The sequence below is a fragment of the Mustela nigripes genome, chromosome 2 (genome assembly GCF_022355385.1).
Source record: "Mustela nigripes isolate SB6536 chromosome 2, MUSNIG.SB6536, whole genome shotgun sequence".
NCBI lineage: Eukaryota > Metazoa > Chordata > Mammalia > Carnivora > Mustelidae > Mustela > Mustela nigripes.
Window position 1 is genome coordinate 51359923 of NC_081558.1, and position 126665 is coordinate 51486587.

Sequence of the window (126665 nt, forward strand, 5' to 3'; positions counted from 1 at the left end):
ACGGGATCGAGCCCCGCATCGGGCTCTCTGCTCAGCAGGGAGCCTGCTTCCCTCTCTCTCTTTCTCTGCCTGCCTCTCCATCTACTTGTGATTTCTCTCTGTAAAATAAAAAAAAATTTAAAAAAACATCTTTAAGGGCGCCTGGGTGGCTCAGTGGGTTAAGCCGCTGCCTTCGGCTCAGGTCATGATCTCAGGGTCCTGGGATCGAGTCCCGCATCAGGCTCTCTGCTCAGCAGGGAGCCTGCTTCCTTCTCTCTCTCTCTGCCTGCCTCTCAGTGTACTTGTGATTTCTCTCTGTCAAATAAATAAATAAAATCTTTAAAAAAAAAAAAAAAAAAAAAAAAACATCTTTAAAAAAAAAAGGTGGGGGGAACAGGTGAATACGTTTTTAGCCCCAAGATAGAGCCATTCCTGACTACCAGGTTAACAAACTGAAACTCAGATAACTTGTAAATGCTCTGCCTGAGCATTTACACAGAAGCTTTAGTCAGCCAATCCCCAAACACCACCCCTGAAAGAGGACTTCAACTCTCTCCATTGTGACCTCAAACTTTCAAATTGATTAAGTTCTTCTTTCTTTTTTTTTTTTTTTTTAAAGATTTTATTTATTTCTTTGACAGACAGAGATCATAAGTAGGCAGAGACGCAGGCAGAGAGAGAGGAGAAACCAGGACCCTGGGTTCATGACCCGAGCCCAAGGCAGAGGCTTTTAACCCACTGAGCCACCTAGGTGCCCCTAAATTCTTTCTAGCTTATTTCTTAACTTTCAAGCAAAAGATCTTGAGGACAAAGTATCAGATGGTGGGAACTGAAACTATCTCCTCAAGCCATGATGACTGCCCTAGCCAGCCAGACCCCACCCATGACAATGATTGACCACACCTTTACAGTCTTAGGTACCCACTGACCTTTGTCCTACATTTCCTTTATATAAACCTGGAAGTATATTTTTTTGGCATTTTGGAGAGTCTTTGAGATGTTAGTCGGCGGTCTTCCCTGTGTTGGCCTCGCTGAAACGAATTCCTCTCCAGTTTCGCTACCACTGTTGCTCTGCCTTTGGATTTTGTCAGCAGGGAGTGGCTGATCCTAGTCTGGGACCAGCAGAGTCTGGTGCTCTTGCATCCCTATGCCCTGGCTACAAGCCAACTCCAGGCTCTATACTTATTTCCCTGTTCCTTATTCATTTTCGATTTTTCTCTCTTCCTATAAAAGCGTCCTGTCTCCCGCCCCATTTTGCAGTTCTTTCAAACTTTGGACCAGAGACTGCCTGCTTCAGGAGGTATTAAGTAGAGTTTGTTTTTTTAATCACCTGTTAAAAAGAAACAACAGGCCCCAAATGGGGTCACTTTCGCTAGGCACCTTCAAGACTTAAAACCTAACCTAGCTGCAGTTTCAGCCTCTCCCAGGAGTGTAATTTTAAACAAATTATTTAGGAATTTCCTGATTAGCACTAGTGAGGTAATCTGCACTTCAATAAAAATCCCTGTTTCCCCTACGGAAAGGTAAACTAATGAATGATCCAGTCTTCTAAACTTGTCTCACCTTCCCACCATAAAATCCTTCCATTTTGTACAGTTTTCCAGAGCTCCTTTCTATTTGCTACCTGGGATGCTGCTGGGTTCATGAACAGTTGATTAAAGTCAAATCTACTTGAATTTTCCTGAACACACCCATACTGACTTAAAAAAAAAAATCTTAACCCTACTAATCTTTTAGAGATAAAAACTGAAATATTCACAGATGAAATAATGAGATTTGCTTTAAAATTATTCTATTGGCTGAGGTAAAGACTGATGAAGATAGATTGGCATATGTTGAAATTTACTAACGTATGCATGAGGGGGTCATTATACTATTCTCTCCACTTTTGTGAATTTTTGAAATGTTCCAATAACAAAAAAGAAAAATATGGTGCTTTTCAATCACAGAATTTCTACAGAAATTCTCCCGTTTCCTTCTTTGATAACACAGGTTTACTATAAGAGTACTATAATCATAGGGATGTTGTAAGGAGCAGTGTAAAAAAAAAAGTGCCTTATGAAATGCTATTTTATTTTTACTTACTATTATTACTACGATTGCCGACACTAATTAGTTGCCTCCAAGCGTTCCCTTCTTCTCTCCCCGTAATGGTTTATTCCACTCTTCCTCCGGTTATTTCCCATAGTTTCTTACTCCTAGTTCCTGCACTAACACCCCTCCCGCAGTCCAATGGTTTAGCCCGGCTTCCCCAGGGGAAACCCCGAGGGGCGGAGCAAGAGTTATCTGCTAGTGGCCCCAGCTCCCTCTCCCCGGACCATTTGGATCGCTCCACATTTGGGGGTGGGCCGGTAATCACGGGGCAGGGCGCGAGTCCCGTGCTCCGATTGGTCAGGGCCGAAGTAAACATCCGGTAGGGTGGGGCGGGGCCGGAAGTGGAAAGGGAAGGCGGTGGCTGAGGCTGTTCCGGAGGTTCCGGACTCAGAGTCGGTACTCCAGGTGCCATGGGCAGGGCTGGAGCGCGCTGAGGGAGACTTCGGGTGCTGAAGGGGACGTGGGGTTGGGCCATGGCGGGTGCTAGGGCCGCCGCCGCCTCGTCGGCGGGGCCGTCGGCTTCTTCGGGCAACCCGCCGCCGCAGGAGCCGGGGCTCGGGGAGCTGCTAGAGGAGTTCTCCCGGACTCAGTACCGGGCCAAGGACTGCAGCGGGACGGGCGGCTCTAAGGTGAGTTTGGAGTTGAAATGAGCACAAAGATAACTCCTTGGCTTGAAAAGTTACGGAAGAAAGGCGGAGATCAGGGGTTAGAGAAAGGAGAGAGGGAAGTTTCCAGGGTCTGGACCCAAAGAGTAAGGGTCGGGTTCAAGAACCGAAAAAGTAAGAACTAAGGTCCGAATGAGCCAAGAAAGGACGTCTTTTGGTTTGAGACAAGGCGTTTGGAGGTCAAGGATCAGAGCTGAGAGTCCATGTTCAGACAGTAGAGAGGGGAAGCTGTGAAGGGTTATTCCCGTGCATCAGGTTGTGGGTACAAAACCCCCCAGGTTGAGATGATTAAAAAAAAAAAAAGTCTAGAGGATTGCTCTAGGTCAGAAGTCAGAATGGAACCAAGACATGGACTGAATGTGTTGCTTCCTTCCACAGTGTGAGTGTGGCTTTAGACTAGGCCCATCTCTTTTCTTCCCCTACAGATCAGGAAAAGAGCCCACATCTCCCTCTATTCCTTTATCAAAAGCAGGTCTTAGTTCCCGTCAGTCTCCTTATTGCTACACCTGGAAGGCATCCAGCCTGGTAAGACCATTCCCTAGGCACTGTTTGGCAGTCAAATGGGAATCTTGCGGATCCTCCTATTTCTTATTCCCCATGTGCTTTTGGCAGGTTTAGCATCAGGCTTTCCAGTGGGATTCTTTTCCGTTCTGGGCCATGAAACTCTGGTTTGGCTCCAGGGGATACTTGCTGGAACATAACTGCAGTTGGCATCCTGCTACTCTCTGGAGTAACCTAGGGAAGACTTCAGTAATGATGGGATTTCCCCACTCTCCAAACAGCCAAGTGATTTTCAGATCTTAGCCTGAGGACCACTGTTTCAGCATTGTCTGGGATGCTTGTTAAAAATAAAGGTTCCTTCATCCCATCCAGTTCTACTGAGTCAGAATTTCTGAGGTTGGGAACCTGAAATTTGTATTTTTTAATAGGCTTCTTAATGACATTCATGCATCTTAAAATTTGAGAATTCCTAGTTTAAGCCACTATGAGTTTTTTCCTCTCCATTGGTCTTTTGAGTGGCTGTGAAGGGTTTGCTGATATCCTCTTCCATCTTACACCCCTGAAGATTAGGGTTGTCTTAAGTTATAGCTGACTTTCACTGTAGCCAGCTTTAAAGCCTCTCCAGGCTTCCTGATCTCTTGTAGATTTCTCAAGATATTACACGTCTTATGCCTTTTTTCTAGTGGACCTTTCCCTGAATTGTGAACCAAATACGAGCAATGTTAAGGGGAGTTCATCCTTTTATTTGATAAATAAATGGAGTGTGGGGAGACAGCCTTGTCTGCATCTTTTACTCATTACACTAACTAGAGTGTCTGGGTATTTGTGACTAGAGAATGGGGAGTAATCTGGAGCAAGAATTCATAATATTTTATGGATTGTGGACTGCCTTGAAAATATAATGAAACTTGTAGCCCTTTCCTTCAAGTGCTTAACAGTTCACTGCAACACTGAGGGGTTCAGAGACCTCCCAAAACATACTGCATATAGATTAATAAAGTACACATCTAGGGCCTGTGTCCCAGCAACGTGTCTCTTCCTAGCATTGCATAATAATCACAGAGGCCCATGTCATTGCCAGTGACCTCTGCAGGTCACAAACTGCCTAATTCTCATACTCAGAATCCCAGAATCTTCTTTATGCTCAGGTCTCCTCCTCTGTGCAGGTTGAGCGCATTGAGAAGAGATGTCTGGAGCTGTTTGGCCGAGACTACTGTTACAGTGTGATCCAAAATGTGAATGGGGATATCTGTGGCCACTACCCCCAGCACATCGTGTTCCTGGAGTATGAAAGTTCTGAGAAGGAGAAAGACACGTGAGCATCTTGTAACTAGAGTGTGCCTGTCTGGGGAGGCTCTGACAGCTCATCCCCAGAGTCAGGAAGTCTGCAACTGGGTGGGAAACTGGGTGGGGTAGACTCATTTTCCCCAGGTGTGAAACCTTATCAGACTTTTTGTTTCATTCAGGGTTTGATAAGTTAGATTGACAAAGTAGCCTGGCCCGTAGAATGAGCGGTTGGAAATCACTATCCTGGACTTCTGTTTCTCCCCTACCCTAGGGCTCACTTACCTAAGACAGCTTACTTTACATCTCACCATTTTGAACCTTAGTGCCCTTTTTTAAGAGAGTGGGGTGGGAGCTATGCTATGTTGTTGACATCTTACAATCACCTAACCATTTATAGGGCTTAAGAGCCTGATGTCTGGAGTCAGACTGCTTTGAGTAACTTGGGCAAATTATGTAATCTCTTTGTCTTTTGGTTATCTCATTGGTCAGTCTCTTTCTCTGTTTAGAAAAGTGGCTAGTGTAATTCCAGATGATAAGTGGGGCTATTACAAGCCTGGCGTGGGTACTGTAAGATAGAAGTAAGAGCTACCATTTATGGAGGCCCTCCTAAGGCCCAAGTATTTTCTCTGGGTAACAACAGGTCATATACGAGAATATATATGGATACAACTCAAAGGTAGTCAGTAAATGGTGGCAGTTGTTTGACACTAATAAATCATCACAGCATGGAGGCTCCAGGCGATGCTTTATGTTGATTTCAAAGTTTGTTCCCTTAGTCTCCATGCTTGCTGGTGATTTTAAGAGAACCCAGGAGCTGTTGTCCACAGTGTCTGTGAAAGCACGGCCCTGGGATGTGATATTAAGATGAGTGCAGTAGGCCCTCACAGTTGAAGTATGCCCATCCGGAACCAGCTAGAGATTCTGAATCTCTGGCTCCAGAACCACTGAATCAAAATCACAGCCTAACACAATGCCCTAGTGATTCATATGTACATTAAGGTTTAAGAAGCGCTGCTACAGACAAACCAGGGAGAATGGTTAATTCTGCTTGGAGTGTGTGCGTTTAGAAGAGCCTGTGGTAGAGGTCCTCTTCAGCTGGAACTGGAAGGATGAGTAGCAGTCCTGACATGTCCTAAAAGACCAGTTTGTATATGGTCTTGATCATTAGGCCAAGGAGTGTGGACTTGTGGGTGTCAGTGGTTTTATTGTGCTAGTATCCCCTGAGCATTCATTAAAATCACAGATCTTAGGACTGCTGAAGCAGAATTTCCAGAATCTACATTCTTAGAGAGCTCTCTAGATGAGTCTTAACCTATAGTATAGCCTGAGGACCACTGCTATAGGCCAGAGGGAGCCAGAGAAGGCTTTGAAGCAGAGGAATAACCAGATGAGAGGAGTGTAAGAACTAAGCCTTCGATACCTTATCTGTAAAATGTAATCTCTGGAAGTGTGCCATCTCATGAGGTTGTGGTGGGGTTCACTGAGAAAAAGAAAGGGATTAGAAAAACAAATTGTATGTGGATCATAGAAATTATATCATATCCTCAATCATATAACTTAAGAACTCCTGAGATCTCTAACCCTAAAGATTTGGGGTTTGTTATACCTCCGTTATATATGGTTTCTAGCTCTTCCTGACTTCTTCCCAAATTAGGTAGACTCAGCATCTGCAAGCCCTTAAATAAAGTTTCTGAAAAAGATCTCTTCTTCCTTGCCCTTGCCCTCCTCTCCACCCTGTTCAGTGCTGGCTGATGGTTTTATGTTGGTGCCCTGAAGGCATTCTGATACTAAGCTCAGCTGTAGTTAAGATGGTGCTGCTTCAGCTAGACTATGAGTGAATCACCTGTGTTTTAGTGACAAAACAAAATCTGACTCAGTAGGTCTGGAGTGGGGCCCGAGCTTCTGCATTTTCTCACAAGCTCCCTGGTGCTGCCACCCCAACCTATAGTAGAAGTACATTAATGGACTCGGTCTTGGTTGCCCCACAGAAGCTTTTCCTGGAAGGAAACCAGCTCAGTGCTGATGCAGTCGAGCCCTTAAAGAAGGGGAAAGGAATGTTTGCCAAGGGCATACCGTTTGGCGGGTGTTAGGGTTTCACACACTAGCTCCCTTAAGTCCTGCAACTAGCTAGTGACGTAGGTGGTATCACTCCCATTGTAACAAAGAGAAAGCGAAAACCCAGGGAAATAACTTGCCTTTCATGAAGATCACAGAAGTAGTAAGCAGGGTGGGTTTAAAATCCGAATCTTTCTCACTCTGCTCTGTGCACCTGTTTGTCTTTTCTATCTGTCACCGTCACAGTTCTTCCACGAGCAGGATCACAGCTTCTAGGCCAGGGCCACAGTGGCATATTCGTCACCCTAGAGGAGTTATTGAATTTTTTTTTTTTTTTACTTTTTACTTTTTACTTCTTGTTAGGCCTTGAAGTAATTCTGAGTGGGCAGTGCCTTTCAGTTGAAGTGAAAGTAGTATATGCATGTGGGAAGAAACAGAACTTTTTGCTTCTTTACATGCCTGGCTTTGGTGTTAATAGGACACTAATTAGACCACATTACACAGGATAGAAGTGGATTCAGGAAGTGGTTTAGTTCTGTTAATCCACCCCCCAACCCCAGTTTAGCCCATCATCTGGGAATAGAAGTCTGGATGGGGTCTCTGAACAGCCAAGACATGTGTTTATTTACAAGCGTCCATTGAGCTGCTGCCATGTGGCAGTCCCGGTGGATCCAGGTGGAAGCCCTACCAGAGAGATGAAGTCCCTGCCCTTAGGTCTTTTGGATAACACAGACCAGTAAATAAGCAGTGACCGTGTAACAAGAACCAGAATTAGGGGAAGTACAGATGAGGCACTGGGGGATAATGGTTAAGTTCTGCACCCAATTCCAGCACAGGAGGGGTTGAGGGGTTCCCTCACATCACCAATTCTCAGCCACCAGCGGGTATCCTACAATTCAGCTCTATTTTGACACTGTCTACCCAGAGATAGCATCAGATTCCACAGGTTAACAGCTCAGTCCAATAATACAAACATAAATACACAAGCCTACGTTTATTCATTCAAATCTGAGTATCGTGTCAGGCATAGCTCAGTGCTTAGCACTGTAAGAAAAAGAGCCCAAGGCCAAGAGATAATAAAAATAAAAACAGGAACTACAAAGAATGGAAGCTGAATTGGTTCTCTGAGTACGGGAACTAGCAAAATAAACCACCAACTAGCCTAACCAGAAGTATGCCTGCTGCCACATTAAAAGACTGCCCAAAGCTCCTAAGACAGAAATACTGGCATGTTTTCCATCTTGGTTTTATGGAGTTTGCTGAATGGAAGCTCTCAGCCTGGGAGAATCAAACACAGTTTCAAGGCATTTAGAACTAGAGGGAGCTGCTGGTGTGACTAAGTGAGATCCTGTTGCAATAGATGATGCTGACCAGATCTGTGAGAATGGCCTGGGGCCACCAAAAGAGCAGAGGAAGAGTACTGTGGACAGTATTGTGTGCACTCTCTGTTTTTATTCTCCTGGCATCTGAGTTGAATTAGGAGATTATTTTGTACTGAAGTGTCTTTATTTCATGGAGAAACTGAGTGAGGGGGAATGGCAGAACTTGGTGTTCAGTGAGCCATGGACTTCCTAGGGCATGGCTAGGTGAACAGTGCCACTCTATAGGCACCTTGAAGAGGCACTCCAGCCTCTTTTTGCCATTCTTCCTGTCTTAAAAAAAAGAAAAAAAATTGACTTCAAAAGTAACATCTTAAATCAGACCTTTCAGAAAAATATACCATGGAAAGTGTAAGATCTGTTTTTTATCCCCTTGTTCTCTTTCCAGATTTAGCAAACTGTTGGCCCAGGTTTTTATTTGAAAATCTCTTTTTAACTTCAATTTCAGCTCCCCACTTGATAGTAATTATATTTTTAGTAACTGTGGCTTATGAATGTATCTATGAAGACTACTAAGAAATCAGTATTTTTCAAAGACAGCATCCAGGTAGACTTTTATTTATTTATTTGACAGAGGTCACAAGTAGGCAGAGAGGCAGGCAGAGAGAGAGGGGGAAGCAGGCTTCCCGCTGAGTAGAGAGCCGGATGCGGGGCTCGATCCAGGGCCTTGAGATCATGACCTGAGCTAAAGGCAGAGACTTAACCCACTGAGCCACCCAGGCGCCCCAGCATCCAGGTAGACTTAAAAAGTTACCACAGATGTGTAGGAGTTGCCGAACGCACTCATTTAGAAACAATTATTTATATGCATTTCCTGTGCAAGAACACATGGATGCCTAGAAGGATTAAGATGTAGAAGAAATTAAATGCCCTGTAAGACTTGACCTGGAAGCTCAACCTTATAAGGAGGGAACATGAACATCTTCCCTCTCTTCTGCTCATTTAGTTTCCCACCCTTTTAACTTTCCTGCCTCTCCTTTCTCATGCAACCAGAACCTCTGCCTGGCTGATTTGGGGCATTTTGCTCAGGACTGGTAGGTGAGTCTATAAGAAAAGCCATTGTATTTAGGGTATACTGATTTGATTATGGCTTTGACTTGCTGGAGCTCATCTCTAAACCTGACTCTTTCATGTTCTGGAAGCTCCCTTACCAAACCCAGTGCAGTAACTACTATATTTCTCCATGCCATGAATAGCTGCTTTTTTTTTTACCTCATTTGCTCCAGCATTCCCCGCTCTATTTGCTGTTTGGACTGTTAAAGATAGTTGAAATGTTGATGAAATATCAGAAGCTTATTACTTTCTTCTTAGCCTGCTCCCTGCAAGATCACAAAGATGGCCCTGTGATTTCCATAGGGTCCCCAGGGCACCTATCGTCTTACTCCAGGAGTAAAAAAAATGTACACTCCAGACTTGCTCAGCATCCAGTTTGCTATGTATATTTCTGTATTTTACATACCATGTCTTCAAAGTAGCTCACTTGCTTTTTCATTTTAAGGATTCTAAAATCAGGATGACTTAATTTTATTACCTATAATAGAGGTTTTTTTTTTTTCTTTTCCTGAAAAGCTTAACATATCCATGATCTAGAATTTAGGGATTAAAGCATTTCCTAAATTTCAAATGAGTATTCACACACACATCTGTAGACCTCTTATGCGGTCTTTGTGAACACACACACACACATATATACAGAATGCCCACTTAGAAGCCAGCCTGACCTGCCTCTTGTCTGTGCCATAGGTTTCAGAGCACTGTGCAGGTGAGCAAGCTGCAAGACCTCGTCAACCGTAGCAAGACGGCCAGGTGCAGAGGACGGTTTGTCTGTCCAGTGATCCTGTTCAAGGGCAAGGTAAGAATATACCATAGCCTCACACTCCCTGAGACCCTCTTCTGGGGTAACTGACTTAATGCAAAGTGTGTGGTCATCTTCTTCTCGGCGTTTGCCAGCCAAGTGTTGGGTGATTACTGGGTGCCTGGTGCTGTGTAAAGCAGGCCAGAGAAACAGACCAATTCTTATACTAACTTCCAGGAAGTCTCTCCCCTTCCAGGGTATAGTCACACCGGAGTACCCCACCCTGTGTGTGTGTGTGTGTGTGTGTGTGTGTGTTTTAAGATTATTTATTTATTTGTCAGAGACAGAGAGCAAGCAAGCACAAGCAGGGGGACTGGCAGGCAGAGGGAGAGGCAAGCTCCCCGCTGAGCAAGGATCCTGATGCAGGGCTCCATTCCAGGACCCTGGCATCATGACCTGAGCGGAAGGCAGATGCTTAAACTGAGCCACTCAGGGGTCCCACCCAGCCCTGTGTTCTGGAGCCAGTCTGCCTACGTTCAGATCCTGGCCCTGTTACTTCCTGCCTATACAAGGCCGCAGTGTCCTTCTCTATAAAATGGGAATAATAATCATGCCTACATCAAAGGTTTATGAACTAGATTAGATCAAGTAATTTAATACATTATTGTTTGTTCGTTCTTTCAGTCTTATAATTTACTAAGTGTTTACTGAATGTGTATTATGTTTCAGGCCTTAAGTAGGCCTAATACATCAGTGTGTAGACAAAAATCCTTACCTTCATGGAGTTGATACTCTAGTGACATTCGTTAATTTGGCTCCCCAGTGTGGTCTCATTTACCTATCTTTTTTATAATCCTTTGATGTAACTGATGTTCCCATTTTGCAGATGAAACAAAGTAAGTAACTTTCCAAATTTACCAACAGAGCTGGGATTTGAACTGAACCTAGAATTCCCTCAGGCTACTACACTGAAAGATAGGGTCCTCCGGTGTGGTGTAAGAGGAGCTTGGACAACAGTGTGGAGTGACTCACCAGTGGCCTAATTAAGTGAGCAGGCCATGGCTTGAGAGCACTGGAGGAAAAACAGAATGCTCACTGGCAGACAGGGGAGTGTGTTCCTAGCAGGTGGTGCAGCATGGGAAAAGGCATGGAGACAGGAACCAAAGGGGCCAGGACACCTCCCTGGCTGGTGTGGAAGGTGTGTGCCAGGCCAGAGAATGGAAGGGATTGAAGACAGGAAGCCAAATGCTGACCAAGGTGCTTGCATTTGCCAGTAGAGCAGTGTGATTTTTGAGCAGGGAAATACAGGAGGAAAGTAGCTTTTTCAGGAGGATTAGTCTGTGAGGAGCAGATGAAAGTAGGGAGAGCCTGGAGAATGGGAGGGGAGCAGATGCGGTCTCTCTCTCTTTGGTTGGCAGGTACACGAGCATGTGTGCTGTAGCCCCAGTAACATGCAGAATCCAGCTGTGGTTATCCAGTGTGGGTTGTCGAGTATCTGGGCAGTAAGGAGGAGAGATATGAGGCTTGCCCCCTTTTGCCTTTCTTTCTATAAAATGGGAGAAGGGCAAATGTGAAAGGGGAGTTAGGAAACGGGACTTGAGTGAAGGCTTTCTTGGAGAGGTTGATTGTGGGGAAGAGCTTATATGGAAGTTCCTGTAGCTGATCATCTTATAGCTTTTCTTTTTCTTTTTCTTTTTTTTAAAAAGATTTTATTTATTTATCTGACAGAGATCACAAGTAGGCAGAGAGGCAGGCAGAGAGAGGACGAAGCCGGCTCCATGCTGAGCAGAGAGCCCGATGCGGGGCTCGATCCCAGGACCTTGTGATCATGACCTGAGCCGAAGGCAGAGGCTTCAACCCACTGAGCCACCCAGGCGCCCCATTTACAGCTTTTCTTTTCCCCTCCCACTTTGGAAACTTTTCGTGTTCCTGCAAGTTATTGGAACTCCAGTTTAAAGACCACTGCTCTGTGGAGCATAGTGCTTGTCACTAGAAATCATATAGGTAATACTCAAATCAGTATTTGCCCAAGTGTGTTCCATAGAACAGTAGTTTTAAGGATACACTTGTGTAAAGCATTCCCTGTCCGTGAATGAGAAATTCTGCGTAGCTGAGTTGGCCTGACCACAGGCCCCACTTTCATAAAGTCCATTGGTCCATGTACACTGATCTAACAAAGGCTCTGGAATGTCTTAAAGCAGAGACACCTGTGTAGCTTTGTCAGGTCCGCTGTTTCTCCTTTGTCTGTACACTACAAGTAGGGGACTTTCCTGAATGTGTTTGAGAAGGGCCACACTGAAGAGCTGAACAAGTGGGGTTGCTAAATGGCAGATTGTTCACTTACAGACTAGGCAGGCCTGTGAGAAAATATTCCTAAGCCACTTGATGTCCGAGGAAGACCAGTGAGTTAGAATTATTCTGAGGAGTCCTTGGCATTCATAAGTGTTTATGAGGACTTTCCCATTAATCCTGCTTTCTTCTCCTTTTACACCTTCTTGTCTAGGCAGCATGATACCATTTCATACCTTTTGGCTTCCTCTGACACAATCGGTGTTCACTCACTTTTTACTTCTCTCCATGTGCTTCATTCTAATTGTGTGTTTGATATCTGCCATTTCCTCTCTCCCCTAATCCTAATCCCTTTGAGGACAGGGGCCTTGTCTGACTGTTGTCCTGCCAGCACCTAGCAAAGTACCCACCTGGCTTAGAAGTGGAAACTCAGTTCCTGCTTTTGGATAAAGCAGTAGTGGGCCCTGTGCGAGTGTCTGGGGTGACAGAGATGAATAAGGCGGTCCTTGTCCTCATTGAGCTCAGTGAGTGGCAGACAAGTGAACATGCAACAGAGAGGGAGATTAGAAAAGGTGGGAGAATGTGTTGTGTTTTGAAATGGGGATCTCGGGACGCCTGGGTGGCTCAGTTGGTTAAGCAGCTGCCTTCAGCTCAGATCATGATCCCAGCGTCCTGGGATCGAGTCCCACATCGGGCTCCTTGCTTGGCAGGGAGCCTGCTTCTCCCTCTGCCTCTGCCTGCCACTCTGTCTACCTGTGCTCACTCTCGCTCCTCTCTCTCTGACAAATAAATAAATAAAATCTTAAAAAAAAAAAAAAAAAAAAAAACAGAAATATTTTATCACTGCCGATCTATAAAAAAAAAAAAAAAGAAATGGGGATCTCATCCTTAGATGTGTGGCACATGGCAGGCACTTGGTAACTAGTGCGGTGATAGCAGTGTGAATTACCAATACTTCAGAGGCAATACCTCTGCTAGGTTGGGGAAGGCAGGTGTGTTAGGAAATGCTTGCTTCCTTCAAAACTCAGTTCAGTATGGCTAGTGCGACTGAGGAACTAAATGTTTGATGTTATTGCAGTTAATTATAGCTGTAACAATGTGGAATTTTTTTTGTTAAACAGAGGGCTACTTTTTTTCCCCTTTAAATGCTAAAAGTAAAAGGGCACCTGGCTGGCTCAGTCAGTATAACATGTGGTTCTTGACTTCAGGGTCATGAGTTCGAGCCCCACATGGGCACAGAGATTACTTAATCTTAAAAATCTTTTTTAATTAGTGTAAAAAAAAAAGGCTAAAAGTAAACCATTCTAGTTGAGATGATGTGCTGAAAGTGTAAAATACAGATAGAATTTTAAAGATTTAGTACAAAAAAAGTTAAATATTAATGATTTTTAAAGTGATTATATGTTGGCATAATATTTGGGATATAATTGGGTTAAATAAAATATAGTATCAAAATTCTTTAAAAACTCAGTTCAAGCATTTAAGGGTAAGGTGTTCTCCTCTGCCATTTTCTACCCCTTGTATTTAGCTTTCAGATGATTAAAATTGGGACAGGTCATCTTTCTTTTTTTACTCCCTTAAGAGATGGAGAGTAAAGGTCTGCCACTTTTATTGGTGTGTCCAACTTGGTTACTAGACAGGCAAATCCTACAGAGCAGTAGTCCTCATGCAGAAGTAGAGGCCACTCACAATTAGATAAATGGAGAGCATTCACAGTGCATCCTGCTTTCTCAGTCAAGAGCTAAGCTTAAAGAAAGAAATGATGGGGCTCTGGTTTAGAGCCATGAGGCTAAGGAGCAGGTCTCAAGTCTGTAGTACAGTAGAGCTTCTGCCAGGTACTGCCTGAGGACCTTGCTTCAGAGGAGGCTAGTGCCTTACTTGGGGAATTAGCCAGCTTGCCTTTTCAGTCTCATGAGTCCTCTGGGCCCATGTCTTGCTGCCTGACTTAGCAAAAAGGCAGGACGGATCTAAGGAATATGGGAGGTCTGGGACAGAAAGAAGTATCTGAACCTAGGAAGGAGTTCAAGAAACAGTCACAAAATCAGGAGCCAAAGATAGTGTGTGTCTCTGCTCTGAAAAGATTTAACAAAATAAATAAATAAGTAAATAAATGCAAAGAGTGAGATTTGGTGTTAGCAACTTAGATGATGGGGATGGGTGGGCATGATAACACACGCCAGTCAAACTCAAACAAGCTTTCCCACATGGATGCTGAAGATGGCGGAGGGGCAGGTCCCTTGTTCAGTGGCAGAGGCTACCTTCTGGGCTGCTGGGTGGCCATCGTGGCCAACTAAGTATGGCTAGACTTGAAGTCATGTGCTGTGAGGGCATCAACGTATCTGGCAGTTTCTACAGAAAACAAGTTGAAGTAGCCGGACTTTTCTCTTCAAGTGGGTGCACGTCAACCTACCACTTTGAGTGCCCTGTCGCATCTTTTGGTGGACAGTGCGAGGCCTCCTGCTCCTTCAAGACCCAGTAAGGCCAGGCTGTTCTGGACCGCCTCAAGGGATCCTGCCACCTTATGACAAGAAAAAGCAGGTGGTGGTTTTTCCCTGTTCCCAAGGTTGTATTGGAAGCCTACAGTAAAGTTTGCTTGGTTGGAAGTACCGGAGAGTAGCAGCCACCCTAGAGGACAAGAGGAAGGAAAAGGCCAAGATCCATTACTCGAAGAAAAAGCCACTCCTGAGGCTATGGAAACCGGCTGAAAAGAACCTGAAGAAGAAAATTGACGAATGCATAGAAGTCTTCAAGACCCACGGACCACTGGTCTGGTCCCAATAAAATTGATTATTTATTTCAGGGGTTGGGGGACCTCAAAACAAGCTGTTGCACCTCTGTTGTCTTGCTGTCAGAAATCAGACTTCCCTCTTAACGTGAGAGTTTCTCAGGTCTAACCCTGGGGATTGACACTTCCCTGCTATAGTTTTCTACTTCCCTGCTCTCCATTCCTGGGATGGTTCCCTTAGAGCAGCTCTTAACAGGGGCTTGAGGTGGGTCCATGGACGGACTTGGGAGAGTCCAGGAACCTCTAAAATGTAAGTTAACTGTGGTACATACATTTTTTTTCTGGAGATAGTTGATCGTTTTCATCAGATTTTCAAAATGCTTTTGGACCCAGAAAAAATTAAGCAGCTCCCACCAGAGTGCATCCTTCTCAGGCCAGCAGGAATCCCAGCCCACATCCTACATCACAGGCTGCTGGGACAACCTTCCCACGAATCTCTTCTTGCCCCCAGCCCTGAAAAAATATCACACCCTGCCTTGGGTTGTATGGAGGTTCCTTTTCTGTTATCCACCCCTCCCCCAAGCAGTCATTACTTCAAGAGAGCTAGAAGGTGACCTGGTGATGCCCACTCACATCCCTTTCCTGTAGCAACAAAACCTTGTTTCTCTTATTATCTAACAGATAGAGAAGAAAAAGAAGGCCTTAGGCAGTATTTTGCACTCTTTCGGGGACCTGCTTTACATTGCCGGTCTGTGTGACCCATTGAGAAATGTACTTCCCCCCTCTCTGTCATGCAGCTGCCCTCCTCTTTAATATAAATTCACAGCCACCTCACTGCCATCCTTAGCCTTTAGACTCTGGGTTAGTTGGCCTACCCATTACCACCTATCTCCTCCCATACCCCCAACCCTACTGGATCTCATCACAGTTTAAAAATACATTCTTTCTTTCTTTCTTCCTTTCTTTTTTTTTTTTTTAAAGATTATTTATTTATTTACTTGACAGAGAGAGAGAGAGCACAAATAGAGAAGCAGGTGGGGGGTGGGGGGGAAGCAGGCTCTCCTCTGAGCAGAGAGCCCAATGCGGGGCTCAGTCCCAAGACCCCGAGATCGTGACCTGAGCCAAAGGTAGCGGCTCAACCAACTGAGCCACCCAGGTACCCCTAAAGACACAGTCTTAAAATTAGATTTTGAAGTTCAGTCCAGTTGCCTGGTTTCTAGGAGTCTAGCTCTCAAAGTGATCTTTAAGTAATGAGGCAACGAGTGAAAAAAAAAAAAAAAGCTCAGTTAAAACTACAGCATTTCCTTGTTGAGGAGAGAAATGTAATGTAATCAAAACAAAACTAAACCAAACCCGAAGGTTTCTCCCTTAATTGATTCCTGTTTCCGAGGTTGCTCATCCCAGTGCTGAACAGTTCCAAATGATGATTAACACAGGCTTTGGAGGTAGATGGGTCTAGATCAAATCCCAGCTTACCCCTCCTTGTATGGCCTTATATATCATGTCACCTCCCTGTGCCTTCTGTGAAGTGGCAGCAGTGCATGCCACCTGCCACATCTACCTCATGGGCTCGCTGAGAATTCACTGAGAAGGTAGTGTAAATGTCTCAGTGCCATGCCCAGAACACACACATAGTAACACCGAATCCTACACACATACACATGGGACAGCCCCTCAGTCTGACTGGTACTCTTAGTAGCATTCTGGTGCCTCTTGTTTGGGAGAGACGCTCCCTTGACAGGGTGTAGATTAATCTGCAGAGTCCTGGGCGTTTCTTCAACTGTGCACACTTAAGAAAATCATCTTGGCCATTGGCCTGAGGGTACAAACTTGAGGATCTCCTGTACAGCCGAGTGATTATAGTATTAATATTGTATTCTGTGCTTGAAAGTTGCAAAGAGAGATGATCTTAAATGTTTTTACCACATGAAAGAAATGATAATTGTGTGACATGATAGAGCTGTTAGCTAACGCAATGGTGGTAATGATTTTACAATTTATAAGTGTATCAAATCAGCATTTTGTAAACCTTAAACTTAGACATTTGTATGTCAGTTATATCTCAATAAAGCTGGGAAAAACAAGAACACAAAAAAACCCAGAAAAGCATCTGAAAATGCTGTTTCTCTCCCAGCACATTTGTAGGTCGGCTACCCTGGCTGGATGGGGGGAGCTGTATGGACGCACTGGCTACAACTATATTTTCTCAGGTGAATATTGAGCTACCTCCTCTGACTAAGAACAAGAGTCCAGATACCGAGAATAGCCACCCACGCTACAGTGGCATAGGTAGAGAGTATGAGCAATCTGGGGGGAGACCGGGACCTTCTCTTCATCACTCAAGGAGATGCTGGGGTAAAGAAGACTGCCAGGCACACAGGACATCTGGTGCCAAAGAGAGGAGGGCTGTCCTTGGGGGTGGTGTCAGAGTGGGGTGGGAGGACCCTGGTCAGGAAGCCCTGGGGGTGGAGCCCTGTGCAACAGCCTTGGTGCTGACAGGTTTCTCTGGCAGGGGGTGCAGATGATGCCTGGGCAGATTCAGAGGACATCACCGAGGAGGACTGCGCTCTTCGGTCAGTGCCAGATTGTTATGGATCTGGGCTTGTATGGGGGTGGGATATCTGACCAGTGATGGGCATTTTCATACTGTGTTCGTCAGTGGTGCAGGTGAGTGCTTTGGCTCCTTTCCTTCCACTGCTAACTCCATGTCCTGGAAATAGGGTCATTAAGGTCCATCCCATAACTTCTCACCAGAGCTGATTTTAATGGCTGGCTAAGCAATCTCTCTCCCTCCTGGGCAGTCTCTCAGCCCCAGGGTCAGCAGGTCTGAGACAAGGCTCAGATGTCTGTTGTCTGTTTGTGTGTTCAAGCCCTGTTGGTTACAGGGTGTGACCAGGATGCTGACAGCCAGCCTGCTGGGTATCATACAGCACACCTGGTACCACGGTACAAGGCAAGGGCTGTAGTCCCCATGGAATAGCCTAAAGACTATAGATGTTACACAATTCATCAAGTTGTCTTTGATTCCATAATAGAACTTGATACAGAGAAGTATTTTAGGCCCCCTTAAAGGGAGGAAATGGGTTGGTTCACACTCTTCTACCTCCTTTCCAAACGTTTTTAGAAAATGACCCCCTAGGATATTTTGGAAAAGCTCCTTTGGATGGTCTGTATGGTGGAAAGTCTTTAACTAGTGTCAGGCATCTCTGGAATGCTCACAAGCACCTTAGTAAGATCAGTTGCCCCAAATCATGGTTTGGTGCATGAAAAGGCATCTCACTATGCCCAGTTCTGTCTGTCTGTTCCAAGAGCTGCAGCCCTGGCTTGTGCTCAAGAATGTTTGGCTCTTCCCCTGAGATCAGACAACCTCTGCCTCAGCCAGGCCACGTTCCATAGCATGCACTGTTCTTGGTGAGGAGACTGCTGTGGACAGCAAAGCAGTGGGCATTGAAAAATTAATGGTGACTGTGTATTCGTTCCGCTTTTGCCTTTATCTGTATGACTGATCAAAAGACAGCCTGGGGGGATTTGGAAAAATTTTATCTCCTTGCTTCTTAGACCTGCTAAGTAGAGGGAATTCACTTGCTAGTATTTCATGATCAGTTGCTAAAACAGCTCTAAAAAATCCATCTCCAAACAAGCATTTCACTCTGTTACATTATGAGCAAATCATGTGGCTAAAAGTGGTCAGAAATGGGAAAAAGGGGGGTGGGGTGGAGGAAGATAAACTCTAATGGAAGCTCAGAGACTCTATCAGCCACCAGCTTGCTGCTTTTTAGAACTCAGATTATCTAGTCTTCGGGCTTAATGTCAAGCAGTGCCAAAAAGCTCTTTCCCAGTTCCCGGCTGCAAATTGCTCCTCTTTGAAATATGTCCCAGAGAGCAGGGTAATCTCTAGAAAGTCACCTTCCCTGAAGCCAGCTGTCCTGTCTTGGCCCTCCCTCCACCTTACAGAGAAGGGAAACAGAAGTTCTTGCCAATGACATCTGTACTTCCTTGAACACGTTCCCTACCCCTCAAACTTCTCTGAATGAATGTGCAGTATAGCTTCTCCCTTCGGCTCTTTGTTTCAGAAGTTCCGACACACATCTTTTTGATAAGGTTAGAGGCTATGACATCAAGCTGCTTCGGTACCTGTCCGTCAAATACATCTGTGACCTGATGGTGGAGAACAAGAAGGTGAAGTTTGGCATGAAGTAAGTACAGGCCACCTCCTGAAATAGGCAGAGGTGATACGTTCATCACTCTTCAGGTCAGTGATGGTATATAAAGTTACCAAGGGCTTGCCACATGCCAGGCCTCGTGCCGAGGGCTTTCTGTACATCTTCTAGCTGTATCTTCAAACATTCTTGCAAGGCAGGTTCTACTGTGCCCCTCTTGCAAATGAGAAACTAAAGCACGGAGAAATTAAGTAACTTGCTCAAAGTTATGGGGATAAGTAACTGAGGGGCCGTGAGTCTCTAACCTGTGCTCTGCTGCCTCCTCCTCTTAGATGTTCTTGAAGATTCATCCCTTGGCTCCAGGTTCTGTACCACATCTGATAGATTAGAGTCTGCTTCAAGTAGAACAACAAAAACAGAAATCAGTATATATATATACCCAATTTTTACTTTACATATGGACCAGATCTTGATATTTGATAAGGCAAAAATGGAAAATAATGGAAGCTGGGTTGAGGGGATGAGATTGTAGAAGTCCCCCCCCCCAATTTTTTTATTTTTTCATAATATTGGCGTTATTTATGCTGAGGTTGTCTTAGAAAATAAGGCATACTGTGGCCTTACAGCTCAGCTTTGTGTAGATACCTGAATATTCCCTTCATCTATCAGAATGTCCTAAGTCTTTCCCTTTCAGATGCCATTTGTCCACCCTGTTTAGGAGTGTCCTCAGTGAATATTGGAGAAGACAGTAGAGGCGACAGTCCCCCTGAAGCCCCCTTTGGACAGTGTCTCAGTTACTTGCTGTCGTGTCATTCCACCCTCTGGGTTGGGGTGGTTGTGCTGCCTTCAATTGTGGGACTCAGCGGGAAGGTTGTTGTGGGTGCCACAGAATTGGAGGGTAACCTCTCTTGCTTGATGAGTTAGAGTAGGGGGCAGAGAAGTTACATTTCTTTTCTTTACTTTTTTTTTTTTTTTTTAAGATTTTTATTTACGCACTTGACAGAGAGAGATCACAAGTAGGCAGAAAGGCAGGCAGCGAGAGAGGAGAAAGCAGGCTCCCTGTAGAGCAGAGAGCCCGATGTGGGGCTTGATCCCAGGACCCTGAGATCATGACCTGAGCTGAAGGCAGAGGCTTAACCTACTGAGCCACCCAGGCGCCCCCAAGAAGTTACATTTCTTAATTGTTCAAAGTTAGCACTGCTACAGGGAATCATTCCTAGTTCTGAAGACTAGTTTCTTTAGCAAGAGGTTCATTTTACGTTATTGTAATACTCATTGGGGAATGGTGCATATGTGTTGTGATGCCATAACACATTGTGTCCTGTCTTGTAGTGTAACCTCCTCCGAGAAGGTGGACAAAGCCCAGCGCTATGCCGACTTCACTCTCCTCTCCATCCCGTATCCAGGTAGGGAGCTCTTTTCAGGGTCTAGTCTAGTGACAGGTTTCCTAGGACTGGGGGCTCTCAAGAGGCCATCTCTACTTAGGTACATAGGTATCCTAGAGCTTTCCTGGAGGATCTTATGTTTTGTGTTGTCTTGTTTTAAAGTTTTATTTCTTTGAGAGAGAGAGAGAGGGAGAGAGAGGGAAACTAAGCAGACTCCTTGCTGAGCACTGAGCCCAACATGGGTCTCAAACTCATGACCCTGAAATCCAGACCCGAGCTGAAACCGGGAGTCAGACACTTAACCAACTGAGACCCCGGCACCATGCTGCGCCACCATCTGCCCTCTCCCCCAGTGCCCCACCCCCCCAGAGGATCTTATACTGATCAGCATAGGACACCATGGCTCTCAGTTTTAAGCTTTCACACTTAGGGTAGGACACTGTCCTGGAAGGCACTTTCTATTTGGGGTCCAGGGATTAACTCCTGGCTCAGGTACTACTACTGCTATAACCCTGAGCAAGTTACTTCACCTCTCCAAGCCTCAGCTTTTCTCAGGTGTCATTTGGTACTTGGAAGGGCTTAAACTCAAGGTTTTGTTGTGAAGCTTAGATGGGGTCATGTTTGTGAAAGTACTCTGTGCAGATAAAATACTATTTCAGCATTAAACATTACTGGCTACTCTGTGTCAGCAACTAATGATGTTGCGCTGGCCTTTGTGGTTGTGAACCTTTGAATGTCTGTCTTGGGGTGATCAAGTTATTTATGGAAATTGCTCTAAGTGAGGCCCTAGGTGATGAAGAATATGATTGCCGTGTCCCCAGTTGTACACCATTGGTGACCTCACCATGTTGTAAACACTTTGGTGTACACAGAGCTAGCTGCATTTGTCTCTGGTGCCCTGATATGTGTGAGACCTGTGGCCAGGGCAGTACTGAATGTACTGGATAGTACATTAGTCCAGTTGGTAACATTGAAGCTTTCTGACAATACCTGCTTGTTCAGCAAGGGAGGCCAGAAGAGCCCTAATGTCAGCACAAGACTTTGTCAACAGCAGGAAGTGTTCTTTCTCTCCTTGACATCTCTTTTCTGCTTCTCAGCATCAGCATCTGACTTCCATCCTATGCTGGACCTCTAGCACCATAGAGCTAATAGCAAAAGCTGGCCAGTGACAACAGGTTGTTGTACAGCTGGGTCTTCTCATTAGAACTACAGGGTTATCAGTGCCTGGCAGGAGAGGGTATCCTCCCCATTGTGAGCTGGTGGTATTCAAACCATGACCGTTGATAGCCCAGCACTCTTACTGTAGTGGCCTCTCCTGGAATCTCTCTTCACTCTTCTCTGCCAGCTTAGTGGTTAGTGCCATATAGAGCAGGGCAAGAGTCTCAGCCTTATAGTTCTGTGTGTCTTTGAACAAGCACCTCAGCCCCATCTCGCAGTGGCTTCATCCTCCATAAAAATGAAGATAATGGTGCTTATTTCAAGGTAAAGTCCCAAATTTATCCCTAACACATGCTCAGTAAACACTAGGCTAAATGATGGGTACACAGGGAGGAAAGGCTCAGGGAAGTTCCTCTTTCCTGAAAGCTGCTGGGGCAGAGGCAAACCATGCTGCTGCTGCTGTGGGCTTGACAGTCTCAGAGCCACACTGTGACAAAGTGCCCCCCCCCCGGCCCCTGGCCCCCGCCCCCCTCCCCACAGAGTGTCTGTGCTGGAGCAGTTAGATTTTCAGACCCAGCTCCCAACTCCCAGGAGATGTTTTGGGGGTCTGCAGGCCAAAGTACTCTGCTGAACAAGAAGAGTCAGTGCTGTGTGAGGAGCCACGCATTGCTTTCTTTGTTTATATTTACGTTTTAAGTAGAGCTTGGTTTAGAAAAAATAGTTTTGCTAGAAGTTTGCATACCACTGCCCCAGAACTGTAGCACCATATCCTTTCTGCTGTAGTGTGGCAACTTGCCAGAAGACTCCCCAAATCTTAACACCCGTTGACCCCGTGATGCAGCGGGCCTTAAGGCAGCCAATATGAGGCTGAACATGTTCATCATGATGTCTGTTCATACTAGCAGAACATGAGAAGAAGCATTCTCATTAGTCAGAATGGTGATTACATAGTCATAGAAAAATGCTTAGACTTTTTGATATAGAAAGATGCTTAAGATGTGAAGCAGGACACAGAATTTTATAGTACAATGTCAGTGTCAACAATGTAAGGGAAAAAATGCTTTCACAAAAGGGCCAGCAGGAAATAGCCAAAATGGTAAGATGCTACAACCTGTGAATTTTTTTCCCTGTTCTTCCCAAGGTTTCTATGTACTACATCTGATAGTTGTGTGTGTGTGTATTAGTGGGAGGGAAATCAATAGGGTCCAAATCAATAGAAACCATAAAGCCAGAGGTGGGGGAGATGCCATCACACATCCGGGTAAGGGGATGGGGGAAGCACTTTTTACCTGCTATGCTTATGTTCTTGAATTTCTTTACAAGTCTGGATTATTTCTTCTCAAGGAAAAGAAACAGTTCGCATTACCGAAACCCCAGTCATGAGCCGCGCTTTGTAGCTGTTCATGGCATCTCAGCTGAGTCCTCTGAAGACCGTGAGGCCAGCCAGGTGCTCTGATGCTCTCAGTTCTAACTCTGTCAGATGAACTTGGATTTGGACTGGCCCTTGACACGGGGAAGTGTTCTGGGAGCACTTCCTTCAACATACCAAAATAGCCGAAGACTCAGCTGCACAAGTCTGATTGGTTTTTTCCTTGAGCCAGTGGCTCTTTCCACCCCCGCTTTTGGTCTTATCCCTCTTGTCTCTCAGTGGGTTCAGGAGCCTGTTCAGGTAATGAATGTCAGGCATTTCCCTGGGTACTGAATCTATTTTAAGTCTATCCATTTCTCCCAAGAAATTGCCTCTGCATCACAGGCTGGCCGGAACTCAGCCCTGAGCCTGCAGTGTTGATTTGAGTAGGTCGAGTTTGGGGAAAAAAACAGTCCTTCAAAGGAGCTCTGATCAATAATTGGTGGCTTTTCTAAAGCTGGGCTCATAAGCCCAGGGCCTCTGTCTGATATTTGTATTTCTTCTTTCTGCCAGGAGGGCACCCTAGAATAGACTGGAGTGTTAGAGCTGAGGATGGTTTCCTGACTTCTCAGTCAGCAGTGAGGCCTTGAGGGATTAGAGTGCAGAAATGTGTGTGGAATGGAAGCCCAGGATATAGGACATGGGCTGCATTTCCAGACCTCCTTCTCCAAAGGAACCTTTCCTATCTTCCCTGGGGTGGCCTCACACAGGAGGGGAGGTTGGCCCAAGAGTAGCTGGGGAAGTTTCATGTGAATTTCTTTGGCCTGTGGCCCCCTCCCCAGAATTCCAGTAGCTCTTTATTGCCATTGGGTGGGGACCTCACTACACTTGGACCTGTGGCCAAAGGCATGTGGCCTCCAAAGTTTGTATTGGTTCTGGTTGAGGAAGTGAGAATAACTTCAAGAAGCTACGTTGAAGTGCCTTCTCCCACTCTTAAGGTCATAGCAGCCCCAGGATGCTCCCCGTGCTATGGTGGATGAGTGAGCCTCATTGTCTGTGAGGCAAGCAGTTGACCATAAGCAGCAGGGCTGGCCATGTGGGCCCTTCCTGCAGCAGCAGCAGCAGCATGGTATAATCAACCACCATTATTTATAACACTAATGGCTATCATTTGAAAGACATCTGTACCTGTGCTTGCTAGTGTTTTATATGTTATTGTTTCATTTTTAACCATTTCATAAATGAGAAAATCAAGGCCTAGGGAAGTTACACCACCTGCTTGCAGTCACAGAGCTAAGTGAAAGGCTGAGATTTGAAGCCGAGAATGTTGCTGAAACCCTTTCTCTCCACAGTTCCTCTCTGTATTCCTGAGGGCCTACTCTGGCAGAGTTTCTTACAGTTTTCCTAGAGAATGAGACAGGAAAGCACCTCTCAGCGAGGTCTTTTGGCGATGGATATGTCTCTTGAGCACCTGTCACATTTCAGGCACTGTCTGTGGTCTTTTCCACTATGTCACCAGAGGCCTGTGAGGTTGGTGGTAGGAGGGAGAATGATCCTCAGTTACTAGGGAGGTGGCTGAGAAAAGTACTGTTGACACTCAGATCGTAAACCACGCTTTGTTTGCTGGCCGTTGGCACTTCAGGGACAAGTAGGACAAAGGACCTGAAATCAGGGAGAAGTGACCAGTATCCACTGAGCCCAGATGGAGAAAGATACAAAGAGGTCTGCAGGCTGACAGTACCTTATCAGGAAGGCTTGTAACTGGAAACCTAAGGAGCACTAGCTCTTCCCTGTCCATGCCGGTCCATAGCCGTGTCAGCTGTGGTCACATATGGGGCCCACCAGTATGGAAAAGCTTATGACTTGGTAGCTGCTTTGGTCCTTTAGCATCTCAGGAAACTGGGCTAGCAAAGGTGATGTCTTAACTCTGCCCTTCTTTTCCAGGCTGTGAATTTTTCAAGGAATATAAGGATCGGGATTACATGGCTGAAGGGCTCATTTTTAACTGGAAGCAGGTATGAGCAGTAACAATCATCAACAATCATCTTAACATTTCTTTGCAAAGGGAGGGCATGGAGAACAGGTTGCAGTCTTTTTGGGGAAAACAACTACCTTTTCCTTTCTCTTCTCTGCCATGGATGAGTATCATTATTTTCCCTCCCTCTTGTCTTTGTGTGTACATGTTGAAGTTCTCATATATGCTTTCCTCTCCCCTTTTAATTTATCCCTTTCTTCAAAGGTTTTTTTTTTTTCAGGGACAGGATAGGAAATATCCTTCCTCTCTGCTCTACCATCTGCGTAAAAAGTGGGACCAGCATTCTGTTCCTTTCCCAGTCGGCAGAAGCCGGCCACGGGAGCCTGCTGGATGCTGACTGTAGATTCATCATGTCTGTTTTGGCAGCAAACACTAGAATGGCCCACTGGAAAACTCCACTTGGAAGCAGTGTCTAGTCCCTTTGATTTTAAAACTGTCCCTTCGAGGGCAGCATATGTTTCTGGCCCAGAGAAGGCAAGCACTGTGGAGGGATGTTGTGCCTGCCTTTGGTGGCCACAGCTTCAGGGTTATGACCTGCCTGTCACCATGGCTTCTCCTGCTCGCCTCTTGCATCTCACAAGTGTCTTTATACCCCCAGGACTATGTCGATGCCCCACTGAGCATCCCTGATTTCCTGACTTCCTCTCTGAACATTGACTGGAGCCAATATCAGGTGAGGGGCCTGACTGGAGCAGGGCAGGATAAGGGAGGGGGATGGAGGGGATGCCTGATGCCTGCCCCAGAAGTCCTTCATGCAGATACCAGAAGGTCCAGCTGGTGCCCTCTGACCTCTCACACACAGCCTAGGAAAGAAGGAGCTGCTTATCCATTTAGCTCTCTCCCGATTTGCTCTTGGCCCAGAAAATCAAAGCTTTCTGATCATGACTCACTCAAAGGTTTATGTCTAACAGCAGCTTCTGTTTCCAGAGGACCTCATGGAGTCTGTTTTTCCAGCTCTGGGCTTTAGTGACTTTTTTCATTTTTCCTTTTAAATGCATGTTCTGCCAGAGGAAGTGCAGAGCTGTCTGACCTCGTTTGATTATAGAAACTTTAAAATTATTTCTATTGTGCTCCTCTCCCCTCTCCCCATGGAAGGAGCCCCAGTCTTAAGCATGTTTAGCCCAGTGTAGAAACCTAAAGGCCATCAGCAGTTTCCTTGTCACTTGCCTCAGTCAGAACTAGTAGCCTTGCTCTCCCCACTGCCTTCTCCATGTCTATTCCTTCTGCCTGACTGCCACGTCTCACCTCATCTTATCTGGCTGCCACACTGCCTTTAGGATTCAGCTCCAATGTACACTCCAGGTAGACTTCTCCAGTGTACCTCCCTTCCCCTCTCTCCAGAGGGTTGGATGCCTATATCTGCATTTCCATTGACCCTGGGCATATCTGTCATGGAATTTTCCACTGATTTGTAATCACTGATGTAGAGATCTGCTTTTCCATCTCTGGTAGACTGAGCTCCCAGAGGATGGGGAACCATGGGTTGGGCATCCTCAGCATAGAAACTGGCGCGGAGCCTAAAGCCAGACAGGCCAAGCCAGCGCCTACTTAGGAACAAATCTGTTTCCCTCCCTTTTTTTGCCCCTGGGTCTGGGCAGTTCCCATCTAGCCTTGAGGTCTCCCTCTGGCAGAGAGGCCAGGAACACCAATTAGGCAGCTGGTCTGGTCTGTAAGTGGTCTGTAAAGGCAGAGGCTGTGCTTATCTTTTACACCAGCCCTTGATTACAAAGTTGATAACTGCATAACTATTCGAATGAGTTAGAGTGGTATCAGATGTTCTCTATGCAGGTACTTCTGCAAGAGGGAACTTAGGAAGAAGAGCAAGCCAGTTTTTTGTTGTGCCCCGGAAGCCTAGAGAAGAAATGGTTTAGGGGACCCTATCCCCTGGTCTCAAGTCCTAGGTAGTAGACAGATTGAGTGGCCAAAGGAACTGGCAGATTTCCTTCTTAATTTGTTGTATGCAGAGGTGTCAAGTGGGCCCGACCCCTGGCCACCCTTACTCTTCTTTCTGGCACCATTCTGGTTTTTTTGTTTTGTTTTGTTTTTAAGATTTTATTTATTTATTTGACATTGACACAGTGAGAGAGGGAATACAAACAGGGGGAGTGGGAGAGGGAGAAGTAGACAACACCCCACCCACCCACCCCCGCCGAGCAGGGAGCCCAATGTGGGGCTCCATTCCAGGACCCTGGGATCATGACCTGAGCCGAAGGGAGATGGTTAACGACTAAGCCACCCAGGTGCCCCGTGTTTTTTAAGATTGATTTATTTTAGAGAGTGCGCAAGCATGTGCATGTGCACACTGGGGACAGGGGGACGGAGGAAGAGGGAGAGGAGAGACAATCTCAGGCACTCCCCACTGAGCACAGACCATGACACAGCATTCAAGCTCATGACCCTGAGATCATGACCTGAGCTGAAACAAAGAGTTGGATGCTCATTCCGGCCAAGCCACCCAGGAGCCCCTCTGGCAGTATTCTTCTGATGCATAAACTGGGCTTGATGAACTACTTCACTAAAGGTGCGAATAGGGGTTTAATGTATTGACACTGCTTAGGATGTCTGTCTCTTTAGGAAGGAGTCCTTTGCATATGAGGAGTAGTTCTGCTTAGTATCTCAAGGCCCTGGATCTAGGCCTGAGCTTGCTTGGCCCTTCTCTCCAGGCTTTGTGGTTTTGAGCAAGTCATCTCACTTTCCTCTAAAAGTAGAGTTGACAACACCCATTTCAGAGTTGTGCCAAGGTTCAAGTATGGTCCTTCTATGAAAGTGAATCTTAACTGAAATGCCAGATCAATTTTAATGATGATAATTCAGAAGTGGGCTGCTAGCCTGTTAACTCAAGGGCATGAACACTAATAAAATTCTAGGCACAAAAGTAGGAAGGCAGGGCATTGCTCAGCCACATGGTCTCACTGGGCCTCCTACCATCCTCTTCCTCAGCCAGGTATGTGTTGCTCTGCCTTGTCAGCCCCTTCAGCGTGAGTGTCCAGGACTCCCTGTTACTCCTCCTTATCTCCCCCAGGTGACCTCATCTACTGTCCACTCCGTCAGCCCATTGCTATCACCTGACCCAGGATTCTGGGCCAAGCCTTTCTTGGGGATCCACATCTACATCACCTCTTACCAGTGTCCCTTCATTCATCCACTTTAAACTCAAGCTGTCTGAAATGGAATTGGCCACATCTGACAGCATCACAGGCCCTCAACCTTTTACCTGGATGCTCAAAGTCAAAACTTGAGTTTTTCTCCTCCCATATCCATTGCTAGGTCCCATCAGTTCTCTAAATCTCTGCCCTTGGTGAAACTCTTCACATCTTCTTGCCTTCATTTCCTGTACCACCAGCCTAGTCAGGGCTCCTGTCATCTGGGTGCATCTCATGTCTGAACGGGCGCCACATTGAGGGGGAGCTGGAAACTGTGGACGTAAAGCATTTGAACAGGCCCTGGCAGATAGGAATACTCAAGTGATGGAACAAGATCATCACTGTCACCCCTTCCTGAGACTGCACTGACTGACTTTCCTGTTTTCCTCAGAGTATAGCCAAGTGACCCTTAGTGAGCCACTCAGCTCCACACAGTCCAGCCTTGTGCTTGTGACTAGCCGTCTTTTCCCTCTTCTCCGGCCACACTGACCTCCTTTCAGCCCCTTAGGGAAGAATGCCCTCCAGGTTTGCATGTGCTGCTTGATCTCTCTGCCAGTAAAAGCTTTTCTCCTTTCCCTCCCCTCTTATATGGATGCCACTACCTTCAGGAAGCTCCCCTACTGGTCCCTGTGGTTCATAATAGGCTCAGCTTGCTGGTTACATGATCCTACAGGATCCCACAGGTCTCCTTTTAGTCAGCACACCTGCAGAAGTTCACTTCTTCCCTCTCCTACGGCCATTTTAGGCTGGGGCTATCGTGGACACCGCTGTTTTTCAGGAGCAGGCCCTCAGTGATGTTCACGAGTGCAGGAACACTTCTGGCAGTACTTGTATGTGTTGCTGCCCTCCATGTAACTGGCGTGAATTTCTTAGAGATCTGCTCATTCTTTTGGTGCCATAAGACCCGATTCCAGTGTCTGCTTCTCCTCAAGCTGGCCCCTGGCCGTGAACAGTCAAGAGAAGTAACATCCTACACATGCCTTCTAGTCCCGAAGCTCTAGGCCTTGTAGACGCAGAGATTCTGAAACAGCCTCCGCCCTCACTGGGCTCAGTTTAGGAAAAAAGGCAACAGCATAACCATCACCTGGGTAGTAGAGGTATTGACCAGTGGCTTCTGAATTCTCAGTGGAAGATAATAGGGCTGGGCGTTTGAAGGATGAATAGGAGTTTGCCAACCACAGGGAAGAGTACTCTAAGCATAGACACGTAAGCAGTGGTGTGGTGCTGAGTTCTGTCCCCAGAGACTTGTTCATGGAGCACTTAGGAGGAGAGAATTAGTGCTGAGTCTAGATTTTAGTGCATTTCTCAGATCTTCCTTACTTTCTGCAGTCCCCTCAAACTTTAGTTTCATACTCTGCTATCAGAGAAGTCCCTTACAGTATAGCATGTGACTATAAATGTGAATCTCACAGTCTGGCAGGGCTGGATTCTGCCCCAGGTCAGATTAGCTATATGACTTTGGGAGCCTGTGGTTCCTACCCCAACACTGGGCACAGTGTATCTGCTGCCTCTCCTTGGTCCTTGATGTCCCCTTCCAGTAGCCACCATGGTTATTGGAGCTCTGCAGGCCACAGCTATTGGTCACTTCCTGCCCTCTCCTGGCTGCTGCAGCCTTTCCCTGGCTTACCTGACCTCCCTGGGCTTTGTGCTGCTGCACAGTTCTTGCCTCCCCCCAGTGTCTGCTCCTGCTTTTCCACACCTGCAAGATTCACAGCTCAGAGGAAATTTGTTGGCAATGGTGTGTACGACAGGTTGAGCCAGATGAGGGACAAGACCCCTGTGCTACTATGGGTAATGACTTTATTAGTGCAGTGCTGCAGCGGCCGTCTCTAGAGCTGCTGAAAGTAGGTCATAACTCTCCAGGGACTGTGGGAGGGTCAGGTAAATGAGCCTGTTTTAAATTCCTGGGAAAACCATTCCAATTACAGGTGCCGTGTTCACCTTCCCCCAGGAAATGCTCTCTCACTGGCACGAGCTAGCGTCTCCACATAGCCCCAGGACACTTATAAGCAGTTATGTTGGGAGGCTGTCCCCAGATGGGGGTAAAGGAGCCTCAGAACTGGGTCAGGCCCTTCCATGGAATTCCAAATTCCAGTAGACTTTTTCAGAGCATCTGGTTTAGACTTTTTGTTTGGGCTAGTACAAACTACTATACTATACGTTTTTTGCAGTTTTTCTTATTTTTCATTCTCCGCCCCCACAACTCATGGGCCTCCTGTTTTAAAAGATTTTGTCTGCCAATCAGATTGCAATTACTGTTCATTAAAAGACAAGTACAACGGGGCGCCTGGGTGGTGCAGTTGGTTGAGGGTCCTATTCTTGGTTTCAGCTCAGTTTGTAATCTTGGTCATGAGATCAAGGCCTGCATGGGGCTCCATGCTTGGGATTCTCTCTTCCTCTCCCCCTCCCACTCATGCTCTTCTCTCTATCTCTGTCTAAAATAAATAAATCTGTAAAAAAAAAGAAAAGAAAAGAAAAGAAAGAAAGGAGTATGTAGTAAATAGCAGTAAAAAGTGAATGAAACATGGTTGATGAGGAGGTTGAAGGTTGATATTTTCTGTGATGTGATAGCAGGTAAAAGAATGGCTCTTTCCATTTGGCACCAGTGGTCACGGGCTCAGGACTCTCTGTTTGCCTCTATCAACTCCCTAGACAGCCTGCTGGGAGCCCAGGGCTTAGATGAGGCTAATGTGTGTCTACTGCTGCTGGGTGTGGGGCTCTGAGTTGCCCAGGCCCCTGCATGGCTTCCTACTCCACCATCACATCATGTTAGAATGCAGGGTAAGGGTGGTCCACAGGGTGAGGGTGCAGAGAGAGGAGGGAGGAGCTCTTGGAGTGGGAGTAAAATCTCAGATTATCTGGGATTTGGGGTCTATGACTTGTGACCAAGATGCTGGGGTACTTGTTGCCCAAGAATAACCCTTGGATTTTATTTTTTAAATACCTTAAGTTCTCAGTCTGAGTTACATATTGATTCCAAGACCTCTTTTATTGTTCTTTAACAGAGTTGGGACCTGGTGCAACAAACACAAAACTACCTGAAACTGCTGCTTTCCATAATTAACAGCGATGGTGAGTCTGCCTGTGCCTGAGGCCTCAAGTATTGGATCTTCTGGGTATTCCCATGTCGTGATACCGTGAATATGTTTTTTGGGGGTCACACACCTACCTTTTGCTTTATGGGAGAAGGATTTAAGGATTCCCTTGTCCATTGGCAGCTTTATTCCACGTCCTCAAAACCTAATAAAACAAAATTGTGAGCTCATTACCATCTGAACTATGCATGGTGTTTCTACACTAGGTCAGCTGACCTTTGATCATCAGTGTTGTGTGTGGGGCCAGAATTACCTCTTCTAATTCAGGAAGATGAGAGAAAAATCAGTTCTGGTTTCTTAATGGGCATATACAAGAGTCCCTAGAGGGCCTGATCTCTGGCCCAGCTGTTTTGGGTGTTTTGATTGGATGGGTCCATCATGCTCAGGGTCTCTAGGGTGGACTGACTAACTCATCGATACCAGTCAAGACTTCTGTGGGGTTGCTCTTGCTTAAAGAAGTGGAAATGTATTAAGCTTACATAACCAAGAAAGCCCCAAAGCAGAGCCAGGTGCTGAAGAAATTTCACAAAGAATCTTCTTGTTTCTCATACCCACTGTCTCATTAGCTTTGTAACCATTCTTGATTTGTTTCCTGCCATCTGACCTCCCCCAGAAGAGAGATAGAGCCTCTCCCAGAGCTCATGCTCATTGACCCAGATAAGGTCAAGTGCCCATCCTTGAAGCTGTCGCTGTGACCAAGTACAAAAAGGGGCACATGCCTACCTCTGGGGTTAGGCAGTGGTTCTCTACCTGGGGTGGTACTGCTTCTGGGGAACAGGGTGTTGTAGGAACTAGAGGAAGGGAGCTTCTGGAAAAATGGGTGTTGTAGGAACTGGAGGAAGTCTGCTAACATTTGGTTCATGTTAGCCAAGAGTCCCAAATGTCCTGCAGTTCCTGGGACAGCCCTGCACACTGAAGAATTGTCTTCCTCCAAAATATCTGTAGGGACCCCTGAGAAATGCTGGGTAGGGATGTACATGTCAGCCCCACCTAAATGACTTGGGCAGTACTATCCAAACAGTACTGCTTTTCTAGAAAGTAGCCAGAAAGAAGAAATGGTGTGCACAGAGACAAGTGCCTTCTACCTACCCCTTTCTGGGAGTAGGTGGTAGAAGACTCGTGGGGAGGCCCACCAGGAGGAGGGAGACTGAGGGTGGTATGGCTCTCTGATACCAGACCAGGGTGGTGGCATGCCCTCTTTTCATGCATCCATATTTGCTTTTCCTCTGGGTTTCCTGTTGTGTGGCTCCTGAATAGATGACAGCGGGCTGCTGGTACACTGTATCTCAGGCTGGGATCGGACCCCCCTCTTCATCTCTCTCCTACGCCTTTCCTTGTGGGCTGTGAGTATGGATGGGCTGGGCCGTGGGGTCAAGGATCTACCAAGATCTACTCTGGGAGCAGTAGGACTATCTCCAGAAGTTAAGAGATTTGGAGTGAGGAACCCCAGGTGTTCAGAGCACGTGTTAGGTTTAACACTATTTTGGGGACTGTTGGGCAGCTCGGTTGTCACTGGGTCTGTAGTTGCAGTTCAGCTCATGGGACTAGAAGAGGGCTTTGTCATGGGGAGTCATTTTTCTAATCTTAGCATGTCTCTCTGGTCTCTTCCAGGATGGACTTATCCACACATCCCTGAAGCCTGCTGAGATCCTCTACCTAACCGTGGCCTATGACTGGTTCCTCTTTGGGTAAGCCTTCGGGGAATGTTAGGTTGTTGGGTGGGCACAATGCCTTGGGAACAGTGTTTCTGTGTGTATGTGGGTGTGGTGGCTCCTGTGACAGGGTTAGAGGTAAAGACAATTCTACCTCCTTGGGAAAGACAGAAGGTGCCTATCAGGCCCCATCTGAGATTGTGGTGCCAAAGCCATGGTCTGTCCCCGTAACTCCCTTTTGTCCCCTTTTGCCCTCCTGTCTGGTGCGCTGTTCGCTTTGACCTCCTTGCATTCTTGTTGCAGGCACATGTTGGTAGATCGGCTCAGCAAAGGAGAGGAGGTGGGTACCATGAGCAAATGCTGAGGCTCTGAGAGCAACAGCATGACATCCTGCTTGGCGTCCACACATAGTGGGCAGTTCCTTGCCTAGTGCGTGCAGGGATCAGGCAGCATGGCCACAAAAGCATCAGCACAATAGCCCCCTTTCTGAGCCTCTGTTCCTCTCCTGTGCAGTGGAGAATAATGCTTTCCCACATGGCTGCCTTGACCTCCAGCTGTCAGTCCTCTTCTCCTTGGTTTTGCTGCCATCTTTCTCATATGGATGATCTTGTTTTCTGCACTCAGTTATGGAATGAAATTACAAGCCTTTCCTGGGCTCCTCAGCCCTACAGTTACAGCCCAGAGGCTCTTCCCAGTCTCTCTTTCCTATTCACACCATTCAGCAACTTTTAAGCCCCAGGGCTAGCCAAGCAAGCAGGGTCCTGCCCAGCTGCTCCCCGTCGGCCCAGGGAGCAGATCCACACCAGTCACAGACCCAGACCAGGCACAGCCAGCCAGCCTCCAGGATCTCCTTACTCTTTGGGCACTGTCCCCTCTTCCTCTCTCTGCCTTCTCTATACCCCATCCTTTTCTACTTTTTGCAGTCTTTGCCTCTTTGGTATGCTTATTTTTCAGCCAGTTTTCCTTGCATGCAGATCTGGACTCAGACCTGAGTTTGAACCCTGCTTGTCCCACCTATTACTTGGTGACCTTGAGTAATGTGATTCACCTTGAGTCTCCTGGTGTTGATCATGCTTCCTCACAAAGAAGAATGAGTCTAGGTGCCCAGAGTGGGAGCTGTCACATAGCATTAGCGCTTTCTCTTCTGCCCCCTGTCCATCCCCACCCCCCGCCCTGTTTTCCTGAAGCATCTTTCTCACACTACTAAGGCTGCCTTCTTTCCAAGCATCTTATCTTGTGCCTCCTCCTTTTGTTCCTCCCTCTCAGCAGCTCCTCTCCCCTTCTAAATCTCTTCTTCTGAGTGCTTATCACATCTGCCAGGGCTGCAGAGCTCATAAGCCTGTTCCTCAGAGGCCTCCATGAACTCTGTCAGAGGCAGTGACTTTGGCATTGAAAACAGCACATAAAGCCCCTTTGCAGCCTCTCATTTGGAGACTGACTGGCACTCCAGAACATTCTGTCCTCCATACCATCTCCCCGACTCTCAGAGCCAGCCAGATTCTGCCTTCAGAAACTGGACAGAGGATGAGGCCAAGTCCATTGGGCTCTGGATTCAGACCCTGGCCACCTCTCAGCATCAACAGGAGGGTCTCCTCAGCTGGAAGGGTTGGTTTTCAGGGTGTGGGCTTTTCTCTTACCTCTACCAGACACTAGATGCTGATGCTTTAAAATAAACAAACAAACAAAACAGTTAAACGGCACTCTGTCCTCTTCCCCAGCCCTTGAGGTTCACAGCACGCTAGCATATTAAAGATTAAAGAGTCTGTGGTGAAGACACCTATTTAATTTTATGTAACCCAACATTTTTATACTGACCTAACCTGGGGTACCCTCCCTCCCTTTTGATGGTGGGGGTGGGGGGTCGGTGTTTGTTTGAGGAAATCATATGGGGCTCTGCGATACCATGTTTGTGTTTATCCAAGTGAGGGTTTGATGGACCACACCTTTCAGAATCACTGGGAAGTTTGTTTAAAAACTGTAGAGACTGCTTTGTGTGCACTTCGTGGGGGCCCATTTGATAGGGCACTGGCTGGAAGGGAGGAGAGAGGTGGTGGGACTGCAGCTAGAGGTCAGGAGCCGCCTCTTGCGCCTGCCCATCTCAGACTCTGAGCCAGACCTTGGCTGCCCCTCACCCCTGGTTCTTCTGAACTACTATTTCTGGGTGTTCCTCTTACAAAAATCTGATCCCTTTCCTTTCCATCATGTTCAGTGCCCATTAATCTCCTCACCCCCAAATAATCTCTCTCCCAGCTGTTCTTCCCAGTTAACCTTTCTCCTTGGGATTCTTAGGAAAGGCTGAGCGGGGAAAGCTGCCTTCTCTTTATCCTTTTCAGTGGCTTGAGAACATGCATGTTGAATTTGAAGATGTTTGAAAACTCACTGGCTTACCCTTGTATATTTTTCCTTCCCTCCTTGCCCTAACCCAGGCACATTACCCTGCCTGCCAAACACTCTCCCACCCATTTATACCATTTATAGAGCAGAACATCCATCAGGGTCCCTGAGGCAGGCTGTTGTCCATCAGGGGCTGACCAGGTGGCTGGCTCCCCTCTCCTGGGAGCTGAGTCACCTAGATTTCTCTCCTTGGAGAAAGCTGTCTTCTCATGTGTGCTGCTTTTTGGTTTCTTCAGATTTTCTTCTTCTGCTTCAATTTTTTGAAGCATATCATCTCTGAGGAGTTCTCTGCTTTGAAGACACAGAGGTGAGGAGACACCTGTTCTCTCCCACTGGGCAGGGTACTCTGGGAAGGGCCACTATGGGAAGAGTAGGCAGGGTCTCACTCACCGTCTGATTCCCTGCCTGGCTTCCCCGCATGCTTGGCAAGTTAGCGTCTCATCCCTGCCTTCCCTCTGAGGGTAGGGATTCCTGGTGACAGCCAGTGGGGAAAGAGGCTCTTCTGCCTGTGAGGCAGGGCTGGGGTCAGCCTGCACTCATGTGAACAGAAAGGCTTTGGGACAAAGGAGTGGTCTCTGGTGACTAGGAGAGCAGGGCACATTGCTGCAGTGAAAAGCCAGCCTAGGGATAGGAGGACTCCCAGCACCCCAGCTCTGGCTGAGACAGCAGATTCGTCTGGCTGTCCTCCTGCTGGTCCTGCAGAGGTGTGTCTGCATCTCTTTGCAGCCCACCACCATGGAACAGAGTTTGCCTCCAGCCTGGGAAACACAGGAGTCTTATCTGGAAGTTCCCTTACAAACTTTCTGAGAGTTGGTGTCTTTGAATTGACTTGCCTTCCAAATCCAAGCTCCTAGGTGTGTTGGGTCAGATTGAATGCCGAGGGGCCAAGGTGAAAGGAAGGAGTCAGGCTTTGCTGGCCTTTCAGTAGTGGCCTGACATTTTGCAGGACTTTAGGTAGGACTTGATTTGCCAGTGAGTTGGAGCTTCTTTCCCAGGCACGCAGCATGCTGGGCATGGAGACGACAAAGAAGACCCCAGCCCAGAATGTAATTCAGTATTCTGGTTTCTGTTTACAGGAGGAAGAGTTTGCCAGCCCGTGATGCAGGCTTCACTCTGGAAGATATCTGTATGCTGAGTGAGTTTTAGGCCCCAACAGATTTCCTTGCGTATGTGCATCTTTCTGAGTATAGACCATGCAGGAAGTTTGTTCTAGAAACTTCTCTTTCCAGCTGTATGGTGTGGAAGAGCTAGGGGACCAGTAGTTTGAGAAGATAATGAGAAGATAATGTGATGACTGATGACACTTGCTTCTTTCAGGACGAAAGGACCGTGGCAGCACTACCAGCCTTGGCAGTGACTTCTCTCTGGTCATGGAGAGCTCCCCAGGAGCTGCCGGGAGTTTCACCTATGAGGCTGTGGAGCTGCTCCCTGCAGGAGCACAGACTCAGGCATCTTGGTGAGGGGCCAGGCTGGAACTAAGCTTGCTCACAGCTGTGGCCCAGGGCCACGAGCTCCAGGGAGCCCCAAGTACAAAGGGAGCCCCTGACAGTAGGACTGAGAGCACAGCTCCATGCCCTGCTGTCTCTCCTAGACCTCAGAGGCCAGCCATCTGGTTGGTGAGGGGCACTGTCTGTGGTGGCCTGGGAACATAAAGGGCTGGGGCTCCCTGTGGGATTAAGAAAGAAGCCTCAAGGCTGGGCAGACAGGGTGGGGTGAGGGGAAGCTGGTGTTAAAAGAGATTCCCTGGGGGAGCTCCCTTGTATCATTTGCTTGGGGGTGTGGGGCCAGTTAGAAAAAAGAAGAAAACAGTGAGTTCAATATGATGATTATGAATTGGGAACTTGTTTGAGGGTGAAGTCTTCTGAGAATCTGATGACTCTGTCTCTAGACAGATGATTCAGACTTTTGTATTACAAGGAGAGGCAGTTACTGAGCTGTTAGGAATCTAGTGTGTTCTCCGAGGCCAGTAGTATAGTGTTTTATTTGGATGTAACATTCCCTCTTATGAAGACCCAATCCTTGCTGCTCATAGCTGAGCCTGAGGGAATGCTAATGTGTACCCATCTCCATATGGCATTTTCCCAGTGGAGGTAAGAACTGGGCCCTGACATTTGGTAAAAGTGGGCAGAGGGCTTGCCTGGGGTTGCGCCTTGGCTAACAGCCCTACTCTTTCTACTGCAGGAGGAAGAGCCACTCATCCTCTCCACAGAGTGTGCTCTGGAATCGGCCACAGCTCTCGGAGGACCGCCTGCCTTCCCACCAGGGGCTGGGGGAAGCCAAGTCTTCCAGCTCCTCATCCTCAAACCATTCTGACTTTTTCAGGATGGGTAGCAGTCCCCTGGAGGTCCCCAAACCCAGGTGAGGAGCTCCAAAGCCTCTAATGGTGGAAGTGGTTAGCCTTACCTTCTTAATAAGCCTGGAGAGTGGGGTTCCGGCCCATGAGCTGGTGTCTAAGATGGTGTCTTGGGACAGAGTTCCTTGGCATGCAGCCTGGTGGGGAGTGTACCCAGGAGGCAGAGGGGTTTAACAAGCTTGCAGGCCTACCCCTGTCCAGAGGATGCATTAATCTTTGAGTAAGAGCTGGTTTGTAGAATGATTTGAGACTCCTTCCCAGAGCCCTAGCAGATGAGGAATCTAGAAGGTGTACTGATGGCAGTGTGATGGGCAGAGGGTGAGGGCTGCCTCCCCCTATTGCCTTTGATGGGTCTCAGCCTTCATGGCCCTCACATTCTGCTTAACAAGATGGATCCAAATCCTCAAAGTCCTTGGTTCTTGAATTCCATGTCTGGATTGGCGAAGCGGTGAGGAGAAAAGACAGGGAGTTAGGCTAGATATGTGTGGTTCAGGCAAACCTTGGGAGACTCTGTACACCTGAGAAGTGCTCAGTCAGATGGACAGGTGTGGCTGGAGTGTGCTGCAGGAATAGTGTTCCCTAAAAGAGAATAAAGCTGAATACTGGGCAGGGCCTTAGGGTTGAGGGATGGTCTGGCACTTGGGAAAAGCATTTCCTGGCTGACCCTGTACCACTTTTTCTATGTGATACCCACAAGGAAAGAATCCTGTGAATTGCTTTGTTTTCTCAAGTCTTGAGAATGTCTGCCCCTTCTGGAGAGAACAAAGCAGTCTGTGACTTATGAGTCCCTTGATAAATTCCAAGGAGAAAGAAGCATTTAGCATAAAGAGTATGAGCTGTGAAGTCTACCTCAGTTTGAACGGGCTCTGAAATGGACTGTTCCAAAAGTTTCAGGTCTTTTCCTCGTAGCAGGTCTATTAACGGTGAGGAAACTAAGCCCCAAAGTCATAGGCCTATTACAAGAAAAGACCTGAAATTTCTGGAACCCTCTCCCTATCCCTACCTTCTGGCTTTTCTCCATGGGTAAAAGCAGGCAGTGGAGGAAGCGCACCCTCCCCATGCTAGCAAAGCAGATCAACTCTAGGCCGGTAGGAGTCCCACTCAGTGCACTGACCAGGGGAGTCCTGTGTGCTCACCTCTGAAGGTGAGCCCTTCAACCTGGAGTGCTGCTGTGTCTGCCAGTGGTGTAGATTAGTCTACTAGATACTAAACAAAGACCATGACCCCTCTGGCCCCACAGGGGGTTTGATGAAGACAGCTGGGTACATATGGTGCCAGGCTAACAAGGCCACATGCCTGTGCTCGGTCCTGTCCTCTGTGTGTGCCGACTGCCATGCCACCCTTGTCTGCATGCCTGGCTTTCCTCAGGGCTACCCTGGGGCTGGGGCACCATGACCTAACCCTCGCAGTTCTGGGCTGGAACTCTTGTTCAATGTCCCCATCTCCTTTCCTGCCTGAGCAACATTGCTGAACAGTGGGGAAGGAGTCTGGAGAGTCCTCCTATCCTCTTGGGTCCTGCTGTAGCCTTAACTGTCCAACTGCTAGGGCTTCCCGCTAAGGCTGTACTCACCTCTTTGCACACCCCAGCTTTTTATTATCGCCAAGAGATCCTACTTCCTGCCAAGAGATCCTACTTCCCAATCTTGTGATCATTTCCTTCAGTCTCACCAGTGGTTCTCTGCCTGCACTGGGTGGCTCAGACTCCTAGGGTTGGCCCAGGAGAGCTACAAAGGCCCCTGCCTAAGAAGACAGAGGAGAGTTGGGGGTGTCCTCTGGCCTTTCAGCCCTGTGTGCTTAGCCTAGTCAAGGCTGGGATAGCTGGACCAAAGTGGGGCACAAGGCCTTGAAGAGGCGTGGGCTGGGCTGCTTTGAAGTGTTTGGCTCTGCCTGTCTATTCTGGGAATGCCCGCTTGGAGCCCGGCTGGTCTGGCCAGGCAACAAGGTTCTGGACTGGCTGCCTGTTTGCCAGAGCTTCTGAAAGACAAGATTATTCAGATTTGGAGCATTCTAATTATGTATTTCCATTAACATTAAAATTAATTTAGTCTCTTTTATCTTAAAGTGCCTGAGGGATCCTGTCATTAGCTTCCCTGCCTCTCTTAGGTAACAACAGCCAATCAGCTTTTTAATGCAGTAGGGGGAACTGTTATGGAAAGAAACCTTTTAGTAAAGCTATCTGTGACAGCTGAAATTCCCCTCATTATGTGAATTCTTGGGGTTTTGAATGCTCCAAATTCTATAAGCGGATCTCTCTTAAAGCAGGACTTCCCTAGGAAAGGAGCCAGTAAAGCTTTATTTGAAGTTAAGAAGTAGGTGTTGGGCTGGGAAAAAAGTTCTGTGGGGTGCTAATTCTTATCGAGTCCCAAGCTCATCCTCCTCTATGAGAAGGCTGGTGGCTTTTTGCTTTATTAGCTGCTACTGCGACAGCTTCTCATTGAGCTGCATTTCTGGACCATTTTAAATCTCTAATCAGCTGCAGGACAGGGGGCTGAGAAGAGGCAGGGCCAATGCTCTGAGCTCACATGCCTCCCAAGGTCCTAGTTAGTAAGTGGCTCAGCCCCGTGTGGCCTTGGTCTCTACTCCAGAGTAGACATCTTTAGGGGTGGGAGGTTGCTAGCACAGCACTATTCTTGCCTGAGGAGGGATGGTGCCACCACTGAGCCCAGCTTGAAGCTAAGCTGCCTAAAGAGCAGATCAACTTGGCTAAGGGACACCTAGCAGTCTGGTTGAATAGCTAAGTAGAAACACAGGAACCAGCTTCTGTTGCCCAGCTAACTTCTCTTTCCCCATCTTCCACCACACATCAACTGCTAATTATAAGCAGTGAGCTCTGTCCTAGGCTAGGTTGTGTTTAATGAGGCAGAGAAACCAGATTGCTTTCTGCAACACATAGGGTTCCTGTCCCATGTTTGACATTGTCTTGCATAGCATCATGGCTTCAAACCAAGGATGAGTGGTAAGAAGCCTAAAGGCATTGCTAGCTTAAGACCCAGAAAAGGACACTTAGAATCCTAAAATATTTCTTGAGCTGCTGTGGGAATGCAGATGTTCCCTACCTCTTTCTCTCTCTCCCTCCCTTCTTTCTCTCTCTCGCACACACATACCAGTGTTTAAAGGTTTAAAGTCTGGGCTGGGGAAAACTGACATTTTTTCCTTTTTTTTTCTTCCCAAATGTGATAAGAAATCCTGTCCTAACCATCTCTGAAATCAGTTGCTCTGTGAGTTCAGGAACTTGTTGAATTGAAGGAATCTTCCCTAAAGCCCCATTCCTGGAAGCATTCACTTAGGCTTGGGGGTTGGCAGGTATAAGTGTAGATTAGAGGTGACATCCAGGCCCCCTCAAAGTTTGGGATTTTAGGTCTTGGATCAAACATTCATTCCTTACATGACTTCAGACATGTCACTTGATGGCTTTGAATTTTTGTTTTCTCATCTATGTAATCAGAGGTTTAGACAGGCAACTTCCACGTTCTTCCTAGTTGTGTACCTTCAAGCCTTCTGTGTCAGTTCAGGTACTTCCAGATGCAATTAACAAAAACCCCATCTCAAGAGGTTTAAGTAGTAAGGGAACACTGTTGGTTCTTATGGAAAAGTCCAGTGGAAAATACGACCTTCAGGTGTAGTCTGGTCAAGGTTCCAACTCCATTTTCCTGTGGTTCATTTCCCTTGCCTCCTTCCACATGCTAGCTCTGTCATCTGCCCAGCTTCCCTAATGGTGAACAGCCACTCCCGAGCACCCTGCTTCCTTTCTCACATTCAGGGATCACATGAGGACCTCCCTTCTAACCACGAACCACAAGTTCTGTGCTTTATGCCAGTTGAAAATTATGTGCCCATTCCTGAACCAGTCCCTGAAGCCCCTACCACCCCTTATCAGGAAGGAAGATCAGTATACTTTGGGGCTAGTTTGGGCCAAGTTTCAGTCCTAGCTTTGCCACTCCTAGCTATGTGTGACTTGGAAAAATCACTTCCCTCCTGAGCTCAGTTTTTTCATTCCACCTTCAATGATCAAGTGATTGATGATCCTGGCTTCCATAAATTTGGGTGTAAATGAGTTAATAGAACTAAGTATCTGGCACATCGTAAATACTCATCCTTTCCACAAATGCTCAGTAAACTGTAGTTGTGGTGAAGGACCTGTCCTTATTCACCTGTCTGAGAGCCATTTCAGGGCACTAGGCATCTGGGTAAAAGGCCAGGCCAGGCACTGCAAGACAGACCTGTTTATTCATGCCTCAGCTCTGTGGGTTGGGACAGCTCTGCTTGTGTGGGTATTCTTGTATCTTTTTCCATAAAGGACTAACTAAAAGATAACCTGCCTGAATCCTGTCCACACTGGGTATCTGGCAGGACATGGTTTTGGTGGGGGGGAGGGGAGTGGGAGTTGCAGCTCTTTTGGTGCTATAAAGAGGGGCCTAAGCAGTATCCAGATAAGGGAATGAAGTGTTGCCAAAAATCCAGTCTCCTAGGCAGAAGTGTGAGCCCTCCAAGCCCTGGGGATGTGGACAAATGACCTTGGAAGCACCATCAGCTCCACAGTTCTCCAGTTTGAGGGAAGCTTGGCCCTATGTTCTCTCTGGCTCTATAGATATATTTAGGAGCTAGAACTCAGACCTCTCTCTCTCCCTTTTCTTTTTCCTGCCTTTTTTGTACTTGAGTAAAGACACAGGGCAGTAGAATGTGGGGTCTTAAAAAGCTGATGAAGTTACCTATGTACTGAGACTATCTTGAAAGTATTCCTTCTTTCATTTGGCAGGTGCAGGTACTACTTCTGGTGACTGTTGCTTTCTTTCATCTTTAGGTGTCCCCTCCAGACAGCTAATCCAGACTGGCACTTAGGAGCACCTCTCTGCTTAGCATAGTCCCTTGCTGTCAAACCCAGGAGCTGAACAATTGCTTTGCAGCCCTTTCTTTGACAAAAGCCTCAAACAGGAAGATTTGTCTGCAGCCAGTTGCTTGCTGAGATGGCTTTATGTCCCCTGGGATCACACACCCTGTTGCTATCTGTGCTGCCTACTTCATTCCACAGTATCCCCTGGCTCCCCCAGATGTATTTCTTGCCTGGTGGTGCTAACTTCTGGATGCTTGGGAAGTGACTAGCCTAAGGGAACCAGGAATCCTCATATCCCATCTTTCTGTCCTTCTTCCATTGGTAGTTTGAGTCTCTAATAGCCTGGGCAGGGGTTGGTGGAGAACATAAGAAACCTCTATGTTCCCAGCCCCAGGAGTGCCCCATCCTACTCAGCATCCCTTCCATTCCCTCAATACTCTGGTGTTTAGCCATTGTTTTCCTACAGACTGCTAAAACTGGAAGAGGAAATCTGCCCTTAAAGTTTGAACAGTAGATGAGATTTGGGGAGCTAGGGTGACCTGGGTCGAGTTATGGGGACTGAAGGCCCAGCAAAACCTGGAGGAAGCACAGGGAAACTACCAGGCTGTGGATGTGATTTGCCCTCTCCTGGGTAGCTGTCTCTTTGATTTACAGACTGCTTAAGTCCTGCCAAGTTTAGAAACAAGGAAATCCTGCTTTGTGGGACCTGAGGGGGCTTCCACCAGGTAGCAGACCATGTCCTATTTTCCTCCCTAATGCTGCTGTTGCACACCTTCCAGAGTTTAGCAGGAATGATGAATGTGGAAGTCTCTGTGTTGCAGGGGGTTCCTATTCATGGCAGCTTTAACATAGAAAACCATCTGTTTTCCCGGTCTCAAGGTGGTTCTGTTGTAGGACAAATCTGTAATCAAACTTGGCTTTAAAAATCTCTTCTTGCACTCACTAGCTATGGGACCTTGAGTAAGTGTCTTCACCTGTCTGGACTGTCATTTTTCTCTGTCTCTAAGATAAGGGTGGTTAAAGATTACCAGAGATGTAGTGCTTGGTCAGAGCATCACTCGGGTGGCAGCTGCTTGAGGATGAGGCTGGGATGGCTACTCATGAGGGCTGTTGCCTCAAACTTGGAGACATTGATGCCAGCTAACTGGGTGGGCCAAGGTCAATGAATGTCTTTCTCTATTTCCGACCCCCTGTACCACTCATGCTTCTGTGTTACTGGGTTCCTATAGAAGTACTTTCTGCTATTCTTGAATTAAAGAATAAAGGGTCAAACATCAAAGATGCTTTACCCCTGGGGATGGAGACCTGGAGTAGCCGACCAAAGGGCCTTGTTTGATGTTTTACTATCTCCTCCCTTCCTCCTCCACCCCCAGTGACTGGGCTACTGCCCTGAGACAGTAGAGAGAGGTTAGCTATCAGCCAGAAGGTGATGGCAGCAGTAGATTGCCAGTACAACTTTCCTCTCCCTGCACTGCCCAAACTTCCATCTGAAAAACGCCTAATAAAGCTGTCAGGTTGCCTGCCTGATTCATCCCTTCCCTTTAGGGTATAACCATTAAGGTCACTGGGTTGATGCATGTGAATACAAACTATGGCTCCTGGAAGGTGCTGCAGAGAAAGCATATGTGTGTGGGGTGGGAGGTGCCTCAGGGCTCCCATCACCTCACTTTTCAGTCTAGGTCACCACCCTCCACTGTCCCCAAGAAGCTTATTCTCCCATTGCTCTGATAAGAGTTCAGTGGCCCCAGAGTTGTGCCTTGCCCACCCAGCCAATCTGCATGCCAGGGGGTATGCGGTGATCCTGTCTCCCTATTTCCTGGGGCATCCAGCCTTGTTCCTCCTTTTGGTGCTGCTGAGATTGTACTTGCTCTGTCAGCCACCAGGGCAGGCTTGCCCTGACCTGAGGCTTTGGTTGATGGCTCACCTCTTCTCATTCTGCTTTGCTCTTGTTCTTTTGCTTCTGTAAGTCTTTGCATAAAGCATTGTCCTCACAGCTGAGCCTGCCTTATGGTCTATACTCTTTTTTCTCAGTCACAGCCTATCCAGCTGTTTTGGTACTTTTGAAGAAAGTGGTTGACTTTACAGAAGCTCCACCAACAGAAGCTTGCGGCTATGGCCCAGGACCACCATAGCCCCACCCCCACCCCTCCAGAGGGCCTCCCCTGTCAGGCATATGACTGACTGTGCATCATCTCCCCTCTCTCTCCTCTCTGCCCCAGATCAGTGGACCATCCCCTGCCCGGATCCTCTCTCTCCACAGACTTTGGCAGCTGGCAGATGGTAACAGGCTGTGGCAGTATTCAGGAACGGGCTGTCCTGCACACAGACTCCTCTCTCCCTTTCAGCTTCCCGGATGAGCTCCCTAACAGTTGTCTGTAAGTGTCTTGCTTGAGAAGGCAGGATACTCCCCTGCCCATATCAGAAGCTGGTGAGCAATCAAGAGTGTTGGTTAAGGAGTGAAGCAGCAGCTGGCTCGGAATTCCTGCCCCTCCCCAGTCTCAGCTAAGTATACCTCACTGTTTCTGGACTCCTGAGGTATGGAAGAGGCTTCATGGGCTGTTCAGGATGTGTGTTGCAGTGTGTGTTCACTCTCTTGAGCCTCCAAAACTCATCCACAGGTGCCTTGGGGCACACCCTGAGGGAAAGCTGTCGGACTGTAACTATAGAAGGTTCTATTTCTGTCCAGGGCTTTGCCTGACATGAGAATCCTTTGAAATCAGAACAGTGGGGTAGTGAAGGTAGGTGTATGGTTGAGACCACAGCCAGAATGGAGCTGGGTCAGCTCAAGGGATGTGCTCCTCTGAGCAGAACCAAGGGTTCCTTGCCATCCCCTTCTTCCTTTTGTCTTCTGCTTTTGCCTCTAGTCAGGAAAGAAAATTGGATGGGGATACCAAATCTCAGGCCTGTAAAATCCTCTTGCTTTAAGGCTCCAGTACTGGGCTTCCAACTCTTAAATGTATCTGCTTGAGTGGCTGCCTCTGTGGCAGCCCCCTGCCCCCTGCCTGCTTTACTGCTTCATGGATGTCAGGCAGGGTAGAGCCTCTAGTGGCCTGGGGAGCAGGGCACGCTCCTCCCCAGGATGGGCTGAATGAACTTCAGGTGCTGGGGGTTCATTGTCACCACCAGAATCTGGCTTATAGCTACCAGAGCTGACTGGTCAGAGGTGAGTTGCCCTGGGGAGTTAGGAAGGATCTGGGGCACCTGGGTGGCTCAGTTGGTTAAGCAAATGCCTTTGGCTCGAGTCATGATCCCAGGCTCCTTCGAGGGAGCCATGTCAAGCTCCTTACTCAGCAGGGCGCCTGCTTCTCCCTCTCCCTTTGCCTGCTACTCCGCCTGCTTGTGCTCTCTCTCTATCAAATAAATAAAATTTTCAAAAGAAGAAGAAGGATCCCTACTGAGGGCAGACAGAAGCCAGACCTTGGGATTACAAGATGGAATAGGCCTAAGAGTCATCTTTGGAGGACACAAACATCTCTGCCCCTGCTTGATAGCACCCCTCACTTAACTGGCATTAGCCACTGAAACAGGCAGCTCTCTGAGCTCCTAGCCAACCCTCAGGATCTGGCAGGTTGCCAGAGGAAAGCTAGGTTCTCTGCGATCTCAAGACCTCCAAAATTGCAGTGTAGGGATGGAGTCAGGGTTGATTCCTGCTGAGGTCATACAGTATGTGGATTTAGTGCTTGGACTTTGTTATCAGAGAAATTTAGTCAAACTCTTGGCTGCTCTGCCTTACCAGCTATGTCTTGTGGTGTCAGCCCTGACTTCTCCGAGCCTGCTAATTCATCTCTTTGAGAGGGAATGGCACTAGAGTATCTCTGACTTCCTACTCCTTACCTGCTGTGTATCCTCAGGTGGATCACTTATCCTCTCTGGGCTCCAGTTTTCTTATCTCTAAATAGGCTGATTCCTCCTTCTGCCTCCCAGAAATAAGGGGCAGTGAGAACACACACGTATGGACCTTTGGATATTCCCTGTGAATACAAACTACTAATCTGAATTTCTCATTACATGTTCTAAGGAAAAGCAGAAAAACACATGGCCTCCAGCCTATATGAAATCCAGTTAGAGAGTAAAGAAGATCTAGGGCCATGTGTCTCCCCCAAATGGCAAGAGAGACTTTGGAGTTCTTCATGGTATTGCAGGACTCCAGTATCAGCTCCATTTTCCTACTGCTGCTGCAAGAGCTGCTCACCCTAGTACCTGCTGCTTCTCTCTCTTCCACACTTAGTCACCCACTCATACCCACCACTCCCACCAGTCTACTTCCCTTCAGTCTGTTCTCCCCATACCTACCCCAGGACTGTCATTTATCCTCATATCTCCATCTGTTTCCCCCAGGCCCTGCAGTACAAGTCATTTGCACTGGGGAATTAGAGACATTGCTGCTACTTTCACAAATTCCCAGGAGGGATTACACAGGGATTGGTCTGTTGGGGGAAGTTTCGGTATAAGTTAGTGGTCAGAGTTAGTCTTAATTTTTAGGTAGATGGGAACCTGAGGGCCTGAGTCATATAGGTTTGTGATCCCTGGAGAAAGCCCTCCAGGGGACAGTTAGGATGAATACCATGTGAGTTCCTGACCTGTCCTCTGATTCCATGTCCCTCTCACCCCCAGACTGTGTACCTTTTAGCCATAGGTTGGGTGTGGCTGGTATCTCAGGTCTCTTCTCCTCTTCTGTTAAAGACCTTTCTAAGTGTCAAATAGCCTCATGGAATTCATTCTTTGATAAGCCTGAGTTTTCATGCACTTGTCACTTTGGGGTTTTTTTGTTTGTTTGTTTGTTTGTTTTACTTGTTCCCCTTCGCAACTTGTATTTCCAGGCGAAGGAGAGAAGAGGGACTTCTCGTCTTCTGTGATCAGTTTCTGTAGAGGCCAGGGAAGGAAAAGCAAATAGAATCAGATCAGGAATCCTGCTAGAGAAGTCAGCACCCTGATAGCTGTTTCCCTGGGGATGACAGTTGACTAAAGATGTAGCTGGACCCTCAAGGGTTTCTGGTTGAGGACCCTGGCCTCTTTAGGACATTGCCAAGAACTTTCTCCCTGAGTGCTCCAGGTCCTGGCCTCAAGAAGGTGGAGGTCTTTGGTCAGCCAAGATGATGTCTCATCTTGTGGTCTCTCCTTAAGTCTCAGATTTGCGCCTCACATTATTCTCACGGAGGAATGGAAGCCAACAGTTGGCAAACTCCTTCCTGCTCACCTTCTCCCCCCACCCCAGTGTGCCATTAAAACGTGCTGGTTCTAGGTAGGAACAGTAGCTTGAGATCTGAGAGGAATGGTTTTTTGAGGGGAACAAAGCCAAATGTTTAGGACCTGAACTGCAGGGGTAGTATGGCCACAGGACATGTGCTGGCCTATGCTAGCAAAGGCAGAAGGATAGGTAGTATGGTGAGGATGAGGATGTTGGATTCTGCCCCAGGGTAATGCATTCATTCCATTCTCCCTCCTTCCCTTCCTCCCCATAGGCTTGCAGCCCTGAGTGAGCGGGAGACTCGGTTGCAGGAAGTACGCTCAGCTTTCTTGGCCGCATACAGCAGCACAGTGGGGCTTCGAGCAGCAGCCCCCAGTCCCTCTGGTGCCATTGGAGGCCTGCTGGAGCAGTTTGTCCGTGGTGTTGGACTCCGAAGCACCAGCAGCAACAGCACCTTATGAAGTAGCCAGCCCACAACAATTTCCTGTTCCTCTCACCTGAGCCCTGAGCAGAATTAAAGCCATGCCCAGACAAGGGTGCTTCAAGATAGAAGAGAAATCGCCTCACTTCTCCTTTTCCATCATGCACATGGCCAGCCCCAAAGCAGAGCAGGTCTAAGGACAGGGTTCTCCAACCCCCAGCTTCCTGACTGGTAACCACCACCCCTCTTGCCACTGCCTTTCACCGACCCTAGTCTTTGTTGGGATTCCCATCAACTTTCAGAACTGTTGGGGTTTCCCTAGGGCCTTGTGGAGGCTGAGACCTCACGAAAGACTCCCCTCTTTCCATTCTTGTTTCCTGGAGAGGAGGGATCACCTGCACTGAGAATGAGGCAATTTGACACAGATCACAAAATAAAATCTTTTTGAACAACTGCTGTCTTGCATCCTCATTTGGTTGCTGTCTTTGTGGAATTGTTTGGAAGCTTCTTACTGTTCTTCCTTGTGCCAGAAGGGGTTGGGATGGGGGTCAGATAAAGCAGAAAGACAACTGAAGACTGGGTTGTGCCTCTTACCTCTTGAGCCATGACAGTGAGATGGTGACAACTAGTCAGAGGTTGTTAAGGTGGGAGCAGTTGTCCTCCTGTGTCAATGGGCCTTAGTCACCTAGGAACCTACTTATTCACACGGATTCCCAGGGCTGCCTGAAATTTAGACCTCAGGTTGCTGAGATCTTCATTTAGCTAAGAAATGGCAGAGGTGGTGGGGGATACTTCATTTTTTTTTTTGAAGATTTTATTTATTTATTTGACAGAGAGAAATCACAAGTAGATGGAGAGGCAGGCAGAGAGAGACAGAGGGAAGCAGGCTCCCCACTGAGCAGAGAGCCGGATGCAGGACTCGATCCTAGCACCCTGAGATCAGGACCTGAGCCGAAGGCAGCGGCTTAACCCATTGAGCCACCCAGACGCCCCGGGATACTTCATTTTTAACAAGTTCTGCAGGTAGCACAGTTCTGGTACAGGTGACTTGCAGCCCTTAGCTATGGAGCCCTGACTTTGGTGGAGGGACTGGCTTCTGGGGCTTTGGAGGCAGTAATTGGTGTGGGGAGAATGGATCTGGCTGACTACCACCCTCATCTGCAGTGTGACCTAGATAGGACAGATTGCATCCTCACAGTATGTCTGCATCTCTATCACCATAAGTCAGAGTTCAAAGACATGGGCAAAGGGCTTTTCAGAGTGCTATCACAGCTGCCGTTTTGTGAGTTCTGGCTCAACACAAAAGAGGTCATCGATGTGATTGCCCAGAGGAAGGAAATAATACTGGTGAACATTTCTTTAGTACTTACTGTGTACAATCTCCCTGAGCTAAGCCCTTTATGTGGATTATATCAAAATTTTACAACACATCAAGTAGATGGGACTGAGCCACAGAGATGTTGAGTAACTCACCCAAGGTCACACAGCTAATAAAAATAAACGAAAAACTCTTTCTATTTGGAGACCTAGGTAGGGCGGAAGTGGGAAGAGGAAAAAGCAGATTGTTAAGGGAGCAGCTCAGGAAGAGGAAGTGTCCCCAACTCCCACCAGACGCCCCAAACCCTTCAGCACCGCGGACAGTTCTGGGGGGGGTGTTTGTTTTCGCCAGGGTGAAACGGGCTGGGAGGAGTCTCCCAAGGTATGGGCTTGATTTAGGGTTGGGGTAAGGTTCCCCGCCGGCTGAGGCTGCTCCAATGGGGCGGGGGCCGCCTGCAGGGCCGGGCGGGGCTAGGTTACCATCTGGAGTCGCTGCCGCCCGGCGGCCACAGTCAAGGCGCAATCCGCGGGAGTGCAAGCAGGGCTGGAGGAGTGCAGACGCCGCCGCTGCCGCCGCCACCGCCGCCGCTACTGCGGCGGCACCTGAACCAACCCCACCACTGCAGCCGCCTCTAGCCCTGGCAGCCCCTCTCTCACAGCCTCCAGCAGCTCCGGCCACTCGACCAGCCATGTCTCTCAGTGGAGCCTCTGAGCGCAGCGTCCCGGCCACCAAGATTGAAATTACCGTGTCCTGCCGGTGAGCCACCACGCTGGGGAGGGCGTAGGCACTGCCCCTGCCCCAATTGGCTCTGGGGCTTAGAGCGGGCAAGGGCCAGATCCCAGGGGGAAAGAAGCATCCAGGGCCGGAAAATCTCAGATTCAGACTTAGGGGAGACTATGGAGGGTTCAGGGAGGGGGTTTCTTTGAACAGCTCCACCCGCAAATAAAAGCTCAGCCTGCGGGTTCAAGGAACGGGTCGCGGGGATCCAATAGGATCTAGGTTCCAGGAGGACAAAGTTCTGGGGCTAACCCTCTTTCCTGGACCCTTGAAGACAGTGTGGAAGCATAGATAATAAGTCTTGAGCCGATATTTTTTTGGTGCTGTCCAGGGTGCTGACAACGCGGACCACCTCCCCATCCCACCCCTAACAACTCTCCACTGGGTATAGTAATGGGTGAAGGAGATGCGATTTGAGCCCCATGTCTCCTTCGGATGCCCGGCTCAGGTCAGAGTCCAAGCACTGGGCTCCAGAATGACCCATCCTCTGTCCGTCTGTCTGTTGCCTTTTCTAGGAACCTGCTGGACCTCGACACCTTCTCCAAGTCTGACCCCAGTAGGAGGCGCCAGGGAAGGGAGGGGGAACTAGGGTCCGGGCGCGACTGAGGGGTGGGGAGAGGTTCAGGCCAACCTGACTTCCTACCTTCCCCGCCTCCACTCTCGCCTGCAGTGGTGATGCTTTACACGCAGAGCCGGGCCAGTCAGGAGTGGCGAGAGGTGAGTCCAAGAGCCCTCTCTTAGCCAAGAGCTGCCCCCCACCCACCCCATCACTTGCCCGCTGGTTGGCCCCATGCTTACTCTCCGCCCCCTATCCAGTTTGGCCGGACAGAGGTGATCGACAACACGCTGAACCCAGACTTTGTGCGCAAATTCGTCCTCGACTACTTCTTTGAGGAAAAGCAAAACCTGCGCTTTGATGTGTGAGCCCCGCCCAGAATCCTGGGTTGGATTTCCCCCTCCCCCGAACCTGGATCTACACAAGATTCTGGCAGGCTCCTCCCCAACCCTGCCTCCCAGCCTGGCTCCTCCACCAGGCCTTTAGTCCCACTCTGAAGGCCTTCACTCTAGTCTTAGCTCTGTCCCCAACTCTAGCTTGGCCCTGTCCTTAGGTCAGATCCAATCCAGTTCACTTCCCAAACCTGGCTGGGCCCAAAGCTTTGCACCCTAATTTAGCTCAGGCTCCATCAAGAGGCCCTGGTATAACTCCATCCCCAGCAGGCCCCAGACTTAGCCTTGTCCCTGACTCTCTGTGAACCTGACTCCTGCCCTAAAGGAGAACCTGACTGAATTTGGATCCAAGGCTGCCCCTCACAATTTTAAACAGGATTCAAAACTCGACCACTTTTCTAGACTGTCTCTCACCAGCCCCGGCTTACGCTGGTTCTACTCTCTTCCCAGATACAACGTTGACTCCAAAACCAACATCTCCAAACCGGTGAGCGAACATCCCCTCGCAGACTGGCCACGCACACAGGAGGCGCTCAGTGTGTTAAACGACCTTCCTTAGAACCCTCCTACACCTCAACCCCAACTCTAACTTCTTGGGCCCCAAATCCAGCTACCTGCCCTTCCTCCCCTGCTCTTGCCTCTTGGTTTCCCACCCATGCCTTTTACTCATTGTTCCTCTTCCCTCTTGGCCACCTTTGGAACACACAGAAGGTGAGGCTGAACGGGGCTGGCTTTGGGAGGGTGGGGTGTGGAATGGAAGGTGAGGTGTGGGATGGCATTGTGGAGAGCAACTTAAACTGACAGCAGAAACAAGAAGCAGAATTGGCCTGGGGACCTCCTTCCCTCTTCTTTAAAGCATGGGCAGGGTGATGTTTCTAGGGTTCTGCCATCCTGGAACACACTGGTTGGTGCAGCAGTATCACCAGGGCTAGGCTGGGACTCTGCATCCCCAGCCCCTCCTGGCCTTCTTGACTCCATGTCCTGGTGCAGGATTTCCTGGGACAAGCATTCCTGGCCCTGGGAGAGGTGATCGGAGGCCAGGGCAGCCGTGTAGAGCGAACCCTCACGTAAGCTGAACAAAAAGGGGTGCTGGGGAAAGGGTGGGTGCCTCCAAATTTTCCTCCCAAAGATGCTGCTGACCCAATAGCAGTGAAGGCTGAGACTCCCCCTGGTCAGGAGCCTTCAGTGGCTCTCATCACCCTCCTGGGAAAGACCAATGTCCAGGGCTCCATTCAAGTCAGTCTCAGGACTGATACGTTTTGTTTTGTCCTCTCTCTGTTCCCGTCTTTATCTGTCTGTCTCTGTCTCTCTCATCTCAGTCTTTTTCTAAGTCTGAATCTACCCTTAAGGTCCACTTCTAAGCTTTTTTCCTCTGGGAAGCTTACTCTCACTTAATCAATACCCCTGGAATTTCCATTACATTTACTCACTAAATATTTATCAACATGTTTTGTATGCCATACCCTGTGCTAGGCACCAGAGACTCATCCATTCCATAAATACTACTGGGCATATATTCTATGTCAGCGACTGTTCAAGGGACTTGGGTTGTAAAGATGAACATAACAAAGGTTCCTGCCCTCAGGGAACTTATACTATAGAAGGTGGGGGAGAAACTGTACAAAATTGACACAACAAGTAAGTAAATTATATAATATATTGGAAGACATCAAGTGCAATGGGAAAAAGGCAAAGTAGAGCAGAATTAGGAAGATCGTAAAGGCTGAGTGGTGGGACTTGCAATATTCTGCAGAGTGGTTGAGTAGGTTTTATGGAGAGGTAACTTTAGAGCAAATACCTGGACGAAGTAAGGAAATGAGCTATGCAGATACCTGGATATGGGATGTTCCAAGCAGAGGAAGCTGCCAGGGCAAAAGCCTGATATGTTCAGAGAGCAGCACAGAGGCCAGTGTGGCTATACCCAAGTGAGCAGGAGGAAGGAAGAGATGAGATTGGAGAGTTAACAGTTTAGGGCCTTGTGGCCACTGTAAGGATTTTAGCTTTTACTCTGAGTTGGGAGTCACTGGAAGGCTCTGAAGAAAGGAGTGACATGATCTGACTATGTTTTCAAAAAATGAAAATGCTGGATTGAGAATAAACCTTGGGCAGGTGAAGAGAGTAGCATGTATCCCACTGGAAAGCCATTACAGTAATCCAGGGTGGCAGCAGTAAAGGAGAGAAATGGTCAGATCTGGATATAACTTGAAAGTGTAGCCAACTGATTCCTGGCAGGTTGAATATGGATGTGAGAGGAGAAGAGGAGTCATGGATGACACCAAACCCTTTGGCCTGAACACCTGGAAGGATGGAGTTGCCATAAATGAGATGGTTAAAAAGAAAAAAAGAAAAGAAAAGAAAAAAGGAGGGCGCCTGGGTGGCTCAGTGGGTTAAGCCGCTGCCTTCGGCTCAGGTCATGATCTCAGAGTCCTGGGATCGAGTCCCGCATCGGGCTCTCTGCTTGGCAAAGAGCCTGCTTCCCTCTCTCTCTCTCTCTGGCTGCCTCTCCATCTACTTGTGATTTCTCTCTGTCAAGTTAATAAATAAAATCTTTAAAAAAAAAAAAAAAAAAAAAAAAAAAGAAAAGAAAAAAGGAGGGAGATGTATATTGTGGGGGGATTTAATCAGGAGTTCAGTCTGACTCCTGTTGAATTTGATAATTTTTTTAGACATCCTGTCAGATATGTCAAATAGGCAGTAAAATACATGAGTTGTAGATGCTCTTTCAGACCCGGAGACTAGATGAAATCACCAAGGTAGTGAGCAGAGAAAGAAAGGACCAAACACCAAGACTCCATGAAATGGAACTAGAAAAGAAGACTGAGAAGGAGCATTTATGAATTAGGAGGAGGACCAAAAGAAGGGGTGTTATCTTGGAGGCAAAGTGAAGGTCGTGTATTGAGGAGAGAGTGACCAACCATGTCAAATGCTGCTGCAGGTCTGAAGTTCTGAAGGAAGAGGTGGGGGTGGTCGCCTGGTTGGAGAGGTTTAGAATAGAGTGGAAGAGAGGAATTGAAAGTCAAGAAATCTTTCAAGGGGTTTTGCTGCAACGAAAAGAGAAAAAGAGGTGTGGTTAGGGAAGGAAGTGAGGTCAGAATAGGTTTGCATTTTTTTTTTTTTACGATTTTATTTATTTATTTGACAGATCACAAGCAGGCAGAGAGGCAGGCAGAGAGGGAGGGGAGACGCAGGCTCCCTGCTGAGCAGAGAGCCCCATGCAGGGCTTGATCCCAGGACCCTGAGATCATGACCTGAGCCGAAGGCAGAGGTTTTAACCCACTGAGTCACCCAGGCGCCCCTAGGTTTGCATTTTTTAACATGAGAAAAATTATACCACATTTGTATGTTAAGGGGAATGACCCAGTATAAACTGAAAAAATTGACATAATTAAAAAAAAAAAAGGAGAGAATTGCTGGAATGATGTCCATGTACAGGCAAGAGGGTGTAGAATGTAGCACACAGTAGAGGGATAAATAGGCACACGGATAGTCATTTATAGTAACAGTTGCGTGGGTGAAGATACTGAAGGCAAGGTAGGTGTGGTGGTAGGTCTGTGGACATTCTCTTCTGGTTGCTTCAGTTTTGTCAGTGAAGTAGGAAACAAGGTCACTGGCTAAGTAAGGATGGGGGAGGAGGCTTTCCAGGTTTGTGGAGAGAGGAGGAGTGAAACTGCCCTCTAGCAGAACCGGAGAGTAAAGTATGATTAAGGACCCTCTTGAGGTTTTCGGTCATGCATTTAAAATGAGACCAGTTGGGGGCGCCTGGCTGGCTCAGTCAGTAGAGCATGTGATTCTTGATCTCAGGGTCATGAGTTTGAGCCCCATGCTGGGTGTAGAGATAACTCAAATAAATAAGAAGTAAAAAAAAAAAAAGAAAGAAAGAAAGAAAGAAAAAAGTGAGACCTGTTAACAAGATTGTGTGTTTTCCTCTGGCCTTATTCAGCTGCACATGTGCAGTACAGGTTAGGCAGAGAACTGGATTTAACTAGGGCTGTGGTTCTGCCAATAAGTATACTGAAGTGACAGAAAGGCAGTAGATAAAGGGTAGGTTGCAAAGAAGCAATTATAATCATTGACTGGAACTCACACTGGGTAAGGAGGTGAGGGAAAACATTAGGGAGACAATAGAGAGAAAGCAGTAAGACTTGGTCCTGGGTGTGCAGGTGAAGAGTCCCTATACTCCTCACACTCTTTTTAAAGCACAACGAGTCAAAAATTAAAGTAGTGAAAGAAATAGTTCCACAATTCATGTCAAAGATGAGAAAAATCACTTAGTAAGTTGGAACCAGGTCTTGAACCCAGAACACTCCTGACCTAGCTTCCTCTCTGCCACACTTGGGACCCTTTGGAGTCAGGATTCACAGGCTCATATCAGCAAGGTCCCTGACCACTTGGAGATCCAAGGCAAGGCAAGTTGGGGATGAGTGTCCTAATATGTACTTTTCAAATACATGGAAGTGTCCCTTCTTGGGTCAGGAGAGGATAAGGCTTCCCTTGTCTTTTTTATTTCACTCTTCACATTTTATTTCACTCTTCAGAAAGCACATCATCTTTGATCTAACAAAACAGCCTTTTGCTCTGGGTCTGATTAGAAATTCTTCCTCATTCAGCACTGCTACATCATACTCTACTTGCCTATTGCCTTGGACATCCCACCTCCCTCTGGAAGCTCCCTGAGGGAACAGTCTAGCAGAAATAGAGTGCCAACTGGCTAGTTCATACCTAACACAGTGCCTGACATATAGTAGATACCAAGGTCTGCTTTGAGAAATTTAATCACCTTCATATCAATAACACTTCCCAATTGCTTGTCCTTCCATGCACTCATTCAGATCTTTTCACAACCCCAAGAAGTTGGCGTGATTCCCATTTCATATAGAGGGAACTAGGACCCCCAAAGAGGAAATAAATTACTCAGGACTTTAAATCCTATGTCTTTCCCACACTACCATTATAACATATCCACCTAGGCCAGATTAGCCCCTGTCTTTCAGACTACAGACCCCTTCCCTATCAAAGTCAGGCCCTTCCCCACAAGGAACCACACAGGGCAGAAAGAGATACATTTAGGAGAATGTTAGAAAACAGCATAGTGAATCCCCTGTCCCACCTAATCCCAGATTGGCTACCCCATTCTTCATTGCCTACTCTCCCTCCCCTCACAAAGAGGCTTTTTCTGCTTCCAGGGGTGTACCAGGCAAGAAGTGTGGGACCATATTGCTGACTGCAGAGGAGCTTAGCAATTGTCGGGTTAGTAAGGGCCATATGCTAGACCCACAAGGCTTCCTTCTCTCCTAAACTATCTTTAGTGGACTGTTTGAGGCTATGAGCAATTTGGGTGTCAACAGCCAAATTTCATCCCTAGGACATTGCCACCATGCAACTGTGTGCAAACAAGCTGGACAAGAAGGATTTCTTTGGGAAGTCAGACCCTTTCCTTGTGTTCTATAGGAGCAATGAAGATGGCACGTGAGTCGATGTCTTCTCCAGTGGCACCTACCCCTGCCCTACTGTGCCCATGGGCCCATTACGGCTCTCAGGCTGGAGGTGGGGCGTCTTAGACTCTACTAGGACCTGAATTCAGAATTTACTCAAGGCAGCACACAATATGTGCTCAACAAGTGGGGAAATCCCAGGAATCTCCAAGAGTATGAGGTCCTATCTCTGGGCTCAGTCCTGCCCCCAAGGCAGGTTCCAGTCCTCTTGTTCCTCTCCAGGTTCACCATTTGCCACAAGACAGAGGTTGTGAAAAACACACTGAATCCTGTGTGGCAACCCTTCAGCATCCCTGTGCGGGCACTGTGCAATGGAGACTATGACAGGTCTGCTTCACTGTAAATTAGGGAGTAAGGGAACAAGGGCATGAGAATGGGATTCCTGAGGCCCAATATGCTGGCGGAAGTGTCACAATAGTTTTGGAGGATCCTTCTTGGTGAGACAGAGTTTTAGGCATAGAGATAGGTAGATGGGGAAGCAAATGGATGGCCCCATAGATGGATAGGATGGATGGGTTGATAGGTAGATGAAAGGGCAAATGAACAAAGGAATACACAAGATACATGGATGGAGAGTCAGATGGTTGGATAAGCTGGTGAATGGATGGATAGGTATATGGAGGGCTGTGTACAAGGACTGGTGGATGGGTAGAAGGGGAGATGGATGAATGGATAACAGATAAGTGGATAAGTGAACTCATGGGAAGATCATTACATGGACAAATGATGGATGGATTAATGGATGAACAAACAGATGGATGGGTATATGAGAGATTATTAGATGGTTGGAGAGGCAGAGGGATGACTGAAAAAGCAGGAGGATAAATAGGTAGAGCAAAAGGTAGATTTGTAAATGGATGGTAGATGGATGGAAGGATCAGTAGATTAATTAGTTGATTAATGAAAGTGAAGTAGATGGATAGGCTGACCATATGAATTAATAAATGGACAGTATGAAGACAGGTGAGTAGGTGGAAGGATGGATGGGCACACAGATGGATGGATATTGTAAATGAATGGATGATCATATGGACAAATGTGATAGATGGGTATTTGGTTAGAGAGCTGAATGGACACAGAGATGGATGCTTGGGTACATCAGTAAGTCAGTGAATGCCTGGACGTATAGTTAGATGGGTAGATAAAGAAAGGGATTAAAAGGTTTTTAGATTGGCAAATGTATGGGTAAATGGGTGGCTTCATGGATAGAGAGTTGTTAACTGCAACACAGATATATGGACATACAGGAGGACTTAGGCATAGTACTTTAGAACAAAGTCTTTGGAACCAGAATATCTGAGTTTAAATCTCAGCTCAATCATTTACTAGTTATGGTCCTTAGTCAAGTTACTGGTTTTTGGTATCCCAGTTTCCTTATCCAAAAATAAGAATAAAAGTACTTACTTTATAGTAAGTACTTACTTTATAGGATGGTTCCTAAATCAAATGAGTCAATCTACACAAGCACTAGTAGCAATGCCTAGAATATAGTAAGACTCAACAAGTAGTAAAGAATAGTAATAGTGGTACAAAGAGCAATAGAAGAAACAATGGCAGCAGCAATATAGTTGGGTATGTGCAGGGACTGATGAATGAATAAACAGGATGGATGGACTGGTGGGAGAAAGGTTAAAGGAAAAACAGGTGGGTGTATGGAAGGATGATTTGTGTGTGTTTAAGTAGGTGAGGGTGTCTCTAGGATTTATCATACACGCTAGCCTATGTTTATCTCCTGCATTGCAGAACAGTGAAGATTGATGTGTACGACTGGGACCGGGATGGAAGGTAGAACTGCCCCACATAGTACTGTCTTCTCTTGCAGTTAATTCAAACTGTTTTCTCTAATACATAGTACATTCACTAGGAACCCAAAGTGGCCTTAGGAGTCAAGAAGGGTGATAATAGATGCCAGGACCTTGAGTACAACTGACCCTCTCAGTTACATCTTCCTTCTTTCGCCCTTAACTTGGCCTCTCTTCTGGCCCCAACCCCAGTGCCCTGCAGCCCAAGTAGAGGCAGGGGATAGTGGGAACAAAAGACTAGTTTCAGGGCTGGCTCCAAGTCAACAGTAGCTACTGCTCACCCACCCCTGGCCTCACTGCAGCCATGACTTCATCGGTGAGTTCACCACCAGCTACCGGGAGCTGAGCAAGGCCCAGAACCAGTTCACAGTGTATGAGGTGAGAACTCCAGCCCTGTCCAGGTTGCCCAGGCCTTCCATCCTGGTATGCTTAGTCTGTAGTTCCCTTCCTCTGTTTCCCACCTTCACTGTTCTCTTCTTTACCTAGGTACTTAATCCTCGGAAGAAATGTAAGAAGAAGAAATATGTCAATTCAGGAACTGTGAGTACTCCCTGGAGCTCTGGCCCTCCCTAGATCCTTCTGTTTCTATTCCCATTGACATTACATATGACAAATGTTGGGGGAAGGCTGTGAGCACGGATTACTTGGGTATAGTAATGTTGGGTCCAAGGACTTCATTTAAGTTTCTTTTTTCTTTTGATTTCTCACCTGAGGAAAACTGTTTGCTTATTACTGTTTTGCAGAATTAAAAAAAAAAACTTAAGCTGTATTTCCCAATTTAATACACTTTTGGAAATCAAAATCTGCTTCTGACAGCTTCCTCTTTTTTGCCCTTTCAGAAATTAGATAGGGTTGGGGAGTGTGGGGTAGGGGGTGGAATCATGTGCCTCTCTGCCTTCTGCCACCCAACTGCCCTTTCCAAAATAGCAGGGCTGTCTCTTTGTTCCAGGTGACACTGCTCTCCTTCTCTGTGGACTCTGAATTCACTTTTGTTGACTACATCAAGGGAGGGTGAGTCACAGGCCAAGTTCTGGGCTGAAAGATCAGCATTGAGTTACTTCCAGTTCCAAGCCTCAGTTTTCTTATTTATGAATGGTTAGGGTCCGTGGAGATAAACTTTTAAACGTTTGGCAAACTATAAAGTGCTCTGTAAAATGAATAATGTTCACCCTCTTAGTTTTCTTCATGAGGCTGACTTTTATACCTAGCTTCCAGTCCTCTTCCCTCCCATGGGAAGATGCGGGACAATGGCCCCAAGAACCTGATTGTGGTCCAGATAAAAATCATGGCCAGGCAACAGGAAGAGTGCAAGAGAGAGGGAAAACCCAAGCAGACCAAAGGGGACATTCCATTTGGCTCAGTAGTGGTAGGCAGGCCTGGCAAAAGTACTTTGCTTCTCTGAAGCTCACTTTTCTCTGATGCAAAATGGAGATGTTAAATACTACTTCAGGGCTATAGTAAGGATTAAGTTAAATAACGTAAATTACAGACACTTGTCACACAGTAGGTTCTGCTACTGATAGTGTGTGCTTTATGGACCACAGGATCTGCATCATCTGGGAGTTTGTTAGAAATGTAGAATTTCAGGCTCCACACAGACCATCCAGATCAGAATCTGCATTTTAACACTATCTCCAGGTGATTCATATGCACACTAGTGTTTGAGAAATCCTGATATAATATGTATTTGCCCCTCACTTCTCAATCCATCTATTTCCCCAACAGGACACAGCTGAACTTCACTGTAGCCATTGACTTCACAGCATCTAATGGTGAGGCATGGATGGGGGCGATGGCGTATGGAGGAATTCTAAGGAATTCATTAGAGATTGGCCTGGATTCTGACCTGGGGATAAGAATTCACCTACCCAGTGGCACCTGGGTGACTCAGTTGGTCAAGAGTTCACCTACCCAGTAAGCCCAGGCTTAAGGCAAAGCCTAGCCAGGCTGGTACTGGGACAGGAGTTTCAGGGAGAGATTATTGGGTATAATAGGGGATGGAAGGTAAAAGAAAATAGGGCTTCAATTTTAAAAAGTTGAAAGGAGAAATACCTCAGGAAGTGGATGAGTAAATGAATGGATGGGAGATAATAGAGGTATAAGGAGAAATGAAGCAGTAAATGAGTGAGTAATAACTGGGTAGGTAAATAGATGAATAAAACAAGTAGGTAGATGGGTTAGTGAGTGAGTACAGCAGGTTGAACAAGTGGATGAATGACTAGGTATGCAGGTGGACAAATGGACTGATGATTAAGTTGGAGAAATAACAGGTAAATAGAATAATGAATGAGTGGATAGGTGGATGAATCCATTTGAAGACAGAATGACAGACAGAATGAATTAAAATGAATAGTAATGATGGGTGGGTGGTAGTTGGATAGATACTGGATATGAGAATGGAGAGGAAGATGGACAGAACTAGGTCAGTAGATTGAAAGATGAATTTATGCTCAGTGGATGGGATAATGGATATGTGTGTAAGTGGATAAATTGATGGATAGATATAGGGATTGGTAGATGGATAGAGGGGAAAATGAACATACGGATGACTGGGAAAAATAATGAGGGAGTACATTGGGTAAAGAGTGAGTGAATGGATAGGTGGATAGACATATACATGGACAGGTGAATAGATAAATGATCAAGGTGACCAAAAGGCTGGGGGTCCTCTGTCCCTACAGGGAATCCTCTGCAGCCCACCTCCCTGCACTACATGAGTCCCTACCAACTCAGCGCCTACGCCATGGCCCTCAAGGCAGTAGGAGAAATCATCCAGGACTATGACAGTGACAAGCTCTTTCCAGCTTATGGCTTTGGGGCCAAAGTGCCTCCAGAGGGACGGATCTCCCACCAGTTTCCCCTGGTATAGTATAGGCCAGAGCCTACACTCCATGCCTTGGCATCTGGTCCACTCAAATTGGTGAATTTCTTCTCAGGGTCAAGTACCTGCAGAGGACCAGGAAACTATGAGAGGGGAGCAGAGCAGGGAGGGGAGCAGGACTGGAGTTTGGAGGGGAGCATGAGAGAGAAAGATGGGGAAAAAAAGGAGTGAGCTGGGATCAGAGTACTCCTGGGTATACCCTGCATGGCTCAGCCCAACAAAGCATCTTCCCCGACAGAACAACAATGATGAGGATCCCAACTGTGCAGGGATTGAAGGTGTGTTGGAGAGCTACTTTCAGAGCCTGCGCACAGTGCAGCTCTATGGGCCCACCTACTTTGCTCCTGTCATCAACCAGGTGGCCAGGTAAGGAAACTGGGTGGGGGCTGGAAGGAATGAGGGGACCCAGGCAGGGGACTGATTTTCCAAGGACAGTTAAGACCACTCTTGGGTGAACCTGGGCTTTGGGGAAAGAGTAAAATTTTCAGTGTTGTCCAGGCTCTGATAATAAAGAGATAAATGCCTTATTCTGGGGTAGTAAGGTGTCAACAAACTACACCAACTCCACTCTCTGGCATCAACAATTGAGGCCTCAAGTTTGGGGCAAAGAAAGATGGTCCTATAGCACAATGGTTAAGGCACAAGCTTTGGCATCACACCTGGCTCCACCCCTCACTAACTATGTGACCTTAAGCAACTCAGCCTAAGTCCCCATTTTATCCCTATAAATGGGTATAATAATAGAAAACAATAGCACTTCTTCATAGGATTATTGGGAGGTTAAAATTAGATAACAAAGTAAGAATTATTAGCACAGTGTCTGGCCCATAGTAAGTGCTCAATAAATGGTAGATTTAAAAAAATAGAAAAGTGGGACGCCTGGGTGGCTCAGTTGGTTAAGCAGCTGCCTTCGGCTCAGGTCATGATCCCAGCGTCCTGGGATCGAGTCCCACATCGGGCTCCTTGCTCAGCAGGGAGCCTGCTTCTCCCTCTGCCTCTGCATGCCATTCTGTCTGCCTGTGCTCGCTTTCTCCCCCACTCTCTCTCTGATAAATAAATAAAAATCTTTAAAATAAAATAAAATAAAATAAAACTTTAAAAAAAAATAGAAAAGTAACTTCTAAAAATAGAAGACTAACTCCAGGGTTCCTGGATGGCTCAGTCAGAAGTATGTGACTCTTGATCTCAGGGTTGTGAGTTTGAGCTCCACATTGGGTGTAGAGATTATTTAAATGAATAAATAAATAAAAGCTTTTAAAAAACTCCAAATTTTTAGAATAAAAAAAACAAGATCACATATCAAGTCACTTTTTAAAATGCAAATAAAATAAAATGACAGAACTAAAACTAAACATATGTCATTAAAATTAAATTGGGTAAGTTCACCTATTAAAAGAAATAGATTCTCTGATTGAATAAAACAATGAAATAATAAATAACCCCTACAAAATGCTGAATGGAAGAGACCCAGCTACAACAAAGTACTTCAGAAAGCTTGAAAGTAAAAAGATTAAACAAAAAAAGAGAATACAAATGGAAGGATTTCAAGGAGATTTATATGCCTATAGACTTCCCTTTTCCCTAATAAAGATTGTTTATGTAATTCATAACAAGGATAATAGTTTCTTTCAATTATGAAAGTAACATAACATTGCTGTAAAAAAATTTTCAAGGATGGAGAAATGAAATAAGAAATCACCCAGAATATGGCTCATGGGAATATGGATGTATATACAGTTCTTGACAGTATTTTTCCTTATGAATCCATAATTGCAGTCAAGTTACATGCAAGGGCGCATGGCTGGCTCAGTCAGAAGAACATGTGACTCTTGGCCTCTGGGTTCTGAATTCAAGACCCACACTGGGTGTAGAGATTACTAAAAATGTTAATTAATTTAAAAATACATTTAATATTTCACTACTGATCTTTTCACTTAATATTGGAGATCAAGCATATTTTTGTTATTATCAAACAGATTTATTAATTTTATCTTAGTTCATTCATTCGTTCATTGAATAAACATTCAATAAAGAGGCAATGTAGCATGAATGTGGGCTGTGGAGCCAGATTAGCTAAGTCAATATACCCACTCTACCACTCCCTAGCTGTGTGGATTTGAGCAAGACCCTGAACCTCTCTATGCCTGTTTCCTCAATTGTAAAATGGCAATAATAATAGCAATATCATAGGGCTCTTGTGAGGGTTAACTAAGTTAATATATGTTAAGCACTTAGTGCCTGACACATCATAACTGCTATAACTGTTAGCTGTTACTGTTACTATTATTATCATTATTACTATTCAAAGGGCATCTGCTGTATGCTCAGTTCTCTGCTGGGGCACTGGAGACTTACAGATGAATCACATCTAGTCTCTGCCCTTGGGAGCTCCTGCCTTGGAGCAGGAGACAGAAATATAAATAAATCATTACTTTCCATAGGCTAGAGCTTCCCAGACTTTTCCACCAAGTTGCCTGTTGGCAAAGGCAAGTGATTGCTTCCCTCAGGGGACTCTTAGGGGCACAGCTGAAAGCAACAAGGCTGAAAATGTCTTTGAAGCCACCATATTTATCTTAAAAATCAGGCAAATTTTACATTTTCCTCATTCTGTGTCCATGTGTGCTTTAATTTAGAGGGGGAAAAAAGGTGTTTTAAGTATATGTCGAGTCATCTAGCTTTATCCACCAGATCATACAGCAGAATGGATGCTCCAGGTATCCTGTGAACTTGGGTCTCCCTGGGCACACGTGCTGGTACCCTCATGGATGTGAAAACCCATGTGGAAGGGCTGACAGCCTATCTTGGTGGGTGGTATCCTAGAAGGCAGAGGGAGAAGAGGGGTGGGTATAACCTAGTCTGAAAGACCCAAGGAGCCTAACTTTCAGAGGGGAATGGGTCTAGAGGGCAAGTTGGACTTTATCAGAGAAAGAGATGCAGAGTAGGCCTGGCAGAAGGAACAACATGTGAAAAACACAGAGTTACAGAAGGGCAAGCTCAGGAAACAGTAAACAGTATATTACAACCAGAATGTACAATGTCTATGGAGTGTATCCAAAGAAAAGGCCAGGAACTGAGAGTGAAGGAATCAAGAGCTCAGGCTTTAGGCTTAGTTGTGTTCTTTTACTGAGCACTTGAAATGGAGCTTGGGTCAGCAAGAAACCAAATATTTACTTCTATTTTTTTTAAAGATTTTATTTATTTATTTGACAGAGATCACAAGTAGGCAGAGAGGAAGGCAGAGAGAGGGGTAAGGAGGCTCTCTGCTGAGCAGAGAGCCCAATGTGGGGCTCGATCCCAGGACCTGACTTCATGACCTGAGCTAAAGGCAGAGGCTTAACCCACTGAGCCACCCAGGTGCCCCTATTTACTTCTATTTAATGTAATTTAAATTTCAGTGGTCCCATATGGCCAGGGTCTGCCTTACTGGATAGTGCAACTCTGTCCTTTCCAACCTAAGGGCCTAAGACTAAAAGTTAAGAGACCAGGAGGTACCATGACCTTTGTGCTCTCTGAAGGTCTCATTTTTCTTATATTTAAAATAAGGGACTGAACTTAATTACTTCTGAATCCTTCTCAGATAGACAAATCTTGGATTCAAAGATTAATGGTGAGAGAAGGAAAAAGGAGCTTAGGAGCAGCTGTTAGTCTGGCTAAGGACCCAGCAGCATAGGCAATGGGAGGTGGCCAGCAGAGAGGAGAAGGAAGAAAGAGGAAATGGGTGAAAAAGGGAAGAAAGAAGGCCTTTAGCCTTTGGTCTTGCCCTTGTATAAAAACCAAATCTTTCTAGGGTCTGTCAAAGCCCTGTGTGATCTGGCCCCTACCCCATCTCAGCCACATGGTCCACTTTGCTTTCTGGGCTCCAGACACAGTGGGCTTCCTTCAGTCCCATCACAAGGCCCTTTTCTGTGCTGTTCCCTTTGTTTTTCCCCTTTGCTTAGCCTCTCCTTCATCCTTAGACATTATTTCCTTAAAGACACCTTCATTGACCTGCTGGACAATGTCAGGACCCCCTACTAGACACTGTTATAGCAGTGTTCCTGTCCATTACAGTACTCGTCACAAGAGTAATTACAGCTATTTCTGTGATTCTGGGATTCATGTCCTCCCTCAAGATGGCTGGGATGAATTTGTTTTTTCTCATTGTGTACCTCTGGTGCCTACTATAACACAGTAACTACCATAGTAAGTTCTCGATAAATGTTACTGGAGGGATATCAGATAGAGGCAGGCGTCCATGTCTGGGGAAGGAGCATGAGCTTCAGAAACCCCAATCCTTGCCTACTGCTTATACACTGGTGGTGGAAGGTTTAGGAGTAGGGTGTTCCCTTGGCCTGTCTGGGCTTTCAGCTGGATTCTGATCATGGACTCTCAACCAGGGCTGCAGCCAAGATCTCTGATGGTTCCCAGTACTACGTTCTACTCATCATCACTGATGGGGTCATCTCTGACATGACACAGACCAAGGAGGCCATTGTCAGTGTGAGTCTAAGGAGGAGGGATTGGCAAAAAGGGGCACTGTTAATAACTGTGAACAGTTTGAGATTTTACTCTACTTGCAAGCTAACAAATTAGCCCTTTAGTTTAATGGATGCTAGCAGAAGACATAAGACTCCTGGATCAGAGACAAAGAACTGTGTTATTCTCAGACATAGTAGTAGCTCAATTATCAGTATTTACTTTGATTGTAAGTCCCAGTTCCCACAAAATGATGTGAAGAGGGTTGAATGACACCTGGACCCACAGTGGGATGCATTATAGGTCAGAAATCCTAGCTTAGGGTATCTGAATCTTTTATAATGGGCAGTAAGCATGCCTGCCTTTGTTCTAGTGTGAGAAACAAAACTGCCCTTTGTTCCAAAGGAAGACACTATATCTTTCAAGGCTGTTTGATATGCAGACATCCTTGAAAAGATAGTTTGGAAAAAAGGGAATCAGTGCTTCCGCTTGCAAGATGTGCAGAAACATGATACATGCACAGAGAATTGTCCCCAGCAGGTACCTCCATTGTTATGACTGTTCACCCCAACCATTCAACCTCTTTCCCTCACAGGCCTCCTCACTGCCCATGTCTATCATTATTGTTGGTGTGGGACCAGCCATGTTTGAAGGTGAGTAGGATCAATGGTGTCCATGAATGAGACCAAGAACGGGGGAAAATATGGGAGGATCTGGGCACCCAGGTCCAAATCACATAAAGGAGAAAATGGGTGCCTGTGTTGGACCTTGGCCAAGTCAAAGACCTTCTCTGAACCTATTTCCTTATTATAACCAAGGCTGTTGATATGAATACTTCCTTCTTGGGGTTCCTTGGTGGGTAGAATGCATAGTAAGGCATAATAACAACTCCATAACAATGCCTAAAATTTGTTAGCACTCAAAAAAACCCACGAACTATTCCATGATGACCCCAAAGTAGAGCTAACAAGGAACGGGGTAGCATGGGCAGGAATGGGAGAGGGCGATCAGTTAAAGGGTGTCTTCTCTGCAGCAATGGAAGAGCTGGATGGCGATGATGTGCGCGTGTCCTCCAGGGGACGCTATGCAGAACGGGACATCGTTCAGGTAGATCTAACCAGGGAGAGGAAGTCATGGAGCCAAAAGGCACAGTGGGAAAGACAGGCTAAGTTGGAAGCCACTCTCCCATACTGTCTCCTTAGTCATCCACCTTTCTCCCCATTACTCTTTCAGCCGTTCTGCATTCATTGAACAAATTGTTTTTGAGGAACAGGCAGGTTGCTGCAGCCTTTCTGGATCCATAGTATAGGAGATCCTCAAAGCCCCCGCCCTCTAGTGGAGACAACTAATAATCACACAGCTAAATAGCTTACTAGATTGTGTTAAGTGCTCCAGAGGAGCAGCAAATGCCAATATGAGAGCCTATAACAGGGACCTGACTTAGCAGGGTAGTCAGGGAAAGCTTCTATAAGGAAATGACATTTGAGCTAAAACCTAAAGGAGAGTTGCTCTACCTAACATTGTAGGTAGAGAAGGAGCACATGCAAAGGCCCTGGGGCTCAGAAGAATTAGCCCAAACATGGAAAAGGCAATAGGCCAGGGTGGCAGGATTCCAGGAAATGTGAAGAAGAGGGGGCCAAGGCCTTGCTGGTTATGATGAAGATTTGTAGTTTTGTACTAAAGAATTAGAAACCTCTTGAAGGATTTTACCTAGGGGACTGAGATGGTCAGACTTGCATTTTAAGAGCTCTGCTGCATGGAGGATCAATAGCAGCAGGTTGAGAAAGAAAGCAAGTAGACAGACCTGTCAGTGAGGAAACCTCTGAAATAGTAGAGGAGAGATGACAGGGATCTGGACAGGAATGGAAGCAGTGAGGATGGAGAGAAGAAGCAGTTTCAACAGATTGTTTAAGAAAATTTTAAAAGAGTTGATGCTTCGATCAAATTGTTATGGGGAGGGAGGAAGACTGCAAGGATGACTCTGTTTTCTAGCTTGAGCAACTGACTGAGTGATAGTCCCACTTAATGGGAAAGGAAAGCCTTCCCTTGGGGAGGGGGAGGAACAGATTTGGAAAAAAGGGCCAGTTGCGAACTTTGAGATATCTAAGACAAGTGAATGGAAATGTGATATGGGCAACTAAATATGTGGCTCTAGACCTTTAAAAAAAGGCCAGGGATGGGAGTATAAATTTGGAAGTCATCAGAGTACAGTTTTTAAAGTCATGGAAGTATATGAAATCACCCAGGAGAGAAATGAGAGAAGTGACCAGGTTTAGGATCAGGTAGACCCAGAGGAATGGGGGTGAGGGGGAGGAGCATCCAGAAAGGAATGAAAAAATCCAGAAGAGTGTGGTATGTCAAGAGTGGGATGTGTCTAGGAAGATTATAGTCAAATGTAATGAAAAGCTAAAGAGGAGTCAAGCAAGACGAAGACTGACAATTATTGCCCACTGGACTGATTTGGTAACATAAGGCCAATTACATTGGCGAGAGCAGTGTCAGTACTGTGTGAAGCCAAACAGGAATGGGTTGAAGGTATATAGAAGGTGAATAGAAAAGGGATGGGGAGAAAGCAAATGTAGAAAGCTGTCCGAGATAGGGGTGGGAAGAGATAGTGTTATATTTGGAAAGAGATGTTAGGAGTCAAAGAGGAAACCTCCTTAGTGCTCCCCTTCCCATTCCTCTCTTCCCTGGCCATTACCCACACCTGATTGTCTGTGCCTGTCCCAGTTCGTCCCATTCCGAGATTATGTTGACCGGTCAGGAAACCAGGTGCTGAGTATGGCCCGACTAGCCAAGGACGTGCTGGCTGAGATCCCAGAGCAGCTGCTGTCCTACATGCGCACCAGGGATATCCAACCTCGCCCCCCACCTCCTGCCAACTCCAGCCCAACCCCAGCTCCAGAACAGTCCTGAGGAGCCTACCTATTCAGTAACTAGCAGTCTGCCTACCTGCCCACCCACTGCTTCTGCTGAAAGCCAGAGGCACCTGGAGCCCTGGACCTTACTGAGTCCAGCTTGAAGGATCAGTGCTAGCTAGTTGAGCCTTCTGTCCCCTCACCCACAGAAAGGCCTGGCACTGTCACCACTTCCCTGCCTTTGTGCCAATAATAAAGTTGATCTTTACTCCACTTCTGTCTCATGGTTCTCAGGGAAGGAGCCTGGGGGAACTGGGGAACTGGGGCCATACCAAGAGAAGTGTGCAAAAACTGCTTCAGTTAAGGTCCATCCCCATCCTATCACCCATCCATCCAATCACTTCTTTTTATTTTTCCCATCCAATCACTTCTTCAGACATTCTTCAAGCACCTTAAGAAATGATAAATGAAACTTTGTGCACTTGTTTTTTTCTGAAGAGAGGCCCATAGCTTTCGTCAGGTTCTCAAAGGGGTTCCTGACCTCAAAAGGGGTCAGCTTTACAATGACTCTAACTCTGTTCTGATCCATGTATTCTGAATATTTTGTTTTGTTTTTAGATTTTTATTTATTTATTTGACAGAGAGAGAGAGAGAGAGAGAGGGAGGGAGCACAGGAGCAAAGAAGCACACAAGCAAGAGGAGAGCAGACAGGGAGAGGGAGAAGCAGGCTCCCCACTGAGCAGGACTCAATCCCAGGACTCCCAGATCATGACCTGAGCAGAAGGCAGTCGCTTAACAAACTGAACCACACAGGCACCCCATTCTGAATATTTTAATGAGGATAATAAAAACAGCTAAATACTTGAGTATTCGGTACATATGGAGGTGATTTACAAGCATACTCTTATTTAATCCTCACAAAAATCCTGTAAGGTAAGCACTATATTTTATCTCCACTTTATAAATCAGGAAACTGAGGCTCAGAGAGGTTAAATCACTTTTTGAAAAGAACTCATCAGTTTCACTCCAGATCCCAAGATCTTAACCAGCAAACAGCTTCCTGGAGTGTTGCTTCTATTAGGATGTTTTTCAAAAAACATTACTTATGAAAATTCATACATTATAGTAGGTCGAATGCAAGGTTTGCATTAAGATATAGTAGAAGCTTCTACTTACTTTGAGCATTGCCCCAGAACCCTGGAAGACCCTTTCACGCTCTTCTTTGGATGGCAAAACTGAAGAGGCTCAACAAGCATTGCTTAACAAGTGGACTCTTCCCAGGACACAAGTTCACCAAAACCCCCAAGAACTGACAGTAGTTTTTGAGCTCTCTTTTATAAACATGGAATTTTACGTAGGAAGAATCTTACAACTTGCTACTTGTTCACATAGCTATCAAATGGCCCAGTCATATTAAAACCAATAATCTGTATTGAGTCTTCCAACTTTCCACCCACAGCCATGAGCATTTCCCCGCCAACCCTACAGGGTTCCCAGCATCTGAATCCCATTTTACCGTGCACAAGTTTTTTCACCAGCCTTTTACACCTCCCCAAATTCGGTCCCTTCCTTCAGATCCATACCTTTCCTTCAGTCTGCTCCTTTGCCTTGCCCAAGCTCCTTCCCTTTCTTTCAGCCACTCCCGTTATACTTAACCTGGTCCCGCCCTTTCCTTTCAGCCCCGCCCCTTTACCTTCTCCACGCCCCGCCCTTTCACTTCAGTCTCGCGTCGTTTTTCCCTGCTCTGTCCTTTCTCCCCAGCCCAACGCCTTCCAGGCCCAACTAAAGCCCCTCCTTTTCTTTCCTGAGGCCCACTCTTCTGTTTAGCCCCACCCTTTCACCCCTGTTCATCCTCTCTTCTTCTTACCCGGGCCCGCTTTACAAATGTCCCCGCCCATTCCCCCGCAAACTCCGCCCCATGGACTGGTTTATTCTTTGCTAGACCCGCCCCACCCCTACCCATAACTCCAAGCCCTTCCTCAGGCTCCAGCCTGCGTCCCTCTTGCTCCCGGCCCTGCCCCCGGCCCCGCCCCGTGGCTCCAGCCCCGCCTCGCCGCCTTTCTCGGAGACCAAGGCCAGGTCCCTACTGCAGCCGCGGCGCCAGCAGGAGGGAGGGAGGAGGCAGAGGGGGAAGGGAGAAGGGCGGGCTCCTCAAGCCCAGCCCCGTGCTCACCGTCCGTGTCCGCAGATTCGCCACAAACGGCCCGACCACTCCGGATCCCGAATATCGCGTCTTCCGTCTATCGAAACTCAACTCTAAGATGGAGGTGCTAGAGAAGCCATGTGGGGTGTCCAGGAGCTCTTCTGAGTCTCAGAGAATGGCCTCTCGAGACTCAGCAGACGGGCGGGGATCTGTGGCGAAAGTGCAGCTTGACAGCGCCGAGGCGCCGAGTTTACCCTGCGCAGACGCCGTCGCCGCCGCTGCCGCCGCCGCCGCTGCCACTGCCTTTGCCGCCACGGTCTTCGCCGCCGCCGTCCCCGCGCTGCCTCCGGGAGGCTCCATTGTTTCGGCGGTGTCGGGTCCCGAGGCCGGACAACCTAGTGGCTTTCGAAACGCGCGGCGGCCGACAGACTTGAGACACCAGGGCGCCGGCGGGACCGGGAGCGGCAGGGGTCAGCGCGGGAATCCCGGGGAGCCGGGGCCAGAGCGTGGGGCGGCAGGGGGCCGGGGTGGCGAGATCTAAGGTCTCCGGAGTTGGGGCTCTCTCTCCCCGGCCCGTCTTTCCCCGCCGGCCTCCCCAAGTGGGGTCGGAGCCCCGGCGGGCGCCCCCGGCGATGAGCCCGGACTCGAGGTGGCCGGTAAGTGCGGGCCTGGGACCAGGGCGGGAGTGGCCAACGCGAGAGGACTAGACTACTTTCGTGGGGCGTGCACTGAGCTGCCTGGCCCGGCTGCCCCTTGGGCTACTCCAGCCGGGAGAACTGACAGTGCATTAGCTCCCAGCCCGCGTCCCAGGGCAACAGAGTATCTTCCACGGTTGCCTGGGCCAATAGCAGGAGGAGAGCCTTGTTTAACATGTTACACTTCGACAAAAGGGAAACGTCGCCGCATCCGGGAGAGGGCTGCGGGCACCGCCTGGGCCGGGCCTGATCGCTCCGGCCCCCGCCCTCTACTTCCTCCAGCCCCCTGAGCTCTGCCGCCATACCCCTGTGGGCCCTGGGGCTTCCTCACGGGCTTCCAGTCTAAGTTCTTGTCTCCACCCGTGTGCCTCTGGCGCTTATTCCCAGCGGGACATCTGCCCGGGGTTCTGTGCTACTTTGAGAGCCAGGGCCACAGAGCAGCAGCATACACCAGGGACCCATCACTGAAAAGGAAGAGCTTGCTTGTTCCTCTGATTGGTTTGTGTTTAAAGACACAGCTGCAGGTAAAGGAAGTAAAAGTTGGAGTAGTTTTACCAGTGCAGAAGTCAGGGGCTTTGACAGAGACTGGAGCAGCCCACTTGGCTTGGCTAAGTAGCTGGAGAGAGGCCAAGAGGGGTCACTGTCTGGGAGCTCAGGGTTGCTTTGCCTGGAATGATGCCAATACCCTAGCTGAATTGTTGAACTCAACTAGGCCTGGAGAAACTGGGGCAATCTCTGACCAAGCTGGGCTTCCTGGGGGCTGATGCCATCGGCTGTCACTACTCACCCAGGAACACTGGAGAGGAGGAAGGGGAAGGCCCTGAGGACCATCATGGAGCTGAGTGTGCCTAGATTGTCATGTTCCTATTTGTACCCTTAGTACCTAGTATCATTCCCAGGGTCAGGGTCTGATACCTCTCCCAGAGCCAGGGCCAGGGCATAGCCTTCCCCTAAACACCTCAGAAATGAACTGCTTGTTTCTGTAATGGAATGATTTCTGCTGGTGCCCAGGATTAAATTGCAGGCTGCCCATTCAAGCAAGCTTCCATATGGGTTAACACTAGCCTTCATCCATCTGTCAGCTCCAAATCTGATGATCCTCTCATTTAGCTATTTATTCAATAAGTTCTTCATTCATATGCCAAAAACTGAGTGTCCACTACATGCCAGGTACTGAGGATATATAGAGGTGGGCAGGCTCTGATGTCTGCACCGCATAGCACCTAGTCTAGTGGGAGGAAACAAAGAACTTCCAGTGTGGTAAGTGCCATGCAACTATGATGGGATGATGAGAATGGAATGCTGTAGAAACATAGCTCCCCATGGGAAAGACAGATCATAACAAGAAGTGGTATTTGAGTTGGGTTTTGAAGAATGAGTAGGAGCTCGCCAGTCAGGATGGAAGCCATTTCAAATAGAGATCATCTTGCAGGAATGAGACGTTATAACATTCAGGGAATGGCAAGTTGTCCTGGGTATACAGAAGCACAGCTGTAACTAGTGAGAAGAGTCTGGAAAGGAGGACTAGGGCCAGAAAATGAAAGGAGTACCTTGAATGTCATCATAGGGAATTTGGATATTATCCTGAAATAAGTGGGGAGCATCAGGAAGTTTTAAAGCAAAAGACTGATGTGATTGTTCCTACTCTGGCCACATTATGTGAGATTAGGCTAGAAGAGTCGAGATATAGGGCAGGATGATCAGGCAGGAGGTGATGAGGTCCAGACTGTGGCCATAGTGTAGAGCTGATGGTATTTGAAGTCACTGTAGAGGTGAGCTGGCCAGGCCCCTTGAGGAGAAGGAGGGCTGGAGAGAATAGAGTGGATGGCCAGGAGCTTGTCCTCAGGCCTATGCTAACTGATCTGTACATTCTAGATGTGACAGCATGGGGGTGGACTTTGATGTGAAGACTTTCTGCCACAACTTGCGGGCAACTAAGCCACCGTATGAATGCCCTGTGGAGACCTGCCGCAAGGTCTACAAGAGTTACAGTGGTATCGAGTACCATCTATATCACTATGACCACGACAACCCACCGCCCCCCCAGCAGACTCCACTCCGTAAGCACAAGAAGAAGGGGCGCCAATCACGCCCAGCCAACAAGCAGTCACCCAGCCCCTCAGAGGTATCCCAGTCACCGGGCCGTGAGGTGATGAGCTACGCACAGGCCCAACGCATGGTGGAGGTGGACCTGCATGGCCGTGTCCACCGCATTAGCATTTTTGACAACCTGGATGTGGTGTCAGAGGATGAGGAGGCCCCTGAGGAGGCTCCTGAGAATGGCAGCAATAAGGAGAACACTGAGACACCGGCTGCTACTCCCAAGTCAGGCAAGCATAAGAATAAGGAGAAGCGCAAGGACTCCAACCATCACCATCACCATAATGCTTCTGTGAGCACCACTCCCAAGCTGCCAGAGGTGGTATACCGGGAGTTGGAGCAGGACACCCCGGATGCCCCGCCCCGGCCAACTTCCTATTACCGGTAAGGCTACCTCTACCTGCCCATTCTGGAAAACTGTTCAAGCAGGGCTTAGGAGCTGGAGAGGTAATGGGCACCAGAGAGGAGAGTGGCAGAGATAAAGGGTAGCAGAAGCACACTGGTCCTGTCCAGGCAATAAGAAGAATAGTGCCCCAGCTAATGATGGTGGCACTTACTATGTACTGCCACATGCCAGGCCCTGCACTGGGTACTTTACAGCCATCCCTTCCATTTTATTCTCACAATTCTCTCAGGCAGGTATTTTTCTCATTTCGCAGATGAGGAGCCCACAGTCCAGAAAGGGGACCCAAAGTCACATGTTAGTGGATTTGAACTGGGATTCAAATCCAGGTTACTCTGACTCCAACGCTATACTGTTTCCACTGTATCAAAACATCATGTGTCTGGTTGCTGACCCTCCACTCCATCACTGTGTAGCCTTGAGAAAAGCTTCAGGCTTTCTAATGACCTGATCTGCAGAGCATGTATAATATTCCTTTGTCAGCCTAGAGGAAGAAGACTAGGCACACTGATTTTATAAGGTCCTGAAAGCAATTGGTAAATCTGCAGAGGTAATTTCCCCATTATTCTGTTACTGTCACCCATCCTTTAGCATGTATAAGCAACATTTTCATCACCTATGTTTTGTACTCTTCTGTTGGCCCTTTTATTTATTTTATTTAATTGTTTTTTTGGCATCCCATGTCCTTCCAAAATTAGTCACGGTGGCTCCTAACAAAGTCACGGGCATAAAGCTAAATTCCTTTAACACAAGGTAAAAAATGAAGGGATGGGACAGTGTGGTGGTGAAGCTACACAGAAACCTTAGCTGAAGGATTGTACAAAAACAAAATGTAAAGCTTCTGAGTCTTGGCATTCAAGGTAAAGAAAGCATTTGGAAAAATTAAGGAACAGTGTTCAGTGTCCGCTAATCAGAAGGCTTGATCTCTTATAAATGTTTTTATATAAATGTTTTTATATAAAAGGTGGTTTTTACAAAAAATGCAATCGTGATGGTATACTGAGTCTCGGTTCTTTAAAATCAAGTCTGTGGGGGGGTGGAATATATATATATCTAAAAAAAATAAAATTAAGCCTGAGGGAACTCAAGCAATTTGGCCTAGTAAGACACTTTGGTCTCACCCCTGTTCACATGTTAGTCAGTCTCCTCTTCCTCTCTTCTTTTAACTGTCCAGCCCAGCTCCACCCCCTTCTGGCTTTCTACTGCTTCTCTTTTATGTTAACACTCACTGCTGTGCCCGCCCCCCAAAACACAGACCCCTATCTGGGCTCTTCAGCACTCTCTGCTCTGATAGGCAGTTTAGACCAGTTCATCCCACCCCATTTCTTCCTCCCTCTGCTTTTTCACTCTTTCTTCCTGGCGTTCAAATTTGTTCTCCAGGGAAGCAGTTCTTAGCTAGGTGCACTGCATCATCTGGGGAGTATTTTCCATGTCATTTATTACTACTGTTAGCAGAACTGTCCAAGTTTTGTAAATTATATATATATATATAGTTTTTAAAGATTTTATTTATTTGACAGAGAGAGATCACAGGTAAGCAGAGAGGCAGGCAGAGAGAGAGGCAGAAGCAGGCTCCCTGCTGAGCAGAGAGCCTGATGCAGTGCTTGATCCCAGGACCCTGAGATCATGACCTGAGCTGAAGGCAGAGGCTTAACCCACTGAGCCACACAGGTGCCCCTGTAAATGATATTTTTTATATATAAATTTGAGAAGATTTGAGGTCATCTCTCTAAGAACACCATTTTCTCTTTCTTGCATCTGATATGCTTTCTTGAGGGGGAAAGCGGGTGGAGTGTAGGCTGGTGTGCCAGGAATTGTACATGACATGCAGCCTACATTATCTATCTGTGCCACAGCCTATAATCTGGGTACACTGTGGGAGTGTGTTATGCACCATCGCGTAATGTCACATGTGTTGTGGCAGAGAAAAGGTTGAGAATAGGTGCAAAGGCCTGGAAGTGGCTGGATGGTTCATACAAGCTCTGAGCCACACCCTTTTTCAACGATGAGGACATTATGGTCACTTTGGGGAAGGAGTAAAGGGCTAAGAAGGAAACTGCTTCCTGTAGACACAGTATTTTAGTTTCTCTCCTCCATTCCACCCCCAAAATGCCTTTGAAATGAACAACACTGTGCCTATTTCTGCATAGTGAATCAGACATGGTCCTTGCCTCTAGCCTAGAGTGGAGGAGTTAGACACATAAATAGTTAGAATACAAGGCAAGATAGGTCAGGGCTGTACAAAAGCTAATACTAAAGCTAATGTTTATTGAGTACTTGCATCATGCCAGGTACTGTTCTAAGTTCTTTACCTGTATTAACTCATTTAATGCTCACAACAGCTGTGTGAAATGGGTTCAAGTTAGCATCACCACTTTTCAGATGAGGAAACAGAGACCAGGGAGGTCACCTTATTTACCTACTGGCATACAGAGCATGACTCCAGAGCCTGTGCTCACCTGGCCTGCTCTTAGCATCCAGAACCCCACTTCCCTTTGGGAGAGGGGAGGAGAGGGATAGAAACTAACATTGATGTAGGGCCTGCTATGTTGTGCAACTTCATTTAGCCCATTCATTTTTTAAATTCCATTTAATACTGATAAGTGTCTTTGGGAGAAAATGGTAGCATCCTCATCTTATCATCAATAATACTGAAGTTCAGGAAAGAGCAGTAATGACTTGAAGATCACAAAGTGGTAGAGCCAGGCTTTAGATCCATGTTTGTCAGAAGTTAAAGCCCCATTCTTTCCATTGTAGCTCCCTGTAGCTTTGTAATACCAGAGTCCAGGCAACCTAGAGCATAGCAGGGGGCATGGGGAGCCTGCTCTGTGTGCCAGGAACCTGGAGCAGCCCTCGGCTCTAGTCCTGCCGGTCCAATGAGTGCTGTAGGGTAGAGTATGAATTGTAGCTTTTCCACTTCTGGTTGTATGATCTATTTGCGTTGGGCAGTTAATTAACTTCTCAAAGCTTTGTCTTCCTCATCGACAAAATAAGGCCAATAAAAACATTAATACTATGGCTATGGTGAGAATATATGTGTAACAGTAAATGCTCAGTAAATCTTAGTTCTGTTATCTTCCAAGGCTATCCAGAGAACAAACACAGTACCTAGAGTCTGAGGGAGTCCTGAGCTGCACCAGCTGACAGAAGGCCCATGGCAGCTTGATTCAGGACACTGCCAGCTGGTGCTAAAAATGATATATAATTTGCAAGTGACACATGAGGACCTTCCTTCAGACGCTTTGCACCATCATCCAGACCAATCCAGTAGGTCCTAGCTGCCTCACCCTCCTCCCTTCAGGAGTTTGATTGAGCTTGTGCACCTCAGAGGAGGTGGTGTAGTAGCTAGTACACAAGCTTCCTAACTCACTAAACCTTAGGTTTCCTTTTATGCAAAACCAGAATAATTATAAAGCCTGGGGTTAAGATTACAGTGGAATGAGACAGTAATAAATAAAGGCACAGGCCTGGCATTGAGTAAGTATCCAGCAATTGTAGCCCATTGTCTTCAAAGGAAGAAAGGCTCAAGCATATGCTGAGCTGCCTATGTGCACTGCAGGTACATTGAGAAGTCGGCAGAGGAGCTGGATGAGGAAGTAGAGTATGACATGGATGAGGAGGACTACATCTGGTTGGATATCATGAACGAGCGGCGGAAGACCGAGGGTGTGAGTCCCATCCCACAGGAAATCTTTGAGTACTTAATGGATCGGCTGGAGAAGGAGTCCTACTTTGAAAGCCACAATAAAGGTGACCCCAATGCACTAGTGGATGAGGATGCCGTGTGCTGTATCTGCAATGATGGTGAGTGCCAGAACAGCAATGTCATTCTGTTCTGTGACATGTGCAACCTGGCTGTGCACCAAGAGTGCTATGGTGTCCCCTACATCCCTGAGGGCCAGTGGCTATGCCGCCGCTGCCTCCAGTCACCCTCCCGCGCTGTGGACTGTGCCCTGTGCCCCAACAAGGGTGGTGCCTTCAAGCAGACAGATGACGGGCGCTGGGCCCATGTGGTGTGTGCCCTGTGGATCCCTGAAGTCTGCTTTGCCAACACAGTCTTCCTGGAGCCTATCGACAGCATTGAGCACATCCCGCCAGCTCGCTGGAAGTTGACCTGTTATATTTGTAAACAGCGGGGCTCAGGAGCCTGCATCCAGTGCCATAAGGCCAACTGCTACACAGCCTTCCACGTGACATGTGCCCAGCAGGCTGGCCTTTACATGAAGATGGAGCCTGTGCGGGAGACGGGTGCCAATGGCACCTCTTTCAGCGTCCGCAAGACAGCCTACTGTGACATCCACACACCCCCGGGCTCAGCACGCCGCCTGCCTGCCCTGTCCCACAGTGAGGGTGAGGAGGATGAGGAGGAGGAGGAGGATGAGGGAAAGAGTTGGAGCTCAGAGAAGGTCAAGAAGGCCAAGGCCAAGTCCCGGATCAAGATGAAGAAGGCAAGGAAGATCCTGGCAGAGAAGCGGGCAGCAGCACCTGTGGTGTCAGTGCCTTGCATCCCACCACACAGGTATGTGGGGAGTGGATGGATAGGCTGGTAAGGAAAGAAGAAGCCTGCATAGAGATGGATAGTCCTGAGTGGAGTGACAGGGCTCGGTTATCTTAACAGGAGCTATAAAGATGTTAAAAAAAAAAACAAAAAACAAAAATCACACCACATTCCAAAAGAAGTTAGCTCTAGCAGGTCACCTCACTTTTACATTAGGAGCCAGAAATGTCAACTTTTATCTGGTAGATCCAGTAAGTGTTTCCAGCTGCCGTTCATTTTGATGGTTTGGTTTAAGTTAGGAAGAAAGAAGATGGAGTAGCAACCAGCCATAGTAGCAGAAATGGTCTGACCCGGAAGGGAGAAAGGGAACGAAAAATGGGGAAGGAAATGCTTAAGAAGTTGCAAAGTGGTCACTGCCCCTAATAACTCCAGATGAGGGCTCCATCATTAGTTATTTTTAACTCTCTTGTGCTATCTAGTTGATTTTCTATAGTTTACTGCTTTACAATTGTACTTTGTCCTAAAACCTGCCAAGGCTCAATCTGAGCAGGTTCTCCAGGGTCAAATAATACTCCAGGCTGCAGTGACAAGAGCATTCTTAGGGGCCAAGCTTCCTGATATCCCTCCCCCACCCAAATTCGTGAACAAGGTTGGGATCTGGCTTCATGCTGGGAGCTTGGCTTCTTGTCTGGTACCATTTGCTCTTCTTTGCATTAAGCCAAGTGTCGGGCCTTTTTGACGATAGACTTATTCCCGATTCAGCCCCATTCAGGAATTTTCCCTAGCCAGAGACCCCTGTTCTGCTTAAGAAAAGCATGGCTCAGTGGGTTTTTCTCTTTATTCCCCACTTTCCAGACTCAGTAAAATCACCAACCGCCTGACCATCCAAAGGAAGAGCCAGTTTATGCAGAGGTTACACAGCTACTGGACGCTGAAACGGCAGTCCCGAAATGGAGTCCCACTGCTACGTCGTCTACAGACACACCTGCAGTCTCAGAGGAATTGTGACCAAGTTGGGGTACTGTATCAGATTCCCTGTGGGCTCTGGGAGGGCCAGGAACACAAGGACTGAGATTTGTGACTACTGCTTTCAGCGTCCGAGGACTTAGGCTATTTCCTCCTTTAAGCTAGACCTCAAACCAGGCTCAGGATGAAATCCTTATAGATTATCTGCTCACAAGAAGGGCACTGTTCCTGTGTGTTCATTCATCCATTCACTCAACAAGCATATACCAAGCATTGATTCTGTACCAGGCCTGGGGTCACATATGTTGAGGAACTCCCACTTTAGCTAGCAAGCCTGCCAATAAATGACTGTGCTCCCTCTTTAAGCTTTAACTGCCCTTGACCCAGGCTTCCTGGGCTCTCCTCTTTTTGGCCTTTCTTCTGGCTCCCTCATCATCTCCTGATCTCCTTTTTGCCTCTACAGAGAGATTCTGAGGATAAGAACTGGGCCCTCAAAGAACAGCTCAAGTCTTGGCAGCGACTCCGGCATGACCTGGAGCGAGCTCGGCTGTTGGTGGAGCTTATCCGCAAGCGGGAGAAACTCAAAAGGGAGACGGTGAGTGCTCCTCGGCCAACTCTATCTTACATAAGAAAAAGCAGTCCTGGGACGAGGAAGAGCATGTATCCCCTGGCCAGAAAGTAACAGGGCTGATGCTGGAGTCAGGTTTCCTGGCTCCCAGTGTGTTCTTTAGCTCACTACAAACAATGTCACAGAAGAGTATGAAAGAGACCCTAGATTATGTGATATAGGTAGCTGGCACTGGAAGTTCAAGGAAAGGAAAGGCCAGCCAGAATAGATGGGCCTTTTTATAAGTTCACTCGAGTGAGTACACCCAGCTGTCGGCTGGAGAAGGAAGGCAATGTCCCAAACCAGCTGCTGCCATCCCCTCAGACCTCTGCCAAGGGACTGGCACTGGCCTGGCTGATTGGGCCTTTATGTGTGTCAGATCAAGGTCCAGCAGATCGCCATGGAGATGCAGCTGACCCCTTTCCTCATCCTTCTTCGCAAAACTTTGGAGCAGCTCCAAGAAAAGGACACAGGCAATATCTTCAGCGAGCCGGTCCCTCTGTCTGAGGTAACCGAATTGGACGAAGTAAGAATCCCTTCCCCTCACTCCACCTTCTTTCTGTTCCTCTCCCAGTTGGACCCCTGCTGCAGGTCTGGGCCAGGGACTAGGAGGGGACCATGAAGAGAGGGGCTGGTGGCTCTGGGGCTCCAGGATGAACTGGAGCCATATGCATCACCTGGACTCTGTCTTGTCCCTGTCATATCCCAAGGGCCCAGAATGGGAGGCAATCTGCACTCCTTCCCCAGAGGCAGGGACTGAGTCTGCCAAATGAATAATCCCAGGGCAGGAAGACACTTTCGGGGTGCTGAACCCTAGAACGGAGACTTTAGAAGGCTCAGCACCTAAAGAACCAGCTCTGAAGCCCTAGGTCCTGACTGGCAGACTCTTCTCTCTAAAAGGTATAAAATGAGAGGCCTGAGGCAGTAGCCTTCTTAAAAGTCTTAATGATAGGTAAAAAGAACTATAGGAATGCAAGATGGTGTTCTTTCCAGAGGATTGCCGTAGCCATTTTCTTACTGAAGCCTCAGATGGCTGTAGGAAGTAAATTTGACTGTAATTTCATCACCGTTTTCTAGGCGAGAAAGAGAAGGCCCACAGAGGTTAAGAGACTTGCCATGGTCACACAGCTTGTGACTGGTAAAGTCAAGACTAGAATCCAGCTTTCTTTTCCCCTGTGTTATATGCCTGCCTCTAACTGTGGTGGGAGGAGATTGCTGGATGCATTTCAGAGGGTGGGGGTGTTAGGAGCAAGGGTTCAGGGGCAATGAGGAGCATATTTCCACTTAGCCACACCTGTCCTACTCTCCAGGTACCTGACTACCTAGATCACATCAAAAAGCCCATGGACTTTTTCACCATGAAGCAGAACTTGGAGGCTTACCGCTACCTGAACTTTGATGATTTTGAGGAGGACTTCAACCTTATCGTCAGCAACTGCCTCAAGTATAACGCCAAGGATACCATCTTCTACCGGGCAGCAGTGCGGCTCCGCGAACAGGGTGGCGCTGTGCTCCGCCAGGCCCGGCGCCAGGCAGAAAAAATGGGCATTGACTTTGAGACGGGCATGCATATCCCCCACAACCTGGCTGGAGATGAAGCCCCACAACACGTTGAAGATGGTGGGTGATAAGTCATGCTACACACATAGAGGCCAATGCCAGGGATGAACAGCTTTCCAAAAGTCCCCTACCGGGAACAGGCAGTGTAGGCAGGAAGTAGGTAGGCTGAGCAGTGGCAAGCTATCCCCAGGAATGCTCCCCAAGAAGCCAGACTGGGTGAATGGATAGCAGTGCCCGCCATCCCACATCTTGGTGCTGCTATTATACAGCTGTTCCTGGTGAGAAGCCCAGGGGAAAAGAGTGGTTTCTTGCTGCCTCCCAGGTTCAGGAGGCCCAGAGGGCTGCACTGAGTCTGACCTTTCCCCAACCCCCATGTCCATCCCTAGCAGCAGAGGAAGAGCGGCTGGTCCTGCTGGAGAACCAGAAGCACCTGCCAGTAGAAGAGCAGCTAAAGCTGTTGCTGGAGCGGCTGGATGAGGTGAATGCCAGCAAGCAGAGTGTGGGCCGTTCACGGCGTGCAAAGATGATCAAGAAAGAGATGACAGCACTGCGGCGAAAGCTTGCCCACCAGCGGGAAACTGGAAGGGATGGGCCTGAGCGGCACGGACCCACGAGCCGGGGCAGCCTGACACCTCACCCAGCAGCCTGTGACAAGGATGGGCAGACAGACAGTGCCGCTGAGGAGAGCAGCAGCCAGGAGACAAGCAAAGGTCTGAACCCCCTAGCAAGGTGGACTCCAAAAGCAAGCCAGACTTGACTCTGCAGCACACATTCAGCCCCTGCCATTCCCCAGGCAGAGGTTTCTCCTACACAGCTAGCTGTACTTTCTCCCTCATTCCCCATACAGGGACCTCTCAGCTGCCTCTCTGGCTATTTGTATAAGAGATGATGTTCCCAATTCCATACCCCCTAGATCATCTCCCAACTCTAGCTGAAGTAATGGTCCTACAGATCCAGGGCATACCCTGGGCATCTACCCTTCCCACATCAGGCCCCTTACCAACTCTCCTTCTCTCTTTCTCTGCTCCAGGCCTGGGTCCCAACATGTCCTCAACCCCCGCACATGAGGTGGGCAGGAGAACCTCAGTTCTGTTCTCCAAAAAGAACCCGAAGACAGCTGGACCGCCCAAGAGGCCGGGCCGGCCCCCCAAAAACCGGGAGAGCCAGATGACCCCCAGCCACGGAGGCAGTCCTGTGGGGCCCCCCCAGCTCCCCATCATGGGCTCCTTACGTCAGCGCAAGCGGGGTAGGAGCCCCCGGCCCAGTTCGAGCTCAGACAGCGACAGTGATAAATCCACAGAAGACCCCCCAATGGGTGAGCCTCACCATCACCCAGCACCCCTGCCCCAAGAGAGTGAGCTAAGCTGCCATCATCCCCAACATAACTCTCACCTATCCCTTCATTTGCCCAAAATATATCAGAGCTGGAAGCGCCCTTAGGGATCCTTTAATTCAGTCCCCTCATTTTACAGATGGGGAAACTGAAGTCCAGAAACACTGACCCAGCTAGATTCCTGTCCAGGATCCCCTCCATTATATCACTTCACTTTTTCTCTTCTCCCCCTCCTTGGGGATTTCCTGCCCTTTAAGCCATTTGTGTCTTAAGGCCAGTAACTGCCAAGGGAAGTACAAGGGGTGGGGCAGGACTATGGCCAACTGTGGCAGACACTGCCCAGAGTTGGCTCTGTTGACCATAGTTGGAGGAATATTCCAGCATAGAAGGGAAAGCTAACTAAGCTCCTAGTCCCCCTTACCCCCATGCCATCTCTGATCTACATCTTCCTGACGGATTCCTTCCCTCCTCCCCCTCCCGCCAACCAAGACTTACCAGCCAATGGCTTCAGCGGTGGAAATCAGCCAGTGAAGAAGAGTTTCTTGGTATATCGTAATGACTGCAGCCTTCCCCGGAGCAGCTCTGACTCTGAGTCCAGCAGCAGTAGCAGCAGTAGCGCTGCCTCCGACCGAACCAGGTACCAGCCCTCCAGATCAAGGCCTGTCTGCAGGATCCCCTTCCAGGTTTCCCAATGGGAAGTGGGGTGGCAGCCACCTCAGCCTAGATTAAGATGGCTCAGACCCAAGGTTCTCTGCAAAATAAATGGCATATATAAGAATGTCACCGTAATGGAATATGGGAACCATCCTGGGTTAAGCTGACATAGAGCAGAGTATAAACTGATGCCTTGGGGCCTGGATTTGGCCTGCATACATACTTTGTTCGACCAGCATGGTGTTTTTAAAAAAATGAATCTAGTACTACCACGTAAAATTCCTAGTGTCTGTATTCTCTTTAAAAATCAGATCTGGTAAATCTAGCTAGTGCTTCCTTTAGACGGGGTGTATTCATCACTACCACAGCTAAATCCAGCCCATGTCCATTATGTCACTGCCAACCCTTTGAAGGCATTTGGGTTTGAAATTTTTCAAGTGACCTCAGCTTTCAATGATTCTTGGACCCCGGGGACCAGTTTAAAGAGAGGACGTCTACCATGCCATTACCTACTCTTCCCCTCCTTTAAGCTGAGTTCTTATTGTCTTATCCATAGCACAACACCCTCAAAACAAGGCCGGGGCAAGCCCTCCTTCTCTCGGGGCACATTCCCGGAAGATAGCAGTGAAGATACCTCAGGCACTGAGAATGAGGCCTACTCCGTGGGCACTGGCCGCGGCGTGGGCCACAGCAGTAAGTACCCTCACCCAAGGCCAGGGATGCCGGGGGCCCAGTGTCAGGGCCTTGCCAGCCCCCTGGCTGCTGATCCGCCTCCTCTCTCCCATTCCTGTGAAGTGGTAAGGAAGAGTCTGGGACGGGGAGCTGGCTGGCTGTCAGAGGATGAGGACTCGCCCCTGGATGCTCTGGACCTGGTGTGGGCCAAATGCCGAGGGTATCCATCATACCCAGCTCTGGTAGGCTTCCCCTTTTCTTATCATACCCCTTGTCTCCCAACACCAGCTGGCAGACACAGTTTGTACTGCAGAGAACAAGGGTCTTTGGCAGATAGACACTTAAGAGGTTCCTGGTTAGTTGTTCCATGTCTCCTTTTTCCTTCCCATTGCACCCTGGGGTCTCAAATAGTTCATCATTAGAAGCAGCCAAGGGTCAGCATTGCAGCCTTGTGGCATAATAACCTTTCTCTGTCCCCACTTTAGAGATAGCTCCCAATTCTTAGGTAGTATAAGCTGTGCAGAAGAAGGGGACTGAACCAAACAAAGGTCTTATTACACCCTCAGATAATTGATCCAAAGATGCCCCGGGAAGGTATGTTCCACCATGGGGTTCCCATCCCTGTGCCCCCACTGGAGGTGCTGAAACTTGGGGAGCAGATGACCCAGGAAGCCCGAGAGCATCTCTACCTCGTCCTCTTCTTTGACAACAAGCGAACCTGGTAAGGGAGGAGGGAAGCATCTGGTGTGACTCACAGCCACAGATGCAACCCTGGGTATAGGGGCAGGCTGCCAGGAAATTCCAGCAACAGACAGACTGGGCTATCACAAATCAGAGGGGGAGGGATTTAGATCTTTGAGCAGAAGGGTTGTGTTGACCATGAGTCTGAGTGGGCAGAGGCTGACAACCAGCTGTAGCTAGATGTCAAAGGGCCATTAGTGACTGTGACAAGTGTGCTCCCCACCCAGATTTAGATGGCTTCTAGACTTCATTTTCCTACCTCTGCCTTCATGGTGACTAGATGGAGATAAAACAGGCATGAATGTTCACGCCTGAGTCTCTGTTCTGTCACATGTGGGTAATATGTTTTTGTGCATTGTCTGCAGAGGATATTTAATGTCAAGTCTGCCAGGAGCCTATGGGACAGGGTACCTGTTTCAGGTTAGGTTATGGCTCTGCCTATTTTGCACTCAGAAATACCCTGTTGTTACCCCATAGTAGGTCTTTTGGCTGGACTCTTTTCATCACTAGATTATGAGCCATTCCTTGAGGGCAGGGATTATTTCTCTTAGTCTCAGTAACCCCACTGCCCACGAGAGCCTGGCTCAGAGTGGGCACTCAAGAGGTGTTTTTGAATGAGTGTGTGATGAAGGCTGCTGCTTGTCGCTTTCCCAGAGATGACTTATGTGACCCTCACCTTGTCCTACAGGCAGTGGCTGCCAAGAACTAAGCTGGTTCCTTTGGGCGTGAACCAGGACCTCGACAAGGAAAAGATGCTGGAGGGCCGCAAATCCAACATCCGGAAGTCAGTGCAGATTGCCTACCACAGGGCTCTGCAGCACCGCAGCAAGGTGCAGGGCGAGCAGAGCAGTGAGACCAGTGATAGTGACTGATAATGCCCAGCACAGCCCAACCTACAGTGCCCTGCCACCTCTCTCCTCCCCCTTTGCTCACTGTCCTGGAGTGGCACCGGCCTCTGCACTGACTCATTCCTGGTCTTGGGGCCAGTCTCAGGGGAAGCTGGGTGGGGGAGGTCCCTCCCGCCCTGAGTGCAGCTGGACTGTACAGAACACTCCAAGGGCCCATAGTGGCTCTGTGCAAGGAGAGGGGAGGTCCCACTGGCCAGAAAGCTCCAGAGACCTCACAGCATTGTAGTGCAGGATGGTGGGCCAAGGTTAGGACACTGCATAAAACTGGCCATCCCACCACCTCTGCCTGCTCTGCTTGTTCCGGGAGAATCTGTAACTGCCTAGTGGCCTGAGGCCCCCCGCAGGTGGTGAGGTGAGCGGGCATCTGCCCAGCCTAGCAGTGGGATTAATGTCTGTCCAGCCTGGAAGAGGGGCACTAGGTGACCCCCTCCCCTGCTGTTGTAAATACTGTAATTAGCGGAGAATTTAAATTATTCTCATTTGTAACTGCGTTTCCGGGTCGCGCCAGAGTCATTTGGTACTAAAAAAGACTGGGGCCTGTCCCCACTTCCCTTTTTCCCATAGATTCCCCCACCTTTCAAACTGGTTTGTATTTATTTCAAAGGAAGAAAATATATTGATTCTTAGAAAATAAATGTCTGTTTGGAATTCTTGGGTTCTTACCTCCTGCCAGGGAGAGGGATAAAAAGGGAAGCTTCGTCCCCCAGGAATGGTAAATAATTGGGCTCGAGAGGTTGCTGGTTGCTGTGCCTGCTGCATTTGTAAGACAACAACAGAGAGAATATAACAGCTCCCATTTCCGAGGCACTTAACTGAGTGGCAGGCCTTGTTCTAAGCATTTTTAGATACATAATTTCATGTAATCTTTGCAGTAACTCTGGGGCAAGTTAATAATAGGATGTTTATCTCCACAAGGACACTAAGGTTAAGAAAAACTAAGTAACTTGCCTAAATTTCCACAACTAGGAAGTCGCAGAGCTAGAAATGAACTCAGGTTATTTGTCTGCCAAGCTGGCTCTTTAACCAGTATGAACTGTTGGAGGAAGAGTCTATACTGCCCATCCCTTCATCAACTTCAGATGCTTCAAAGTCTTTTGCCAGTACAATAGTCCCAAGTGTTTCAGAGTCACTTCAGCTGTGACCTTCACCCAGAGCAGGCCTGTAGAGGATTGTTCTTCACTCATTCTCAACCTTGGCACCCCCTTTACAGATTCAAACAGTTATTGAACGAATGCCTTCCAAGTGCTAGGCACCTGTGGGCTGGACTGTCTAGAGAGAAGACAGGCACAGGCGGTAGTTGCCCAAAGGGCGCTGCAGCTGTTGAGGAGTGGAGCAGACAAAAATACCATTTGATGATAACCATGCTTCTGGTGCTCCCTACCAGGTACTGTGGGTGGGACACAAAGAAGTCAGCTGCAGATCTTGCCCTTGAGGAATCTGCAGTCTATTCACTCAGACAAAGTAACTCCCAATCAATCACTGCACTACAAGGTAAAAAGTGGCCCAGATAAAAGTTCCTCCTAGCTCCTTGCTCAGGTCTTCCTCTGCAAGGAAGAAATGACTTAAAACATTTTTCCTCGGCCCAGGCAGCCAGCCCTGGAAACTGGGCGAGGCAGACAGGCCACCTGAGGGTCACAGACCCCACTGGGCACGAGTGTGACATGACGGCGTGCTGCTGAAGGACTGAAGGGAGCAGCTGGGAGGCGCCGCCGGCGGGCTGCGGCCAGGGCGCGGCAGTCCGAGGAACCCGGCCTCTGACGGAGTGAAGTCTGTGGGGAGGCCTGCGGAGTCGAGGCTCCGTGAGGCCTTTTGGAGGGGAGCGGCCCAGACGGCGAGTGCGAAGACAGAATCCGCAGGCGACAGACGCTGTGGAGACGCCTCACGGGGCCTCGCAGGGCCCGAGCTGTGTTCGGGTCGATTCTCGGTCAAGAGAGCGAATATCTGACTGGAGAAGCTCGGTGGAGAAAGGCTTTCTGAGGACGGTGAGGGACAGGATTTGGCTCTGCGGGCGGGCAAGAAACCACGGGGCTCTGAGGAGATCTGGCCGTGAGGATGGGGCCCGAGGGCGCATTCTGCGACCGGTCCGCGGGGCGCGGAGATTGGACACCCTGGCTTGCCGAGCGCAGACATCCACAGAGCAAAGGCCGAAAGCCGGCCGCGAGCCCAGCGCGCGCCAACCGCTGCCGAGCCTCGCAGAGGCCCGCCCACCCGCCACCACACCCTGTTCTCATTGGCACCTCTTCTCCGCGGATTGGCTACCTCCGGATCCAATAAACCAGGCCTGAGTCTTACTTCCGGGGAGAGTGAGGTCGGCCTCCTGAGAAGCCGGAAGAGTGCGTTTGCGCGCGCTTCCCAATGTGTCGCGGCTTCCTGGAGGACCTTGGTGCGCGCCAGGAGGCGGGGGCCGGGGAGGATACGTAAGGAGGAAGGGCGGAGGGTTGGGGGTTCCCTGGAGGACCGTAAGGGGCGGGGCCTACGGGGAGCGGAGGAATTAAAAGAAACTGGGCGGGCCTTAAGTAAACTTGGGGGCTTGGGCTTGGTGGGCGAGGTCTTAAGGAGCAAGTAGCAGGTGTGGGAGCGGTCTTTTGGCCGCGCGAGAGCTGGTACCGAGTGGGCGGGGCCATTGTGAGGGGAGACCGGCGTGGAATTGTTAGCTCGCTCACTTATGCTATGCAGCATGGAGCATCGAACTCTAGCTTCTTTCCCGGCACTGTGGGCCTCCATCCCCTGTCCACGTTCGGAGCTGCGCCTGGACCTGGTTCTGGCTTCCGGACAGTCTTTCCGGTGAGTGACCCTGACTCCTGAACCCTCGACACTGCAGGTCTGGAGTGTAAAGGAATGTTGGGGGTGATGGAAGAAACCTCAGGGTGCAAAAGAGGAAACTGAGGCACGGGTGGTGAGCCTGTTTACCTCCTTTCTAAAGTGGAGGTAAAAAACCAGTGCAGGGGCACCTGGGTGGCCGCGTCGGTTAAGTATACGGCTCTTGATTTCTGCTCAGTTCTTGATCTCAGGAACGTGAGTTCAAACCCTGCGCTGGGCTCCACGCTGGATATGGAGCCTAATTTAAAAAAAAAAAAAAAAAAGCCAGTGCAGTGTTGTGACGATCAAATGACTCTGCATTTCCTAAGTCAGTTTTGTGTATGAAGCTGTTGTAGAATGGGAGGGCCCCAAAGGGTGCAAGAAGGAAAATTGAGTACCGGGGCTGCTGTGTGCCTGGGGACTCAGGTGGAGGGAACAAAACCCGGCGCATTGGACTGGCGTGCTGGCGAACCAGGTATGGACACTGACTCAGACTGAGGAGCAGCTCTACTGTACTGTGTACCGAGGCGACAAGGGATGGGTTGGCCGACCCACACCAGAAGAGCTAAAGACTGTGTACCAGTACTTCCAGCTGGATGTCAGCCTGGCTCAACTTTATCACCATTGGAGTTCCGTGGACCCCCACTTTCAAGAGGTGGCTCAGAAATTCCAAGGTGAGTTCACTGTTGGAGTTCTTGTAATTTGGTTAAATTACACAGTTTCACCATCTATAAAATGGGGATTATATCCACCTTATAGAATTTTACAAGGATTAAAGGAGCTAATATGTGTAAAGCTTTGCTTACAATAGTGCCTGACACAGTAATTATTATTACTATTATTGTTCTGCTGCTTACCACGGTGTAGTGACAAGGATATTGAGCCAAATCCTGGCTATGTGACCTGGGGCAGGTGACATCATTCATTCTGTAAATATTTACATAGCATCTGCTATGTGACTGGGGATATAGCAGTGAACAAAACACGCAAATCCCCATCCTCATAGTGTTTACATTGTGGTTTCTATATCAGTGGAATGTAATGTTAATCCAGACCTCACAGATGCTGTGAGGAATGAGAGCTCTGGTGTTGCCCTCTCTAACAATGCTGTCCCTCATTCCCCTGGGATCCTTCTAGATCTTTGGTGCCTAGGATCTAAGAGGCCACTCCTGACAGCAGGTCTGTATCCTATTCCCTACCTTTCCTCAGGTGTGCGACTCCTACAACAGGACCCCATCGAGTGCCTTTTCTCCTTCATCTGTTCCTCCAACAACAACATTGCTCGCATAACTGGCATGGTAGAACGACTCTGTGAGGCCTTTGGACCTCGGCTCATCCAGCTTGATGATGTCACCTACCATGGCTTCCCTAGCCTGCAGGCCCTGGCTGGTGAGTAGATGGGTCCCAGCCCTCAGACCCTCCAATAGCTCAGGGTCTCTTCAGTTCTCCCCTGGTCACCATCTTCCATCTCAAAGCTTTCTGCCTTCTTTTTTGTGTGTGTGTGTGTGGTTTTAAATTTTTTATTTTTTATAAACATATATATATATATATTTTTTTTTTTTTTAAAGATTTTATTTATTTGACAGACAGAGATCACAAGTAGGCAGAGAGGCAGGCAGAGAGAGAGGAGGAAGCAGGCTCCCCAGAGCAGAGAGCCCGATGCGGGGCTCGATCCCAGGACGCTGGGATCACGACCTGAGCTGAAGGCAGAGGCTTTAACCCACTGAGCCACCCAGGCGCCCCTATAAACATATATTTTTATCCCCAGGGGTACAGGTCCGTGAATGGCCAGGTCCACACACCCCACCTTTTTTTAAATAGTGGATTTATTTAGATTTTTATTTATTTATTTGACAGATCACAAGTAGGCAAAGAGGCAGGCAGAGAGAGAGAGGAGGAAGCAGGCTCCCCACCAAGCAGAGAGTCCGATGCAGGGCTCAATCCCAGGACCCTGGGATCACGACCCGAGCGGAAGGCAGAGGCTTTAACCCACTGAGCCACCCAGGTGCCCCGCTTTCTGCCTTCTCAAACACTGTTCTCTTCCAGAACCACCTTGCCTAGTCTGATCCACTCCACCAATTCCTTCCCGTCTGTCCCTGAAATGTCAACACCTCACTAGTCTTCACTTTGTACCCCAGGGGTTCAGTGCTTCATCAAAAAAAACCAAAAAACAAAACCCCACAACTATATGTAGTATGCAGTACTTTGGCATTAAGAGCACTCATTGTGGAGACAGACTGCCTAGGTCTGAATTCTGCCTTTGGCACTTGATGTCTAGCTATATGACCGTGAGTGTGTTATTCAGTCTATGTCAGCGTTTTCATCTGTGGAACAGGATAATAATGGCACCTACCTATCAGAGTTGCCACAAGAGTGAAGTAGAGAAATACACATGCTGCAACTAGGTCAGTATTTGACATGCAAGAATTATGCAGAAAATCTAAGTTCCCATCTCTACAGCAAACCCAGCAATTTTATCTCAGGTCTGTTTCCAGTTTAGTCATCATAAGACCAAAAGCATTCATTTACCTATCCAAGCTTCTCTTGTTTGTAGGATGGGAATAAGAGTTTCTATCCAGAAGGGTTTGAGTGATGAATAAAACAGTCATGAGGCAGGGTGATCTAATGGTCTAAGAGCACAGGATTTGGTTTCCCAGCCCTGGGTGCAAGATCCCATTTCCAGCATGTCCTTTCTTGAGCCAGTTATTATCTAAATAAGAGTACTGTCATCAGGGTCCTTGAGAAAAGCATGATAGGGCACCTGAGTGGCTCAGTGGGTTAAGTTGCTGCCTTCAGCTCAGGTCATGATCTCAGGGTCCTGGGATCGAATCCCACATCGGGCTCTCTGCTCAGCAGGGAGCCTGCTTCCTCCTCCTCTCTCTCTCTGTCTGCCTCTCTGCCTACTTGTGATCTCTCTCTGTCAAATAAATAAAATCTTTAAAAAAAAAAAAAAAAGAAAAGCATGATAAAGTACCTAAAGCACTTTGCCTGCACCTGATGCCTAGCACTTAATAATAGAAGCTATTGTTATTATGGTTATTATTTGAGATCATAGGTGTGAGTGCACTTTGGAAAGGTTAAAGAACTCACCTGGGGAGTTCCTCCACAGCAGCAAGTCCTTCTCAGTCCCTGCTTCAGTGCCCAACACTGGGTAGTAGGTGGTCAGAAAACATTTGTAGAGGGGTAGAATCCAGGCTTTAGCCCTTACCTTTGTATAAGCAAATGCCCTGGGGTCTCCCAAAGGGCAATGAGGTGGGAGAAAGATGCTCAGGGAAAGCATTCCTCTGAGGCAGAGAGCTCACACAGTAGGTTGAAGACAGGAAGTATTTGAAGATGACTGACCCCTACTCTCCCTAACCCCCAAAAGGGCCAGAGGTAGAGGTGCAGCTCAGGACGCTGGGCCTGGGGTACCGTGCCCGCTATGTGAGTGCCAGTGCCCGAGCCATCCTAGAAGAACAGGGCGGGTTGCCCTGGCTGCAGCAGCTGCGCAAGGCCCCCTACGAAGAGACCCACAAGGCCCTCTGCACATTGCCCGGGGTGGGCACCAAGGTGAGGTCCCAAGGGAATAGGAGCTACCCTCACCACCCATGCACAGAGTAGCAGGGAAGGAGACAAGGCAGGCCTCAGAGCTGGGTGCATGCAGAGCAAGAGGAGAAAGGATACACACAGATGTTTTATTAGGGAAAATGCGAAGTGCAGAAGGAATATAAAGGATATGGTCCCTTGAGTGCTTTTTTTTTTAAAGGCTATTCATTCAGATGCCCATAAACACTGCTCTATGTATGCAAAAATTTCCAGAAGGAACCACGGGAAACTTAATAGTGGTTATCTTTGGGAAGACAAATGGAAAGATGCTTCTCCTTTTCATGTTCTTATCTTGAAATTGTATGTACTTATAAAAGTTTTTGTTTAATATCAATAAGGTTTGCTAGCAGTAAGATGATTGGGGATTGAGCATTTATTGTTTTCTTCTTTATACTTCTCTGTAGTTTAAAAAAAAAATGGATTTTTGTTTAAAAAACTTTTTTTTTTTTTTAATTTTATTTATTTGACACACAGAGAGAGATCACAGGTAAGCAGAGTGGCAGAGAGAGAGATAGAGAAGGGAAGCAGACTTTCCGCCGAGCAGAGGGCCTGATGCGGGGCTCGATCCCAGGACCCTGAGATCATGACCCGAGCTGAAGGCAGAGGCTTAAACCACTGAGCCACCCAGGCGCCCCTAAAAAACTTTTTTTAATGGGCTCTGAACTTCAGCCTAACAGTAAATCTTGGCTCTGCCTCTACTTAGCCGTGTAATCTTGGCCAAGTCATTTCACCTTTCTGAACCTCAGTTCTCTTGTTTACAGAATGGATAGAGTACTCCCTTCTTCCCAGGTTATGATGAGAAGCTGGCCCACATAGATGTTTGTGCAGTAGAAATCTCATCATAGCTATTTTTAAAGTTATTACAAGAAGGTATATATTGATGGAGAATAGAAAATAATAGTAACCTCAGAGTGGAGAAGAAAACAGCCAGCTTTGGGACCAGAAGCAGACTGCTGGCTTCCTCTTCTGTGGCTCGTTCTTTTTCTTTCAAAGGTGGCTGACTGCATCTGCTTGATGGCCCTAGACAAGCCCCAGGCCGTGCCTGTAGATGTCCACATGTGGCAGATCGCCCAGCGTGACTATAGCTGGCACCCCACCACATCTCAGGCCAAGGGTCCAAGCCCCCAGGCTAACAAGGAACTGGGTAAGGAGAGAGGGGGGATGCTGGAGCCGGTAGTGGGCTGAGATGGTAGAAACTTTTCCCACCTCTCCATAAAATCCCTTTCCTGTGGATAGGGAATAGGAGGGCCAATTAATTTCACCTTATCACTTCTGGCATAGGAAACTTTTTCCGGAGCCTGTGGGGACCTTATGCTGGCTGGGCACAAGCAGTAAGTGCACTGTAGCTTCCCCTCCTCCTTCTCCTCTGGCCCCGACCCCTTAGGACTCTCCCCAACCCTCACCCAAGCCCTGACCCAGTCGTTTCCTCCACCACCACCGCCATTCCAGGTGGTCCTTCAGGACTCTTCACCCACCCCAGCCCTGACTCCAGTGGGTGCCCCTTGCCCTGACCCTGCTCCCTGTGAACTCTTATACCTCTCCACACTGCCACCAGCGTCACCAGCCCTGACTCCGTGTACCCTGACCCCCCAGAGTAACCTCCCCGTTGCCTCTAGGTACTGTTCAGTGCTGACCTGCGCCAACCTCACCGAGCTTGGGAGCCACCAGCAAAGCGCAGGAGATCTACAGACCCAGAAGTCTAGGTGGGGGGTACTGCACAATGGGGTTCCCAGGTAGTTTTCCCCACTGCTGTCCCCCATCCAGTCTTGCATTGGGAAGGGGGCTTCCTGCAACTACCTCAGGGGTCAGGTACTCTAAGATTCAGTAATTTGCACAGCAATGTGGGGTGGGGATTATCTGGAGAGAACAGAGCTACCTACGTTTTTATCTCTTCCCTTTATTACAAGAAAGAACAATAAAATAGAAACATTTGTATGGAAAATGCAGTGGAGGAGTGATAGGGAAAGGGGTGGGGAGGTGGCAGGGCAGAGTAACTCTCAAATTCAGGGAGGGAAGGGGAGCAGGCTGCCCCAGTGCCTCCCACACAAGGGGTTTGGACCCTGGATCTGGGGCCCTAGAGCTGTGGGGGCAATGTAGGGGACAGTTCCGGGCCTGGCTCCACGCAGCCGTCTCGACAGCAGCAGCCAGCTGCAGGCCCTACATGGGGAGAGAGAACCGAGTTGGCCATAGCAGACCATCACTCCAGCCTGGCTGCCTCTTCATGCCCTTCCACAGAGGACAGGTCCTCACCCCCAGCTGCCGGTGTCAGCAGCTCCCCGTGGCTCGCTGTTGGTCCTTGCCCCTCCTGGCTGGTGCCCAGCTGGAGCTTCCTCATGTGCCGCACCACGGCCGTGGCATTGAACGCTTGCTGTGGGGAGGAGGAGGAGAAGGGACTTCTGAGAGTGGGATATCATGTGACAGGATCTAGTGGTGGGATTCTTGCAGTGGTTTTGTTATTTTCATTCAGGTGTTACTGGTTGATCGCCTAAAGCCCCTGAAACCTCTACAGGACTTTATTAAATGACACCCAGCCATATTATATATTTATGCAGACATACATGCATATATATAAAATGTGTATATGTGAACAAGTATATATAACCCTATATGTATAATTAATTTCTGTTCATATCATTGCAAACACCTAATATAGCATTATGTATCAGGCACTGTTCTAAGCACTTTATTTAGCAATTTATTTGATCTTCACAAAGGTCTTTGAGGTGAGCACTGCTAGTGTCACCATTACTACAGGAGAAAACTGAGGCAGAGGGAGGTTGAATAACTTGCCCACATGTGTGTGTATCATTCTCCATTTAACATACCCACCAAGGTGTTCCGCACATCCCTCATATCACCATGTCCAAAACCAAAATCATCCCCTGCCAAGACAAGTGTATATGCCTGGGATCCCCATCTCAGTGATAGTACCACCATTCACCATTTCCCCAACCAAAATATTGGGCCAGCCCTTAACATCTCTCTCTGCCAACATCTCTCCTACCATCACTTCTTGTCAGTTCTACCTCCTAAAGGACTCCTGAGCCATCCCCTGTTCTCTGGTCCAAGCCCTCACCATCTCCTGCCCACATCTCTGCTGCGGCCTCCCAGCCATGAGTCCATGCCTCTCTCTGCACCCTAAGAGCCCCTTCTGGAAGGCAGGTTACTGCTGAAAATCCTTCTGGGGCTTCCCCAGTATCTTCAGGGCTGAGTCTGTTCTATGTGGCACTTGAGGCCTCTACCTGCATTTCCAACCTGGGCTCCTGCTCCCACAGCCCCTCGAGTCCATCCGGGCTTACTGAACACTTGCACTTCCCTGAATGGCCACATTCTCTCTCTCTTGCCCCTGGCCTGTGGTATGCCAGTTCCCTCTGCCTCAGACCTGATTCTCTGTACCTGGCTAATTCCTACTCAGCTGTCGAGTCTGATAGGTCTGTCAGGCCATCAGCACCTCTACGCCTCTTCTAGGACCCATAGATTGGAGCAGGTGTCCCTAAGAGTTATACTGTTCTCCCTCTAGACCTGGAGGTCAGGGCCTCTCACTGGGATAGAGTAGGTGTCAGGGAGCCTTGAATGAATGAGTGAATGAATGAACGAGGTTTTTTAGTAAGCATCCCTGAGCAGTTACTGTGTGCTTGACTTGATGTTAGGTGCTATGGGATCTGAGGTCTGGAGTAGGGTGGGGAGGAGGTCTGGGGAGGCTGGGATCCAGGATCAGGAACATGTGCTCACCTTCCATTTGCTCTTGGCAAAGTTCTTCTTGATCTGCTCGCTCACCGACTGGTGAATATTCTTATCTAGAGCCGTATCTCCTGCAATCCTAGGATGGGGTGTGTGGAGGGCTGTCTGTGAAGGCAGAGGCAGGCTTGAGACCCCCAGACCCCACCCCAGCTTGCACCTTGTGGGAGCTCTCACCATGGGTGCTGCAAGGCTTGTTCACAGGTGAACCTCTTTTCTGGATCTTTCTCCATCAAGTGTCGGATGAAGTCTTTGGCTGAGCCCCCAAGACAAGAGCAAAGACAAAAACAGCATGGTGGTGCCTGTGGACACCCCCAAGACAAAGCCCACCCCCTCAGGTCTGGCTTGGCATTTCAGCAAGACAAGAGGCCAGATCTGTCCATGCACCACCCGACCCTACTTGTACTCTTTCTCTAAGCCCCCCGCCCACCACAGCCTTCCAGCTCTTTCCTTTTTCTCTTATGAAAAACTTGTTCTTAAAGAAGATTCTACTCAGTGTATTCACACTGATGTAGAAGTGACTGATCATGGCTTCACAAGTTTGCCTCCTAATAGGAGGCACAAAAGGACAGATGAAAACCTTTATGATGTTGTTTTAGGTGATAGGAAGTCAATGGATGAGGTATTTTCAAAAATGCTATTTTTGAAGGCTGAATGAACGCATGCCTTCAAGCTTCTCAGACCAGGGGCCAGGCAGAGGGAAGCACCTGGGGTGGGATGTCTGATCTTAAAGACAGCTCTTAGTTTGGGGCTGGAGAATCTGACCACAGGCAGGCAGTAAAGAGACCCCAAAGCAGATGTGAAAGGCACCAGAGGTAGGGCCCAGGGGAAGAAGGCAAAGCCTCAAATACCAGAGTCAGAGATGTCGTCCCAGTAAGGAGAGTCAAACTCGTACTCGGCCTTCAAAATCTGTTCAAAGAGTTTGGCATCATTCTCGTCATAGAAGGGGGGGTAACCGCAGAGCCTGGGCAGGGAGAAACTCATCCTCATATCCACTTTCAGTGCACTCATTGGCTCCAGGATGGAGCTTTGGGGCAGTCTCGGATCAGGCAGTACCCACAGGAAGGAGTTCCCCCTTTTACAAAGAGGGGAAATCTGCCCCTCTCTGATGTTTTTCATTCCTGTCCAGCCTTTCTGTTTCTTAATTTGCTACCATCTTTCCTTCCTCAACGCCTTTACACTTGCTGTTTCTTCTGCCTAAACCATTCTTCCCCCACACCTCAAATGTCTGGCTCCCTCACTTCATTTAGAAGGCTATTCAGATGTCACCTAAGAAAGGACTTTCCTGACCTCCTTATCTAAAATGGCATCCATCCCCTTCTCCCTACCCTGCATGATTTTTCTTCATAGTTGTTTATTACCTCACATTATTTTATGGATTTATTTACTTGTTTATTATCTATTTCCCCTACTAGAGTTTTTGCTCCCTCAGGGCAGGCATTTTGTTTTGTTCTCTGCTAAATCCCCAGTGCTTAGCATAGTGCCAGAAACATGGCATGTATTGAATGAAGTAATCTTACTCATTAGTGGGTAGATATAAAAATGGATGGCAGGAAGGAAGAAATAGCAGAGAGGAGGAAGAGAGCAAAGTAGGGGAGAGGAGAACGCTGGAGCCACATGCCCCAGGGGCCAAGTCCCCACTCACAGAATGTAGGCGATGACCCCAATGGACCAGCAATCCACGGCCTTGCTGTAGGGCTTCTGGGCCAGGACCTCAGGGGCTATGGAGGGAAAGGGACATGGTGGTGACAAATCTCTGCCCCACAGCTCCCAATTCCTCCCCTACCCATGCCCCCAGCCTAGGATGCTCCATACCCACGTATCCTGGGGTTCCACAGGCTGTGGAGAGCACACTGCCAGGGTCCTCCATCTTGGAGAGACCGAAATCGGAGATCATGATCTTGGAGTCTTCATCCAGGCTGTAGTACAACAGATTCTCTGGCTTGGAAGGGGGAGGGAAAGGAAGAGGCAGAGATAGCCAGAGGCTGGCAGAACCTTCTGCCTCCCCAAGCACCACCTCTTAGAAACTGGAGCCTCACAAGAGCCCCTGGGCCTCATGACTACCATCTTGGTTGAAGGCACATGAAACTCAAGGAAGTTCTTAAGGAGGTTAAAAGTACCAGAAAGGACAAGGGCCTTGGGAATGAGAGAGGGAAATTTCTATAAACTTCACGTTTATATTGTGAAGCCCTAAAGGATTTTTGAGGACATACTGTGTGCCAGATCCTGTGCTAATGCTTGCTTTCATTTTATCCTTACCACATGCCTGTCAGGCCAGTCTGAAAAATCCCACGTTATAGATGAGAAAACTGATGGCTTGAGAGGCAAAGTGACTTGCCTGAGAACCTAGGGACAGAATTCAAGCCCAGATCTGTCTCACACCAGCACTTTTCTAGACCGAAGGAGTTGTAGTACAAAATGTGAATCCATCATAGTCTCTGAGGTGTAGGATTTCAGGGGTTTCTGGCTTCCTTCTTCATGTTTTGCTGTCCCCTCCAACTTTTCCACAAAGAGCAAGGGGGCTTTTATTATGAGAAAAAGACCTAGATGTTTATGAATTAAATACTAGCACCATTCACCTCTGTATCCATTTGAGTGTCCAGACTGGAAGGGGAAGTGGAGGAGGCAGTTTAGGGTTTACTGGGTATATTTTGCAGATGGGAGGCCAGAGCTCAGGGAAGGGCTAAGAGTTGCCCCAGGCTGTACAGTGAGGGGTTTGGGCCCCCCCCCCGGCACCGCAGCTCACCACACACCCTCCCAGCCCACCTTGAGGTCTCGGTGTACAATGCCCAGATCATGTAGGTACTTGACGGCATCCAGCACCTGGAAGATGAGGCGGCTGGCATCCCGCTCTGTGTAGAAGCCTTTCTCCACAATGCGGTCAAACAGCTCCCCGCCGGACACCCTACAGCCAGGGGACAGGGCAGTCTGGCCACAGAGGCTAGGGAGGGGCAGCAGGGAGAGGTGTGAGCAAGGGGTGAAGCCACTCACAGCTGCATGATGAGGTAGAGGTGACCCCCACTCTCATAGATGTCATTCAGGGCTACAATGTTGGGGTGCTTGATCCTGAAAAGGAGAAATGAGATAGTTCAGAGCTGAGGACAGCTCAGCTACTTTCCTCCCCTTACCTTGAAGAACCACCACTGCAGACCTGGGCAGGACAAACCAGAGTTCTGGGTCCCAAAAGGAAAAGCCAATTTACCACAATTTATTGATAGAATGGAAGGTAGGCGAGCACAGAGATAAACAACACTGGGCCCTGACCTCGGACCCATCAGGCTGGGTCTCACCTGCCTCTAGTGCATGCTATTTGGGGACAAATCTTCTTACCTCTCAGCACTGTTCAATACACAATTTTAAAATATTTTTGTGTTTATAAGTCTGTCAGCCTCTGCCACCAGAACACCAGTTCTGGGAAACCAGGGGCTTTATCTTACCATTGTTCCTGCCACACCTGGTGTAGAGTAAGTGCTCACTTATTCACTGAATATTAAGCCTCAGGTTCCTCATCTCTTAATATGAAGCCAATGATCTCAAAGAGTTGGGCTAAGGATCACGTAAAAAATATAAGAAAGAATCTCAGCACAATGCCTGGTACACGGTGAATGCTTGGTAAATGAACCAATGATGGTGACTGAGCTTGACAGAAGCCATGGCTCTGCCACAAAGTTGTTGTGTGACCTTGGGCAAATCCCTTACCCTCCCTGGGCCTCAGTCCCCCTCCCCCACCCAGTAGTGGAACTGATCATTTCATCCCTGCCCACTATCGTTGGAAAGCTCAGGGGAGAGAATGGAAGTGAAGATTCTCTATAAGCTTTCCAATGAGGGCAGCAGGTTTCACATTAGGGTGAGCAAATCATAGACCAGTTGGTTATTTAGTCAAGGGATCCTGAGACAGGCATTTTTAAACTTCCGGAGTGGCTTTAATATATGGGGGGAACTGGAGGTACATCTATGATACATAGCATCAGTTGAGATACGTTGTTTTGAGCCACATTCAAGGATTGGCTTTTAGATCTGACTGAACAGATTAAACCACTCTAAATAAGCTGTGGCATTTCAGTCACATTTGTCATGCTAGCTGCTGCACCAGACACATGAAATAAAGGAGCCTCTAATGCTCCCCACGGCCCTACCAAGTGGAGATTACCCCATTTTATAAATGAGCAATTTGAGGCTCACAGGTTAGAAGATATGCCCAAAGCAGAGGTAGGAAGAGAATGGGAGGAGTCAAGGCAGGGTCACCCTAGGCAGAAACCCTGTGGCCTACGCACTTGTGCAGGACAGCGATCTCATTCTCCATGCTCCCCTCCTTGCCCTCCAGAGCCTTCTTGGCAATGCATTTGATGGCCACCAGCTTGTGTGTTCTCTTATCTTCTGCCAGGATTACCTCTGAGAAGGCCCCCCTGCAGAGAGAGTGTATTCATGAGCTGGGGAACTGGAACTTTAAGTTCCCTTCAACCCCTCCTCCATACCCCGATGGGTTAGGTGACCACCTGTGAACAGAAGGATGTGGGACAAACCTCCCTCCATCACTCTTCCACCCCCTGTCTGTGCGGTGGTCACATTTCCCAGGTCCAGCCAATCAGTGTAGTCTATCCCTGGTCACAGTAATTGGGTCTTGTGATGCAAGCCAGGTGCCTCGTACTTTGAGAATGAGCTGCTCTTTCCTGCCAAGCTGGTAAAATGCGAGCCTAGAGCTAATGGTGGTTATCTTTGCCACTGCTTGAGAAGAGCCTGCTTGAGAAAGAAGGTAACACAAAGGAAATCAGAGCTAAGAAATTCCTGATGACAATTTCCTGATAACATCATATGAGTCTCTGAATCCAGCTATGCCTGACATTTATGCCCTCGGCTTTTTGATTTATACATAATTGATTCATTTCTTTTTCTGCTACAGTCAACTTGAGTCATGGTTTATTAACACCTTTTATAACCTTGAAGAACCATCAGCATCACTTGGGAACTTTTTAGAAGTGCAGAATCTCAGGCCTCAAACCCAGACCCACTAAATTAAAATCTGCATTTTAACAAGATCTTCAGATAATCTGTATGATCATTGAAATTTGAGAAGCAATATTTTACAACAACCTCTTAGAAAAGAACAAACTCATTTGCATTTGAGCACTGATAAGGAAGATTTATTGGAGTATTTTTTCTAGGACTTTGTGCTTTCTCTAGGATAAGAGGAAGTCATAGGTCAAAAGAATCTCTCGTGGTGAAATCTCAATAATCAGAATAACTAGTGACTGTGGGGGTGCCTGTGTGGTTCAGTTGGCTGGGCATCGCCTTTGGCTCAGGTTGTGGTCTCGGTTTCTTGGGGTCAAGCCCTGTGTCAGGCTCCCTGCTCCATGGGGAGCCTACTTCTCCCTCCGCCTCTCCCCCAGTTTGTGCTCTCTCTCTCAAATAAATAAATAAAATCTTAAAAAAAAACAACAACAACCTAGTGACTGTGGTAGCCTTATTGCTGGTTTCCAGTCTTGTTCTTCTCCAATTTATCCTCCATGCTTTGGCCAGAGTAACCATCCTAAATTGCAAGCCTGTGAAAATGTCTTAAATGCCTTCCTTTGGCTCATGAGATAGCTTGCTTTCAAGGCCTTTCATGACCTGTGCTCTCTTCTCAGCCACCTCTTCCACTGTTCCCCCAGCATCTGATTATAAGCTGTATCATTCTTTTTTTTTTTTTAAGATTTTATTTATTTACTTGAGAGAGAGACAGTGAGAGAGAGCATTAACGAGGAGAAGGTCAGAGAGAGAAGCAGACTCCCCATGGAGCTGGGAGCCTGATGCGGGACTCGATCCCAGGACTCCAGGATCATGACCTGAGCTGAAGACAGTCGTCCAACCAGCTGAGCCACCCAGGCGTCCCAAAGCTGTATCATTCTTAACCTCTTTCTGCACATAGCCTGCTTCTCAGCCTTTGCCTATGCTCTTCCTTCTGCCTGGAATGCTCTTCTCCCTGTCTGACAAGTGCATTTCTGCTTATCCTTCAGTCCCTAACTCGAACACCCGCTTCTCCAGAAAGGTTTCTCCAGGCAGAAGCCAGCATTCTGGGCTCTACAAAGTCCTCATTCCTGACTCTAATGGAAGTGCACCCTACACCCTGCTGTCATTTACCCTGGGTATGTTTCCCTCACATGTTTAGGATCAACGTGAGGGGCAGAGATCAGGTTTGAGTTATTTCTGGGTTCCCACCACTGAGAAGAGAGCCATGCCCAGCATCAGTTCCTAAACCTAGGCCAAAACCCCCAGCTCTTGGCCAAAAGAGCCCCTTCATTCTCCCCTACTTTGTTCTCTTCACAGGAACCCAGAGCTGCCACCAAGAGCAGTGTCTGTTCCACCCACTGTTGGCCAGAAGTGAAAAGATGGGCCAGACTGGGCTATGGCAAGTCTGCCACGGGGCTGGAACTCTAGGAAACAGGAAGCAGTGATCAACTGACCAGAGGAAGTACCACCCTGGATTCAGCTTCCCCAGCCAGCCAGTCCCAAGAGTAAGAACCTTCCCAACCCACACCCCAGCTCAGGGACAGCCTCCCCATCCACCCTCTGCCCCACCACGTGCCCAGAGACTCACGTTCCCAGAACATCACGGAAGTCGTAAATGTCCCTAATGTCCTCCACCTGCTTCCAGCTGGGGCCATCCACTGCCCCCGGCATGGCCCACTGCCCCCTGGCCACAGCCAGGGCTCCTAAGAAGGGGAATGGGGGGAAAAGACTCAGTAGGGCCCAGCCTTCCATGTTGGAACTTGGGGAACTGAGGCCCCATTCGGTCATTCAGCCTGCATTTATTCATTCCTTGGTTCATTCATTTGACAAAGTTATTCAGCAGATTCATTCATTCACCAGTCATTTGTTCCTCCCAAAGTCCTCATGCCTAGAGGAAAATCCTTCAAGGTGGCAGCAGAAGTCTTTTTTCAACAAAGTCATTCATTCATTCATTCATTTATTCAGCCTGCCTCCCAGTTTCTCCCTCTCCAAATTCAAACACTCAGGCTGACACTGACTCCCAGGAGGACAGCAGAGAAGACCCCCAGAGCAGACTGTAGAAGCACATGGTCCTGGAGGGTCCTCCTATCCTCAGAACCAGCAATGTCTCAGCCCCACCTTGGGAATTGCTGGGGTGTCTCCTCTCCTTCCTCTTTCTTCTCCCACCCAGCCTCTCGGAAATCAGGTTTCCGGCAGCCTGGGCTTCCAGCAATATCTCAGCCACGTTTTAAAATAGCTCCTTCTGCACTGTTACCATGGCAACAGCAGCCACAGCTGGAGCTCCCCAGGCCTCCTATTACCCCCTCTTCCTCCTGGCTCCCTGTTTGGGTCCCAGAAGCCTGAGAAATTGTACCACCCAGCCTGGCCCCTCCTGGCTTTTTCTCACTCTGATCCAGCCTGTACCTTTCTCCACTGAGACCTCTGTCTCACCCTCAGTAGGAGGGTGGGCTTTCTCTCCCCATTTATCAGATGGACAATGGAGAGACTGAGGTTAGCGATGGATAGGACTGGGTCCATCTCTGCCCAAATGATGATTGTATGGGGTCCAGCTAAGCTAGCTAAAGGCAAAGGATTTTGATGAGTCCCCCTCAGCTTGTCTTTCCAACACACAGTCAGACTGGGGTCCATTCAGAGCCCACCATGCTGTGTGACCTCAAGGAAGGCACTTTCCCTTTCTATTTCTTCTGAGGAAGGATGAGAGATGGTGTCCTGCCTAGAGGCCCTGGTGTGAGATCCCACTCCTTGGATTGGACCTGGTTCCCAGGAGGGGCCTGACCACCCATCCCGAGGAAGAAACTTCTAGGAAAGGAGACATGGTAAGTTCTAGAGGCAGAGTTTTAAACCACACCTGGAGGCTTGGCAAATAAAGCCCTCACAGGTCCACTGACACACCCAGACACACTAATCTCCACCCTACCTCTGAACCAAAATACCTGCCCCCAGATTCAGTATATTCCATACCCAGATATCCCAACACCTCAACACCTGATCATACATGTACACCCAGACATCAGCATACATGTCCACACACACACTCCCCCAGACAGCCTCACAGCCAAACATCCCTCCCACAGTTCCCTCTTACACCGCTCCAAATCACACACCTGCACACACACACACATTCCTCACCTATGTACCCGACATCCCAGATTCACTCATACCCTCCATCCTGTTTCTGTATACCCTAGAAACTCCTGTGCCCCAAACCGCACCCCAACTCCTTACACACCTAACTTCGGACACCCTCAATACACAATCATATAGCCTCAACTCTTAGTACCCTTGAGCCAGATACCAGCATGCCCAACACCTGGACACATATTTAAAACAAAAACACTGACTCCCAGACATCCCCACCCATAAAGATGCCCTTATACTGCAACTCCATATCTGGTCTGCATGCCAGTGCTAAGATATTAGCACAATCCAACATAGCCGCCACACATCTCTAGCTCCAAACACCAATCCGTCCATATTCAGGCCCAGCCGAGCACAGGCGTGGGTGTGGGTGTGTACGCGCGCGCGCGTGTGTGTACACACACACACACACACCCTTCCCACCTTCCTCTAGTACCCTCTGGGTTCCCCACAGCCGCCTGGCACCTGCTGGGCCTCGGGTCAAGGCTGGAGAGAAAGGCCCTCTCCTGCCCTGCCCATGCAGAGTCCAGCCCGTCTCGGCACCCACTCGCATTCTTGGGGGAGGGTATCCAGCGACTGAGGGGATCTGGCCACCCCATCCCCGCGCCCGGGAGCACCGATGGGGCGGCCCCTGGGCTGTACCTGCGGCTGCCCCGCCGCGGGGCTGGCTGGGAGGCCCGAGGTGTCTGGCGCCGAGCTCTGGCTGCTGGTTGCCGACCGCCACCGTGCCGCTCCTGACTCGCCAGCCCGCCCGCTCTCTAGCTGGGGTTCGGCTCGGGCTCTGCTGGCCCCCTCCGCCCGCCTGCGGCTCTGATGTCAGTGGAGGAGGAGCCTGCGGCGGACGGACGAGGGACTGGGAGGCTCCGCGGCGCTCCCGGGCTGGGGAAGGGGCGCGATGGTTGAGGAGGAACCCCGTAGTTCAGGTCAGGTCCTCTTCTGGACTCTTCCCTCCCCTCCTCTCTCCTGGGGCCCCCACTGCACAGAGGGGCAACTGAAGCCCTGAGAGATGAAGGATTCAAAATCAGCAAGTGGTCAGAGGCCAAATCGAATTCGAGGCCAGGTTTGTGTGATGTCAGAGTCTGGCGGGTTCCGCCCAGTCGTCTTTGGGAGTTTCAGACCAGTTCTGGGAGCTCCCTTGGGAATCTTGGGCTCTTTCTCCCTATTCCCACTCACCCCCCGCCCCTTTCCCTCACTGCCCAGAAGGGAATTAGGCCCTCAAAAGGCTCAGGAGACTGATGGGGGGGGGGGGGGGGGGGGGGGGGGGGAATGAAGGGGTAGAGAAAGGGCAAAGCTAGAGTAGATATTGAAGATAATGGAGGCAGTTAGAGGGAGGTGGCCCCAGTTGACAGGCAGGAAAACAGACCCGGTGTCCCCTGCACCTGCCCTTCAAAATAGGTGTGGTGCCCTGAGGGACTGGGAGGAGTGGGAGTTAAATCGGGATCCGGAAGGAAGCCGGCCAAAGAAGACCAAAGTGCCACGTGACTGGGCGGGTGCCAGGGGCAGATGGCAAGGGGCCAGGTTTGGGGTGAGGGGGAACAAACTGCTCCTGGGGTGCAGGCAGGGGGCCAAGGGATCTGACCGAAGACCTCTTGCACAAGTCTTTCCTTGGGAAGAAATTTGGCGCAGGGGAAGAGGGGGAGCAACTCAAAGGAAGTGCAGTTGGGCTGGACTGTGGCCTGTCAGAGGAGGCACATTGCTGTGACCCCCACTCCACCTCCATCACTTCCCACTGCCCAAATTTCTGCATCTTTCAGAGGGACACGGGAAAATAACAGTGCTTACCCTAACTCAATTTCCATTGGCTTTTTACCTCTTTTATCCTTGGGACTAGATCCCAAGGGGTGGTGGTTGTATTATGCCCATTTTACAGGGAGAAGATGATGGCTGAGGTTCCTAGAAAGGCTTTAAAGACTGACTTACCTGAGTCACACTTCACTTCTCTGAGACTCAATTTTTTCATCTGGAATATGGGAATATTGATGACCAACTCAGAATTCTCCTGAGAATTCTATGAGATAATGAATGTGAAGTGTCTGGAATATTGTAGGGGTTCAAATATGAGAGCTAGACTTAGTGTAAACGGAGTCTCTGAGAAGGGACCTGATTTGTCCAGAGGCAAGGGACTAAGAGGCAATTTCCCTCCCCTGAATCTCAGTATCTCAGACTTCCTAGTTCATGGAAAATCATATTTCCTGCCCAGGGCTGAGCCCCTACTCTTCCCAGTACCAACCCATTGAGCTAGAATTGTTTCACCACAAATTCCTGTCTATCTCATTGACAACATTCCTGAGGTGATAAAGTGGCCTCTGTCCTGAGGACTCGTGCAACTGTTATGCTCTGTTTTACATTTTGCCTGCTTTTGATCATGTCCGAGGGCACTTATACTTTTCTTTTTTAAACAAAAAAATTCTGTCTCTTTAAAAGAATATCTCTACTAAACCAATAATTACGTCCGATACTAAAAACACACAAAGACCATCCTTGTCACTGATCAGATTCTTTTCACTTGCCAGGTAACAGAATCCCAACCAAAGCCAGCTTCATCAGAGAGGTAACTGTGACTCCAGCAGCTGATTGCAAGACTGAAGGAAGAACACCATGGATCAGGACCTTGGCATAGGATTTGCTTTCTTGCATCTCTCCTTGTCTCGATTTCTCTGCACGTTGGCTTCCCTTCTACTGCAGGGTGATCACTCTGCCTGGCAGAAAACATGATGTGAGGCAGACCCAGCTTTCCAAATGAACTCAGCAGGAGAGCTATACCCAGTTTCATGTATCAGTCTCAGGGAAGGACTCTGACAAGTTGTGTTAGAGTAACATGCCTACCGCTTGGCCCCAAATAAACTATTGCCAAGGAAATGAGATACTATATCAGGCAAATGTACTGCCATGGGCAGCCACACTGTGGGATGAAGAACGATATCTTGCCAAAAGGAAATAAGGGTGCCGGACACCCTTTGAATAACAAATTCATCCCAGCCCTACTCCCATCAACTGGAAATAACCCATATTAGTATTTTTGGTACATATTTCTCCAGACTTTTTGGGACACATATACATATTCACATTTCCTACCAGAGTACCCACTCCCAAAGAGCATATTTTAAGGTACTAAAAAAGTCAAGAAAAGTCAAATGTATGAAAGAAAAAAATAATTATTTTTTCTCATGAAGGAAAGGTACTAAAAAAGTCAAGGAAAGTCAAATGTACAAAGGAAAAAAGAAATAATTCTTTTTAGGTCCCCTTTGTTATTAAAAAGATGACAAAAAGCTCAGACATCTCCATCAGTTCTCGAACCTGACACTGGAGGTTTTCTGTGAATGTTTTTTTAAGATTAGAGAAAATGAAAGAATTCTTACTCTTTTTTTTTTTTTTAAGATTTTTATTTATTTGAGAGAGTGACCAGAACAGGGGGATGGGCAGAGGGAGAGGGAGAGAGACAAGCACACTCCCTGTTGAGTGGGGAGACCGATGTGGGGGTGGGGGTTAGGGGGCTCAATCCCAGGACCCTGGGATCACAACCTGAGCTGAAGGCAGCTGCTTAACCCACTGAGCTACCCAGGTACCCAAAAATGGAAAAATTCTTATGGAAAAGATGGACAGGTTTATTTACAAAACAAAAACATTCTTTAACTTCTATTGTTAGAAACAAACCCCCAAAAACCTATCCTACTCCAAAATCATACCCAGCATTAAAAGGCAAACTTCAGACTAGGAAAATGTCTTACAGACAATGGGTTAATTCTTCTATTATGTGAAGAACGCCTAACATTGATAACAGACTAAGGACCCAATAACTAGTCAGTGGAGAGAGATAAAACACAATAAACACGGGACATTTTCCACCTCACAGGAGTAATCAAAGCAGTGCAAACTAAAAGGCCATTTATAGTTTGTGAAGGTGATCTGGCTGTGACATCTGTCACCCCATTGATTGCCAGGGTTGATCTGGCTGGCTAGGCGGGTGTCCCCTTCCTCCCTCACCGCTCCATGTGTGTCCCTCCCGAAACTGCGTGCTCAGTGGAAGAGGATGATCTTCCCCGATAGAGGAGAGGACTGTTCTTCGGTCAAGGGTATACAAGTAGCTGTGCTCCCCTTTTATAACCTCCTCTGCTATAACAAGCTCTTAAGGTCCATTTGTAGGAGAACATCGGGTAGTCAAGCTTCCAAGACTCCAGACACATCCAAAATGAGGTGCTGCACATGGCAGTCTGCCTTTCTTAAAAAAAATATTTAAAAAAGGCCATTTATAGCTTTTTGATTTTGAAGTTTAAAAAACTGGTGACACAAGACTGTTGTCCATGTGAGCAACAGATACTTTTACATATCTGGTGGAAAAACAACTTGCTAGAATTTTTTGGAAAGCCATTTGGCAACATGCACCAAAGACTTAAATAATGCCCAGATCTTTTTTTTTTTAAGATTTTATTTATTTATTTAAGAGAGAGATCACGAGCAAGAGTGGAGGGGTAGAGAGAGAAGCAGACTCCCCACTAAGCAGGAAGCCTGATGTGGGACTCGATCCCAGGATCATAGGATCATGACCTGAGCTAAAGGCAGATGCTTAATTGATTGTCCAGGCCTTTTGACCCAGACATTCCTCTTCTGGGAACTAACTTAAGGGAAATAGTACTAAATTAAGACAAAGATATATGCTCCAAGATATTTGAAGAAATATTTTTCTAACAGCAAAATTTAGAAGGAATCACAAAGGGAACGGTTAAAAACACAAGGTACACCTATGAGATGTAATACTTAATTAACAGTTCATAAACTGATGACAATGTAACTTAATAAAAGGATAAAGATGCTTGTAATATTAAGCAGGTACACAGTTTGGTAACTTTAGTGTAAAATGTGAACCACACATTATTCATAGCAAAGAGCAGAAAGGAACACCTTAAATTATAATAATGGTCCAAAAATTACCCGATTTTGTTTTGTTTCTTCTATTTCTCTCTATAGGTCTGTATTCTCCAAATTTTGTTGAATATGTTCAAACGTTCTGGTCAAAAAGTCACTTCAAAAAAACTATGCTAAAAGACAGTTGGGCGTGTACCAGCTTAGTGTTCAATTTTTAAAATTTTACTTAAAAAATAACAACACGGGGCGCCTGGGTGGCTCAGTGGGTTAAAGCCTCTGCCTTCGGCTCAGGTCATGATCCCAGGGTCCTGGGATCGAGCCCCACATCGGGCTCTGCTCGGCGGGGAGCCTGCTTCCCCTCCTCCTCTCTCTGCATGCCTCTCTGCCTGCTTGTGATCTCTGTCAAATAAATAAATAAAAATCTTTTTTAAAAAGTCTGAAAAAATAATAAATAATAAAAAACAACAAAGAAATAGAATGGATTTAAATGTCATACCCATCAACTCTTTTCTCTCTTACTACTGAAACCGTGATGGTGCATTAAAGGAAGTTTTGGAGTCACACAGATGGAGTTTAAACTCTGTCTCTAACCTTTACCAGCCTTACCAGCTATTTCACTGTTCTGAGCCTCAGTTTCTTCATCTATAACATGGCATAATCATGCTGATAAGCATACCTACTTTGTAGGTTTATTTTGAGAATGAGACAGAAAGTGACTTTCAGCCATACATGGGTTTCCAGCATGTATCTGGTTTTTCATAATAGATGCTCAATAAGAAATGAGACAGAAGAGAGGAGGTTTCTTCTCCTTTTATAGACATCAGCTGCCCTGGGACAGCTGCTTTTAATGTTATTTTTCCTTCCATTCTTGAAGCCCCACATGTTCCAGTCAAGCTCCAAATTTGGGGGTTTCCTTTTTGCCCTTATGGTGCCTACCACTACTTCTCATCCAATCAGGAGGAGCCCATCTCAGGAGACTCAGAGGTCCCTCCAGTATTTACCAGATCTCACTGATTTCTCTTGGCTAACAGGCATATTCTGGGGCAATGATTCTTGTGCTTTTCTCTGATAATCAACCTATAATTTTGTATGTGGTAGTGCTGGCAGGCCCAGAGGGGGACACTTAGAATAGGGCCTCTGGAGTCTAAAACACTGGCTTACAAAACTGGCTCCCCACCAGCTATCTGATCTGGCACTTCCCCTTTCTGTATGCTAGTTTCCTCATCTGTAAAACAAGGTAATGGCCTTGCCTGCTCTGATACAGAGCTGTTGAAAGGAACAAATGGGAGAATTCATGTAAAATGCTTGGTGCCACCCTGTTTGGTCCCTTGCAGAAGTACCCTCCCAGGGTTGTGTTGTAACAGTGTAACCTGAGCTTTCATCAAAAGTTGTGATAAGAGGGGCACCTGGGTGGCTCAGTGGGTTAAAGCTTCTGCCTTCGGCTCAGGTCATGATCTCAGGGTCCTAGGATCAAGCCCCACTTCGGGCTCTCTGCTCAGCAGGGAGCCTGCTTCCCTCTCTCTCTCTGCCTACTTGTGATCTTTCTCTCGGTCAAATAAATAAAATCTTAAAAAAAAAAAAAAAGTTGTGATAAGAAATCGCCATGTGAGGGGCGCCTGGGTGGCTCAGTCAGCCTTCTGCTCAGGTCCTGATCCCAGGGTCCTGAGATCCAGCCCCGGATCAGGATCCCTGCTCAGTTGGAAGGCTGCTTTTCCCTCTCCCGCTCTCCCTGCTTGTGTTCCCTCTCTTGCTGTCCCTCTCTCTGTCAAATAATAAATAAAATCTTAAGGAAAAAAAAAAAGAAAAGAAATCACAAAATGAAACTCAATTTCTACTTGTCAAATGTGTGGAGAATATTATCAATATATGACTTCAGTGGATAAATTTTTCCAGCATGAGAAATTACTGGAATTTTTGTCAGGAAAACTGGAAAATGCCCTTTCCTTTGATATCAAATGTTCTGAGACGGATTCATCTTATCTCCATTTTTGTCTTGGCTTCCAGGAAGTTAGAGCTACATCTGTTGTTTAATGACAACAGCTCCATTAAACCTGATGGGCTTAATTTTATATTTGTATTTCATGAAACTCACTGTACACATCCTCAATTATACGCTTTCTCAAATTCTTTTGAGGAAGGAAGAGGGAGGGAGGAAGGAAAAAAGAAAAGGAAGGAAGGAAAGAAGAAAGGGAGAGAGAGAGAGAAAGGAGGGAGGGGGGAAGGAAAGAAGGAAGAGAGAAAAAGGAAGGGAGGAAAGAAGGGAAGGAATCAGGTATACTTTGAAAAGAGTACTTGGTTCACTGTAGCAGCTAAAATATATGTTTGGTTTCTCTAATAGAAACTCAAAATAGTTGTGATTTTTAAAAAAATGGAAGTGTATACCAATCTGGCCATCATAAGTAGTCTGAGGCTAGCATGATGACTATAAGATAGGAGGTATCTTGGCTTCTTCTTACCTTGTTGCTCATTGTTCCCATGGGGTTATCTCTGACCACAATGTTTCAGGATGGCTTGCCACCATGTCTCATCCCAGCCAGGGAAATGGGAACACAGAAGGCATACACTTTGAGACTCATGACCTCATAGTTACACACATTTCCTCCACTCACTCCATACTGGCCAAAACTTCATCACATGACCACACCTAAGTGCAGGAGAAGGTGGGATATTTAGTCTTTGAGGCATATGTCCCAGTAAAAACCAGGGGTTCTATTAATTATCCAGGGAGAACGGATTTTGGAGGACATCTACCAGTTTCTGCAGCATCCACCGTCTCAAATGTATTCTTTTGCACATGAGTCCAGTCTGCCCTGTTTCATTCTCACCCTCCCAAATCAGTCTGGTTTCCACGTTGCTATCAATGTGCTTTTCAATTCAGAGTGCTATTATGGCACTCCTCTGCTTGCACTCTACCCCTGAATCCCTACTATGTAGAAAAGTGATTCTCAAATTTTAATATGCATTAGGAATCATCTGGAGAGCATGTTAATACAGAGATGGCTGGAGCCTGGACCAGAGTTCCTGATTCAGTAGGTCTAGGACCCGAGAATTTGCATCTTTAGTAAGGTGCTAGGTGATGCTGTTGCTACTGGCCCAAGGACCACACTTTTTTTTTTTTTTTAAGATTTTATTTATAAGTAATCTCTACATCCAATGTCAGGCTCAAACTCACCACCTTGAGATCAAGAGTCAAATGGTCTACCGTCTGAGCCAGCCAGGTACCCCCATCCTCCAAGGACCAAACTTGGGAGAACCACTGACCTTGAGAATAGAGTCCATGCTCCTTAACCTGCCATTCACAGCCAGCCTGGTCTCAACCTACTTTCCAGCTTCATCTCTTATCCTTCCCCTCCCCCTCCACACACCTAGGTCTCCAGTCACAGTGATGTTCTCACCTCTCTCTAAGCAGGCCAGCTGTTCACACCTCTGTACCTCACTGTTCCTTTTGTCTGCAATGTCTTCTGCCTGGCAACTTCCTTTCCACAACCTCCCTGAAGCTCTTCTGACCCTATAAACTGTTGGTAAATCATTCTGTGCACCAGGTCCCTGCAGACTATGTACATTCTTCTCTTATTGCTGTTAGCGCCTTGTGTTTTGTCTTTCCAGCTGTCTCCCCGTCTCTGGAGACTTAGTCATGTACAGAGCTCTCAGCCATGGCAACAGGGTCACTGAATGAGAAAACAAAAGTCTGAATGAGGAAGGGAGACAAGTCGATGGAATAAAAAAACAAAGGAGGTGAGTGAAGAGAAGAAATGGTCAATTAGTATGTGAACGAGTGAGTTATATGGTCCCTTTGTGTTTGGTTCGCTCCATTAAGTTCTGAGCTCCATAGTAGGAAGGGAATTTATTCTCTGACCACATTGCCACAAAGTTCCATCCATAATTTCCTTCTTAACAGGAGTTAACTGGGACCCAGCATCCAACAAGTCAATTCTCCCAAGCCCCCACCCCTGGAATGTTCAGGAGCTGAGAGGGGCTAGAGACCTATACTGGATTACAATCCTGACATCAGGGTTTAACCTTCACTCAATTCTCCCTGTTCTCATGCACACTGGTGTTTCTGAAAGTCAGTTGTAAGACATTTGGGAGACTGGAGAAATAAGGATGGTGGATGCCCCTCGGGGCCTGTACATAGTCTGCAGGGACCTGGGGCACAGAATGATTTACCAACAGTTTATAGGGTCAGAAGAACTTCAGGGAGGTTGTGGAAAGGAAGTTGCCAGGCAGAAGACATTGCAGACAAAAAGCTTTTTCACCCAACTAGTGATGAGGTGTCAGGATTGTTTCACATTAAAATTTTAAGCTTGAGGTACTCAAACTACTATCTCCCCTCCTCATAGGGAACCCAGCTTCCTCCAAACCACATAAAGGAGGCCTCCTCTGGCTCCAGAAGACACAGATGTGGCATAAAAAAAGACTCAGCCATGGTGCTGTCTCAGCTGTTCCTGCATCAACTTTGTATAGTCTCAGAAGCCATTGCACTTCTGAGCTTCATGTCCTGTTCTACAGGGTAGGAATATTTCTATTCACCTCAGAGGTGTGTGGTGCACATCAAATAAAACATGGGAGTACAGAGTCCAGCACAGTACTAGGCAGATAAGCAGGTGTGCAATAGAGAGTAACTAGTGTTCTCACAACTGATCCTTGAAAGTCTTTCTCCTAATGAATCAGGTCCACGCAGACTTCAAGGGTTCTTCCCCCACCCTTTTTAAAAAAAAAAAAAAAAACTTTTTAAAAAAGATTAATATATAATGTATTATTTGCTTCAGGAGTACAGGTCTGTGAATCATCAGTCTTACACAATTCACAACACTCACAATTCACAATAGCACTAGCACATACCCTCCCCAATGTCCATAACCCAGCCACCCTATGCCTTCCCCTTCACCCCCTAGCAACCCTCAGTTTGTTTCACGAGATTAAGAGTTTCTTATGGTTTGTCTCCCTCCCCTGTCCCATCCTGTTTCGTTTTTTCCTTCCCTACCCCCTACAACCCCCCACCCTGTTTCTCAAATTCCTCATATCAGAGAGATCATATGATAATTATCTTTCTCTGATTGACTTATTTCACTTAGCAAAATACCCTCTAGTTCTATCCATGTCTTTGCAAATGGCAGGATTTCATTTTTCTTGATGTCTACATAGTATTCCATTGTATATATATACCACATCTTCTTTATCCATTCATCTTTGATGGACATCTAGGCTCTTTCCATAGTTTGGCTATTGCGGACATTGCTGCTACAAATGTTCGGGTGCATGTGCCCCTTCAGATTACTACATCTGAATGTTATAGTGTCGAATGTTGCATAGGAAATGCTGGGTCCTAGGGTAGCTCTATTTTCAACCTTTTGAGGAACCTGCATATGCAGTCTTTTGGTACCAGTTGAGACCTGATTTATGACCCAGGATGTGATCTATTCTGGAGAATGTTCCATGTGCAGTAGAGAAGAATGTGTATTCTGTTGCTTTGGGATGGAATATTCTAAATATATCTGTGATGTCCATCTGGTCCAGTGTGTCACTTAAAGCCTTTATTTCCTTGTTGATCTTTTGCTTAGAAGATCTGTCCATTTCAGTGAGCGGGGTGTTAAAGTCCTCTACTATTATTATATTATTGTCGATGTGTTTCATTGATTTTGATTTTGTTATTAATTGGTTTATATAATTGGCTGCTTCCATGTTAGGGGCATAGATATTTAAAATTGTTAGCTCTTCTTTTTGGAAAGACCCTTTAAATATGATATAGTGTCCTTCCTCATCTCTTATTATAGTCTTTGGCTTAAAATCTAATTGATCTGATATAAGGATTGCCACCCCAGCTTTCTTTTGATGTCCATTAGTGTGGTAAATTATTTTCCTTCCCCTCACTTTAAATCTGGAGGTGTCTTTGGGTCTAAAATGAGTTTCGTGCAGACAGCATATCAATGTGTCTTGTTTTTTGATCCATTCTGATACCCTATATCTTTTGATTGGAGCATTTAGCCCATTTACATTTAGGGTAACTACTGAAAGATATTAATTTAGTGCCATTGTATTGCCTGTAAAGTGACTCTTCCTGTATATTGTCTTGGTTCCTTTCTGTTACTTTTAGGCTCTCTCTTTGTTCAGAAGACACCTTTCAATATTTCCTGTAGGGCTGGTTTGGTGTTTGCAAATTCTTTTAGTTTTTGTTTTTCCTGGAAGCTTTTTATTGCACCTTCTATTTTCAATGACAGCCTAGCTGGATATAGTATTCTTGGCTGCATATTTTTCTCATTTAGTGCTCTGAATATATCATGCCAGTCCCTTCTGGCCCTTCTGTGGATAGGTTTGCTGCCAATCTAATTTTTCTACTGTTGTATGTTACAGACCTCTTGTCCTGAGCTGCTTTTAGGATTTTCTCTTTGTCACTGAGAATTGTTAAGTTTTACTATTAGATGACAGGGTGTGGACCTATTCTTACTGATTTTGAAGGGGGTTCCCTGTACCTCCTGGATTTTGATGCTTCTTCCCTTAGCTGAATTAGGGGAATTCTCTGCTATAATTTGCTCCAATATGCTTTCTGCCCCCCTCTCTCTTTCTTCATTTGGGATCCCAAGTATTCTAATATTGTTTCATCTTATGTTATCACTTATCTCTCAAATTCTCCCCTTGTGGTCCAATAGTTGTCTCTCTTTTGCTCAGCTTCTTTATTCTCCATCATTTGGTCTTCTAGATCACTATTTCTCTCTTCTGCTTCCTTTATTCTAGCAGTAAGAGCCTCCATTTTTTTATTGCACATCATTAATAGCATTTTTATTTCAACTTGGTTAGATTTTAGTTGTTTTATTTCTCCAGAAAGGGATTTTATTTCTCCAGAAAGGGATTCTCTAGTATCTTCCATGCTGGACTCTAGTCCAAACATATTACTAATGTCCATATTGATTAGGTCCCTAGCTGCCAATACTGCCTCTTGTTCTTTTTTTTTTTTTGAGGTGAGGTGAGTTTTTCTGCCTTGTCATTTTATCCAGATAAGAATAGATGAATGAGAGAACAAGATACTGAAAGGGTAGCAACAGCCCCAGAAAAACATGCACTAACCAAATCAGAAGAGACCCAAAACTGGGGAGGAGAAGAAACGGTGGGGGGATATATATATATATATGAATGACTGGTGAATAGAACAAAGCACACTCTTGATTTTCGGTATATTTTTGGTCCGCTAGAAGAAACTGCCTCCAAAATGTTTAAAGAAAGAAAAACATATATATATATACAAAAAATAAGGGTAAACATGATGAAGGGATGGAATATGACTATAAAGTTGAAAATTTAAAAAGATTCTAAAAAAGGAATTGATAAGATAAGAAGTTGGTTGGAAAAGGAAAAAAAAAAAAGAGCAAAGAATGTGATCAGGCTGGAGACTAGAAAAAAGCCGTGCACTAGATTTAGGGTATATTTTGATGTTACAAGAAACTGTATCCCAAAATTTTAAAGAAAGAAAAACCCATATGTGTACAAAAAATAAGATTAAATACAATCAAGGGATAGAATATGACTATAACAATGAAAATTTTAAAAAGATTTTTTAAAAAGGTATTGATAAAATGTTCAAAAACATTAAAACAGGAAAGAGGAAAAATTTTAAAAATAGAATAAGAAAAAAAATTTTAAAAATTTAACTTTGAAAGACTAAAGAATCTTGGGAAAAAAGCCATCAATTCTATGTGCTGTATTCCTGTAGCTCTGAAGTTTTGCAGTTCTCATTGATCGGTGAACTTGGTCTTGGTTGTTCAAGAACAAGGATGTTCTTGCTGATCTTCTGGGGGAGGAGCCTGTTGCCTGTGATTTTCAAATGCCTTTGCACAAGGTGGATTGCACTGCCCTTCCCAGGGCGGCAGGCTAAGTAATGTGCTCTGGTTCGCTCTCAGAGCTTTTGTTCCTTGGATGCTTTCCGTACAGCTTTGGAGGATGGGAATGAAGATGGCGGCCTCCCAATCTCCGGCCCAGAGCAGCTGAGAGCTTGGGGCCCCACTCCTCAGTGCACCCTTAGAGAAAAGCAGTCAATCCCTCCTGTCTCCCTGGTCTCCCGCTGTGCTCTGAGCTCACTCAGCCTGTGACCAAGCATTTCTATCTCTGGCGCACTGCCCCGTTTGCAGGGACCTGCACTGCACTCCCGTGCTGCTTCTCCTGGAGGAGGAAGGGGAGTCTCCCCAGATCTGCCACTTGTGGGGTCGCTGCTCCAAGAACAGTGGCCTGACTGTGCCTCAGATCATGGTTTAAGGTAACCCCGACCTGAGAGCCCCCTCCTCGGCTCCATCTCTGCAGCCAGCTTCCCCACTCTGTTACCTGGGGATTCTGCCACACTTACGCACCCTGGGTCTTTGTGTGACCCCGTGGGTCCTGAGATCACACTGTCCCTGTGAGGTCTCCACCCCCCGCTTAGTCTCTGGAGTGACGTCCCTCAGTGGAGCAGACTTCTAAAAGTTCTGATTTTGTACTCCACTGCTCTACCGCTTGCTGGGAGCTGGCCTCTCCCCCTAGGTCTATCTTCCTGTGTATCTCCTCAGATTCGCTTCTCCGCACACCCTACCTTCCAGAAGGTGGTCTCTTTTCTGTTCCTAGAATTGCTGCTCTTCTTCTCTTCGATCTCCTGTTGGTTTGTAGGTGTTCAGAATGGTTTGATGACTATCAAGCTGAACTCCTGGGACTGGATGATATTTAGGTCTCCTACTCCTCCACCATCTTGCTCCTCCCCCCAACAACCTCCCCCAACCTGCCTCTTTTTTAAAGTAGGCTCTGCCCCCAGCATGGAGCCCAACATGGGGCTGGAACTTACGACCCTGTGACCAAGAACTGAGCTGAGATCAAGAGTCAGACCCTTAACTGACGGAGACACCCAGGTGCCTGTAGGGTTCGTCCTTCTGTTTATAATACCTGCCTTCCCCCCTCACAATTCTACCTACTTTGGGGATCTCAACTCTCATCCTACTCCTCCACAGAACTGTCTCTGCTCCTGGAACTTGCTACCAATGATGCCTACCTTACTTGTGGTCTGGCTTAATAATGAACATGGAAGTGAATGGCTAGTCAAAAGCAAGGGGTCTGCAAACAGAGTGGTGATGTATGGCTGCACAGGTTGTACAGTGCCCAAACCTAGGAGTACCCTTCATATATAGACTGCAAGGGAGTGGGTCCCCGATGAGTTGCATATTGAAGGGACTCTGTCTGCAAAGGAAATAGACTAAGTTGGAATCTTGGCTCAGCCACTTATCAATTGTTTGACCAAGCAAGGTATGTAATCACCTAAGAGTCAGTTTCCTCATCTGTGAATGGGATGTTATTAGTATCTACTACATGGGGTAGCTGAGATTTGTTAAACTGAGGAGTTTAGAATGGCACCTGGTACAGAGCTAACACTTACTAAGCACTTAATTTCATTAATTCATTAATGAAATTAGGTGTAGGTGTTTTTTCTGAGAAGGTATGAGTTACTGGAGAACTGCAATGACTAGGTTCTGCACCTAGTGGGAGGCAGGGCCTCTGCTGTCTTCTCTCACAACTCCACTCCAGCCTTCTTTTGGCCGAAGTCCACTTTCATCAGTCAGCCTTTTTTTAGTTGACAAATGATGAAACTCCAAAGGGAACCAGATTAAGCCAAAAGCAGCACTTGTGGGCTGATATAACTGGAAGGTCCAGTGGAGGATGAGGCTCCAGCTACATCACGAGGACTTTGCCTCCTTTTCCGTCTCCTGGCTCGGCTCTTCTGAGTTGGCTTTGTTCTGAGGCAGGTTCTTCCACATGGCAAGAGAGTGGGTCAGCAGGTAGTCTAATTATGATTACATTCTCAGGCTTTTGATCCAAAAGAAAAACCCTCCTCTGTCAGCATCACTACAGTAAGCTTATGGAAGGCCTCTGATTGACCCAGCCTAAGTCACATACATGTCCACTTTTTGGACCAATTATCATGGCTAAAAAATAGTGTACTGTGACTGGGCAAGCTGGGGTCATGTATCCATCCTAGTATGACAGCCCCACTAAGAGCTACATGGAATGGGGAAGGGGCAGTTCTCTTAACACAAGTGCTGCACATTTAAGAATGTTGGCTGTACTTGTCATCTTTATGGCTCAGTTCACAGGTCACTTCCTCAGGGAACCTTCTCTTCCCTTCTCCCATGTGGACTTCAACCTTCCCACAGTAAATTGCAGATTATTTTCCGACTCCCTGACTAGTGTGGGAACAACTTGAGGTAGGGACAAGAGCACATTTGCTCATCTGTATCGCCTAGGCCTAGTTTCTCGCTCGGGTTGAGGAAGGGCTATTACTGGTGGCCTATCCAGCATCCACTTCCCCTTCCTACTCAGATTTTTGTTGGGTTCCCCCATTTCTCCCCACTGCCTTGGGCTTGGTGGAGCAGACTCTACTCGCACCAGTTAAATGACAGTAGAGGCATCCCTTGCTTCAGTGACTGGTTCAAGAATGGACATGCAGGCCTTAGTGTGGGCCAGGTGAGACATAATGGTATTTGGGAAAGGCATTGTGCTCTTGTGGGTGGGCCAGGAATGCCAGCTGGCTCCTTCCTGCTCTCTCCTGTGCTAGACATCAATTTTGCCTCTGTCCGCTGCTACTGGCTGCACAGCTGGAGGAAAACCTATTTCAGGCAAAAGCTGATACGGTAGCTTTCTGTGTCAGGCCTGACACAGTACAGAGGTAGCTGGACCCTTGATGGTCCTGTTGAGTTGCTGGCTTGGCCAACCCTGGAGGCCACCCTGCCCCAGGACCACCAAGACCCCAATCAACACATTTCCTTGTTATGAATCCACAAGTATCCTCAGGGAGTTCTTCCTGAATAAATGACATGGGTGAATGGCCAAAGGCTGAGAGCCCCCAAGCATACCCTCCTTTGCCACCCACACCAGTTCTTTTCTACCCCACAATAACAGACATTCAAAGATTCTGGATACTTTTTAAAAAACCACAGCAGTCACTTTACTTTCAGGTTTGCACTTTACAAAACCACAAGAGAGAAGTCCTTGAGGGAGAGGGAGTGGGAGTGGGGGATAGTAAAGAGGGGGGAAGCACAGACTAGGCCCCAGGCCAGCCCAACAGAGCTTCCCATATCCTAGCTCTACAGAGCTAGGCCAAAAGAATTCAGGGAAAGGCCACAGTCCTCTAGAGACTGTCACAATTTGACATTTTCAGGCAGCCACAGGCCTATGGTTTGGGTAGCCCAAAGAAGGAAGTGGGCTTCCCACCCCTCCTTCCCCCAGGCCAGAGGAAGGCAGCTTGAGGCAGGAGTGAGGGCTACCCATCCAGCAGCTTTAGGATGCTTTCACGCTCCTTCAGAGTCTTCCAGGCCTGGTCCTTCTCCTTCTTGGTGGGGGTCCGCTTCTTTTGCCGGGCAGCCATGATCTTCCGGAAGGCATCCATGACCTCATTGTCTGCCATGCGGACCCGCTGCCTCAGCTCTTGCCGGCTAACCTCCTCCTTTGCCAGCCTGTGGGGACCAGCCAGCCAGGTGCCCTGGGAAGCCCACCTCCACAGTGGGGCCCCCCTCCCTCTTCCAGACTGAACCTACACACCACCCCAGGCTGGCACTCCTGTGGATGCTTCATACCAAAAAGCAAAGTTATTGAACCACATTTGTATGGTACTATACACTCGGTACAATCTCAAGCTCTTCAAACATGTCAGCAGAATTAAGCCTCATAACAGCGATGTTACCAGTGATGAAATGGAAGTCAAGAAGAGTAAAAAACACCCCAAAATCCCACAAGTAGTGAGTAGGAGACCTGAATTAAGGCAGGTTGGCTCCAATCTTCTTTAAAAGGTGTTCTAGTGTCAGCAGACCTCCTTATTTCCGTATCCAAATTCCAAAGCAACCTAAGGGTCTAGGCAGCCTGAGGTCTACATGAAGAACACAGAGGCAGAACCAACCCCTGTAAATGGAATCCGACCTATAAATTCCACTGTTGGTGGAGCTGGAAGGCGGTTCAGAGATCTGACCTAGTCCAACCTGTTAATTTTCCAGAAGGGAAAGCTGCTGCTTGGGGCAGGAGATACCTTACTTAAGGCCCGGTAGCTGGTCCACAGCAGGACTGAAGGCTGGATTCTGGTCTCCTGACAACCCAAGCTAGTTCATTCACTGTCCACTACCTCTATATCTGCATATCCTTGCTTTTCCCTATCACTCTCTCCCCTCTACCCTACTCACTTAGTGCCTCTTTCATCTTTTATTTTCCTCTTTTTGTTCTTGCATGAAATGGAACTAGAAAGAGGCTGTGCATTTAGCCTTGGGCTCAAGTTGCACCTTGGCTCTTTACTGGCTATATGACCTTCAGGAGAGCACTCACTTCACTGGCCCTTTACTTCCTCATCTAGGAAACAGGGAAAATACCAACTATCCCCTGGGATTAAACAGCGTAGTGTATACAAAGCCCCTGGTACACTGTAGGCACTCAATGTACCCTCATCCTTAAGCACCCCCTTAGCAGCTTGTCAGCAGTTTCCTCTCCTTTTAATGGCGCACCAATCATCCACCTATAGACCACAAGCCTTTTGCTCTGCCTCTCTTGCTAGCCCCCAGTACAACGTGTAAGAGATAGGCAGAGCTGGCCAAATGAATGAGTACACCCAGCCCTGTTGGGGCTCTGTGAGGGGAAGACACACCTGTCAGTGAGGCTGCTTCCCTACTTTTCCCCGAAGATGGCAACAACATAATCTCCCTCTAGATGTCACCTATACTTTTGTCATGACCAACTCAGGGCAAGATGGTTGGGAGCAAATATAAAAGGAAAGATCTTGTGACCAGTTCCTTAAAGAACTGATACTAAAATGCTGGGCAATTTCCAGTGAAGGGCCAGTAATAACCACAGATGTCCAAACTGTTAATAGCTGATAAATCCAGTTAGGTAGTGTATTGGTGTTTATCATACTACTCTTTCAGACACTCTATGTTTATGAAATTTGTTGTAAAAACATATTGGAAAATGAAAGTAAGTATGAACATTTAAAAAAATAAATCACACAACAATGTGAATATAGTTAATACCACTGAACTGTACACTTAAAAATGACTGAAAGAATCAATTTTATATGTTTTTTTGACCGTAATTCCAAATAAGTCAATAAATCAATCATAGGTGCCTGAGCCCTAGAGTCTGTGGTGCCTGGCAATGGTAATTTTTCCAAGGCTTTCCAGGTGATTTAGAGGCCCCACAGGGTTTGGGAACACTGTTATAAAGCCCCCAGAAGGCAACCAGCAGCGGCCTAGGCCTCCTCAGCCACTCCCTGACCCACATCACCTGTCCACACTCACCTCAGCAGGTCATGCTTCTTGGTGCGGTTGTGGGCACTGAGCGCCTTCAGCTCGGCCTGCCGTTTGCGCAGCTCTGCGAGGACCTCATCCTCCGAGTCCTCTGCAGGGCGGTCCTCTGACTCCAGCAGGCCCTGGGCAATCAGCTCCTCCTTGATGCGGCTCTCCAGGGACTTGGTATGTGGCACACTACAGAGTAAGGGAGTCATTTGCTCAAGGCCCAGCTTAGAGGCTAGTGAACACATTCTTTTCTCTTTGGGCACCCCCTATCTATCTAGGTATAAAAATACAAAGAAAATGTTAAAAGCTAAGCTCCTTGACATGGGTCTTGGCAATGACTTTTTGGCTTTGACACCTAAAGCACAAGCAACAAAATAAAGCCTAAACAAGCGGGACAACATCAAAAAATTACTTCTGCATAGCAAAAGAAATTATCAACAAAGTGAAAAGATAACTTATGGAATGGGAAAAGTATCTACAAATGATTTATCTGATGAGAAGTTAATACCCATCATATATAAAGAACTCATATAACTCAAAAGCAATAAACCCACCCAATTAAAAAAAAGGGCAAAGTTCCTGAATAGACATTTCTCCAAAGAAGATATATAAAAGGCCAACAGGAACATGAAAAGATGCTCAACATCCCTAGTTATTACAGAAATGCAAATTAAAGCCACAATGAATTATCACCGCTGGCCTGTTAGAATGGCTATCATCACAAAGATGAGATAACAAATGTTGGCGAGGATCTGGAGAAAAGGGAACCCTCTTGCACTGTTGGTGGGAACATAAGTTAGTGCAGCCACCGTGGAACACAGTGTGGAGGATCCTCAAGGAATTAAAAACAGCTACCATAAGATCCAGCTACTCCAATTATGGGAATATGCACAAAGGAAATGTAAATACTAACTTGAAAACACATCTGTACCCCCATGTTCACAGCAGCATTATTTACAATAGTCAAGATATAGAAGCAACCTTGGTGTCCATCCATGGAGGAAGGAATAAAGAAATTGTGGTATAGGGGTGCCTGGGTGGCTCAGTGGGTTAAGCCTCTGCCTTCGGCTCAGGTCATGATCCCAGGGTCCTGGGATCGAGCCCCACATCGGGCTCTCTGCTCAGCAGGGAGCCTGCTTCCTCCTCTCTCCCTGCCTGCCTCTCTTGCCTACTTGTAATCTCTGTCTGTCAAATAAATAAATAAAATCTTAAAAAAAATTGTGGTATATATACAATGGATTATTATTCAGCCTTAAAAAACCAAGGAAATCCTACCATTTGTGACAACATGGATGGACTCTGAATGCATTATGCTAAATGACATAAGTCAGAGAGAGAAAAACAAATAACACATAATCTCACTTATATGTGGAATCTAAAAAACCCACAAATTCATAGAAAAAGAGATCAGACTTTCCATTATCAAGGACGAGGAGGGGGGCGCAGAACTGGAGGAAGGTGATCAAAAGGTAGACTTCCACTTACAAGATAAGTCCCAGGATGTTCTATACAACACAATGACCTTAGCTAACACTACTGTATGATACAAAGTGTAAATCCTAAGAGTTTTCATCACAAGGAGAAATATTTTTCCTTTTTTTTTATTGAATCTATGTGAGAAGATGGATGTTAGCTGAACCTATTGTGGTAATCATTTCACAACATATGTAAATCAGACCACATACATGTTTTGTACACATACACCTTAAACTCATACAGGAATATATGTCAATTATTGCTCAATATGCTGGGAAATACAGAGACAGACATATCTGGTCTTATTTCAAACACAAGCCAACACATATCCACTGTCAAAAAATATAGAAAAACCTGTAATGCCAACAACTCGGAGAGAACCATGATTATTTTCTGTTACTACTAAAAATACTACTGTTATTTTGCTGTTAGTGACATTACACATACAAAAGCATAAATATTTTATATTACTTATATGCTATACACATTACAGATTTTGTTACATGTTATTTCCAATCTTTTATTACACATTATTTTGTTTTTTCCCCTACATGCACAAATTTAAATATATACTGAGTAAAACCAGGATCATTTGTATCATGCTCAACTGATATTTTCTCCATTTAACACTCTACTGTTTCCATCTTTTTGTGTCAATTAACTAGGTTTCCCTAAGATGATTAATAGTTACAGGTTATTTCATCATGTGGAATTACAACTGTTTAGCCAACCAATCCTCTTCAGTTGCTCATTTAGACCATTTAAAGTAAGAACAGTGCTATGATGAACAACCTTGTACTTGAGTCTGTGCATGTAGAAATGCTGGGTGAGCATGCATGGTTGAAATTTTCACTGGGCTTCATCAAAATGCCCTCAATCTCTCTTTTAATGAAGACCTCCCATGCTGGGATGGAAAGAAGTCAACAGAGGCAGGGGCCAGATAGTAGGATATGAACAGAGTTGTCACTTACCTGAAGGGCTTGTTCTGGTTGCGGGGAGAGGTGCTTGCCCCATCGGCCCCTGATTCTTTCCCAGACATGTCAGGAATAGGAGAGTCCTCCATAGGGGAAATAATATTTTCCTAGAAAACCACAGGAATGGGATGGAAGGAGTAAGAGCCATAGTATTTCCATTTTCTTGCTCCTTTCTGACCTTCAGTCAGAATCTTCAGTCTTCACAGACCAGAAATACTCTTTTATTATTCCCATCCCTCTGGGAAGCCTTCCCAAACTGATTCCAGAAAACTCTGATCATTTTAGGAATCCTTTTTTGTACTGATACCAAAAGAAGGGAGCACAGAAGAGCAATGGTAATCTCAACAATAGTAAAAAGAAGAGCTAAGCGTTTGCATTGTACCGGGCACTGTGCTAAGCATGTTGTGGCAAGGGCAGCTGGCTGTCCAAAAGCCATTCTCACCTTTCTGTAGCTGGCTTTATGGCTGCCCAGCTATTCTATAATTCCCAGCTTCCCTTGTAGTTATATGTGGTCATGTGACAAATTCTCTCCAGTGAAAAGTGATCAGAAGAGATAAGAGCCACAGGCAGTCACAGCCCATAAACCTTCCTTCACACATTTTCCCTTGCTCTTTCTCTGTGGGCTTGGAGTAGCAATCATACCCAGAATGACCCTGTGCAGAGTACATGTTTAGGGTGGCAAAGCCACCACAGCTGGGGGTCCTTGTTTGATGGTGTGAGGCTGAGATCTCCCCTCACTCCCACCTCAGCCAACTCGGAACACGAGTCCCCAGATTATTACATGAGAGAAAAACACTACTGTATTTGAGTCAGGGAGAAAACTAAGACTCAGGGAAGTGAAGAGATGTGCCTAAGGCCAGATAGTAGGCATTAAAAAAAGGGACTCTGTACCTAGGGTTTGTGTCCTGCTTCTATTTATTAGCTATACAACCTCAAGCAAACGGTTCTCTTTTCTGAGCTTCCATTTTCTAGTATGAAACACGGGGCTAACCACTGCCCTTGCCTCCAACAAGAGGATGTGTGGAAAGCCCTTGCACAGAGCTCAGCTCTTAGCTAATACTCAACAAAATTAACTGTGTGTAGTGGCCACTTTGGGGGGAGGTTAGAATCTGGGAGGGGCATGAAAGGCTTTAAGACACTGGCAACACTTTGTTTTGAGATCATAAGGCCAAATATACAAGTGTGCTCAGATGTGAAAATTTATCAATCTATACATCCAAGATCCGTATAACTTTCTAAATGTATGACATATCTCAACACAAAATAAAACATCAGAACAGAAAGTAAGCGTATTTCCTGTTGAGTTAGGGTGCTCACCTCCACCAGGGCCTGTAGGAGGCGCTGCGTCAGAGCACCAAAGGGGCACCCATCTTCTGGCTGCTCATGCTGGGCCTCAGACTTCTTCAGCAGGGCATCCACATCTAAAGTGGGCAGAGAAATGGTAGACAGGTGGGCTGAGAGCTGGGAACTCAAGTCCTGGCCTGTGGTGGGCAAGAAGACAGGGCCTACCTTACCTTTAGTGTCCAGTTCAGTCAGTGGTCCCATGAGACCTTTCTTCTTGTCAGCCACAGCTGCTGCCCGGGCCCCGTCCTTTTGTTCCTCCAGCAGGTCCTCTTGTGCCCATCGCTGGGAGTAGTGCTTCCCCAAGGGTGGGATCTGTGGGGAGATGCCACCCGGCCAAAAGGGGGTAAACACTGGCAAGCCATGCCTGGGGTGAGTGGGGGCTCTCTCTGCACTTGGACACTGCGAATAGGCTCATCATTCACTCCTTCACTTATGGGTCTCCCAAGTACCCACCCCAGGGCTAAGGCCCATGCCGTGCATAGGTAGGAAGAAATAAAGGAGATAAAAATCTCTATGCTCACAGTCTAGTAAGGGAGACAGGTACATAACCAACTAAGACACACATGGGAGCCAGTATGAAAAAATTTCCAAGATTGGGACGCCTGGGTGGCTCAGTTGGTTAAGCAGCTGCCTTCGGCTCAGGTCATGATCCCAGCGTCCTGGGATCGAGTCCCGCATCGGGCTCCTTGCTCGGCAGGGAGCCTGCTTCTCCCTCTGCCTCTGCCTGCCTCTCTGTCTGCCT

General features: G+C 47.4%; 6 protein-coding genes across 27 annotated transcripts in view; 4 read left to right on the forward strand and 2 right to left on the reverse strand.

Annotated features, from left to right (window-relative positions):
• The first annotated feature begins 2409 nt into the window (after window positions 1-2409).
• MTMR14 (myotubularin related protein 14) lies at window positions 2410-48388 on the forward strand. Of its 5 annotated transcripts, none has more exons than XM_059390235.1 (19): window positions 2410-2702; window positions 4406-4554; window positions 9704-9812; window positions 16904-16979; window positions 17282-17342; window positions 18843-18965; window positions 20262-20335; window positions 24765-24835; window positions 25454-25528; window positions 31004-31070; window positions 32351-32436; window positions 32705-32781; window positions 33049-33085; window positions 35376-35446; window positions 36216-36274; window positions 36457-36595; window positions 37321-37497; window positions 44543-44698; window positions 47786-48388. In XM_059390235.1, the coding sequence occupies exons 1-19, from the start codon at window positions 2547-2549 to the stop codon at window positions 47970-47972; spliced, it is 1950 nt and encodes a 649-aa protein (XP_059246218.1). In that variant the 5' UTR covers window positions 2410-2546; the 3' UTR covers window positions 47973-48388. The 5 variants fall into 5 exon arrangements, with proteins under 5 accessions (XP_059246218.1, XP_059246219.1, XP_059246224.1 ...); XM_059390236.1 differs by having other exon boundaries at window positions 18846-18965; XM_059390241.1 differs by having other exon boundaries at window positions 44548-44698; window positions 47786-47875.
• Window positions 48389-49584: 1196 nt separating this feature from the next.
• Window positions 49585-68729, forward strand: CPNE9 (copine family member 9). 2 transcript variants are annotated; one of them, XM_059390243.1, is made up of 21 exons: window positions 49585-50006; window positions 50543-50583; window positions 50698-50744; window positions 50844-50947; window positions 51426-51462; window positions 51684-51686; window positions 51966-52042; window positions 56159-56222; window positions 56338-56441; window positions 56690-56794; window positions 58211-58252; window positions 58572-58647; window positions 58756-58809; window positions 59219-59280; window positions 59995-60041; window positions 60951-61132; window positions 61389-61516; window positions 65527-65629; window positions 66201-66258; window positions 66639-66712; window positions 68336-68729. In XM_059390243.1, exons 1-21 carry the CDS (start codon window positions 49687-49689, stop codon window positions 68519-68521), a joined length of 1914 nt encoding a protein of 637 aa, XP_059246226.1. In that variant the 5' UTR covers window positions 49585-49686; the 3' UTR covers window positions 68522-68729. The 2 variants fall into 2 exon arrangements, with proteins under 2 accessions (XP_059246226.1, XP_059246225.1); XM_059390242.1 differs by lacking the exons at window positions 49585-50006; window positions 50543-50583; window positions 50698-50744; ... (2 more) ...; window positions 51684-51686; window positions 56159-56222 and having other exon boundaries at window positions 51980-52042.
• A 2138-nt stretch (window positions 68730-70867) lies between these two features.
• Window positions 70868-86378, forward strand: BRPF1 (bromodomain and PHD finger containing 1). 9 transcript variants are annotated; one of them, XM_059390246.1, is made up of 14 exons: window positions 70881-71262; window positions 73177-73785; window positions 77364-78323; window positions 79158-79320; window positions 79732-79863; window positions 80255-80401; window positions 81186-81495; window positions 81822-82145; window positions 82466-82750; window positions 83258-83405; window positions 83979-84115; window positions 84218-84336; window positions 84661-84815; window positions 85524-86378. In XM_059390246.1, exons 2-14 carry the CDS (start codon window positions 73187-73189, stop codon window positions 85705-85707), a joined length of 3663 nt encoding a protein of 1220 aa, XP_059246229.1. In that variant the 5' UTR covers window positions 70881-71262; window positions 73177-73186; the 3' UTR covers window positions 85708-86378. The 9 variants fall into 9 exon arrangements, with proteins under 9 accessions (XP_059246235.1, XP_059246233.1, XP_059246234.1 ...); XM_059390247.1 differs by having other exon boundaries at window positions 81825-82145; XM_059390248.1 differs by having other exon boundaries at window positions 80255-80383.
• A 1660-nt stretch (window positions 86379-88038) lies between these two features.
• Window positions 88039-107431, forward strand: OGG1 (8-oxoguanine DNA glycosylase). Of its 8 annotated transcripts, none has more exons than XR_009402402.1 (10): window positions 88039-88126; window positions 88420-88527; window positions 88969-89216; window positions 89752-89931; window positions 91910-92091; window positions 93121-93271; window positions 93409-93458; window positions 102169-102356; window positions 103545-103667; window positions 106503-107431. XR_009402402.1 is itself a non-coding variant. In XM_059390257.1 (9 exons), exons 1-8 carry the CDS (start codon window positions 88099-88101, stop codon window positions 93828-93830), a joined length of 1068 nt encoding a protein of 355 aa, XP_059246240.1. In that variant the 5' UTR covers window positions 88051-88098; the 3' UTR covers window positions 93831-93860; window positions 102169-102186. The 8 variants fall into 8 exon arrangements, 4 of the variants coding, with proteins under 4 accessions (XP_059246240.1, XP_059246239.1, XP_059246238.1 ...); XR_009402401.1 differs by having other exon boundaries at window positions 88051-88160; window positions 103541-103667; XR_009402400.1 differs by having other exon boundaries at window positions 88051-88160.
• On the reverse strand, window positions 94005-105020 carry CAMK1 (calcium/calmodulin dependent protein kinase I). The gene is made up of 12 exons (XM_059390253.1): window positions 104632-105020; window positions 102440-102554; window positions 100140-100271; window positions 98857-98931; window positions 98632-98770; window positions 97681-97807; window positions 97511-97586; window positions 96717-96829; window positions 96043-96121; window positions 95860-95947; window positions 94378-94495; window positions 94005-94284 (listed from the first exon to the last, which is right to left on the reverse strand). The coding sequence occupies exons 2-12, from the start codon at window positions 102520-102522 to the stop codon at window positions 94202-94204; spliced, it is 1113 nt and encodes a 370-aa protein (XP_059246236.1). The 5' UTR covers window positions 102523-102554; window positions 104632-105020; the 3' UTR covers window positions 94005-94201.
• Window positions 107432-119775: 12344 nt separating the features above from the next.
• TADA3 (transcriptional adaptor 3) overlaps window positions 119776-126665 on the reverse strand; it is an 11742-nt gene continuing 4852 nt past the window's right edge. Inside the window, exons 5-9 of one of the 2 annotated variants that reach the window (XM_059390273.1) lie at window positions 126094-126235; window positions 125897-126000; window positions 124577-124686; window positions 122133-122318; window positions 119776-120311 (exon numbers count right to left, since the gene is read on the reverse strand). In XM_059390273.1, the coding sequence (XP_059246256.1) occupies window positions 120119-120311; window positions 122133-122318; window positions 124577-124686; window positions 125897-126000; window positions 126094-126235 (735 nt within the window). In that variant the 3' untranslated portion in view covers window positions 119776-120118. The other variant, XM_059390274.1, reaches the window with a different exon arrangement.

Coding starts and splice junctions, on each gene's coding strand:
- MTMR14 (XM_059390235.1), top strand. CDS start 2,547: ATGGCGGGTGCTAGGGCCGCCGCCGCCTCGTCGGCGGGGCCGTCGGCT. Junction 35,447..36,215: donor TCTGCTTTGAAGACACAGAG/GTGAGGAGACAC, acceptor TTCTGTTTACAG/GAGGAAGAGTTTGCCAGCCC. Junction 36,596..37,320: donor GCACAGACTCAGGCATCTTG/GTGAGGGGCCAG, acceptor TTTCTACTGCAG/GAGGAAGAGCCACTCATCCT.
- CPNE9 (XM_059390243.1), top strand. CDS start 49,687: ATGGGGCGGGGGCCGCCTGCAGGGCCGGGCGGGGCTAGGTTACCATCT. Junction 50,584..50,697: donor CTTCTCCAAGTCTGACCCCA/GTAGGAGGCGCC, acceptor TCTCGCCTGCAG/TGGTGATGCTTTACACGCAG. Junction 65,630..66,200: donor CCAAGGAGGCCATTGTCAGT/GTGAGTCTAAGG, acceptor TTTCCCTCACAG/GCCTCCTCACTGCCCATGTC.
- BRPF1 (XM_059390244.1), top strand. CDS start 73,187: ATGGGGGTGGACTTTGATGTGAAGACTTTCTGCCACAACTTGCGGGCA. Junction 78,324..79,157: donor CCTTGCATCCCACCACACAG/GTATGTGGGGAG, acceptor CCCACTTTCCAG/ACTCAGTAAAATCACCAACC. Junction 81,496..81,821: donor CCCACAACACGTTGAAGATG/GTGGGTGATAAG, acceptor GTCCATCCCTAG/CAGCAGAGGAAGAGCGGCTG.
- OGG1 (XM_059390257.1), top strand. CDS start 88,099: ATGTGTCGCGGCTTCCTGGAGGACCTTGGTGCGCGCCAGGAGGCGGGG. Junction 88,528..88,968: donor GCTTCCGGACAGTCTTTCCG/GTGAGTGACCCT, acceptor CTGGGGACTCAG/GTGGAGGGAACAAAACCCGG. Junction 93,459..93,743: donor ATGCTGGCTGGGCACAAGCA/GTAAGTGCACTG, acceptor CGTTGCCTCTAG/GTACTGTTCAGTGCTGACCT.
- CAMK1 (XM_059390253.1), bottom strand. CDS start 102,522: ATGCCGGGGGCAGTGGATGGCCCCAGCTGGAAGCAGGTGGAGGACATT. Junction 98,771..98,856: donor CTCTACCTCATCATGCAGCT/GTGAGTGGCTTC, acceptor CCCTGGCTGTAG/GGTGTCCGGCGGGGAGCTGT. Junction 94,496..95,859: donor TTGCCAAGAGCAAATGGAAG/GTGAGCACATGT, acceptor TCCTCCCCACAG/CAAGCGTTCAATGCCACGGC.